The 144,179-nt window shown below is 44.8% G+C and overlaps 3 protein-coding genes and 1 pseudogene across 6 annotated transcripts; 3 read left to right on the forward strand and 1 right to left on the reverse strand.

The window, feature by feature from the left end:
- The first annotated feature begins 13,856 nt into the window (after positions 1-13,856).
- C4H3orf22 (chromosome 4 C3orf22 homolog) lies at positions 13,857-18,572 on the forward strand. Its single transcript, XM_074339763.2, has 3 exons — positions 13,857-13,945; positions 15,829-15,960; positions 18,382-18,572. The coding sequence occupies exons 1-3, from the start codon at positions 13,857-13,859 to the stop codon at positions 18,548-18,550; spliced, it is 390 nt and encodes a 129-aa protein (XP_074195864.1). The 3' UTR covers positions 18,551-18,572.
- A 5,135-nt stretch (positions 18,573-23,707) lies between these two features.
- On the reverse strand, positions 23,708-84,792 carry CHST13 (carbohydrate sulfotransferase 13). Of its 3 annotated transcripts, none has more exons than XM_088797874.1 (4): positions 84,615-84,753; positions 62,705-62,838; positions 29,769-29,851; positions 23,708-25,232 (listed from the first exon to the last, which is right to left on the reverse strand). In XM_088797874.1, the coding sequence occupies exons 2-4, from the start codon at positions 62,709-62,711 to the stop codon at positions 24,387-24,389; spliced, it is 936 nt and encodes a 311-aa protein (XP_088654000.1). In that variant the 5' UTR covers positions 62,712-62,838; positions 84,615-84,753; the 3' UTR covers positions 23,708-24,386. The 3 variants fall into 3 exon arrangements, with proteins under 3 accessions (XP_088654000.1, XP_088654001.1, XP_019575085.3); XM_088797875.1 differs by lacking the exon at positions 84,615-84,753 and adding an exon at positions 63,089-63,218; XM_019719526.3 differs by lacking the exon at positions 62,705-62,838 and having other exon boundaries at positions 84,615-84,792.
- LOC148758390 (large ribosomal subunit protein eL43 pseudogene) lies at positions 40,122-40,493 on the forward strand (annotated as a pseudogene).
- An 11,453-nt stretch (positions 84,793-96,245) lies between the features above and the next one.
- UROC1 (urocanate hydratase 1) lies at positions 96,246-136,754 on the forward strand. 2 transcript variants are annotated; one of them, XM_019719522.3, is made up of 20 exons: positions 96,246-96,442; positions 105,732-105,862; positions 107,002-107,095; positions 107,983-108,042; positions 108,355-108,483; positions 108,621-108,682; positions 112,195-112,261; positions 112,352-112,495; positions 113,629-113,717; positions 115,662-115,724; positions 116,084-116,263; positions 116,568-116,665; positions 117,389-117,461; positions 118,970-119,091; positions 120,748-120,818; positions 123,163-123,261; positions 124,971-125,070; positions 127,714-127,795; positions 134,824-134,923; positions 136,130-136,754. In XM_019719522.3, the coding sequence occupies exons 1-20, from the start codon at positions 96,317-96,319 to the stop codon at positions 136,280-136,282; spliced, it is 2,043 nt and encodes a 680-aa protein (XP_019575081.3). In that variant the 5' UTR covers positions 96,246-96,316; the 3' UTR covers positions 136,283-136,754. The 2 variants fall into 2 exon arrangements, with proteins under 2 accessions (XP_019575081.3, XP_019575082.3); XM_019719523.3 differs by lacking the exon at positions 96,246-96,442 and adding an exon at positions 97,423-97,544 and having other exon boundaries at positions 136,130-136,425.
- The last annotated feature ends 7,425 nt before the right edge of the window (positions 136,755-144,179 follow it).

Raw genomic sequence — 144,179 nt, forward strand, 5'->3', positions numbered from 1 at the left:
CTGTCTCTATTCCTTATGCGGTGCTCCTGTTCTTATGAATATGTATATATATATATATATATATACACACACATATATATGTATATAATTATAGTTGACATTCATTATTATTCAGCTTCAGGTGTACAGCGCAGTGCTCAGGCATCTCCACCATCCCACAGGTGGTCTCCCTAATAAGACAAGTGTCCATCGGATACCCTACAAAATCTTTACAACATTGTTGATTATATTCCCCAAATTGACTTTCGTATCCCCATGGCAATCTTGTGGTTACCAATTGTGCTTTCTAATTCCCTCACCTTCTCCCTCATCCCCACCCCCCTCCCACCTAGCAACCCTCAGTTTTTCCTCTATGTCTCTGAGACTGTTTCTGGTAAGTTCATTAATTCTTTTCTTTAGATTCCACATATAAGTGAGATCATATGGCATTTGCCTTTCTCTGTCTGACTTATTTCACTTAGCATAATGTTCTCTAGGTCCATCCATATTGTTGCAAATGGTAAGATTTCATTCTCCTCTGTGGCTGCATAATACTCCATTGTATAAATGTACCACAGTTTCTTAATCTGGTCGTCTACTAATGGGCATTTTGGTTATTTCCATGGCTTGGCTATTGTGGATAGTGCTGCAATAAACAGAGGGGTACATATATGTTTTTGAATTAGTGTTTTGGATTTCTCTCTATAGATACCTAGGAGTGGAATTGCTGGGTCATAAGGTAGTTCCATTTCCAGTTTTTTTGAGATACCTCCATACTGATTTCCGCAGTGGCTGCACCAATCTGCAATCCCACCAGCAGTGCATGAGGGATCCCTTTTCTCCACATCCTCACCAGCACTTGTTGTTTATTGATTTATCGATGCTAGCCATTTTGAAGGTGAGGTGGTATCTCATTGTGGTTTTTATTTGCATTTCTCTAATGATTAGTGAGGTTGAGCATTTTTTCATATGTCTGTTTGTCATCTGTATGTCCTCTAGAAAAATGTCTCTTCATGTCCTCTGCCCATTTTTTAATTGGGTTGTTTGTTTTTTTGGAGTTGAGTTCAGTGAGTTTTTTTATAAATTTTGGATATTAACCCCTTATCGGATATATCATTGGCAATATCTTCTCCCATTCAGTAGGATCCCTTTCTGTTTTATTGATAGTTTACTTTGCTGCAAAAATCTTTTTAGTTTGATGTTATCCCACATATTTATTTTTTCTCTTACTTCCCTTGCCCGAGGTGATATATCAGTAAAAATCTTACTCCGGGTATGTAAACTTTCTTCCTATATTTTCTTCTAGGAATTTTATGGTTTCAGATCTTACATTTAAGTCTTTAAGCCATTTTGAATTTATTTTTGTATATGGTGTAAGGAGGTGGTCGAGCTTCATTTTTTTGCATATGTCTATCCAGGTTTCCCAACACCATTTATTGAATAGACTGTCTTTACACCACTATAAATTCTTGCTTCCATTGTCGTAGATTAAATGACCGTATAGGCATGGATTTATTTCTGGGCTCTCTATTCTGTTCCATTGATATACGTGTCTGTTTTTATGCCAGTACCATGCTGTTTTGATTACTGTAGCCTTGTAGTATAATTTGATGTCAGGTATCATTATACCTCCCACTTTGTTCTTATTTCTCAAGATTGCTGAGACTATCTGGGGTAATTTATGGTTCCATATATATTTTAGGATTATATATTCTATTTCTGTGAAAAATGTTCTTGGTAGTTTGATAGGAATTGCGTTGAATCTGTATATTGCCTTAGATAGTATGGAAATTTTAACGATATTAATTCTTCCTATCAATGAGCATGGTATGTGTTTCCATCTTTATATCTTCTTTCATTTCTCTCTTCAGTGTCTTATAATTTTCTGAGTACAGGTCTTTTACTTCTTTGGTTAAATTTATTGGTAGGTATTTTATAGTCTTTGAAGCAATTGTAGGTGGGACTGTTTTCTTAACTTCTCCTTCTGATATTTTATTATTGGTGTATACAAATGCAACTGATTTCTGAACATTAATTTTGTATCCTGCTACTTTACTAAATTCATTTATCAGTTCTAATAGTTTTTTTGGTGGAGTCTTTGGGGGTTCTCTATATATAGTATCACGTCATCTACATATAATGACAATTTTACTTCCTCATTACCAACTTGGGTGCCTTTTATTTCTTTGTCTTGTCCGATTGCTGTGGCTAGAACTTCCAGCACTATATTGAGTAGAAGTGGAGAAAGTAGGCAACCTTGTCTTGTTCCTGATCTTAAGGGGAATGATTTTAGCTTTTCCCCATTGAGTATGATGTTAGCCCTGGGTTTATCATATAAGGCCTTTACTACGTTAAGATATGGTCCCTCTATTCCCATTTTCTTAAGAGTTTTTATCATAAATGGCTGCTGGATTTTGTTAAATGCTTTTTCTGCATCTATTGATATGATCACATGACTTTTATTTTTCATTTTGTTAATGTGGTGTATCACATTAATAGATTTGTGGATGTTGAATCACGCTTGCATACCAGGGATGAATCCCACTTGATCATGGTGTATGATCTTTTTAATGTATTGCTGAATTCTGTTCGCTAATATTTTGTTGAGGATTTTTGCATCTATGTTCATTAGGGATATCAGCCTATAGTTTTCTATTTTTGTAATGTCTTTGTCTGATTTTGGGATCAGCATGATAGTGGCCTCGTAAAAAGTGTTCGGGAGCCTTCTCTCCTTCTGGATTTTGGAATAGTTTGAGGAGAATAGGTGATAATTCTTTTTTGAATGTTTGATAATATTCACCTGTAAAGCTTTTGTTTATTGGAAGCTTTTTGATTACCAATTCAATTTCACTAGTAGTAATCAGTCTATTCAGAGTTTCCGTTTTTTCTTGAGTTAGCCTTGGAAGGTTGTATGCTTCTAGAAAATTATCCTTTTCTTCTAGATTGTCTAATTTGTTGGTGTATAGTTGCTCATAGTATTTACTTAAATTTTTTTTTCTTTTTTGTATTTCTGTGGTGTCTGTTGTCACTTCTCTGCATTCATTTCTGATTTTATTAATTTGGGTCCTCTCTTTTTTTTTTATGAATCTGGCTAAAGGTTTGTTGATTTTGTTTATCTTCCGAAAAATTAGCTCTTGGTTTCATTGATCTTTTATATTGTATTCTTGGTCTCTATTTCATGTATTTCTGCTCTGATAATTATTATCTCCTTCTTTGTACTCCCTTTGGGCTTATTTTGCTGTTCTTTTTCCCAATCCCTTAGATATCAGGATAAACTGTTGATTTAGATCTTTCTTGTTTCTTTAGTCAGGCTTACATTGCTATGAATTTCCCTCTTAGAACTGCTTTCACTGCGTGCCATAGATTTTGGGTCCTTGTGTTTTCATTTTCATTTGTCTTGAGGTATCTTTTGATTTCTTCCTTGATCTCATTGTTCACCCATTCTTTACTTGGTAACATGTTATTCAACCTCCATTTATTTGTGTGTTTTCCAGTTTTTTCTTGTAATTGATTTATAATTTCATAGCACTCTGGTCAGATAAGACACTTGATATGATTTCAGTTTTCTTAAATTTACTGAGACTTGTTTTGTGGTCTAACATGTGATCTGTCTTGGAAAATGTACCCTTTGTGCTTCAGAAGAATGTAGAATCTGCAGCTTTGGTGTGAAATGCTCTAAAAATATTGATTAAATCCAACACTGGTCCTATGTGTCATTTAAGGCTGCTGTTGTCATATTTATTTTCTGTCTGGAGGATCTGTCCCTTGTGGTCAGTGGTGTGTTGAAGTCCCCTACTATGATGGCATTACTATGGATCTCTGTCTTTACGTCAGTCAATATCTGTTTTATATATTGAGGTGCTCCTATGTTGGGTGCATAGATGTTTACTAGGGTTATGTCCTCTTGTTGGATCCATCCCTTTATTATTATGCAGTGCCCTTCTTTGTCTTTTATTATATTCTTCATTTTAAAGTCTATTTTGTCAGATGTAAGTATTGCTACTCCAGATTTTTTCTCGTTTCTATTTGTATGAAATATCTTACTCCATCCCTTTACTTTCAGGCTGTGTATGTCTTTTGATCTGAGGTGATTCTCTTGTATACAGCATTTACAAAGGTCTTGTTTTCTTATCCACTCAGCCACCCTATGTCTATTATTTGAGCATTTAATCCATTTACATTTAAGGTGATTATTGATAGATAGATACATAGTTATTGCCATTTTGGTATTTGTATTTCTGTTCTTCATTAGTTAGATTGCTTTCACCTTTCTTTTGCTTAACGAAGCCCTTTTAACATTTCCTGCAATGCTGGCTTGGTGGTAATGAATTCCTTTAGCTTATTCTTTTCTGGAAAGCTCTTGATTTCTCCTTCAATTTTTAATGCTAGCCTTGCTGGATAAAGCAATCTAGTTGTAGGCTTTTGTTTTTCATCACTTTGAATACCTCCTGCCACTCCTTTCTGGCGTGCAAAGTTTCTGTAGAAAAGTTAGCTGATAGTCTTATGGGAGCACCCTTTTAAGTAACTTGCTGTCTGTTTCTTGCTGCTTTTAGGATTCTCTCTTTGCCGTTAACCATTGCCATTTTAACTATAATGTTTCTTGGTGTGGGCCTGTTTGGGTTCATCTTGTTTGGAACTCTTTGCACTTCCTGGGCTTGTATGTCAATTTCCTTCACCAGGTTAGGGAAGTTTTTGGTCATTATGTCTTCAAATATGTTCTCGATCCATTTTTCCCTCTCTTCTTCTGGTATTCCTATGACATGCATGTTGTTGCACTTGATGTTATCCCACATGTCTCTTAAACTATTTTCATTGCTTTTTATTCTTTTTACTTTTTGTTGTTCCACTTGGGTAATCTCTTCTATCTTGTCTTCTAAATCGCTGATTCGATCCTCTGCTTCATCTAATCTGCTGTAATTCCTTTGAGTGTGTTCATTATTTCAGTTATTGTATTCTTTAGTTCTAACTGGTTGTTCTTTATGATTTCTCTGTCCTTCTTTATGTTATCAGTAAGTTCCTTAAACATTCTTGTCATCAGTGTTCTAAACTCTGTCTCTGATGGGTTGGTTACCTTTATTTCATTTAGTTTCTAGTCTGGAGATTTCTTCTGTTCTTTTATTTGAGACATGTTTGTTTCCTCATTCTGGCTGACTCTCTGTGTTTGCTTCAATGTATTAGGTAGATCCTCTAGATTCCTCAGTCTTTACTGGGTGGACTTATGTATTATACGTCCTTTATATTTGAATTGCACACTATCCCTGTTCTCTTGTGCATGTGTTGCAGAGGTGTCACTTGTGTTGTATGCATTCTCCTGTTGAAGTTGAGCTTTAATTCCTTTTGGCTTGTCTGTAGGTGGGATCGACTCCCTGGTTGACTAGCTGTGAGAATTGGCTATACCCACAGTGTATGAGCTGCTGTGTGAGGGTTGACCCCTCCTGTGAGGCTTGGCTCCTACGGGCTCTTATGCCTATAGAGAATTCCCTTTGGGTGTGTCACTTGAAGGTCAAACCTGGTAATGCTCTGGTTTGGTCTGGAGTTGGCCTCTGGGTGTGTTGATTCTTGTGCTTCTTGGACTCGGCCCTGGTGCACGACAATTTCAGAACAAAACAAATCAACAAGCACAACAACAGCAAAAAACAAATACACTCACAAATAAAAACAACCAACACTCAACACAAACAAAAGTATCGAAAATACAAAAAACAAAAGAAACAAAACAAAAAACGGTAACACCCCCCTCCCCCAAAAAAATCAATACAGAAAAATGGAAAGAAGAAGGAAAAGTAGAGCAAGGAAAAGAAGAGAGAGAAAAAGCCAAGGGGAATATATATATATATATATATATATATATATATATATATACATACATACACATATGTATATGTATATATATATATATATATATATATATATATACACATATGTATAAAAACAAACAAAAAACAGTGCCAATCTTGGCTTGGCTAAGTCCACCAAGCTATCTCCATGTTGTCCTCTGCTGTACAAAAACTCCTCTGCGTCTTGCAGAGGCAGAGCCAGCCACCTGGCACCCAGAGTGACCCTGCAATGCAGTTCTAGATGGGTGGGCCTATGGGGTGTGGTTGGTAGTTTTTACAAAGTCAGTGCAGTTTCTGCTCTTGCCTGCACAGATGCGTGCTGAGAGCACCACAGCCAGCCACAGGGAGATGGGCTTCTTCCCTGTGTGCAGGTGTCCTGGGTCTTAGGGCACTTTTTCCATCAGTGGAGTATGTGAGATTTCTGAGCTTCTGAAAGCCTAGGGCTGCCTCTGCCACCCATTGCTGACACCTGTGTGGTCTCAGTAACTGTAATTGCCTTGCTAGGAGCTGCCCAGAAAGGGTGTGGGCTGGGTAGGCAGGTGTGTTTGACTCCTTGGCCAGCCCATCAATGTAACATTCTTCCCAGTCTCTTCCCTAGGTCACAGCTGCAAACTGACTTTTTCCAGTTCTTGAGGGCTGCAGCTCCTCTGTAACCTGACACTACTCCAGCTCAGGGACCAGCTTCAGACTCTGGAAGGGCGGGGTAGGATTGCTGTGGGAGAGTCGGGGTGGGGGCCTTGGTATGAAGTTTTCTCTGCTTTCTGTCTAACCAACACAGCCCAGCCACAGTTCTCAGCTGAGGTTTCTGCCTTGAATGCTGGGCACCACCGTCCTATATGCTGATCTCTCGGCAGGACTGTGGGGCGCAGGGAGGGAGACCACTGCCTGGCTGCTGTGATCTCCTGTCTGCGTCTTGGACCCCTCATCTCCGCAGCTGCTGTGGCTGTGGGCTGTGTCTCTGCACTTCTCCTTCCCTGTTCCCCTGCTCGCCCAGTTTGCCCACCTTTATGCAATCCTGGGTGTGTCTCTTAGCAGTTCTGTGTGATGAGCAGAGAATCCTTTGGTGAGCTATAGATGTTCAACTTGTGATAACTTCCAGGGGAGAACTCAAGAAGCCCTCTTCAGTGCCTCCATTTCTATAACATCACTCTTTCTCAGTCTTCACATGTTGCACCCATTGGCAGCACTGACACTGTGGACCACCCTATCCTCTTGAGATATGGTCATCTGCTGGCTTTGGGGATACCACTCACTTTGTCTTCTCTGTCTCTGCTCTGTCTGATTGTCAGGCTCATCCTTCTTTACTTGGTCATTAAATAGTGGAATATCTTAACAGCCCGATGCGTCTTACATTCTCCTTCTACACTCTTTCCCATTCAAATGACTATTTCCAATTACTGTTGATACACCAGTGACACCCAAACTATTATCTTAAGCCTAGACCTTACCTATCTGATTCTCAGACTCAGATATATAATTGCCTAAGTGGAGGGACATCTTCACTGAGATGTCTCAAAAGCATCTCTCAGCTGAGTTACTGCCTGATCTACCTGTATATAATCTTGGCCCCATTCCCTTTGTTCTCCACACTGCCACCAGAGCAAAATTTTTCAAAACACATGTGTAGTTTGGTCATTTCTTTCCTTGGGCCCTTCATTGACCTTCTATTAAACCCTCTAAGACCCCACTCATCAGACCTTGGATCCACCAGCCTGGCCTCACCTTGTCCCGCTGTGCTCTCGCTACCAAGGCTTCCTTTCAGCTCTTTAGTGCTTCATATTCAGGCTGTAAAGGAGGTGGAAAGATGTGTAAAAAGCAAAGAAAATTGAGACCCCACCTATCCCCACAGATTTGCACTTCTTGGAGCAAAGCTCACATCCCATCAGCATCTGTGACATTGTGCCAATGTGATGCACAATAAGGATCCTTTAAAAGTCCTCATCTTTATTCCACACAACCACCTGGCTGATGGGACCCTCTTCCTTTCAGATGCGGAACTTGAAGCTTTGCCTGGGCCCACACGTCAAGTCAGACTGAGATGGTGTTCTCATCTGTTTCTCTCCATTGCAAGTTGTGGGGGCAGAGTCCCAGAAAGTAGTTTCCAGGCTCTCGGCCTCACATAGACAGGTGCTGGCTCAGGTAGTAAATGGCCAACTGTGATTGCATGGCCATCAGCTGTGGCTAGTTGGCCGTCAGCTGTAACCAGTGAGCCATTGGCCACTAATATAACTGCTGTGGCTACGCTAGCAGAGAGAAGGAAGAGAGAAGAATGGGGGCTAGCAAGAAGATGGCGGCTGGGCTGGCAAGCGTGGATGGCGGTTTGAGGACAGTGTGGATCCAGCCTCCAGTGAGAGTATAGTGCCGCCAGAGAGAATATAGTGGTATGACTCCCCTACCTATGGCTCCGTGGGTGTTCCTTTTTGGCCTCACCATATCCTGCGTTCTTGTATGGGGAGCAGGACCAGAGACCCCGCAGGCCTCCCTGCATGACAAATGGCGCAGCGAGCAGGGTCTCCCGCACGACACAAGTCTAGCCTTTTCACAGCTCCAACCACTGTAATAACTCAGAGTAACCCCATCTCCTGGGAAAACTCTCAATGACCTTGGTCCCAGGCAGTGCTGATGGTACCAGACTCACCCTTTCCTGCTGTTCATTTTAAGCCATTGTCCAAGAAGCTGGCAAGATGCTCTGGCCCAGAGAAGAGCCAGAGAAAATCTAAATTTAGGCTTAAAGACTTAGGCATCTGCTTTGAACTCCAGCTCCTATATAGCCCTGGTTAGGTCACCTATCACATCCCTTGTCACTTTCCAGAGTCTGCTGACAGCACTGGCCATTTCTCCAGTCTTCTCCCTCCATCTCACTCACTTTCTAGCTGTTTCTGCTTTATATTAATAGCAAGCTTGGCACCCTGCCCAGACTCCTTTTACCAGGCGGGTACACCCAACCCAGCTGATGTGAGAGATGCTGACAATTCATCTTGCACTAGGGAGGGGACATCCACAGGCCCCACCCCCCTGAAGCCCAAGATGGACTGCCATGGGGTACATAAGGCCAACCCCACCTCACAGTGAGAGCAGCTCTAGGGACAATTCTGCTGCAGCATTCCCCTGGAACCAGTCTCCATCTGAGACCATGTCCTCACCCACTTCTTCCCGGCCCTGTCCCTCATTCTTCACTGCCTTTCTGCTGAGGGTCTTCACCTAGCAAGTCACTTAACTGAAATCCTCATCTCTGTCCTGCTTCTAGGGACCCTAACCTATCACAGGTTCTCTATGTTGGCACTCATGAATAAAGTCTTCAGACGTCAGGGCAGAAAGAGGTCTTGCTTTTTATATCATTTCTTCCTCTCCTCTCCTCCTTCTCCCACTTCCGAGGCAGTGGTCCTGACCTGGGGAGGTTCTCCATCATCTGTCCAGATTACCTTCTGCATGCCATGGAGTTTGGCAGGCCATATGTGACCTGGCCAGTTATTAGCTTCATGGGGCCTTCGTGGGCACAAGGATTGTTCTGAGCAGTGGACAGGCAATACTCATGGCGTTCCCTTTCAGATGGGACACTGAGGCACAGATCTGAATGGGGAGAGACTCCTTTTGCTGTGGCTGCTCCTGTCCAGGATGATTGGAGCTGGAATGCCAGCAGCCTTGGTTAGCACACTGCTGCCTCTACAGTCACTCCCATGGTAGGGCACCAAGTGGGAATCTGAGCCACATGGCTCAGTAGTTGTGCTGTCACTGATTATGACCTCAGGGACTTCTGATGTCACAATAAGCCTGTGGGCTTGTTTGGCCAGATCCCCGGGAGCCTGTGCTTGTGTGATGGCATTGCAACCAGTACCATGGCTGGCCTCTGCCCCGCTGGCATCACATAGACCAACATGTGAGTAACCTGCAGCTTGGATGGTTCTCCTGGCCCCTCCTTTTTGGCTGGGGGCTCCGGGTACCGAGGGACCCTGCCTCCTCCACAAATCCTCACCCTGCTGGGACCAGCCTTGAGGGTGGGGGTGGCAACTCTCAAACCATCTTTCTGACCCACAGTTTGATCCTTGTCATTGCCAGGATTCAGGGAAGCAACCTGGGTGGCTGGGAAGGACAGTCCCAAGTCAGTAAGGGAAGCAGCAGGGGGATGGCACCTGGGACAGATGGCCAGAGGGCTTCCCTGGACCTTTTAGAGGCCATCCTTCCCCTGAGAGAAGCAAATTTAGCCGTGTCAGTTTGCCAGGTCATTCCCGTGGTTTAGGGGGTCTTCAGAACGGGTATGGGGGTATGAGGGGCATCCTAGTCCTGCCTCTTCCAGACCCCTGGGTTCCCGTGGCCCTGTCACCTCCTCAGGCGAGTCGTTGGTGTGATCGTTCCTCCCAGCCCTGTCCAGGACTGTCGAGGCTGTGTGGCCCAGCTGCCGACCTGGACATCACCTCTTTCCCCACTTGCTACGGGCACAAGGGACACAGGCAAAGCACTTAGCCTTTCAGAGCCTCAGTTTCCTTACCTGAAAAATGGAGGTGACCATAATCTGTTTTCCATCAGGTGGAGAACATTAAATAAGGTCATACACAGAGCTAAGCAGATACTTGATAGGGCCCAGAACCTGTGCCTCCCCCTGTGACACAGCCACCAGACTGAACCAGGGTCCTTGCCTGGCTCTGCAGGGGGAAGAAGGACAGAATCCATGGCCAGGGATTAGTGACTTGCTTAGGTTTACCTGATAGTAAAGGGTTGGGGGGCCAGCTCCATGAAAGAGGTCCCAGTGTCCTCATAATAGCTAAGGTCCCATGTCAGAGGCCACAGAAAGCTCCACTAGCCATTATTAATATAAAGAGCTGTACCCTGAACACAGCCCTTTGCCGGGTGGGCAAGTAAGTGGAAAGTCTCCCAACCCCACCCCACTCAGGGTTGGGAAGACCTCTTGGTGGGGTGGAGGAGACAAGTCACAAGCAGGGATGCCAGCATTTCTGGGCCGGGGCTAAGTCCCACTAAGGTCCAGACTTCAAGACAGCTGATGTTCCAGAGTCAGAGACCAGGGAAGCCAAGAGGTGAGTGGGGTCTGCTCAGCTCATAGACAGGATCAGCTATCCAAGTGGCCTTGGCTTTGGACTGGGGTGATTTGTGCCCAGCAGTACTGTCCAGCCTCTATCCAGGGTTCAGACCAGCCTAACAAAACACTTGGAGCAGGCAGCAACACAGTTGACCCCTCTACCCCACCCAAGGCAGGGACACCCTTTGCCCATTAGCAGGGGTTTCCAGAAGCCATTTTAGCCCCTCAGAGGGGCATTAAATGGGCAGCATGGGCCATTTCTCTTTCTCTTCCTTTAAGAGAGAAAACTGAACCCCACTGGAGCAGCCTGGCCAAAGGTCCAGTGGCCTTCTGGGGACTCCAGAACCCCAGACTTGGGAAGGGAAACTTTGTTCCATTGTTGCTTCTCTCTATATTTCACTAGATTCTTTATCATGTGGAGTGTTATTAGGGGAACCCAGCTGCTATGAATCGAAAAGAGATGCAAGTGGCAGCCTCAGACTGGGAAAAGAAGGAATGGGCCAGAAGCTTCTGGTCAGACAGGGAAGAATGCTGCAGAGTGGTGTGAGGAAGGGAAGCAAAGTCCCAGTGCGTGTGTGCGCGCACACGCGTTTAGAGACACATGGGGTGGGTTAGGCTAATTAGCTTTCATCTTTTTAACCTGGGTCCTAGCCAGTTCAAACATTTGCAGCCATTGCTGGGGAGCAGGCCCATGTTCATCTGAGTTATCCAGAAACAGCTCCTGAGACAAGCCTGCAAGTGCATATATTTATTTGGGAGCTGCTCCCAGGAGGTACCCACAGGGGGGTGGAAGAGGAGAAGGAAGGAAAGGAGACACAGGTACATTATCATTGTGGTGGGCAACTGCCCCGTCTGAAGGGTTCTTTGGGTGGTGGAGTAGAGCCACTGTGGAGCTGATATAACCAAAGCTAAGGCAGCTGGGCATTTATCTATAAACCCTGCCATCAGTCACTGGTGAGTTGCCTCTAAGGGTACCAACTGTTAGGGTCCTGCCCTTCCCTGTGCGCAGGACTGGCACATTTCTGTAGCTGGTTCTCTCAGGCAGTGTTGCAGACAGGGCCGCCAGGTGCAGAGGTGGCAGGAGGGTATTGCGTGGGGTAATGACAGCATCTGCACAAGTTGCAGCTGACACCAGGGCCTCAGCCAGCACATGAAGCCTGCTCCTGGGACACTTCCCACACCAGGAGTCAGTCCGTCACTGAGGCTTCACCTGGCACCTCAGGACCAAACATGGAACCCGCACTGCTGGCATGTGGTTGGCATTGTCACAACAAGTCATGTGTTGATGACACAACAGCTATTTGGACCACAGACATTGGTGAGCAAGGGTCAGACAATTTGATGGCAAATGAAACACCAGTGGTCAAATCTGAACCCCAGTTGTTCTGAACCCCGACTTTATAGTCACAGGTGTAATTTTAAAGACAGAATCACTTGTACACTGCTGGTGGGTGTGTAAAATGTCACAATCCACTCTGAAAAATCATTTGGCAGGTTCTTTGAAAACTGAAAATGAGCTTACCATACACCCCAGCCATTGCACTCTTAGGCATATATCCCAGAGAAACAAAGACTTATTCTCATGCAGAAACGTGTACATGAATATTCATAGAGACTTTATTCATAATAGCCCCAAACTGGGAACTACCCAAATATCCTTCAATAGGTGATGATTAAATAGACTGTGTTGTGTCCACACCATAGAATACTACTCAAGCACTGAAAAAGGAACCACCTATTGACACAACAATGTTTCTTAAGGAAATTATGCAGAGAGAAAGAAGCCAGTCTCAAAAGGATGCCTACTGTGTGATCCCATCTATGTAACTCTGAAATCACATCATTACAGAGATGAGAGCAGATTAGTGCTAACAGTGTTAAGGATGGGGTTGAGAGCACATGTGGCTGTGGCGGGACTAGCATGAGGGAGCCACCATCTCGATTGTGGTGGCTACATGAAGCTGACTCGTGATAAAACTGCATAGAGCTGCATACACTCACACACGGACACACTCAGACACATACACTCCATACACTATACACATATACACATATGCTCACATACTCATACATACATACCCATACACACTCATATAAACTACACATGCACACACACACATGCTCATACTCTCACTACACATATACATTCATACACACAATCTCACACACACACATGCAAACACACATACATACACATACATGCTCACAGCTCATACACATGCTCATACACACACTATACATTCAAACACTATACATATACACACACATACTGACTCATACACACATACACACACATGCTAATGCACTATATATATGCACACTTATACACATACATACTTTTATACTCATACACACTATACACATATACAAATACATATACACAACAGACTCATATATATACTTATACACACTGTACACATATAGTCATACACTCACTATACAAATACACACACTCACACATACATAGACACTAGTACACACACTCATACACACACAATACACATACATAGTCATACACTCATACACATACTATACACATACTATACACATACACACACATACATACACACTCATATACACTTACATGCATACTCATATATTCGTATACACTATACACATGCACACACATTCATACACATGCTTATACACACAGTACACATGCATACTCACATACACTCACCACACATACACATATGTACTCATAGACACTATATGCATACATACATACTCACACATGCACAAACACGAGAGTGTGTATAACTGGTGTAGTGTGGTGAGGCCGGGGCACTGGGTGACAGGCCAGCGTGACCCAACCCTCACTTAGCCCAAAAGGCCAGTGGGGCTGCACACCCCAGTCTCCTCTACAGACGAGGATGAATTGGAAGGTAAGCCACGTGCCTAGTTCAGGTCCAGACTGGCTTCTCCCAGCTCCGTCCCCATTCTGATAGGTCTCCTCTTGTCTTCTAGCCATGGCTGAAAGGTCTACCACAGCTTAACTCCCTTCTGAGATGGACACAAGGGCCCCCAAGAAGTGCCCCCAGTATAAGAAGAGCAGGACCAAGACACAGGAGAAATTTGCCAGGAAGTTTCCATACAGGTACAATCCCAAGGCCCCTACAGCCAAGTCCTGCCTCCCCTCAGGTTTCCCCAGAAATGCATTATGGGGTGCATAGGCTGGAGCTGGGAAGGTGTTTCTGGTCCACAGAGAGTTTCCTGAACAACTCGGTGGTCTATGACAGCCTGGGGTCCATCTTCTTCACCTGCCCCCAACCTGAGCTGAGGGCCTCTAGATAGGTACCCTGAGCCATTCCAGAGCTGTGGGCAGCTGCTTCTTTCTGAGCCAGTGGCCCTTTCTCCTGCACCATCTCAGGGGCACATTCATGAACACCTGCCCGTGCTGAAGGTGTGATGAGGTTGGAGTGAAGTGGGGGCAGTAGTTTGTAAAACCCAGGGGCACTTAAGAACCAGCAGAGACCTGCAGCAGTGGGCAGGCTGAGACCTGGAATCCCACCATCTGTGTAGCTAACAGGGTCCTGGATAAAATGCAGCAAACTTGGAAGGTTCCGGATGGTTCTCAATTCCCAAAATTCAGCTCAGTGGGAGGAGAGTAGAAGAGTGGGGGAAGGAATGGCCTCATGGACCAGTGAGAGCTAATGGCTGGGGGATGAATCTGTTGGAGGCTAAGAGACCTCACCACACCCTATGGCCATATGAGCCCTGGCTGCTGGGTGAAGCCTGAGCAATGTGGCTGCATTAAAGCCAAATTTTCCCATCTATCAGAAGAGCCACAGAGTGGAGGGACATGCAGGAAACAAATGACAAAGTTCTGCTTCCAGAGGAACTACTACAGGTCAATACACGGGGCTGGGCAGAGCCTTGAAGGGGCACTTCACACAAAAAGAAAGCCATGTGGCCAAACAGAGGTGTCCACCTCAGTAGTCCTGGGGAAACACGAAGGAGATCACATGTGGCAGATGGGCAGAGAGGGAACGTCTGGTGACATCCAGGATACAGAGCCACATGAATCCTGTATACTGTGGAGTGTAAAGTGCCCATCTCTCTGGAACTCAGTGTGGCATCCTGTGTCCTTGCAGTTATCCTCCTGGTGGTCATCCCCCACCCCCACCCCCGATCCCAGAAACAAGTGCTATGGCACTAAGAGGTGAGCCCAGGATGCGGGCTGTGCTGCTCATGGGCCATTGGGGAGAGTCCAATGAGCAGCCATGCTAGAGTGGAAGTGGAGACAGTGCTTACCCCTCAAGGGAGTGCAGTGCAGCCCGAGCAGCCTGCGGGGCCTGAGACTGCCTTCCTTGGGTGAGGTATCTGCTCCTTGGAGCCTTGGGCCATGTCTGAACGCTGAGCTCAGGTGAGGCCCCTGGAAGGAAGACCAGACCTCCCACAATCTGTCCCTATTTCCAGACCCCAGACCCCAGGTGTCCCCTCTACCCCTGTAGCCTCCTGCAGCTCCTTTTGCACCTTCACTAGGAGCGTGCAAAGGGAGGGATGGCTGCTTGCTGCCAGAGACGGTGTTCTCCATGCTGTGCACCTGAGGCAGGCTGGGCTAAATACCTGTCCTCATCTTGTACCCCTACCCTGTCTCCAGGCCACAGATGCTGTCCTATGAGGCCCAATGAGGCAAATATGCAAGGTGCAGTGTCTGGCCCTTGGGTTAAAACAAGGGGAGGCTGAAACTGGGGGGCTGAGAACACCCTGGGCTAGGCTGGATTGGCAATGGAGCCAGCTGCTCTCAGCTCCACCCTTTCCTAGCTGTGTGACCTTGGGAAAGTCACTTGACCTTTCTGTGTCTCAGTTTCCTCTTCTATAACGAGTGCATAACATGGTTGTGAAGTTGACATATAAGTTAATGTTTGTAAATAACTTAGAGCAGTGCCTGGCAAATAGGAAGTCCCAGGTGAGCAGGAGCTACGTCATTTGTCTGGCAGCTGCAAGCCACCTAAAGATGCCAAGTGTCCATTGTAGGTTCTCTTGGCTGACGGAGTCCAACCCGGAGTCTCTACAGCCCTGGGAGGTCACGAAGATGAACAGCTCACTAAGGGAGCAGCTGCCCCTGCAGAAGATGTTGGTACCAACAAGATCCATCCCAGTTAGAGGGTAAGTCGCAGGCGCCAGATGCTGATGGTTACCACCGCCCGCTGACCTCGCTGCCTGGCCTTCCACCTTGGGTCTGCACAAACACTCATGTTATCCTCCTTGCATGCTCCACTTCACAGCTGAGGAAACTGAGGCTCTAAAGGAGACTCAGAAAGAAGACTCTAAAGTCCAATGGTCCCACTCAGAGCCAGGCAGCTTCTAGGCGAGGCTGCACAGGACCTGTAGGTATGCCCTGGCCTCCCTTGGAATGGGCCTTGTCCACAAGATGGGAAGCAGGCCTATGGGTGGAGGGCAGGAGCTTAGTGCCATCCTTCCACATGGCAGAGGCAAAGCAGAAGGAGAGTCAGCAAGTTTCTGGACTCCATGCAGCCTGCCCTGAGTGTGGGGGCACTGGCAGGGAACCCCCACACCAAGTAGCCCTGACCACGTACACCTAAATATACATACCCACATGCACTCAATGCACAGGAAGACACAGCTAAACCATCAGATACCCTTAGAAAGGTCCATACCTTGTTTCCCCGAAAATAAGACCTAGCCGGACAATCAGCTCTAATGCGTCTTTTGGAGCAAAAATTAATGTAAGACCCAGTCTTATTTTACTATAATATAAGACCGGGTCTTTAATATAATATAGTATAATTAATATAATTAATATAACATAATATAATATAATAATATAATATGTATAATACAAGACTGGGTCTTATATTAATTTTTGCTCCAAAAGATGCATTAGAGCTGATTGTCCGGCTAGGTCTTATTTTCAGGGAAACAGGGCACATGCAAACACAAAGATGCACAGACACACACACTCACCCTAAACTGGGACCCTATCGGCTGTCACTTAGCTGGCACAGCAGCTATTATATACTAAAAGGCTTCCTTGACCAGTCGGTAGAGAGTCTCCATTCCAACTGCTTTAGCCCCTCCCTCTGACTTCTCTAGCAAATAGAGTTGACACTAGACGTGGCAGAGCCTCAGGGCTTAAGGGGCTCTCTGTTCTGACTGGCAATGCCCATGACTCCACACACTGTATATCACCTCAGGCAGGTCACAAAGTGCTTGCTCAGTTCCTTGAATGGACACCCAGACAGGCACTATAAACATGTACATTTATGCACACACATGCACGCACGCACGCACACACATGCACACCCGCTCAGACAGAAACACAGACGAATGCCGGCTCCCTGCCCACACTAGCACTGGCCTTGGTCCTGGACCCTAGAGCTTTATTTGACAGCAGGCTTTTGCTCTAAACCTCTGAACTGAAAGAGTAGGGCTGAGCTGCTGAGGCCATGGTTGGAAGGCACAGCTATCCCTGCGTCTCAGCTTCTACTTCTGCAGACTGGGATCAGCTTCAGATGGGGGTCCAAAGCAGGGCCCATCAGGCTGTGCCTGTGGCCCAGTTCTTTGTGCTGGGGCAAGGGGAGAGACTGAGGCCTCCCTCACACCCTGAACCCATGTCCATAGAGGCCCACCATGCAGGGTCTGGGAAGAGCTCTCCAGGAGGGCAACAGGAACAGAGAATGGAAGAATGGGAATGTGTCTGAGAGCTACTGGAAGCTGAGGTCAGTGTGAGGGCAGGATGAGCTACTCCACCAGGGCTCAGCACCAGTAGGGAGCCTTTCATTCCCTGGGCCAGGAAGGGTGGGCAGGGGCTGCGGCGGTGGCCCCTGCCATCGGCAGCACTGCAGTGGGGAGCAGCTGGGAGACATGCCCACCTGCCCTCCATCCTCCAAACTCCCACTACCCCTTCACTGGGGAACTGACCAGAGTGGAGGCGCAGGGTGGCATGTCCAGACATGTGTTTAGCTGTGAGAGAAGACTGACTACGAGGAGGGGTGGGTGCTCTGCAGGCCTGGGGCTGAGTAGGGGGAGGGCAGTCCCACATGGGAGGCAGGAGAAGGATGGTCTCATGTGGGCAGGTGGCTGCACAAGGCTGGTGCCCCTACTGGAGGTGGTACGCCTACTGGCAGGCACTTGGATGACATTGGCTGAGTGGGCAGGCCCAGTGGACCACATCTCCAGCCAGGTATGAAACAAGGCATGAGAGTTACTGGGGGAATGCTGGGTGTTTGGCTTGATCATCTAGGAGAGGGGCGGCTGGTTAGCTCAGTAGGTTGGAGCGCAGTGCTCTTAACAACAAGGTTGCTGGTTCGATCCCCGCATGGGCTATTGTGAGCTGCGCCCTCCACAACTAGATTGAAATAACTGCTTGACTTGGAGCTGATGGGTCCTGGAGAAACACACTTAAAAAAAAAAAAATATGTCAGAGCATCTAGGAGAATGATGGCTGGGAAGGTGGCAGAGTGTGCAGGGCTGTGGCAGATCTGAGCTGGGAGCAGAGTCTTGGTTGACGTCTGTGGACTAGTAGGGTCCTGAGGGTCAACGCGGGGCTGTGTGTGGCTTCTCTAGGCTTGGGGCCACAGATGTCACATCACTGTCCATCTTCCTCCCGCTGCCGCCACCTCCACTGAGCAACCTTTGGGAACTCAAGCTACTGAGCCGCCGCTTCCCCAGGTCAGGCATCCACGCTGCCCTCCCTGGCACCCATGTTAACCACTCCTCCAGAGGCCTCTCCTAGAGCCCGGCTCTGTGCAGCCTCCCTCTCGGCCACCTTGTCCTTGGTACTCCTGGCAGAGGTGAACTGTAGTATGGGGAACAGCCCGGAGGAGATACCCATCTCCTCAGAAACCATACCAAGCGAATAAACTTTGCAGATTTAAATCCCACTTCCTCTTGCACTTATCACTTTGCCTTTCTGAGTTTCCATTTTCTCATCTATAAAACAGGGTCATAATGTTTATTCTTACATGATTGGTGTGAGGAATGAAAAGGGTGTGAATGTCATTTCCAAGAATTCATCCCACAGATATACTCATACATGTAAGTAAAAATATTTGGACAACAATATTCACTCTGCTGTAGGAAACAGCAAAATAATGGAAACCACTTAAATCTCCATTAATGGGGGACTGTTAAATCATACCACAGGTGTATCCTGAAAGACTAGGCATCCATTGAAATGAAGAAACTGCTCTTTATATACTGATCTGGAACAACCTACAAAGTATATTAAGATAGTTTAACAAGAACAGCAGAAGAGTATATCTAATATATTATCTAATATATCTAATATATTAAAAAAAGGTATGTGTGTGGGTCTGTGTATGCACACATGTGTGCGTGTCTATATGTATGTACGTGTGGATGTATGTTTGCATCTGTGTGGATGTGCAGGTGTGTGTGTGTGGATGTGTGGAGCAGGCAACAATTGTTACCTTTGGGTAGAAGAGCTGGGGAGCTTGGGGACAGGCCTGAGGGAGGCATACCACTTTGTAAATTTTTAATACATGAAGCTAATACCCTATTGTTGGTGTATTACAAATTCAAACTGTTTAAAGAGAAGTAGCATGGAATAAAACAGGCATACTCACGGCCTGCTGAAAAGTCAGAGGCTGGTATAATCCCTTTAGCATGCAGAATAGCAACACTATGTAGGAAAATGCCTACTGAAGATATAAGGGGTTTCCTTTCTGTTCTACAAAGGCAGGGACTAGAAATTTCTCTTAGAGTCCTGGGGAGGGTAAATAAAAGTGGGGACACTAACTGTAGTCTTCTCTCTAGAAGAGAGATGGTCATTACCTTGGAGATGACCAGGGTAGCCACACTTAGCAAGGTGGGCAAGTGGCCCTATTGTTCTCAAAAGGAGGTGGAATGAGGTCCCTTATGAGGATTGACAGTGGACTCTCCCCAGGCCCTGGAGGACTGGACAGTGGTTCCCAATCTGCAGGAGGCAGAAGACAGTTCTGTTGTATGCTCCTGGGCCTGGGGAAAGGGTGTGGAGGACTGCCCAGCAAACGGCTCCAGACCCCTTCCCTCCAGGCCCACAGAGCCCAGGTGGGGATCAGGCCCCCTGGTGTGGTGCAGGTCTTTCTGTGGGTAGAGTCTACGTCCCAGCAGCAGCCCTGGGGCCTGCAGGAGCAGAGACTCCCTTCCCCCCAGGGTTCCGTCCTCGGAGTCGGAGCCAGATTGATCTCCATTTGGACTGCGGACGTCTTAAGGCGTTTTCCTCCAATGTTTAAAGCTAGTCATATTTGATATATGCAAAATACAGTAACGTGTCTCTATGAACCAGCATAATGATGAAGAGACACACGTGACTGAACTGTACACCAGTCTGGGAGATCCTTCCCCACCTGTCCCCTGCTCCCCGTCCCCACTAGGTGGCCACATCTCTCTCCTCCCCTTCTAACAATAGTATCTCAAAACAATACACTGGTTTTTTTTTAATGATATAAGATTGTACCACACTACATGCAACTTTCTTTTCCCCTCAACAGCAAGTTGCTGAGTCATGATAGTGCATATAGTTGTTGTTCATATAATCATTTAATTTTCGCTATATAATAACCCGCGATTTGCCCATTCTTTATTTACTAGACATTTGGTTGTTTCTACTTTTTGCTATTGTGGATGCTGCTGCTCTGAGCACTCCTGCCCTGTTTCACAGGCATGTTGTCCCCAAAGAGGAACTGCTGGCCAGAGGTTTCCTGAGTGCCCATCTTTACCAGCTGGCACCACACTGTTTTCCCCGAGTGGTCCTGATGCACATGCCTCCCTTTGATCCCCCTCCGGCTATACTTTGCCGTGGCCCAGTGGTTAGGAAATGAAGCAGGAGGACATGCAGGGCTCCTCCAGCATGTGCAGCAAAGCCAACTGTTCTGTGGGTAGAAAAAGCTCATCATACATGTTCCCAAATCCAGAATCATAAAATGTGCCTGATCTTCAGTGATACCTCCCTGAGAGTTTATTTAAACAAAGGATGTGAATGGAGTAAGGAACTACCTGTTGGTCCCACCATGTGTTGAATGTTTGTATGTTAAATCTTCAGGAAGCACACATTGAGAAATTCCTCACAGAAAAATGGGCAATAACCTCCTCATAAATGTTTGACAACAAAGGGATGGCTTAGCATTATTCTTTATGTGAAATTATTTTATTAAACATAGAAATGGTCATGGGGCCCGTGTAGCAATATGGGGCGCTTTAGGAGCAACCATCCAGACCCTCAGTTGTTCTCATAGCATGAGCACAGTTACAACAGAACACAAATCAGCACATAATTGAAGCCTCCTAAGGAACAGGTGATCAGGGGTCAACTCACCTTGTAGGAAAGTGAATTGCTCTTTCATATACCACATCGAAGGGGGCTACGTCCCAGGGATGGTGGAACAAGAGGAGCGAAGGAGTCTGCACTCCACCAGTTCTGAGCACCTTTCCCTGAACAGGAGAGACCACATGGTTGAAGCCATTATTGAGACTTTGTCACAGGCAGTTGCACCTTTATCCTAGTAAGAGAGCTGTTGCATCACTGGAAAAGGCAGCACCCTGAGACCTGGGCCCATTTACCTATTGGAGTATTTTGGTGACACAGCAATGTGAACAACTCTGGGCTTTTCTTTCACCCGGAGGCCGTCCAGCCAGTTGCTGAAACCAGCAAATGCAGTTGGCTGCAATTCTGAAACTGAATAATGCATGAAGTAGTGTTGTTACAAATAACCAAGGATTTTAGCAAAATTTTAAACCATGGCACTATGCCTCCCAGGAAGCTGCCTGGATGACAAAGCCACAAAATAAAACTGAAAAACAAAACAAACGAAAACCAACACCATAACTATAAAAATCTGGGAAACATTTTCCTGACAAAAAAGCCAGAAAAAGCAAAAAAGCATTGAAACTTGTTTTAAACAAGTCTTTGTAACCCAATCTATCCATGCTACTTCCATCCTGGGGAGGTTGCTGATCAGTACTACCCAGTTCTGACAGACTGGAAAATTGGAGAATACAATTTTGAGTAAGTTAAAATGCATGTGACCTTTCGTTCATGCTCTTAATCTCTTTAGAAACTGGTTTTAATAGAAAAATCACTTGTCTGCAGGGGGTGCCAGATTAAGAGCCTGTCTGAATGCTCTCATGTCTTGTTCAGTTCTTCTCATGAGACCCTGTCTTTCTTAGGTCATCCCATGACCCAGCCAGGATCACACCACTTGGGGAAGGCAGGCAGTCTGTGATCTGTGAGGACAGACATGTTCTGGTGCCACCCAGAAGGGAGACAAACCAGAGGATAGCCAGAGCAGGATGAATTCCCCAAAACTAGTGAGGTGAAAGTAGCAAGAGGCACCTCCAGTGTACCAGCCAGGGCTGTGGGCCTTGTACTCACAGCAGAGGTGAGGGCTGTGTGTTGGGGATTCAGCCAAGTGTGTGACAGCGAGTGCATGCAAACTCAAGGGTGTACAGGGGACATCCATGGGGGCTGGGGTAATGGACAGCCTGCCCCAATGACAGAGTGTGAGTGCATGTGACAAGTGTCAGCATACAGGAGGCACTGAAGGGATGACAGCTGATGGTGTGATGGCAAAGGGTGACTTCTAATTGTGATGCACCCAAGGGTGTGATATCTGGATGGGGGTTAACTTTGAGTAAATAAGTCACATCAGAGGTTGTGTGGGTGCTGAATGAGCTTGGAACAAAGATGTGTGTCATCAAAGCAGATGTGTAACAACCAAGCGTGAAGTGGCATGTAACAATCACGGTATGTGTGTAGCGTGTGAGGGAATGTGTGGGTAACAGGGGCTTGTAAGAAAGATGGCGGCCCCTCCCTCCTTAAGCATGGATAGGCATGATAGGGTTGTGGTCCAGGGTGTCCTGGTAACCATCCTGGTCCTGGGGTTTCTGAGCGCCTTCAGTGGAATGAGGCTTCATGGGAAGCCCAGTGGCCACCCCTTCCCAGGGCCACAGGAGTTGGCCACCACTGACCCACACTAGGAGGACCCATGGATATAGCATGGGGGGGAGCTCTGAGAGGGGCATCCTGAAGGCCTCAGGCAGGCTCCTAAGAAGGAGGGACCCAAGGACCAGCCTGGGGAAGGAGGGCATCCCAGGAATGGAGACTAGCACTAGCAAAGACTGGGGTGTGAACAGGGCTGAGCTGCTAGTCCCTGGCCAAAGTCTCCACAGGCCAGCACAGCACACACAGGCCCTCACTACAGGGTGGAGGTACCACAGCTGGTTTGGTCTCATCCCTGCGAAGATGCCCTTCCTCGGTGTGTTTTCATGCTTGTTTTTCAAAACCGCAAGCATACCCTGTTCTTCCCAAAGTTACTGATAATCCAAGGAAACTGAGAAAGGATACCATCCAGTCACTCAACCAGTCACTAAGGGGACATTCAGTCCCTCCTAAGGGACTCCCAAGGCTGGCTGTCTGCCCAAAGCCAGGAGGGTGGATTCTCATTACCAAGCGGCCCAACACATGCTGCAAAACACACACACACACACACACACACACACACACACACGCACACACGCACACACATACACACGAGGCAGCCCAAGGCACAGGGCTTCACTGAGCTGGTCTGGGCTTTAATCTTTGGCCCAGACACAGTGAAAAGTTAGATTTTCCCGAAGTCATCACTGTTTTCCCCTCACTCACAATTTAGTCCTCCACACCATGGTGCACCCCTTCCATACTCGACTCCTCAAGTAGCCCCTTGCACGTGTGGGCTCCTGTGACAGTAAGCCAGGTTCTCCATCTCTCTTATCTGATTTTCATAGCCCTCTGGAATTCTTAGGCCATTTGGCAGCAGGGGAAACTGAGGATCAGTAAGAGGCCCAAAATCAGACAGCCCCATGCCCCAGAGCAGCAAATGGCAAAATGAAGTGGAGAAACTCCAAAATGTCAGAAGAACAAAACACATTTATTTCAATAACATGAGCTTCCCAGCTCACCAAGGCCCTATAAAACCTGCCATCGATCGTATTGCACCCCTGGCCTCTGTGGGCACACAGAGGCGACCTAGCATCTGGCCAGACTGAGACCAAGGGTGGGGCCAGCCACAGGAAAGGCAGCCCTGCTCTGTGACAGGCAGAGTGAAAACAGCTCACAGCTGGCTCTTGAGCCAGGCCCAGAGACAAGGATGGCCCCAGCCCAAGTCCAGCATGGGAGGGCTTCTCTCCTTGACCAGGGCTGTCCTAACAAGAGAGGGTGATTTGGGGAGGGTACTGGGATGGGTCACAGGCTGCCTCGAGCCAGTATTCTGTCCTGTTGCACCGTGGACAGATTTGGAGAGAGAGCTGACAAAAAATGGCCTCTTTGCAACCTGAAACTCCACCCACCCAGGGATCCTGGGGAAGCACCTGACAGCTAGAGCAATTAAAGGAAGCAAGCATCAAGGGACAGGCGGGACAGGCGGCAGGTACACAGATGAACAGCACCTGAGGTGGGCTGCACCCAAACCCAGACAGGTGTGATGGCAGCCCAACGCAGTGGTTGTCAGAGTGGAGTCCCCGGGGCCCATTAGAAATACCCATTCTCGGGCCCTTCCACAATGTACCCTGGAGGGCCCCCGGGCGGCAGGCTAGTGCAGCCGCAGGTAAGACGGCGTGGAATAGTTGAACAGCAGGAAGTCCATCCTGTAGAGGTCGAAGAGGCGTCGCTGGTAGAAGGGGCTGATGTCCTGGAAGAGGCGCGCAGCTTGGTCATGAGTGGTGGCCGCTTTTGCCGGGGGCGGAGGCGCAGGGAAGCGCAGGCCGGGCAAACCCACAAAGCCCAGCACGAAGGTCGCATCCTCTGCCAGCGTCTCGAACTTACCCACGATGTCGTAGCGCAGGCGGCACGGGTGGCAGAGAGCGTGGGCGCGCTCCCAGTGCTCGTTGAAGGGCTCGTCGCGGCGCGTGCGCGGGTCCAGCAGGTAAGCCAGGAACTCCGCGAAGCGTACGTCGTGGCCGCGGGCCAACGCGTCCGGGTGTGGGCGCGGCCGCAGGCGCCGCACAATGCGCGTGCCATAACGTTGCTGGAAGGCCGAGCTGTAGGGCCGCACAAACTTGTTGCTGTAGGCGGAGGCCAAGCGCTCGAAGGGCTCGCGCACGAAGAGAAAGGCCAGGTAGGCCCGCAGGCGCCGGTTGATCTCTGCGGGGCTAAAGTCGGCCAGAGAGGGCAGGCGGCCTGGAGCGTGCACCTCGTGCGCAGGGATGGAGCGTGGGTCCCCGCGTGCACTGCCATTCAGTGCCAGCAGTACGCGCTTCCAGTTGGTGCAGGCCACCTTGGGCACGTAGCAATAGAGGAGGCCGTGCGTATCGTCCACCAGCACGTGCTGCAGGTCCTGCGGCTGCAGCAGGCGCTGCCGGCGTGTGTGGCGGCTGCAGGCACGTTGCAGCAGATCTCGCCGCTGCCGGTGCACCTCAGCCAGGGCCGAGAGCGGGCCCTGCGGGAGATAGGCGGACGGGTGAGGGCTGCTGCCCAGTCTGGTGTGGCCAGGGACGCGTGAGCCGGGGCCAGAAGGCAGGCAGGGGACCTGGACTGGAACCCCAGCTCTGCCACCGATCACTATGTGATGTGGGGCCCAGGCATCTTTCCTGGACCTGGGTTGGGGGCGTCTAATAAATCTAACTTTGCAGAGGCTTGTGGAAAGATGTGACTAGTCACTCGCCCGGCACTCAGAACAGAGGAGGTACTGATAATGAATGTGATAAGGTCAGAGTAAGCCTGATAAAGTATGACTTCGTAGTGCGCACAAATTGAATATCTGCTGTTTACTAAAAGTAGTAAAGTGTATAAGCTTTAATTCCATGGAAATAGAGTTGAAAAATGAAGCCACTTGCAGGCTATCGGGATATTTTTTGTTCGATAATAAAATGAGCTAATTCTATATTTATGAATTGGCATGTTCCTTTGGGTCTTGATTTCTACACCTCCCCACTCCCCCCAACAAATTCTAATCTCAGTGCTTGGTCAGGAAGCTTGCTGTCTCTGATCCTGTCACTCCTCTGTGAAATAATAACATCCAGCATTTATCTAGCACTTATTGTGTGCCAGGCACCTTGCTATGCCCTTTACAACTCTATGAATTAGGTAATATTAGGAGGACACTTTGGCCAGCCCCTCCCAGCCCTCTTCAGCTGTACCAATACCCAGGCCAGTTCCTCCAGCAACACTCCCTCCTTTGTTCAAGTCCTTTATGCCCTAAACAAAGTGTCTACCTCTAAGACTAGCCCTCCACCCCCTATCCCCAACCCGCTTCTTGGTTGTTTTCAGTCTAAGAGTTCTTAGGAGAAAGTGTTCTTAACTTCTGAAAATTGCATTAGAAGCCTTCATAATATAAAAATAAAAAGATAATAAATATTGGTGAGGATGCAGGAAAGTGGAAACTTCACTTACTGCTGGTGAAAGTGTAAAATCATACAGCTGTTGTTGAAAGCAGTTTGGCAGCTCCTCAAAAAAAGTATATATATATGATCCAGCAATTCCATTCCTAGGTATACCTAAGGTAACTAAAAACATAAGTACACAAAAACTTGTATACAAATGTTCACAGCAACATTATTCATAACAAAGAGTGGAAACAACCCAAATGTCCATCGGCTGATGAATGGATAAATAATACGTAGTCTATCCATACAATGGAATATTACTCAGCCATAAAAAGGAATGATGTTCTGATGCATGCTAAAACATGGATGAACCTTGAAAACATGCACACTAAGTGAAAGAAGCCAGACACAAAAGATCACATGTATGATTCCATTTACATGAAATGTCCATAATAGATCCATAGAGATGGAAAGTAGATTGGTGGTTTCATGGGAGGACAAGGAAATGGGGAATGACTGCTAATAAGTACTGGGTTTCTTTTTGGAGTGATGAAAATGTTCTGCAATTAGGTGGTGGTGATGGTTGTACAGCCTTGTAAATATACTAAAGCCACTGAACTGTACACTTTAAAAAAGGGAATTTTATGGTATGTGAGTTATAGCTCAGCTAAAGTAAAGACTTCAGAATGTTCCATTTCAGACAGATAAGAAAGACTTAAGTGCAAAAAGTTAAAGGGAAGAACAGGACTTCATATGCCACACTTTGGGTTTATAAAGGGTAGGGAAAGAAAATTTTTAAATGTTTGAAAAAGATGAGCTGTGGGGAGTTTCTCATTTAGATATATATTGAAATAGTCACAGAATCAACAAGGCTGGGATTTGCTTCAAGATAATGTCAGGTAGGCAGGAGGGGGAAGGGTCAGGATGATACAAGGTTGGACAGGAGTTGACCACTGTTCAGACTGGGTGATGGAAACATGGGGGTTCATTGTACTATTCTCTCTACTTTTGCATATGTTTGAATTTTTCAAAATGAAAAGTTAAAATAGAGGTCATATGTTCCTATAGGTGAGATTTTGAAAAAGTAGCATAAGCACATGATACAGCATTTGATGCTAATACATGCCTAGAACATGTCTGGAAGGACATAGGGAACTGGCCACTTCCAGGGGAAATGGGGGACAGTGTGGGAAGGAGAGGTGCTCTTCACTGGACATTCTGTGGGAGTATCGAATGCCCTATCATGTGCTTATATTACTTTTTCAAAAGCTGGCTGTGGGGTTGGTTGCCAAATTCAGCCATGGCTATAGGGGGCCTGAGGGCACTTAGAGGATTGCATTTCCACCTTTTGAAGCACTGTCTCATAGAATTGGCTTCAAAAGCCTGGCTCCACATGGGTGCCAGCAAAGGACTGTATCCAGGGGCCCCACAGCCAAGGTCTGATTTCAGCTTTCAGAAAACCCAGCACATTTCTTGTGACATGGAATGTTGGCCATTGACCTGTCAGCCCCCCTCCTTCCTTGACAGCAGACCCCAACTGTGTTAGACCATATGCCCAGCCCCAGGGAGGAACCAGTCACACCTTTATTAAAGTGTCCAGGGATGAGCATGTGGCCTGGTTCTGGCCAAGTTGATGTAAGGGGAAGTGTGCTGGATGGCTTCCAGGAAAGACTTTCCTTCAGGAGAAAAAGTGAGGGCTCCTGAAGGAGACCCTTTGTCCCATCCCCTCTCCCTTCTGCTTAGGATGCTGTCCTGTGAGATGTCAGGGCCCTGGCAGTCATCTTGTATCCATGAGGCAACAAGTATCTGACAGAAGTCAACATCCACATGATGCTGGTGGGCAGTGTTGCTGCTGTCAATGGGGATGCTGGTCTCTGAGCATCTCTGCTGGTTGTTTGCAGTCCCCTGAATACCTAGGTAGTGAATACTCTTTCCATTTTACAGGTGAGAACACTGAGGCTCAAAGGAAATGAGTTGTCTACAACTCCCCTGTATGGAAGCTGGGGCTCCAGCTCATGTCTCTTGGGGCTAAGCCAGGGCCAAGTCTGCTGGTCTGGGGCTGCATCTAGCAGTGACACCCTCATACCTCCCAGACCGGATGGATGCAGCTGCCTGGATCCTTAGCCTGGCCCTAGTCCCTGTGACCTCTGTGACTTTCTCAGGGTCCTTAGCCTCCCTGTGTCTTGGTTTCCTCATCTGTATATCGGGATAACAACAGCCCCACCTTACAGGGTTGCTGTGAGGGCTAAGTGAGTTCACAGAACTAGAGCGCCTCATACGCAGTTAGTACTTGTTGGCCAGACTGTTTTTATTACTATTATTTCTCCAGCTGGAAGGTGCCAAGCTTCTAGCGCCTTGACATCTTACTGGGTCCTCAGGCTGTGAGGGGCTGAGCTAGCCCCATCTGTCCCTCAAAAGCCTGCAGAGCTAGTGGAAGCTGGGGCCCTGATGAGAGCCTGGCCTGCCCTGGACCTGCTATATGGCCCAGGGCAAGCCAGTCACCCTCTATGAATCAAGGCCTTCCCACCTGCAACTGAAGGGTATAGGCCAGATGAGCTCCACATGCCCCTTTGGCTCAGTCCTCGGGGATTCAATGAGCAGCCACTTTCCCAACCCTAGTCTGGTCATTCTCCCTGGCTTAAAACACTCCATGGCTCCCTATTACCTTTGTTCTCCTGCTGGGCCACAACAGGCAGCGGGCCTGGCTCACCTCCCATACCCTCTTTTGTCCTCTGCTCACCTCCAGGTGCTTGGCCCCTACTGTTTGCTTCTTAATTCTTCCTCTGCAGGTCTCAGCTGCAATGTACCTTTCTCAGAGAGGGTCCTTCTCACCTATCTAAACTAGGACCCACCTGGTAGAGTTTTCATTGCACTTTGTACTTCCTCTTTAGACATGAGTCAGTCACAGGTTAGTGCAGGTGGTGATCAGATGATGTCTTCCTCTCCACAGGACTGTCAGCTGCACAAGGACAGGGACCCAGCCAAACTGCTTGTGGCTGGATTCACAGTTTCCTGAGCACAGCCTGCATGCAGTAGGTACTCAACACATGCTGCCTGAATGGGTGCCTCTGAGTGTGCCTGTTGGGGTGTATGTGAGCCAGGAGGTATGGCTCTAAGTGGGGTACAACCATGTGTGTATTTAGGGCAGTGTGTGCTCCCAGTGGGGCCAACATCAGAAGTGGAGTTCACGAATCAGTGAGCCACCTAGTCCATTGCTTGAGAACAGGCGAGGCAAGGGCTCCCGGTGTGTTTACCTATTGCAGTTGGTACTAAATTTGGAGGTTCACTTAATTAGTGTCTCCCCATTAGACTGTCAACTACCTGAGGGCAGGCTCATGGTCGTTTTCACTCTCATATTTGCAACACACAGAACAGTGCCTGGCACTGAGTGGCCCCAAACTATTACTGGGTGGATGATGGATGGGTAGAGGGGGTGGAGACCCCAGCTCTCTCAGCTTGCTCCCAAATTTTTCCCTTGTCACATCCCCAGGCATTCTCATTCTCTGAACAGAGCCTGGATTTGCAGAGGAAGCCTCTCTATGCCCAGTGTGGGTTCCAGTCCCCTGACAGCAGGTCTACATTGGGGCTCTAAGGTTCCCATGTCTGGAGGCAGAGGTAGGGGTCCCAGGGTGGGGGGTCTGTCCACCTACCTTGTTCAGGTCATAGAGCATCTGCAGGGGACTCCTCTTCTTTCCATCAAGCCAGCCAGAGCCCAGGGCACTGTTTTCAGATTCTGTGGAGCATACAGAGGTGTCATCCCTGCATCAGATGAACTGGCTTTGGCACTGTGTGAAGGCTTGGCCAACTCACCTAGAGCACATTAATCCACTTCTGGCATTCAGTTTCCCTCCTGTGTCTTGCCTGCCTGGGGATAGGGCAGTGTTTGGTGGAGTGCAGGGGAGCACTGACAGGGCCCCTAATCCACCAGGCAGGGTGCTTGGTGTCACTCTTGCCCTCATGCTTTACCCTCCAGAGTTGGAGGGTGCCAGGCAGGAGTGAATGAGAAGGAAGGTGGTACCTAGCTCAGAGCCCTCTGAGAAAGGCCTCACCACCAAACCTCACCCAACCCAATCTGCCATCATCTCATGACCCACCCCTGCCAGCCCCATGACTAAGGAGAGGCTAAACAAGCTATCTGCCCAGCCTCCCAGATCCTGGGTATAGGTAGCCAGAAAGGGCTGAACAGCAGTGGAGGTGGCATAGCCAGGCTGTAGACTCTCTGGGTAACAGCTCTCAGGTCAAATGATACACTGTGAACTCCTACAGTAGACTTTACTTCCCCTGGCAGTACACATGCCTCCTCATGGTAAATACAGCTTTAGCTGTGTCATAGACTGGACACTTCTTTGTTATTTTATTTTATTTATTTTTTTAATTTATTGGGGTGACAATTGTTAGTAAAATTACATAGATTTCAGGTGTACAATTCTGTATTACATCATCTATAAATCCCATTGTGTGTTCACCACCCAGAGTCAGTTCTCCTTCCATCACCATATATTTGATCCCCCTTACCCTCATCTCCCACCCCCCACCCCTCTTACCCTCTGGTAACCACTAAACTATTGTCTGTGTCTATGAGTTTCTGTTCCTCATTTGTTTGTCTTGTTTTTCTTGTTTTTGATTTATATACCACATATCAGTGAAATCACATGGTTCCCTGCTTTTTCTGTCTGACTTATTTCGCTCAGCATTACACTCTCAAGATCCATCCATGTTGTCACAAATGTTCCTATATCATCTTTTCTTACCGCTGAATAGTATTCCACTGTGTATATATACCACAACTTCTTTATCCATTCATCTATTGAAGGACATTTTGGTTGTTTCCATGTCTTGGCCACCGTAAACAAGCTGCAATGAACATTGGAGCACACGTGTCTTCATGGATAAATGTTTTCAGATTTTTTGGGTAGATACCCAGGAGAGGGATTGCTGGGTCATATGGTAATTCTATTTGTACTTTTTTGAGGAACCTCCACACTGCCTTCCATAATGGCTGCACCACTCTGCATTCCCACCAACAGTGTATGAGGGTTCCTTTTTCTCCACAGCCTCTCCAAAACTTGTTACTATTTGTCTTGTTGATGATAGCCATTCTGACTGGGGTGAGGTGATATCTCATTGTGGTTTTTATTTGCATTTCTCTGATGATTAGTGATGTTGAGCATTTTTTCATATGTCTATTTGCCATTTGTATGTCCTCTTTGGAGAAACGGCTCTTCAGGTCCTCTGCCCATTTTTCAATTGGGTTGTTTGTTTTTTTGTTGTTGAGTTTCATGAGTTCCTTTTATATTCTGGATATTAGCCCCTTATCGGAGGCACTATTTGCAAAAATCTTCTCCCATTCAGTTGGTGGCCTCTTTATTTTGTCAATGGTTTCTTTTGTTGTGCAGAAGCTTTTAAGTTTCATATAGTCCCATTTGTTTATTTTAGCTTTCACTTCCATCGCCTTTGGAGTAAAATTTATGAAATGCTCTTTGAACCCAAAGTACATAAGATTGGTACCTATGTTTTCTTCTATGCAGTTTATTGTGTCAGGTCTTATGCTTAAGAATTTGATCCATTTTGAATTAATTTTGGTATAGGGTGACAGCAGACCAGTTTCATTCTTTTGCACGTGGCTATCCAATTCTCCCAGCACCATTTATTGAAGAGGCTGTCTTTCCTCCATTGTATGTTTTTAGCTTCTTTGGCAAAAATTATCTGTCCATATTTATGTGGTTTTATTACTGGGTTCTCAATTCTAATCCATTGGTCTATGTGTCTGTTTTTCTGCCAATACCATGCTGTTTTGATTATTGTAGCCCTGTAGTACAAGCTAAAGTCAGGGAGTGTGATACCTCCATTATTGTTCTTTTTTCTTAAGATTGCTTTGGCTATTCGGGGTCTTTTGTGGTTCCAAACAAATCTGATGATTTTTTTTCTATTTCTTTAAAAAATGCCATTGGGATTATGATGGGGATTACATTAAATCTGTATATTGCTTTGGGTAATATGGCCATTTTAACTATGTTGATTCTTCCAATCCATGAGCACGGAATGTCTATCCATTTCTTTGTGTCTTCTTCAATTTCTTTAAAAAATGTCATAGTTTTCAGCATATATGTCCTTCACATCCTTGGTTAAGTTTATTCCTAGGTATTTTATTCTTTTTGCTGCAATTGCAAAAGGAATTGTTTTTTGTATTTCTTTTTCTGAGATTCCATTGTTAGTATATAGGAATGCAATGGACTTTTGTACATTGATTTTGTAGCCGGCAACTTTACTGTATTCGTTGATTGTTTTTAATAGCTTTTTGGTGGAGTCTTTAGGGTTTTCTATATATAGCATCATCTCATCTGCAAAGAGTGACAATTTAACTTCTTCATCCCCAATTTGGATGTCTTTTATTTCTTTCTCTTGCCCAATTGCTCTGGTGAGGACTTCCAACACTATGTTGAAAAGCAGAGGTGATAGTGGACAGCCCTGTCGTGTTCCTGAACGTAGAGCAAAGGGCTTCAGTTTTTCACCATTAATTATGAGATTAGCAGAGGGCTTGTCATATATGGCCTTTAGTATGTTAAGGTATTTTCCTTCTATACCCATTTTATTAAGTGTTTTAATCAAAAATGGATGTTGTATCAAATGCTTTTTCTGCATCAATTGATATAATCGTATGATTTTTGTCCTTCATTTTGTTTATGTGATGTATCACATTGATGGATTTGCAGATGTTGAACCATTTTTGTGCTCCGGGGGATGAACCCCAGTTGGCCGTGATGAATAATCTTTTTAATGCATTGTTGTATTCGATTTGCTCGAATTTTGTTTAGCATTTTTGCATCTGTATTCATCAGAGATATTGGTCTGTAGTTTTCTTTTCTGTGTTGTCCTTACCAGGTTTTGGTATCAGGGTAATGCTGGCCTCATAAAATCAGTTAGGGCGTACTGTCTCTTCTTCAATTTTTTGGAAGAGTTTGAGCAGGATTGTTATTAGATCCTCTTTGAAGGTTTGGTAGAATTCACTAGTGAAGCCATCTGGTCCAGGACTTTTGCTTTTGGGAAGGTTTTGCATGACTAATTCAGTTTTGTTACTGGTGATCGGTCTGTTTAGATTTTCCAGTTCTTCATGGTTCAGCCTTGGAAGGTTATGTGTTTCTAAGAACTTGTCCATTTCTTCTAGGTTATTGAATTTGGTGGCATATAGTCCTTCATAGTATTCTTGGATGATCCTTTGTATTTCTGTGGTGTCCGTGATAACTTCCCTTTTTCATTTTTGATTTTGTTAATTATTGTCTTCTCTCTTTTTATCTTAGTGAGTCTAGCCAAGGGTTTGTCAATTTTGTTAATCTTTTCAAAGAACCAGCTCTTTGTCACATTAATTTTTTCTATTGTCTTTTTGTTCTCTATTTCATTTAGTTCTGCTCTGATTTTTGTTATTTCCTTTCTTCTGCTGACCTTGGGTTTCATTTGTTCTTCTTTTTCTAGTTCTTTAAGGTGTAACGTGAGGTTATTTATTTGGGCTTTTTCTTGTTTCTTGAGATAGGCCTGTTAATTAATGATATAAATCTCCCTCTTAAAACTGCTTTCGCTGCATCCCCAAAATTTTGGTAGGATGTGTTTTCATTGTCATTTGTTTCTATGTATCTTTTGATCTCTCCTCTAACTTGTTCTTGGACCCAGGCATTCTTTAAAAGTATGTTGTTTAATCCCCATGTATTTTTTTTTCCTGCTTTCTTTTTGCAGTTGATATCCAATTTCAAAGCCTTGTGATCAGAGAATATGCTTGGTATGATTTCAATCTTCTTAAATTTACTGAGGCTGAGTTTATGTCCCAATATATGGTCTATCCTTGAGAATATTACATGTACACTGGAAAAAAATGTATAGTCTGATGTTTTAGGATGAAGTGCTCTATATATGTCAATTATGTCCATTTCATCTAATGTGTCATTTAGGGCTACTATTTCGTTATTTATTTTCTGTTTGGATGATCTATTCACAGCTGTCAATGATGTATTTAAGTCCCCTAGTATAATTGTGTTTTGGTCAATTTCTCTCTTTAGTTCTGTTAGTAGTTGCTTGGTATATTGTGGTGCTCCCTGATTGGGGGCATAGATATTGATGACTGTTAAGTCTTTTTGTTGTATAGTCCCCTTTACCGTTATGAAATGTCCATCTTTGTCCCTTTGTTATCTTTTTCACCCTGAAGTCTATTTCATCTGATATCAGTATGGCTACACCTGATTTCCTCTGGATACCATTTGCTTAGAGTGTCAATTTCCACCCTTTCACTTTTAGTCTGTGCTTGTCCTTGTAGCTGAGATGTGTCTCTTGGAGACAGCATATGGTTGGGTTTAGTTTTTTGATCCAATCTGCTCCTCTGTGCCTTTTTATTGGTGAGTTTAGTCCATTTACATTTAGGGTGATTATTGATATGTGAGGATGTCCTGTCATTCTATCTTTAGTTTTCTGGTAAGGCTGTGTCTCCATTGTTTCTTTGCCTTTTTGTTGTTGTCTATTATTTCTGTGTGGTGGTATTCTATGATGTTTCCCTCTGTTTCTTCTTTTATTTCAGTATATATTTCAGTTCTGGATTTTTTTTGAGTGGTTACCCTTAAGTTTATGTAAAAGAAAGTTTGATATTTAGAGTATTCCATTTTCTTCAGCACGCTTACTTTGTCCATTCCCATATTCCGGTTCAGGCCTTTACTCTCCCCCTTTTTATGTTTTGGTTGCCACAAATTGTCCCTGTTGATGGTGGTCGAATAGCCTCCTTTAGTATTTCTTGTAGTGCAGGTCGTGTATTAGAAAATTCCCTCAGGTTCTGTATGTCTGGAAGGTCTTTATTCCTCCTTCATATCTAAAGGATATCTTTGCTGGATATATTATTCTTCTCTTATAATTTCTCTCTTTCAATAGTTTGAATATTTGGTCCCACTCCCTCCTGGCTTGTAGAGTTTCTGCTGAAAAATCTGATGATAATCTAATGGGCTTTCCTTTGTAGGTTACCATCTACTTTTCCCTGGCTGCCTTGAGGATTCTTTCTTTGTCGTTGATGTTAGACAGCTTCAATACAATGTGCCTTGGAGAAGGGCTGTTGGGATTGAGGTAGTTAGGTGTTCTATTTGCTTCTTGGATTTGAGGATCCAGTTCTGTCCACAAGTTTGGGAAGTTCTCATCAACAATTTGTTTGAATATATTCTCTGTTCCCTTCTCTCTTTCTTCTCCTTCTGGTATGCTCATTATTATTATATTGCTCTTTCTGATGGAGTCAGAAAGTTCTTGTAGAGTTCTGTTATTTCTTTTAAGTCTCAAGTCTTTTTCTTCTTCCATCTGTGTAACTTCCAGGTTTCTATCTTCGATGTCACTGATTCTTTCCTCCATGTGGTCAACTCTACTACCTAAATTGGCTATTTCATTCTTAATTTCTTCTACTGAGTGCTTAATCTCCAGAAATTCTATTTGGTTCTTCTTTAAAATTTCAATCTCTTTCATAAAATGCTCATGTTGTTCTTTGATTGTGTTTCTGAGTTCATTAAACTGCCTTTCTGTGTTTTCTTGCATCTCGTTGAGTTTTTTTCAATACTGCAATCTTGAATTCTCTGTCATTTAAGTCACATATTTCCATATCTTTAAGTTCCTTTTCTGGAGACTTTTCACCTTTTTGTGAGCTGTCTTGTTGCCTTGGTTATTCATGGCAACTACTGATTTATTATTTCCCTTCCTAGACATCTATGGGAGTGGCTTTTGCCACAGGTTGATAGGAAGAGGTCTTTCTTTTGTTTTCCAGTACTTGTTAGTAGAATGTTTTATTTTCTCTTCGACTGCAGCCTTTTTCTTCTCTCTCACAGGGTAGTGCTATGTTTTCTCTGCTCTAGTCCTGCTTCTCACACAATGGGGGGATTCCCTGGGAGACGGGGTTCTTCTCTGTTAATAGTTCGCCTGGGTCACAGGGTGCAGTGTCCCGGTGGTATGCGGAGAGCTTTTGAAGTTTCAAAGCTCTTCCTGCACCAGATTCGGAGCCCGTATGTTTCAGCAGTTCTGTTTACTCCTGCAGGGATCCTCCTAGATAGGTGGGGCCAGGGGCGGGATGAGTTGTGAGAAGTGGCCCAGAGCAATGGCAGCGACCACCACCACATCCGGTCCTGCTTCCACAGCTCCATCCCCTTTGTTGGAACTAGTTGTGCTGCGAATCTGTGTCTACAGTCCACAGTTCTCAGAACAGCAAATATTCTGTTCTTTTGATCTGACACTGCTACTGTTCCGCTTCTAGCACTGGGTCGGTGGGGGTGGGGCAAGCTCTGGGAGGGTAGGCAGGGGGTGGCTTGTCTCAGTGCCTAAGGCTTCCATTCTCTGCTCGGCAGTGAGGGCTTAAACTACCGTTTTCAGCCTTCTTCCTTCAGTCTTTTCTCTGAGGTCTCTGCCGTGAGCGTTGGGTTTATCCATGTTATATGCTGCCCCCTCAGCCCTGTGGGCCATAAGCGGAGCACTAGCAGTCCGAGTTCTTCCCTCTCCTGCATCTGAGGTAGTTCTGGGATGCAGGGAGCTCGGAGCACTGAGCTAGGTCTGCGTCCTGCACCCCTGCGGCTCTGTCTCCGCATTTCTCCCTTCCCCCCTCCCCTGCTCGCTCGATTCGGCCACCTTTTGGTGAATTCAGTAGTGGGCCTCTTTGTCTTGCCTGTCTGCTGTGCAGGGAGTTCTTTGTGGAGTTATTGTTCTTCGATTAGTTGTAAATTCCAGGGGAGCTTTACAGAGGCTCACCTCAGGCCGCCATTTTGATGACATCAATTAGACTGGACACTTCTGAAGGCAGAGATGCTGTCTCTCTGTCTCAGTGCCACATTCTTCAATCTTCCTAAAACCACCAAGAGCTCAGCCTGCTAAGTTTATTGTTTTACTCAAAATGTGTTAAACATATTTAATAATTATGAATATATTCTTAGTAATATAATCAACTTAGTAAGTAAAGGTTAAAGACCTTGATCAAATTTTTCTTAAATATGACTAAAATTATTAATAAACAAATAAAGTATAACATAATCTTTACAAAGTCACCAAAATTGGCAAATCTTTAACTAAATTGGTGAAGAAGAAAAGCATGAAGTCTCAAATTACTAAAAACAGAAATGAAAATGAGACATTAAAGAAAAAGTCAAGAACTGTATGATTTCACTGATATGCGGTATTGAAAACTGAAAACAAGAAAGGAACAAGACAAACAAATGAAGAAACAAAAACTCATAGACACAGACAATAGTTTACTGGTTACCAGAGGGTGGGGGGAGGGGGTGGTAGATGAGGTTAAAAGGGATCAACTATATGATGATGGAAGGAGAACTGACTCCAGGTGGTGAACACACAATCTGACATGTAGATGATGTATCACAGAATTGTACACCTGAAACCTATGTAACTTCACTAACAATTTCACCCCAATAAACTTTATTTTTTTTTAAAAAAAGAGACATTAGTACTGGACCTTACAGAAACAAGAAAGGATTATAAGATGAACACTTGTGCATCAGTGAATTGTATAACCTGTATGAAATGGAAAAATTCCTAGAAAGACACAAATTCCTAAAATTGATTCAAGAAAAAATAGAAAATCTAAACAGATGTATAAAAAGAGACTGAGTTATAAATTTTTAGAAAATTTCTCACAGATATAAAGAAGAAGCCACATTGAGACTGGGAGGTGGGGTGGAAATGTAAAACAAGCTGGTCCCACACCCACGTGTGGTGGTTAAGAATCAGGAGGGATATCTTGGCTATGGATGTCCCCACTAAGGAATGAGGTGTCCCAGCCCCACACCAGGCTCCCCAGACTGGAGCCAGTTTCAGGAAGAGTCACCACAACAGCTGGCAATGAAAATCAGTGGGGACTCTGTCCAGGTAAGATGGAGGGCTGCTATAGACACAAGTGTCCTCTTAAAGGGCCTGATCACAAACTCACTTGCTCAGAAACACTCGTCCTAAGCTCCAGCAAAGGGACAGCTGCTTGAAATGTGCCAGTGACATATGGGGAGGAACTGAATTGTCTGGCTGCAGGGCAAGGGCTGGAGGGTCAGCTCCCTCTGGGAAAGAAGTGCTGGCAGGTGCCAGTGTTCCTTTGTTGAGCCCTCCCCAACTCCCAGCCTGCAGGTGCAGGCAGGTGCCAAATCTGAGTCTCCATCAACCTGGCTAACACCATTCTCACCCCACCCTGATGATTCCCTGTGACACCCCACCCCCACCCCACCGAACTCACACACCAGTCCCAACCTCTTTTAGTGCTGTTCCTCACAAGCAACAGGCCTCAGCCCATGCTGCAGACTTTCCAAAATCAAAGGCCCATGAACCCCAAACCAGCAGTAGTTGGCCTCAGCCTACCCTGTACATTTTGCTAAGTGGCCCCAAGCCTGGAACTAGAAGCAGCTGGCCTTGATTCAGAGCATAACCAGTCCCAGATGCCTCCAAGCCCAGCACAGGCAGGTGTCCACCACACATAATTTTGTAGCTCCTAATAGGTGGCCCCAGGCTGGATACAGACCGTGCCTGAACTTGGCCTGCACCAGAGATCCTCCCCAAAGCCCCAGAACCAACACACCTGGTGGTTGGCTCCAGACCACACCAGAGCACCACCCCATTAGTGCCACAAACAACATACCCGAAGGACAGACATGGCAGGCACCAGAGCCTGGCTAAAGTGAATCCCTCTTTGTGGGGTCAGCCCACGCACAACAGCTTGTCTGTTGTACTCAGTCCCACCCACTGATGTACCAACAGCAATCAAGGTTAAACCACAGCAGGAAAGCACAAAAAACCCACACAAGTGACACCCCTGGAGCACCTGGCTCAGGTGACCAGGGAATGACACTGGGTCCTACAAGACACCTACTAAAATGTTTCCCTGAAAATAAGACCTAGCTGGACCATCAGCTCTAATGCGTCTTTTGGAGCAAAAATCAATATAAGACCTAGTCTTATTTTTATATAAGACCAGGTCTTTATAATATAATATAATATAATATAATATAATATAATATAATATAATATAATATAATATAATAAATATGTAATATAATAGTACCAGGTCTTATATTAATTTTTGCTCCAAAAGACGCATTAGAGCTGACAGTCTGACTAGGTCTTATTTTCAGGGAAACACGGTAATAAGGCCATCCTGCCAAGACTGGGAGACGTAGCAGATGTACCTAATACATAAAAACAAACACAGAGAGGCAGCCAAAATGAGGGGACAGAGAAACATGTCCCTACATAAAAGAACCAGACAAAACCACAGAAAAAGAATTAAATGAAATGGAGACAAGGAATCTACCAGATGTAGAGTTCAAAACACTGGTTATAAGAATGCTCATTGAACTTATGGGAAGAGAGTAGATAAACTGAGTGAGAACTTCAACAAAGACATGGGAAACAAACAAACAAACAAAAAGAGATAGGAAACATAAAATGGAGATAGAAAACATTAAAAAGAATCAGTCAGAAATTACTACAATAATTGCAGTGAAGAATACGTTAGAGGGAATCATCAGTAGATTTGATGAAGCAGAGGATCAAATCAGCAATTTGGAAGACAGGTAGCAGAAGACACCCAATCAGAACAGTAAAAAGAAAAAATTTAAAAAGTGAGGATAGTTTAAGAGACCTCTGGGTCTCTTAACACAAAGTATACAAACATTCATATCATGGGGTACCAGAAGGATAAGAGAGAGTGAGTGAAGAATTGAAAACCCTTCTGAAGAAATAATGACTGAAAACTTTTCTAACCTTGTGAAAGAAATAGATATACAAGTCCAGGCAGCACAGAATGTCCCAAACACGATGAACACAAAGAGACCCACAACAAGATGCATCACAGTTAAAATGCCAAAGATTAAAGAGAGAAATCTTAAAAGCAGTAAGAGAAACGCAGTTAGTTACCTACAGAGGAATTCCCATAAGATTGTCAGCTGATTTCTCAACAGAAACTTTGCAGGCCAGAAGGAACCAGCCAAAATACTGAAAGTGATGAAAAGCAAGTACTTAAAAGTACGGGTTTGCAGTGACATGGCTAAACACGCGAAGAAGGTCGGAATCGTCGGTAAATATGGGACCTGTTATGGCGCCTCCCTCAGGAAAATGGTGAAGAAAATTGAAATCAGCCAGCATGCCAAGTCCTTCTGTGGCAAAACCAAGATGAAGAGATGAGCTGTGGGGATCTGGCACTGTGGTTCTTGCATGAAAACAGTAGCTGGTGGTGCCTGGACCTACAACACCACTTCTGTTGTCACAGTAAAGTCTGCCATCAGAAGACTGAAGGAATTGAAAGACCAGTAGAAGCCCCACAATTGAAACCTTGCTAGCCTAGAATAAATGGGTTAATTTATGTAACAACAACAACAACAAAAGTACAACCAAGTTTACCTGGTTTTTTTTTTTAAACATACAAACATATGGAGGCTAAATAACATGATACTAAACAATGAATGTGTTAACAATGAGATCAAGGAAGAAACCAAAAAGACAAGTTAAAATGAAAACACAATGACTCAAACTCTATGGGACACATGGAAGCAGTTCTGAGAGGGAAATTCTTAGCAATACAAGCCTAGCTCAAGAAACAAGAAAAATCTCAAATAAACAATCTAACCTTACACCTAAAGGAACTAGAAAAAGGAGAATAATCAAAGCCCAAAATGAGTAGAAGGAAGAAATAATAAAGACCAGAGCAGGAAAAAAAAAAAAAAAATGAAAGAGTATAAAAAAGAAATACAAAAAAAAAAAAAAAAAAATCAATGAAACCAAGATCTGTTTCTTTAAATAGATAAACAAAATTGATAAACCTTTAAGCAACCTCATCAAGAAAAAAAGAGGACCCAAATAAATAAAATCAGAAATGAGAGAGGAGAAATGATAACTGACTACAGAAATACAAAAAATTATTTTTAAAAATACGATGAAAAATATATGCCAACAAACTGGACAACCTGGAAGAAATAGATAAATTTCTAGAAACATACAGTCTTCCAAAACTGAATCAAGAAGAAACAGAAAATCTAAACAGACCTATAACTACTAACAAACAAAAAAATCAAATCAGTAATAAAAAAACTGGATGAGATGGCTTCACAGGTGAATTTTACCAAACAATTAAAGAAGAATTAACATGTATTCTTTTTAAATTATTAAAAACAAGTCAAGAGGAGGGAAGACCCACAAGCTCATTTTATGAGGTCAGCATTATCATGATTCCAAAACCAAAGACATTACAGAAAAAACCCCACAAACAAATTATAGGCCAATATTCCTGATGAACATAGATACAAAAATCCGCAACAAAGTATTAGCAAACTCAATTCAGCAATACTTTTAAAAGATCATACACCATTATCAAGTGGGATCATACACACCTGAGATGCAAGATTGGTTCAATATCCACAAATCAACGTGATACACCACATAAACAAAATGAAAGATAAAAATCGTATGATCACATAAAAAAAAGTAGAAAAAGGAATTGACAAAATCAAACATCTATTATACATACACACACACACACACACACACACACACACACACACACAATTTCATCCTAGAAAAAGTGCTACGTATCTCATTGCTGAATATCACTATGGTCACCTTCGAAGTACTCCCCATGGGAAACGATGCACCGATGCCAGCACCCTTCAAAGCAATTTTGGAACTCTTTCTGCAATGGCCATCATAGCTGTCGTCATATTACCCGTGATGTCCTGAATGTCAGCCAAATGTCTTCCTTTCAATATTTCCTTTATCTTTGGGTAAATAAAGAAGTCATTGGGAGCTAGATAGGTGAGTAGGGAGGTTGTTTCAATGCAGTTATTTGTTTACTGGCTAAAAACTCCCTCACAGACAGTGCCGTGTGAGCTGGTGCATAGCCATGATGCAAGAACCATGAATTATTGGCAAAAAGTTCAGGTCATCTAACTTTTTCACGCATCCTTTCAGCAGTTCCAAGTAGTAAACTTGGTTAACTGTTTGTCCAGTTGGTACAAATTCATAATGAATAATCCCTCTGATATTAAAAAAAAAAGGTTAGCAACATCGTTGCAGCAAATTCACGAACTTCATTGTCAGACCACAGATAGATGATAGATAGATAGATAGATAGATAGATAGATAGATAGATAGATATTCTTAGCAAAGTGGGAATAGAGGGAACTTAACATAACAAAGGCCATATATGACAAATCCACTGCTAACATCATACTCAATGGTGAATAGCTAAAAGTGTTTTCTTTAAGATCAGGAACAAGATAGGGATGTCCATTTTCACCACTTTTATTCAACATTGTTTTGGAAGTCCTAGCCACAACAATTGGACAAGAAAAAAATAAAAATGCATACAAATTTGAAGGGAAGATGTAAAACATTATTTGCAGATAATATGATACTATATAGAGAGAACCCTAGAGATTGAACCAAAAAAATTATTAGAACTGAAAAACGAATTAAGAAAAGTAGGATACAAAATTAACATTCAGAAATCAGTTGTATTTTTGTACACCAGTAACAAACTATCAGAAAGAGAAATTAAGAAAACAATCCCATTTACAATTGTGTTAATAAAAAAAATACCTAGAAATAAATTTAACCAGAGGTAAAAGACCTGTACTTGGAAAATTATAAGACAATGAGGAAAGAAATTGAAGAAGATACAAATGGAAGCATATACCATGTTCATGGATAGGAAGAATTAACATAGTTAAAATGTCCATACTACCCAAAGCAATCTATAGATTCAATGTAATCTCAAACAAAATACCAATGGTATTTTTCACAGAACTAGAATAAATAATCCTAAAATTTATATGGAACCATAAAAGACGTCGAGTAGTCACAGCAGCCTTAAGAAAGAAGAACAAAGTTGGAGGTATCACACTACTTGATATCAAACAATACTACAAGGCCATAGTCATCAAAACAGCATGATACTGGCATAAAAAGAGACACATAGATCAATGAAACAGAATAGAGAACTCAGAAATAAATCCACACCTAGATAGCCAATCTATGACAAAGGAGACAAGAATATACAATAGAGTGATGACAGTCTATTGAATATATGGGGTTGTGAAAACTGGACAGACATATGCAAAGGAATGAAACTGGATAACTTTCTTACACCATATATAAGAGCAAACTCAAAATGGATTAGACTTAAATGTAAGACCTGAAACCGTAAAACTGCTAGAAGAAAACATAGGCAGTAGATTCCATGACATCGCTCTTAGCAATACCTTTCTGGCTATATCTCCTTGGACAAGGGAAACAAAAGAAAAAATAAACAAATACAACTGCACCAAACTAAAGAGTTTTGCACAGAAGGAAACCATCAATAAAACAAAAAGACTAACTACTGAATGAGAGAAGATATTTGCTAATGATACATCCAATAAGGGGTTAATATAAAAAATTTATAAGGAGCTCATGCAACTTACACACACAAATTCAATTGAAAAATGGTCAGAGCACCTGAGCAGAGATTTCTCCAAAGAGGACATACAGGTGGCCAATAGACATATGCAAAGATGCTCAACATCACTAATCATCAGAGAAATGCACATTAACCACAATGAGATATCGCCTCAAACTTTACAGAATGGCTATCATCAATAAATCAACAAACAAGTGTTGGTGAGGATGTGGAGAAAAGGGAGCTCTCATGCACTGTTGGTGGGATAGTAAATTGGTGCGGCCACTATGGAAAATTGTTTGGAAGTTCCTCAAAAATTAAAAATAGAAGTACTTTATGACCCAGCAATTCCACTCTGGATATTTATCCAAAGAAATCCAAAACACTAATTTGAAAAGACATATGCACCCCTATGTTCATTGCAGTATTAGGTACAATAGCCAAGATAGGGAAGCAACCTAAGTATCCATCAATAGACAAATGGATAAAGAAGATGTACATATATACAATGCAATATTACTCGGCCATAAAATGAATGAAATCTTGCCATTTGCAACAACACAGATGGACCTAGAGACTATTATGCTGAGTGAAATAAGTTACACACAGAAAGACAAATACCATATGTGGAATCTAAAAAACAAAACAAACAAACAAAACAGAAACAGACTCATAGATAGAACAAATTGACCATTGCCAGATGGGAGGGAGTTGGGGGGCTGGATGAAAAAGTTGAAGGGATTAAGAAGTACAAATTCCCTCTCAGCCTGAGCATCATCTTAGAAACATCCACTCCATGAGAGTCAAGTGGAGGAAGAAGTGACTGCAGGTTGAAGTACAAAAGTAAAAAGATGAAGCAGAGGTCCAAGTAAACTGCTAGCGTGTGGAAGCCACAGGAACAGAAATGAGGAAAGCCAGAGGCCAGGGACACTGGTACAAATTGTTGGACAGCATGCCTACTGTGTAGAACTTCTCAGTGGATCTAGAACATCTATCGCCATCTGATCTCAGCAATCACCTTTTGAGAGACCCACCTTGCTCATACAAAAAACAGTCCTTTGCTCAGGACCTGAGACATTCTGGACTAGTTCTGTTCTCAGTTGTGGCTGAATGTAAAGTACACAATAAATCATCTGCTGTCTTAGCTGAAGAAAAAATGTACAAATTGGCAGTTATAAAATAGTCACGGGAATGTAAAGTACAGCATAAGGAATATAGTCAATAATATTGTAATAATTATGTATGGTGCCAGGTGGGTACTAGGCTTCTTGGGAGTGGAGGGATCCTTTCTTAAGTTATACAGATGTCTAACCACTATGCTATACACCTGAAACTAATATTGAATGTAAACTGTAATTGAAAATAAGTAAATAAAAATTCCCTCAGAGAAAAGCCCAAGATCAGATGGCTACACTGGTGAATTATACCAAACATTTAAAGAATTAACACTAATCTCCTCCAAACTGTTCAAAAAGAAACAAACAAAAATCAGAAGGTGAGAGAACATTTCCCAACTCCTGTTACCCTATATTATCCTGATATCAAAACCAGAAAAGGACATCACAAGAAAATTATAGATCAATATCTCTTATGAATAAAGATGGAAAATGTTCAACAAAATACTAGAAAATAGAATCCAACATATAAGAAGGCTTATAAGGTCAGACAATGAAGTTCGTGAACTCATCGTAGAAAAAATGCTTCATATCTCATTGCTGAATATCACTATGGTCACCTTCAAAGTACTCCCCTTGGGAAGCTATGCACTAACACTAGCGCCTAGTCCACCCTTCAAAGCAATTTTGGAACTCTTTCCAGAATGGCCACCAGAGCTGTTGTATTACCCTTGATGCCCTGAATGTCATCCAAATGTCTTCCTTTCAATATTTCCTTTATCTTCAGGTAAAGAAAGAAATAATTGGGAGCCAGATCAGGTGACTAGGGAGGGTGTTACAACACAGATGTTTGTTTACTGGCTAAAAACTCCCTCACAGACAGTGTCATGTGAGCTGGTGCAATGTTGTGATACAAGAACCATGAATTGTTGGCAAAAAATTCAGGTCATCCAGCCTTTTCAGCAGTTCCAAATAGTAAACTTGGTTAACTGTTTGTCCAGTTGGTACAAATTCATAATGAATAATCCCTCTGGTATCAAAAAAGGTTAGCAACAAGTTCGCAAACATAATTGTCAGACCTCATATACATGATGACCAAGTAAGATTTATTTCAGGAGTGCAAGGTTGGTTCAACATACAAAATCAATCAAGGTACTACACCACAGTACTAGAATAAAGAAAAAAACACTCATATAGTCATCAATTGAAGCAGAAAAAAACATTGTACAAAATCCAATACCCTTTCATGATAAAAACACTAAAGAAACTAGAAATCATAGGAAACTGTTAAACTAATAAAGTCCATGTAGGAAAAACCTACTAACATATTTAATGGTGAAAGACTTGCTTTCCCTCTAAGATCAGGAACAACCCAATAATGCCCACTTTCACCACTCCTATTCAACAGTGTACTGGAGGTTCTAGCGAGGGTAATTAGTCAAGAAAAAGAAATAAAAGGCATTGAAGTTGAAAAGGAAGAAGTAAAACCATGTCTGTCCATAGATGAGATGATACCCATCTATCTATCTATCTATCTATCTATCTATCTATCTATCTATCTATCTATCTATCTATCCATCCATCCATAAAACCCTACAGAATCCATAAATTATTAGAGCTAATAAATGAGTTCAGCAAGGTTATAGATTTAGAATACATGATCAATATACAACAGTCAATTGTATTTTCTTTGTAGAGTCGCTAGTTTATTATGAAAGGATTCTTCCAATATGTACATAGGAACCAAAAGTACAAGTTTATCATTCCCACTCACACCCCACCCCCAAAGGCATACCAACAATAACAGTATTCCTTCATGGCACCTAGCAAAATTACTTTTCCCCTAGTACATGGCTCTTCGCAAGATTGCTAAGGTGAAAACACCCACCTACAGATCCTGTATTTACAGATGGTCCCTGACTTAGAGTGGTTCAACTTAAAATTTTTCAATTTACTATTTTTAGTCAATTGTATTTCTAAATACTAGTAATGAATAATCCAAATAAGAAATTTAAAAAGAAATTCCACTTGTAATGACATCAAAAAGAATAAAATAATAGGGAATAAATTTAAGCACAAGACTTGTCACTGAAAACTATAAGACATCACTGAAAGAAACTAAAGACTTGAATGAATGGAAAGACATCCTGTGTTCATGAATTGGGAGTTTTAGTATTAAGGTTGCAATACTCCCCAAATAAATATACAGATTCAATGCAATCCCCATTGAAATCCCAGCTGTCTTTTTTTTTTTTTTTTTTTTGTATAAATTGAAAACTGATCTTTAAATTTATGTGGAAATTCAAGGGATTCAGAAAACCTAAAATAATCTTCAAAAGTAACAAACTTGAAGAGCTCACATGTCCCAATTTCATAATGTACTACAAAACTACAGTAATCAAGACTGTGTGGTGCTGGAATAAGGGAGACATATACGTCAATGAAATATAATTCAGAATTCAGAAACACCCTTACATTTTTGGTCAGTTCATTTCTTATTAGGGTTCCAAGACAGTTCAACTGGGAAAGAATAGTCTTTCAATAAACTATGCTGAGAAAACTGGATATCCACATGTGAAAGAATGAAATCGGCTGACTCTGGGTGGTGAACACACAATGGGATTTATAGATGATGTAATATAGAATTGTACACCTGAAATCTATGTAACTTTACAAACAATTGTCATCCCAATAAACTTTAATTAAAAAAAAAGAATGAGGTGGTGAACACACAATGGGATTTATAGATGATGTAATACAGAATTGTACACCTGAACGCTATGTAATTTTACTAATTGTCACCCCAATAAATTTAATTAAAAAAAATAATAAATAAATATATAAATAAATAAAAAGAAAGAAAATGTGTCATGCACCCCCCCAAAAAAAAAAAAAAATAAAAATAAAAAGAATGAAATCGGACCCCTACCTCAAACCATATACAAAAACTAACTCAAAATGGATCGTAGACCTGAATGGAAGAGCGGAAACTATGAGATTCTTAGTGAAAACATAGACATAATTCTCCATGATCTTAGAATCAGTAATGATTTAGATATGACACCAAAAGCAACAAAAGAAAAAACATAGAAAAACTGGGATACAGTCACGCACCACTTAATGATGGGGATACATGCTCAGAAATGCATCATTAAGTGATTTCATCATTGTGGAAATATCATAGTGTGCACTTACACAAACCTAGATGGTATAGGCTACTACCATCTAGGCAGTATGATATAGCCTATTACTCCTAGGCTACAAGCCTGTACAGCATGTTACTATACAAAACAACATGAGATTAAATCAAGCATAAGAGAAATGATGCAAACAAGAGATGCAGTAAACACAAGATATATGAGGCTGCTGCCAGTGTAACATGGCATTTTGTTTTATAGTAATTTTGTTATAAGTAGAAAAAGTAAACTCTAAAATGATTAAAAGTATAGTATAGTAAATACATAAACCATTCACATAGTCACTTATTATTATCAAAGTATTATGTACTGTACATAGTTGTGTGTGCTATGCTTTTATACAACTAGCAGCACAGGATTTTTTTACACCAGTATTACCATAAACACATGAGTAATGCATTGTGCTATGATGTTATGACAGCTACAGTGTCACTAGGTGATAGGAATTTTTCAGCTCCTGTATTATTGCATAGGACAACCATTATTATGTGGAACCTGACTGTACAACATTAAAAACCTTCATGTTTCAAATGACATCATTAAGAATGTGGAAAGACAACCGACCAACAAGGAGAAAATATTTTAAAATCATAGATCTAATAAGGGACTAGTATCCAGAATATGTCAGGAACACCTAGAACTGAACATTAAAAGGTATAACACAATTTTCTAAGTGGGCAAAGGGTATGAATAGACATTTCTCCAAAGATATACAAATTGTTAACAGAAACTGAAAAGATACTCAACATCACTAGTCACTAGGGAAATGTGAATCAAAACCTCAATGAGATATAACTTCTCACCCACTAGGATGGCTGTAATAAAAAAGAGAGACAGGGAATTAGGAAGACAACCAAGATGTGCAATAGGTAAACAGTGTTTACCTTCTCTCACAACCACATCAAAATTACAACTAATCTACAAAACAACCATTATTGAGAATCACCTAAAATCAAGCTTAATTAAAGCCTTTCAACTAAGGACTTAGAGAAGAAGCCACCTCCCGACTGATAGGAAGGTCAGAGATGTGGCACGGGCTGGTCCCACACCCGTGTGTGACCATTAAAGATCGGGAGGGCTATTTCAGCTGTGGGGGTCCCTCCATCTCCTAAAGGAGTGACAGATAACAGCCTCACCCCAGCCCAGGGTTCCAGTGCTGGGGATAGAAGTTCCCATAATTTTTGGTTGTGAAAAACAGCAGAGATTGTGACTGAGTGAGACAGTGTGGCTGCACTCATAGGCGCTCCTCTTAAAGGGACTGTGCGCAGCCTTACCCACCAGTGGAATCACTCGCTCTGAGCTCCAGCACTGGGGTAGCAGCTGGAAAGGTGGCAGGGACAAATGGTGGGGAATTCAGTTGTCTGGCTTGGGATGGGGCTGGGGAGACGGATTTCTCCTGGATGGGGGGAGCTGGTGGACGCCATAGTTTCTTTTTTTTTTTAAATTAAATTTATTGGGGTGACAATTGTTAGTAAAATTACATGGATTTCAGGTGTACAATTCTGTATTACATCATCTATAAATCCCATTGTGTGTTCACCACCCAGAGTCAGTTCTCTTTCCATCACCATATATTCGATCCCCCTTACCCTCATCTCCCACCCCCAACCCCCCGCCCCCATTACCCTCTGGCAACCACTAAACTATTGTCTGTGTCTATGAGTTTCTGTTTCTCATTTGTTTGTCTTGTTCTTTTGTTGTTCTTGGTTTATATACCACATATCAGTGAAATCACATGGTTCTCTGCTTTTTCTGTCTGACTTGTTTCGCTCAGCATTACTCTCTCAAGATCCATCCATGTTGTCACAAATGTTCCTATATTATCTTTTCTTACTGCCGAATAGTATTCCATTGTGTATATATACCACAAATTCTTTATCCATTCATCTATCGAAGGACATTTTGGTTGTTTCCATGTCTTGGCCACCGTAAACAAAGCTGCAATGAACATTGGAGCACACGTGTCTTTATCTCTAAATGTTTTCAGATTTTTTGGGTAGATACCCAGAAGAGGGATTGCTGGGTCATATGGCAATTCTATTCGTAATTCTTTGAGAAACCTCCACACTGCCTTCCGTAACGGCTGCACCAGTCTGCATTCCCACCAACAGTGTATGAGGGTTCCTTTTTCTCCACAGCCTCTCCAACATTTGTTATTGTTTGTCTTGTTGATGATAGCCATTCTGACTGGGGTGAGGTGATATCTCATTGTGGTTTTGATTTGCATTTCTCTGATGATTAGTGATGTTGAGCATTTTTTCATATGTCTATTTGCCATTTGTATGTCCTCTTTGGAAAAATGTCTCTTCAAGTCCTCTGCCCATTTTTCAATTGGGTTGTTTGTTTTTTTGTTGTTGAGTTGCATGAGTTCCTTGTATATTCTGGATACTAGCCCCTTATCGGAGGCACTGTTTGCAAAAATCTTCTCCCATTCAGTTGGTGGCCTTTTATTTTGTCAATGGTTTCTTTTGCTGTGCAGAAGCTTTTAAGTTTCATATAGTCCCATTCGTTTATTTTAGCTTTTACTTCCATTGCCTTTGGAGTCAAGTTCATAAAATGCTCTTTGAACCCAAGGTCCATAAGTTTAGTACCTATGTTTTCTTCTATGCAGTTTATTGTGTCAGGTCTTATGCTTAAGTCTTTGATCCATTTTGAATTAACTTTGGTACATGGTGACAAATAGCAGTCCAGTTTCATTCTTTTGCACGTGGCTATCCAATTCTCCCAGCACCATTTATTGAAGAGGCTGTCTTTGCTCCATTGTATGTTTTTAGCTTCTTTGTCAAAAATTATCTGTCCATATTTATGTGGTTTTATTTCTGGGTTCTCAATTCTATTCCATTGGTCTATGTGTCTGTTTTTCTGCCAATACCATGCTGTTTTGATTATTGTAGCCCTGTAGTACAAGCCAAAGTCAGGAAGTGTGATACCTCCATTATAGTTCTTTTTTCTTAAGATTGCTTTGGCTATTCGGGGTCTTTTGTGGTTCCAAACAAATCTGATGATTTTTTGTTCTATTTCTTTAAAATATGCCATTGGGATTTTGATGGGGATTGCATTGAATCTGTATATTGCTTTGGGTAATATGGCCATTTTAACTATGTTGATTCTTCCAATCCATGAGCACGGAATGTCTTTCCATTTCTTTGTGTCTTCTTCAATTTCTTTCAAAAAAGTCTTATAGTTTTCAGCATATAGGTCTTTCACATCCTTGGTTAAGTTTATTCCTAGGTATTTTATTCTTTTTGCTGCAATTGCAAAAGGAATTGTTTTTTGTATTTCTTTTTCTGAGATTTCATTGTTAGTATATAGGAAGGCAATGGACTTTTGTGCGTTGATTTTGTAGCCGGCAACTTTACTGTATTCGTTGATTGTTTCTAATAGCTTTTTGGTGGAGTCTTTAGGGTTTTCTATATATAGCATCATGTCATCTGCAAAGAGTGATAATTTAACTTCTTCATTCCCAATTTGGATGCCTTTTATTTCTTTCTCTTGCCTGATTGCTCTGGCAAGGACTTCCAACACTATGTTGAAAAGCAGAGGTGATAGGGGACATCCCTGTCGTGTTCCTGAACGTAGAGCAAAGGGCTTCAGTTTTTCTCCATTAATTATGAGATTAGCAGAGGGCTTGTCATATATGGCCTTTATTATGTTGAGGTATTTTCCTTCTATACCCATTTTATTAAGTGTTTTAATCATAAATGGATGTTGTATCTTGTCAAATGCTTTTCCTGCATCAATTGATATAATCATATGATTTTTGTCCTTTATTTTGTTTATGTGATGTATCACATTGATGGATTTGCGTATGTTGAACCATCCTTGTGCCCCGGGGATGAACCCCACTTGGTCGTGATGAATAATCTTTTTAATGCATTGTTGTATTCGATTTGCTAGAATTTTATTTAGGATTTTTGCATCGGTATTCATCAGAGATATTGGTCTGTAGTTTTCTTTTTTTGTGCTGTCCTTACCAGGTTTTGGTATCAGGGTAATGTTGGCCTCATAAAATGAGTTACGGAGTACTGTCTCTTCTTCAGTTTTTTGGAAGAGTTTGTGCAGAATTGGTATTAGATCCTCTTTGAAGGTTTGGTAGAATTCACTAGTGAAGCCATCTGGTCCCGGACTTTTGCTTTTGGGAAGGTTTTGGATGACTGATTCAATTTCGTTACTGGTGATCGGTCTGTTTAGATTTTCCAGTTCTTCATGGTTCAGCCTTGGAAGGCTATATGTTTCTAAGAACTTGTCCATTTCTTCTAGGTTGTTGAATTTGGTGGCATATAGTCCTTCATAGTATTCTTGGATGATCCTTTGTATTTCTGTGGTGTCCGTGATAACTTCCCCTTTTACGTTTCTGATTTTGTTAATCAGTGTCTTCTCTCTTTTTATCTTAGTAAGTGTAGCCAAGGGTTTGTCAATTTTGTTAATCTTTTCAAAGAACCAGCTCTTTGTCATATTAATTTTTTCTATTGTCTTTTTGTTCTCTATTTCATTTAGTTCTGCTCTAATTTTTGTTATTTCCTTTCTTCTGCTGACCTTGGGTTTTACTTGTTCTTCTTTTTCTAGTTCTTTAAGGTGTAACATGAGGTTATTTATTTGGGAGTTTTCTTGTTTCTTGAGATAGGCCTGTAATGAGATAAATTTCCCTCTTAAAACTGCTTTCGCTGCATCCCAAAAATTTTGGTAGGATGTATTTTCATTGTCATTTGTTTCAATGTATCTTTTGATCTCTCCTCTAATTTCTTCTTTGACCCAGTCCTTCTTTAAAAGTATGTTGTTTAGTCTCCATGTATTTGTGTTTTTCCCCGCTTTCTTTTTACAGTTGATATCCAATTTCAAAGCCTTGTGATCAGAGAATATGCATGGTATGATTTCAATCTTCTTAAATTTGTTGAGACTGATTTTATGTCCCAATATATGGTCTATCCTTGAGAATGTTCCATGTACACTAGAAAAGAATGTATAGTCTGATGTTTTAGGATGAAGTGCTCTATAAATGTCAATTATGTCCATTTCATCTAATGTGTCATTTAGGGCTACTATTTCGTTATTTATTTTCTGTTTGGATGATCTATCCATAGCTGTCAATGATGTATTTAAGTCCCCTAGTATAATTGTGTTTTGGTCAATTTCTCCCTTTAGTTCTGTTAGAAGTTGCTTGGTGTATTTCGGTGCTCCCTGACTGGGGGCATAAATATTGATGACTGTTATGTCTTCTTGTTGTACAGTCCCCTTCACCATTATGAAATGTCCATCTTTGTCTCTTGTTATCTTTTTCACCTTGAAGTCTGTTTCATCTGATATCATTATGGCTACACCTGATTTTCTCTGGGTACCATTTGCTTGGAGTGTCAATTTCCACCCTTTCACTTTGAGTCTATGCTTGTCCTTGTAGCTGAGATGTGTCTCTTGGAGACAGCATATGGTTGGGTTTAGTTTTTTGATCCAATCTGCTACTCTGTGCCTTTTTATTGGTGAGTTCAGTCCATTTACATTTAGAGTAATTATTGATATGTGAGGATTTCCAGTCATTCTATCCTTAGTTTTCTGGTAAGGTTGTGTCTCCATTGTTTCTTTGCCTTTTTGTTGTTGTCTATTATTTCTGTGTGGTGGTATTCTATGATGTTTCCCTCTGTTTCTTTTTTTATTTCAGTATGTATTTCAATTCTGGATTTATTTTGAGTGGTTACCATTAAGTTTATGTAAAAGAAAGTTTGATATTTAGAGTATTCCATTTTCTTCAGCACGCTTACTTTCTCCATTCCCATATTCCGGTTCAGGCCTTTACTCTCCCCCTTTTTGAGTTTTGTTTGCCACAAATTGTCCCTGTTGATGGTGGTCGAATGGCCTCCTTTAGTATTTCTTGTAGTGCAGGTCGTGTATTAGAAAATTCCCTCAGCTTCTGTATGTCTGGAAAGGTCTTTATTCCTCCTTCATATCTAAAGGATATCTTTGCTGGATATATTATTCTTGGCTCATGGTTTCTCTCTTTCAATAGTTTGAATATTTGGTTCCACTCCCTCCTGGCTTGTAGAGTTTCTGCTGAAAAATCTGATGATAATCTAATGGGCTTTCCTTTGTAAGTTACCGTCTTCTTTTCCCTGGCTGCCTTGAGGATTCTTTCTTTGTTGTTGATTTTAGACATCTTCAATACAATGTGCCTTGGAGAAGGTCTGTTGGGATTGAGGTAACTAGGTGTTCTATTTGCTTCTTGGATTCGAGGGTCCAGTTCTGTCCACAAATTTGGGAAGTTCTTATCGACAATTTGTTTGAATATATTCTCTGTTCCTTTCTCTCTTTCTTCTCCTTCTGGTATGCCCATTATTCTTATATTGCTCTTTCTGATGGAGTCAGAAAGTTCTTGTAGAGTTCTTTCATTTCTTTTAAGTCTCAAGTCTGTTTCTTCTTCAATTTGTGTCATTTCCAGGTTTCTATCTTCGATGTCACTGATTCTTTGCTCCATCTGGTCAACTCTACTACCTAAGCTGGTTATTTCATTCTTAATTTCTTCTATTGAGTTCCTAATCTCCAGAAATTCTATTTGGTTCTTTTTTAAGATTTCAATCTCTTTCGTAAAATGTTCATGCTGTTCTTTGATTGAGTTTGTGAGTTCCTTTAACTGCCTATCTGTGTTTTCTTGTATCTCGTTGAGTTTTTTCAGAACTGCAATCTTGAATTCTCTGTCATTTAAGTCACATATTTCTGTATCTTTAAGTGCCTTCTCTGGAGATTTTTCACTTTCTTTCTGAGCTATCTTGTTGCCTTGGTTATTCATGGCGATTACTGGTTTACTATTTCTCTTCCTAGACATCTACAGGAGTGACTTCTGCAACAGGTTGATAGAAAGCGGTCTTTCTTTTGTTTGCCAGTACTTGTTGGTAGAATGTTTTATTATTTCTCCAACTGCAACTTATTTTTCTTCTCCCACACAGTAGTGCTATGTTTTCTCTGCACTATTCCAACTTCTCACGCAATGGGGGGATTCCCTGGGAGACGGGCTTCTCCTCTGTTAATAGTTCGTCTAGGTCACAGGGCGCAGTGTCCCGGTGGGTATGCGGAGAGCTTTTGATGTTCGAAAGCTCTTCCAGCTGCTGATTCAGAGCCCGTATATTTCAGCAGTTCTGTTTACTCCTGCAGGGATCCGCCCAGATAGGTGGAGTCAGGGGCGGGGTGAGTTGTGAGAGGTGGCCCAGAGCAATGGCGGCAACCACCACCACAGCCGGTCCTGCTTCCACAGCTCTCTTCCCTTTGCCGGAACTAGTTGGGCTGTGGATTTGTGTTTGTGGGCCACAGTTCTCAAATATAGCAAATTTTCTATTGTTTTGATCTGACACTGCTACTGTTTCGCTTCTAGCACCGGGCAGGTGGGGGCGGGGCGAGCTCTGGGAGGGGAGGGAGGGGGCGGCTAGTCTCAGTGCCTAAGGCTCCATTCTCTGCTCGGCAGTGCGGGCTTAAACCACCGTTTTCAGCCTTTTTCCCTCAGTCTTTTCTCCGAGGTCTCTGCCGTGAGCGTTGGGTTCAGCCGTATTATATGCTGTCCCCTCAGCCCTGTGGAGCCCTGGCGGAGCCCTAGCAGTCCGATCTCCCGCAGCTGCGGTAGTTCCGGGAAGCAGCGAGCTCGGCACACTGAGCTAGGTCTGCGTCCTGCGCCCGCGCGGCTCCGTCTCCGCGCGCTTCTCCCTTTCCTCCTCCCTCCACTCGCGCGAATCTCCCACCTGTAGGTGATTTCAGTCGGTAGTGGGCCTCTTCGTGTTGCTTATCTGCTGTGCAGGGAGTCCTTTGTGGAGTTTTTGTTGTTCGATTCTTTGTAAATTCCAGGGGAGCTTTACAGAGGCTCACCTCACTCCGCCATTTTTCCGGAAGTAACCGGACGCCATAGTTTCTTTGTTGAGCCCTCCCCTTCCTGGCAGGCGAACACAGGAGGCCGACATTTCTGAGTCTCAGCAGTTAGTTCTCCACACCCTGGCAATTTGAGACCTGGCCCTGCCCAACTGTCAGGCACACCCAGGCTGCTTTCAGTGACTTTTTCTTGAGGAATGCTTGCCTTGGCTCAAGCTGCACTTTCCTAGGATCTCTCAAAGGTTCGCGGAACCCAGACAAGCAGCATCTGGCTTGAGCGTGTCCTGTACGTCTGGCTGAGCAGCCCTAAGCCAGCACTAGCAGCAGCCATCCTTGCTTCGTGGCTTGGCCTCTCAAGGCGCATGCAAGCACAGCACGGGCAGCAGAAATCTGCGGATTTCTTTCTGGTTCCCACCAGGTGGCCTCAGGTGGGGCACCCGCTGTGGCTGAAGTAGACCTACAGCAGATCTCCTCCAAGGTGGTCCTGAGGCTGGCGCCCCCAGTGGTCAGCTTCAAAATGAGCTGGAACATCACCTAGCCATCTCCAAGTATGACACACCCAAGAGGCTGGTTGGGTAGGCACCAGAGTCCTGCTGAGGCAGATCCTGCTCTGTAGGATCAGCCCCTGTGCAACAACGCTTCCACTGTAGTCAAGGCCAGTCCTCACAACCGGTGAGCCCAAGGGTCAGTCCCTCACATTGATGTGCAATTATCAACCAAGGCTCAACTATAAGAGGAGAGCACACACAACCCACACAAGGGATGCACCTGGAGCACATGGCTCAGGTGACCAGAAAGACTGCGCCACTGAACCCCACAGCATACCTACTACATAAGGCTGCTCTACTAAGACTGGAAGACATAGCAACCCTACCTAATACATAGAAACAAACACAGGGAGGCAGCCAAAATGGGGAGACAAAGAAACATGTCCCAAATGAAAGAACAGAACAAAGCTCCAGAAAAAGAACTAAGCGAAATGGAGATAAGCAATCTATCGGATGCAGAGTTCCAAACACTGGTTATAAGAATGCTCACTGAACATAGAAACAACCAAAGTGTCCTTTGATAGATGATTGGATAAAGAAGTTGTGGTATATATACACAATGCAATACTATTCTGCCATATGAAAAGATGAAATAGTACCATTTGCGACAACATGGATTGATCTTGAGGTTATTATGCTAAGCAAAATAAGTCAGACAGAAAAAGTCGAGAACCATATGATTTCACTGATATGCGGTATATAAAACTGAAAACAACAAAAGAATAAGACAAACAAAAGAAGAAACAAAAACTCATAGACACAAACAATAGTTTAGTGGTTACCAGAGGGTAAAGGGGAAGGACAGTGGCAGATGAGGGTAAAGAGGATCAAATATATGGGGATGGAAAGACAACTGACTCTGGGTGGTGAACACGTAATGTGATACATATAGATGATGTATTACAGAATTGTACACCTGAAATCTATGTAACTTTCCTAACAATTGTCACCCAAATAAACTTTAATTTAAAAAAAATGCTCAATGATCTCATAAAAATGGAGATGGAAACCATAAAAAAGAACCAGTCAGAAATAAAGGATACAATAATGGAAATGAAGAATATATTGCAGGGAATCAACATTATATGAAGCAGAGGATCCAACCAGCGATGTAGAAGATAAGGTAGCAGAAAACACCCAACCAGAACAGCAAAAAGAAAAACAAATCCAAAAAATTGAGGAGAGTTTAAGGGGCCTCCAGACAGTATCGAGCATACCAACATTCACATTATAGGGGTATCAGAAGGAGAAGAGTGAGAGCAAGGAATTGAAAACCTATTTGAAGAAATAATGACAGAAAACTTCCCTAACCTGGTGAAGAAAATGGACATCCAAGCCTAGGAATCAGAGAGTCCCAAAGAAGATAAACCCAAAGAGGCCAACACCAAGACACATCATAATTAAAATGCCAAAGTTTAAATACAAAGAGAGAATCTTAAAAGCACCAAGAGAAAAGCAGTTAGTTACTTACAAGGGAGCCCCCATAAGACTGTCAGCTGATTTCTCAACAGAAACTTTGCACACAAGAAGGGAGAGGCAGGAAATATTCCAAGTTATGAAAAGCAAGGACCTACAACCAAGATTACTCCAGCAAAGCTATCATTTACAATTGAAGGACAGATAAGGAGCTTTCCAGACAAGAAAAGGCTGAAGGGGTTCATCACCACCAAACCAGTATTACAAGGACTCTTAGAGGGACTTCTTTAAGATGGGAGCGTGGTTAAGGATGGGTGAAAAATGGGGATGTAGGTTATAGCATAAGGAATATAGTCAACAATATTGTAATAACTAGGTAAGGTGCCAGATAGGTACTAGGTCTATCAGGGTGATAGATGGGAATGGGGTTGGGGGCAGGGTAAAAAAGGTGAAGGTATTAAGAAATATAAATTGATAGTTAATTCAGTATGGGGAATATAATCAACAATGTTGTAAAGATCATATAAGGTGTGTTGACTGGCAAAAAATAACTCTCCAGATAAATCCACAAGAAAAATGGTTCATTCAGGAAAAAAAGGAAAAAGAAACAAAAACCACCACCGCAGTGCAGGAAACGCACACCTCCAACCAGGGGCTCCAATCGACTCCCACGTAAAGAAGAAAAATAATGGCCCGGTTCCAAGATGGCTATTCTATTTATTAGCATCCCTTCACCTGAAGTTACTACAAAGTTCAATAGGAAGTCAGGGCTAGAGAGTCAACAGGGGCCCAGCTCCACCCACAGTCCTCCCAGCTCCATGGTTAAGCATCCCAAGATGTCAGTTCACTTTTATCATTCCCTCCTCTTGATCGAGATCTTTTCTCTAAAAGATCAGGTGCCAGATGGGCACTGGACTTATCAGGGGGATCACGTCATAGACTGTGTAGATGCCTGATCAATGTGCTATACACCTGAAGAGCTGAAGTAGAATAATATTCAATGTCAATTATAACTAAATGTATAGGTATATATAGTCACGGGATGTGGAGTACAACATAGGTAAGGAAGGTAGTCGATGGTATTGCAACAGCTATATAAGATGTCAGAGGGATAGTAGCTTGGGGGGGGTGAGTTATCATTTTATGAGGGGATTAAAAGTCTAATTTTACGTTGCTTTGTACACCTGAAACTAATAAAAAAAAGGATGTGGAGAAACTGGAACCATCATACATTGATGGTGAGAATGTAAAAGAGCAGATGCTATGGAACACCGTTTGGCAGTTCTTTAAAAGCTAAGCATGCTGGCTTCTGGGAAGATGGTGGAGTAACATGCACCAGGAATTTGTCTCCCCACCTAGACAACTATTGTACTAGCGGAATCTATCTGATGTAACTGTTTTGGAATTCTGGAGTCTGTTGAAGGCTTGCTCCCAGGGGATGGTAAATTGCAGTTAATTTCAGTTAGTTTCAACTCTTAGCACAGTGCGAGCTACCCATTTGGCACCCCTAGCCACATGACAGGCAGCATATATTCCTGAAGCAGTTTACATACAGTATGCGGGAGCCAGGGTGGGTGAAAAGGACCCAGTCCTCCAAATACTGGAGATCTGTGCTCTGATCACTGATTACTGCTTCTGAACACAGAGGTGCAAACAAAGGCAGGCAGCCATTGTTCTCGCACCCCTCCACATTGTTGAAAGTTCCTTCCCTTCCAGCTGAAGTGACTTCCAGGGGACGTAAAGGACTGGCTCCTCCCCCCTTTTATTTTTCACTTTTTCCCTTTTGGAAGCCAGAATTAAACAGTGGAATATTAAAAGAACTGCATATATGGGGAAACTTAGAACATGATTGTGAATGCCCATGGAAAAGCTCAGAAAAAACTAAAAATACATTAAATTTACACTTCAGTCTGACTCTAGGCACAGAGACAGCCTACAACAACTGTGACGGGCCAGCCGCCACGAGTCGATCAGTACCTGAATGGGGGAGTGGGAATGAAATAAAAGACACACACAAATGCTAATGCGGCCGGTCTTCAGTCATGCTGAAGCCCTGAGTTTATTATCTCTAACCAATATATACAATTTGAGTACGTGCAGTTAAACGAAGAAGATATGCATTATCTCAGCGAAAGTAAATCTTTCCAGCCTCAACTTTACTTTGACATAGAAGATACAAGGTCACTGAAACTCACAAAAGTAAATATCTCAAGGAGACAGAACCTACCAATTGTCCAGAAAGCCCTTAGTCTTCTGTGTCCGGGAACTGGCCGTTTCCACCACATTCCTCAGCAGCCGTTAGGCGCCTCTCAGATAAGGCAGAGGCAATGTTATGGGGGCAGAAACCGAGCCAGTCTGCAAGGTTCAGGGTTGCAAGAAACCATGGCTCCCCACATCTCCCCCTTTTTTATTTTATAAAAGCAAAGTCCATCCAGCCAGGATGGCGAGGTGACGGTGCCTGACTTAGGTGTCTCAGGACGCCAGCCTCAACTTACCCATCTTTGGGGGAGATGTGGGGAGCCATGATTTCTCTCAACCCTGAACCTTGCAGACTGGCTCGGTTTCTGCCCCCATAACATTGCCTCTGCCTTATCTGAGAGGCGCCTAACGGCTGCTGAGGAATGTGGTGGAAACGGCCAGTTCCCGGACACAGAAGACTAAGGGCTTTCTGGACAATTGGTAGGTTCTGTCTCCTTGAGATATTTACTTTTGTGAGTTTCAGTGACCTTGTATCTTCTATGTCAAAGTAAAGTTGAGGCTGGCATCCTGAGACACCTAAGTCAGGCACCGTCACCTCGCCATCCTGGCTGGATGGACTTTGCTTTTATAAAATAAAAAAGGGGGAGATGTGGGGAGCCATGGTTTCTTGCAACCCTGAACCTTGCAGACTTGCTCGGTTTCTGCCCCCATAACATTGTTGATTCGGGGCCTGGGGCTGGCCCCTCACCCAGTTTCCCTGAATCGGCTTTCCGTTTTTGTTTGTTTTGGATTTGCATTCATTGGCCCAATGTTTTTCTCTCCTGCATTTAGGACACACATCTGGAGGCTTTCTCACAGGAGCAGCCGAGTTCTCAGATTCCCCTTTATGAGGGCATTGAGCAGCTCGATGTCCCTTTTTGCCACAAGTAAAACAAGCTCCAGAGCAACTTTTTGTATTAAATCTTGTTTGTTGATACAGTATTTTTTTTATAGGCTTTCCCTGAATAGCAGCCGCTATGGCTATGCCCTGTATAAAAGAGGAACCTACATCAGAGCACAAGCGAATATAATCGGATAAGGTTCCCTTTTTTCTGAATGGTCTAATAGCAGCTTGACATGCAGAATTAGCATTCTCATAGGCAAGCTGTGTTATAAAGGACTGAGTGGCCATTGATGGCCCAAAAATCCGCCTTGCAGCTGTAGAGAGGCAAGATACAAAATCTTGAAAGGGCTCATTGGGTCCTTGCCTTATCTGAGAAACATGTTCCTCTTTGCGGGAAGTATCTGGCAGCATACGCCAGGCATCTTTTGCTGCAGCAGTGGTCTGAACATAAGCTCCTGCCGCAAAGTCCATGTGCTTCCTTAATTCAGCATATATGCCTTCTCCTGCTAACATGGCAAAAGTGATGGGAATTTGTCTTAAGGCATTCTGATTAGCTTTTTCCTTGCAATTTTCATAAAACTCGGATTTTCACAAAAGATAATCGCCCCCGGAAAGGCAAGCATGAGCAATATGCTTCCAATCCTCTGGAGGAGTAGCTTCATTAGACAAAACATCCAGAATTGCCATGGTGAAAGGGGCAATAGGGCCGTACTGTACACAAGCCTCTTTTAATTGTTTCCATTGAAATGGCCTCCATTCTCTAAACCTATTCCCTTCTTGGTCAAGCCTGTCAAAAAGAGGATATACTCCAAATTGTTCTGTGGATTCCCCCTGCTTGTGAGCTTCCTCACAAGCCATTTGAAGAGGGGAACGCACATTAGAGTCCGATCCTGGCTTAACATAATTCGACGGAGGCTTAGTAGGCATGTCCCAAACTGGGGGCTGCAACGGAGGACCCCACATACAGAGCTCCTCAGGAGGTGGTGCAAAGGGAATAACTATGGGGGGATCTTTGCCCCGAGGATTCCATTGCTCTCTAAAAGGAATCTGGGGACCCCGAGGACAATTTTCTCCGTCCACAGCAACTTTAAGTTCAATCAACTGTCCCCGAATCATCTTTATCTGATCTGCAAGAGAAAGTGTAGTGCCTGCAGGTTGTCTGCCTTCTTGAGCCATAGCCACCAAAGGAGGGTATTTGTTCCTATTATATTTGGCTGCTTCATCCTCTGAGTCTTCCTGATCCTGAGAGTCTAAATCTTCCCAGTCCTCGACCGGAGGTTCCTGATAAATAGGCTCTGTATCTTTAAAAAGTTCTTCTGTGGGTTTGGCTTCCTCCCCCTTTTCTCTCTCTGCCAGAGAAGCGGCAGATGAAAGAATTTCTTCATTGCCAGCTTGTTTCACTTTCTCTAGCTTACAGCTCTTATGCCTGAGATCTAAACAATCTCTAATCAAGGTCCACAACCCGAATGTTTCTACAGGGATCTGCTGAGATCCGTGGGCAGCATAATAATCTTGTAACTGCTCTCCCACTTTCTCTCAAGTTTCCAGACTGACAGTGCCTTCTTCTGGAAACCATGGACAAACTTCTTTTACAAATTCTAAAACTTATCTAACTGTTCTCTGCTCACCCGACTGCCATGGGCGGCAAGCAATTTCTTAAGTCCTCTAACATACAGGTCCTTGCTGCTAGCGTGACCCATCCTTCACCCTAACTCGGCCCTTCAATCAACAAGGAAAACACTCTGATGCCCGTCTGGCCATGCCCCTCGCGGAGCTAAATCTGTCTTAGCTAGAGGCGCTCCGGTATAATCCCCCGGACAGGTGGACTATAAAGCCCAGTCGCCGTTATGCCGTATGACAGAACCGGAACCGCAGATTAGGGCCCAAGCAAGCTCCGTGACAAGAAGTCGTGGAACTATCACTCACTCACACATTCATTCGACCGAGGGGTATTGTGCCTTACTCACCGCGCATCCACTGAAATTAGCTCTTATACGAGCTGGGCCCTTGCCACGCGGTGTTCCTCACTGTTATCCCCCGTATTCAGGTCCCTGTTCGGGCGCCAAGTGTGACGGGCCAGCCGCCACGAGTCGATCAGTACCTGAATGGGGGAGTGGGAATGAAATAAAAGACACACACAAATGCTAATGCGGCCGGTCTTCGGTCATGCTGAAGCCCTGAGTTTATTATCTCTAACCAATATATACAGTTTGAGTACGTGCAGTTAAACGAAGAAGATATGCATTATCTCAGCGAAAGTAAATCTTTCCAGCCTCAACTTTACTTTGACATAGAAGATACAAGGTCACTGAAACTCACAAAAGTAAATATCTCAAGGAGACAGAACCTACCAATTGTCCAGAAAGCCCTTAGTCTTCTGTGTCCGGGAACTGGCCGTTTCCACCACATTCCTCAGCAGCCGTTAGGCGCCTCTCAGATAAGGCAGAGGCAATGTTATGGGGGCAGAAACCGAGCCAGTCTGCAAGGTTCAGGGTTGCAAGAAACCATGGCTCCCCACAAACAACCAGAAAACAAAACTAGTAAATAAAAAGAGAAGCAAAAAACAGCAATCACTGGGTAAGGGGAAGAATCTGATTTCCAAAGTTACCACATTGTTAGATTCAAATGTCCCTTGTTCAACAACAGCAAGAAAATCAGAAGGTATACAAAGAACAAGAAAGTGTGGCCCACTTAAATAAAAAATAAATAAATAAATAAATAGAAACTGTCCCTGAAAAATATCTGATGGCAGATATATGAGACAAAACTTTAAAACAACGGTCTTAAAGATGTTCAAAGAACTAAAGGAAGATGTGGAGAAAGTCAAGAAAATGATGTATAAACAAAATGGAGCTATCAATAGAGTAAACTTTAAAAGATACCAAAAAGAAATTCTGGAGTGAACAGCACAGTAACTGGAATGAAAATTTCCCTAGAGAAATTCAAAGGCAGATTTGAGCAAGCAAAAGAAAGAATCACAGAACTTGAAGAGAGAACAATGGATGTCATTGAGTTGAGTCTGAGGAACAGAAAGCAGAAAGATTGAAGAAAAGTAAATAAAGCCTAAGGGACATGTGGACAACATCAAATGGATCAACACACTCATTTGGGGAGTCTCAGGAGGAGAAGAAAGAGAGAAAGGGACAGAGAAAACATTTGAAGAAATAATGGCTGAAAACTTCCCAAATTTCATGAAAGATCTGAATAAAACATCCAAGAAGTATAAGAATCTCCCAAGTTAATTGATCTCAAAACCCCACACCAAGACACATTATAATCAAACTTTCAAAAGACCAAGACAAAGAGAGAACCTTGAAAGTAGGAATAGAGAAGCGACTCACCACAAATACGGGATCCTCAATAAGATTATGTGCAGGTTCCTCATCAGAAACTTTGGAGGCCAGCAGACAGTGGGCAGATGTATTCAAAGTGCTGAAAAATAAGTGTCAACCAAGAATCCTATAGCGGGTCGGGGTGGCCAGGTGGCTCAGGTGGTTGGAGCGCTGTGCTCCTAACACTGAGGTTGCAGGTTCGATTCCCACGGACCAGTGAGCTGCGCCCTCTACAGCTAGATTGAGAACAACAGCTTGACTCGGAGTTGGTTGGGAGGGAGAGGGGAAGAGGAAAAAAAAAGAATCCTATAGCTGACAAAATTGCCTTTTAAAAGAAGGGGAGAAAATAAGACATTCCCAGATAAACGAAAACTGAGGGAGTATGTTACTATTACACCTGCCCTGCAAGAAATGCTCAGCAGAGTCCTGCAGTGTGAAATGAAAGGACACTAGACAGTAACCCAAAGCCATATAGAGAAATAAAGATCTCAATAAAGGTAAATATATGGGCAATTATAAAAGCTAGTATTTGTAACAATGGCTTATAACTGCACTTTTTTGTTTTCTATATGATTTAAGAGACTAATATTTTTTAAGTAGTCTAAACGCTAGTACTATGGTAACTCCAAATCTTGTTTACACACAAAAGAATCGTTAGTTTATATATTTGGGCACACAGTGTGAAAAGATGTAATCAGGTAGCATCAGCAACCAAAAGGGATGGGGACAGAGCTGTAGAAGAGCAGAGTTTTTGTATGTTATTGATGTTAAGCTGGTATAAATTCAATTAGAGTGTTATAATTTTAGGGTATTAAATGTAATCTCCATGGTAACCACAAAGAAAATAGTTGTAGAATATACACAAAGGGAAATGACAAATGAACTGAAATATTTCCCTCCAGAAAAGTTGACTAAGGGCCAGCCCGGTGGCTTAGGCGGTTGGAGCTCCATGCTCTTAACGCTGAAGGCTGCCAGTTTGATTCCGACATGGGCCAGTACCAGATGGCTCAGTTGGAGCTCGGGCTCTCAACCACAAGGTTGCCGGTTCAACTCCTCGACTCCCGCAAGGGATGGTGGGCTGCACCCACTGTAACTAACAATGGTAACTGGACCTGGAGCTGAGCTGCGCCCTCCACAACTAAGATTGAAAGGACAACAACTTGACTTGGAAAAAATCCTGGAAGTACCCACTGTTCCCCAATAAAATCCTGTTCCCCTTCCCTCCCTGCCAAAAAAGTTGACTCAACACAAAAGTAGACAACAATACAGGAAATAAAGGACAAAAAAGCTATAAGGCATATAGAAAACAAACAGCAAAATGACAGCCCTTATCAGTAATTACTTTAAATGTAAATGGATTTAACTCTCCAATCAGAAATAGGCAGAATGGATAAAAATACAAGATTCAACTCTATATGCTGTCTATAAGAGACTCAGTTGAACTTTAATGACACAAACTGACTGAAAGTGAAAGGATGAAAAAAGATATTCCATGCAAATAGTAACCAAAAGAGAGCAACATTGGCTATACTAATGTCAGACAAAATAGATTTAAAATTTTAAAAATTACAAGACAAAAACAACAGTATATATTTTTTAAAGGTTCAATAGAGCAAGAAGATAGAATATAAACATTTCTTATTTAATGTCAGACCATCAAAATATATGAAGCAAAAACTGATAGAATGGAAGGGAGAAACAGACGGTTCTACAATAATAGTTGGAGATTTCAATACACTAATCACAATAATGGACAGAGCAACTAAACAGGAGATGAGTAAGGAAACAGAGGACTTACACAACACAACAGACCACCTAGATCAAACAAACATATACAGAACAGTCTACTCAACAACACCGGTATACACATTTTCTCAAGTGCACATTGGACATTTTCCAGAATAGACAATATGATAGGCCACAAATTTAGTCTCAATAGATTTAAAAAGATATGTATTATATAAAATATCTTCTCTGACCACCAGGGGATAAAGTTAGAAATCAATAACAGAAGGAAAACTGGAAAATTAATACATTTGTGGAAATTAAAGAACACACTTTTAAACTACCAATGGATCAAAGAAGAAAGCATAAAGGAAATCGAAAATACTTAGAGAAAAATGAAAATGAAGACACAACATCCAAAACTTATGGGACATAGCAAAAGCAGTGCTAAGGAGAAAATTTATAGCTATAAATGCTTACATTAAAAAACAAGAAAGACCTCAAATCAACAACTAACTTTACAATTTAAGGAACTACAAAAAGTTGAAAAAAATAAACCCAAAGTAAACGAAAGGAAATTATAAAGAACAGATATAAATAAAATAGAGAAAATTAATGAAACCAAAAGTTGGCTCTTCAGAAAGATCAACAAAATTGGCAAACCTTTAGTTAGATGGAATAAGAATAAAAGAAGACTCAAATTACTAAAATCATAAATGAAAGTGGGGTTACTACTGACTCTACAGAAATAAAAAGGATTATAAAAGAGTACTGTGAATAATTGTATATCAAGAAGTTGGATAATCTAAATGAAATCGACAAATTTATAGAAACACAAAAGATACCAAGATTAAACCACAAGGAAATGGAAAACCTATATAGACCTATAACTAGTAAGCAGATTGAATCATAATAAAAAATCTCCTGACAAATAAAAGCCCTACACATGATGGCTTCACTGGGAATTCTATCAAACATTTAAAGAAAAACTAATACTAGTCCTTCTGAAACTTTTACAAAAATTAAAGAGGAAGGAGCACATCTTAACTCATTCTCTCAGGCCAGGATAACCCTGATTTTAGAAGCCAGACAAAGACACTACAAGAAAACTACAGACCCAAATAACTATGAATATTGATGTAAAAATCCTCCACAAAATATCAAAACTGAATTCAGGAGCATAATAACAAGATTACACATCATGACCAAGTGAGATTTATTCCTGGAATGCAAAGATGGTTCAACATATGAAAATCAACCAATGTAGTACACCACATTAACAGAATGATGGGGAGAAAACACAAGATCATCTTAATTCATGCCAGAAAACATCTGACAAAATCCAACATGCTTTCATGAAAAACAAACAAACAAAAACTTAAAAAAACAAGGAATAGAAGGAAATTATATCAACATAATAAAAGTCATATTTAAAAAACCTTAATGTCAGACATCAGAATTGATGAAAGATTGAAAGCTTTTCCTCTAAGGCCAGGAACATAGTAAGGATGCTTACTTTCACCACTTCTATTCAACATAATACGGGCAATTCAAATCAGAGCAATTATGCAAGAAAAAGAAATAAAAGGTATCCAAACTGGAAAGAAAGTAGTAAAATGATCTCTGGTTGCAGATTATATGATCTTATATGTAGAAAACCATAAAGATTCCACACAAAAAAAATGTGAGAATAGAGTTCACCAAAGTAGCAGGATACAAAACACCCAAAAGTCAGTTGTATTTATATATACAAGCAATGAACTGAAAAGGAAATTACAAAAATAGCATCAAAAAGAATACTTAGGAATAAGTGTAACCAAGGAGATGAAAGACTAGTACAATGAAAAGTGCAAAACATTTCAGAAAGAAGATGTAAATGGAAACACACCCCATGTTCATGGAGTAGAATACTTAATATTGTTAAACACCAATAGTACCAAAATGATCCACAGATACAGTGCAATCTCTATCAAAATCCCAATGACATTTTGTGCAGAAATAGAAAAACCCATCCTAAAATTAATATGGAATCTCAAGAGACCCCAAATAGCCCAAAGAAAAAGAACAAAATTAGAGGACTCATGCCTTCTGCTTTCAAAACTTACTACAAAGCTGCAGTGAACAAAACAGTGGTACTGGCAAAAAGACCAGCACACACACCAATGGAATAGAATAGAGAGCCTAGAAATAAAGCCTCATGTGTATATGATTTCTGACAACAGTGCCAAGACCATGTAATGGAGTAAGGACAGTCTTTTCAACAAATGGTGCTGGGAAAACTGGATATCCACACACAAAGAATGAAGTTGGACCCTTACCTAGCATCATACACAAAAAATAAAACAGATCAAAGACCTAAGTGTAAGACCTAAAACAATAGTACTTGTAGACAAAAACAGGACAAAAGCTTCAGGACATTGGATTTGGCAACGATTTCTTGGCTATGACACCAAAGGCACAGGTAACAAAGAAAAAAACAGATAAATTGGGCTTCACGAAAATTTAAAAATTTTGTGCATCAAAAGACACTATCCACAGAGTAAAAAGGCAACCCACAGCATAGAAGATATTTGCAAGTCACGTATCTAATAAGGAATATACAGAGAACTCTTAAAACTCAACAATCTAAAAACAACCCATTCAAAACTGGGCAAAAGAATTGAATAGACAGTTATCCAAAGAATATATACAAATGGCCAATAAGCACATGAAAAGATGTTCAACATCACTAATAATTATGGAAATACAAGTCAAAACTATAATAGGATACCACCTCATGCCATAACTATGGCTTCTGTCAAAAGAACAGAAAACAACATGTGTTGGCAAGGATGCAGAGAACTTGGAACTCTTGTGCACCATTGATGGGAATGTAAATCATACAGCCACGGTGGAAAACAGTATGGAGGTTACTCAAAAAATTAAGAATAGGATGGGAGGAAAAATGGCGGCGTGAGGTGAGCCTCTGTAAAGCTCCCCTGGAATTTACAAAGAATCGAACAACAAAAACTCCACAAAGGACTCCCTGCACAGCAGACAGGCAAGACAAAGAGGCCCACTACTGAAATCACCTACAGGTGGGAGATTCACGCGAGTGGGGGAGGAGGGAAGGGAGAAGTGCGGAGACGGAGCCACACGAGCGCAGGACGCAGAACTAGCTCAGTGCTCCGAGCTTGCTGCTTCCCGGAACTACCGCAGCTGCGGGACAGGGAAGAACTCGGACTGCTAGGGCTCCGCTTATGGCCCACAGGGCTGAAGGGGCAGCATATAACACGGCTGAACCCAACGCTCACGGCAGAGACCTCGGAGAAAAGACTGAGGAAAGAAGGCTGAAAACGGTGGTTTAAGCCCTCACTGCCGAGTGGTGAATGGAAGCCTTAGGCACTGAGACTAGCTGCTCCTTCACTACCCTCCAAGAGCTCACACCACCCCCACCTGCCTGGTGCTAGAAATGGAACAGTAGCAGTGTCAGAGCAAAAGAACAGCATATTTACTGTTCTGAGAACTGTGGACCACAGACACAGATTCGCAGCCCAACTAGTTCCTGCAAAGGGGAGGGAGCTGTGGAAACAGGACCGGCTGTGGTGGTGGTCGCCGCCATTGCTCTGGGCCACCTCTGACAACTCACCCCGCCCCGGGCCCCACCTATCTGGGAGGATCCCTGCAGGAGTAAACAGAACTGCTGAAACATACGGGCTCTGAATCAGGAGCTGGAAGAGCTTTGGAAGTTCAAAAGCTCTCCGCATACCCACCTGGACACTGTGCCCTGTCACGTAGACGAACTATTAACAGAGGAGAAGCCCGTCTCCCAGGGAATCCCCCCATTGTGTGAGAAGCTGGAATAGTGCAGAGAAAACATAGTACTACCGTGTGGGAGAAGAAAAATAAGCTGCAGTTGCACAAAAAATAAAACATTCTACCAAAAAGTACTGGAAAACAAAAGAAAGACCGCTTCCTATCAACCTGTTGCAGAAGTCACTCCTGTAGATGTCTAGGAAGAGAAATAGTAAACCAGTAATCGTCATGAATACCCAAGGCAACAAGATAGCTCAGAAAGAAAGTGAAAAATCTCCAGAAAAGGCACTTAAAGATACAGAAATATGTGACTTAAATGACAGAGAATTCAAGATTGCAGTTCTGAAAAAACTCAACGAGATACAAGAAAACACAGATAGGCAGTTTAATGAACTCAGAAACACAATCAGAGAACAGCATGAGCATTTTACAAAAGAGATTGAAATTTTAAAAAAGAACCAAATAGTATTTCTGGAGATTAAGAACTCAGTAGAAGAAATTAAGAATGAAATAGCCAATTTAGGTAGTAGAGTTGACCACATGGAGGAAAGAATCAGTGACATCGAAGATAGAAACCTGGAAATGACACAGATGAAAGAAGAAAGAGACTTGAGACTTAAAAGAAATGAAAGAACTCTACAAGAACTTTCAGACTCCATCAGAAAGAGCAATATAAGAATAATGGGCATACCAGAAGGAGAAGAAAGAGAGAAGGGAACAGAGAATATATTCAAACAAATTGTCGATGAGAACTTCCGAAACTTGTGGACAGAACTAGATCCTCGAATCCAAGAAGCAAATAGAACACCTAGTTACCTCAATCCCAACAGGACTTCTCCAAGGCACATTGTATTGAAGCTGTCTAACATCAATGACAAAGAAAGAATCCTCAAGGCAGCCAGGGAAAAGAAGACGGTAACTTACAAAGGAAAGCCCATTAGATTGTCATCAGGTTTTTCAGCAGAAACTTTACAAGCCAAGAGGGAGTGGAACCAAATATTCAAACCATTGAAAGAGAGAAATCATGAGCCAAGAATAATATATCCAGCAAAGATATCCTTTAGATATGAAGGAGGAATAAAGACCTTTCCAGACATACAGAAGCTGAGGGAATTTTCTAATACACGACCTGCACTACAAGAAATACTAAAGGAGGCTATTCGACCACCATCAACAGGGACAATTTGTGGCAACCAAAACTCAAAAAGGGGGAGAATAAAGGCCTGAACTGGAATACGGGAATGGAGAAAGTAAGCGTGCTGAAGAAAATGGAATACTCTAAATATCAAACTTTCTTTTATATAAACTTCAGGGTAACCACTCAAAAAAAAAAAAAAACCCAGAACTGAAATATATACTGTAATAAAAGAAGAAACAGAGGGAAACATCATTGAATACCACCACACAGAAATAATAGACAACAACAAAAAGGCAAAGAAACAATGGAGACACAGCCTTACCAGAAAACTAAAGACAGGAAATCCTCACATATCAATAATCACCCTAAATGTAAATGGACTGAACTCACCATTAAAAAGGCACAGAGTAGCAGATTGGATCAAAAAACTAAACCCAACCATATGCTGTCTCCAAGAGACACATCTCAGCTACAATGACAAGCATAGACTCAAAGTGAAAGGGTGGAAATTGACACTCCAAGCAAATGGTACCCAGAGAAATTCAGGTGTAGCCATAATGATATCAGATGAAACAGACTTCAAGGTGAAAAAGATAACAAGAGACAAAGATGAACATTTCATAATGGTGAAGGGGACTGTACAACAAGAAGACATAACAGTCATCAATATTTATGCCCCCAATCATGGAGCACGAAAATATACCAAGCAACTACTAACAGAACTAAAGAGAGAAATTGACCAAAACACAATTATACTAGGGGACTTAAATACATCATTGACAGCTATGGATAGATCATCCAAACAGAAAATAAATAAGGAAATAGCAGCCCTAAATGACACATTAGATGAAATGGACATAATTGACATTTATAGAGCACTTCATCCTAAAACATCAGACTATACATTCTTTCTAGTGTACACGGAACATTCTCAAGCATAGACCATATATTGGGACATAAAATCAGTCTCAACAAATTTAAGAAGATTGAAATCATACCATGCATATTCTCTGATCACCAGGCTTTGAAATTGGGTATCAACTGCAAAAAGAAATTGGGAAAAAACACAAATACATGGAGATTAAACAACATACTTTTAAAGAATGACTGGGTCAAAGAAGAAGTTAGAGGAGAGATCAAAAGATACATAGAAACAAATGACAATGAAAATACATCCTACCAAAATTTTTGGGATGCAGCGAAAGCAGTTTTAAGAGGAAAATTTATCTCATTACAGGCCTATCTCAAGAAACAAGAAAAATCCCAAATAAATAACCTCATGTTACACCTTAAAGAACTAGAAAAAGAACAAGTAAAACCCAAGGTCAGCAGATTAAAGGAAATAACAAAAATCAGAGCAGAATAAATGAAATAGAGAACAAAAAGACAACAAAAAAAATTAATGTGACAAAGAGCTGGTTCTTTGAAAAGATGAACAAAATTGACAAACCCTTGGCTAGACTTACTAAGATAAAAAGAGAGAAGATACTGATTAACAAAATCAGAAACGAAAAAGGGGAAGTTATCACGGACACCACAGAAATACAGAGGATCATCCAAGAATACTATGAAGGACTATATGCCACAAATTCAACAACCTAGAGAAATGGACAAGTTCTTAGAAACATATAGCCTTCCAAGGCTGAACCATGAAGAACTGGAAATTCTAAACAGACCGATCACCAGTAACGAAATTGAATCAGTCATCCAAAACCTTCCCAAAAGCAAAAGTCCGGCACCAGATGGCTTCACTAGTGAATTCTACCAAACCTTCAAAGAGGATCTAATACCAATCCTGCTCAAACTCTTCCAAAAAATTGAAGAAGAGACAGTACTCCCTAACTCATTTTATGAGGCCCACATTACCCTGATACCAAAACCTGGTAAAGACAGACCAATATCTCTAATGAATACAGATGCAAAAATCCTAAATAAAATTCTAGCAAATCGAATACAACAATGCATTAAAAAGATTATTCATCACGGCCAACTGGGGTTCATCCCCGGGGCACAAGGATGGTTCAACATCCACAAATCCATCAATGTGATACATCACATAAACAAAATAAAGGACAAAATTCATATGATTATATCAATTGATGCAGAAAAAGCATTTGACAAGATACAACATCCATTTATGATTAAAACACTTAATAAAATGGGTATAGAAGGAAAATACCTTAACATAATAAAGACCATATATGACAAGCCTTCTGCTAATCTCATAATTAATGGTGAAAAACTGAAGCCCTTTGCTCTATGTTCAGGAACACGACAGGGCTGTCCCCTATCACCTCTGCTTTTCAACATAGTTTTGGAAGTCCTTGCCAGAGCAATCAGGCAAGAGAAAGAAATAAAAGGCATCCAAATTGGGAATGAAGAAGTTAAATTATCACTCTTTGCAGATGACATGACGCTATATATAGAAAACCCTAAAGACTCCACCAAAAAGCTATTAGAAACAATCAACGAATACAGGAAAGTTGCTGGCTACAAAATCAATGTACAAAAGTCCATTGCATTCCTATATACTAGCAATGAAATCTCAGAAAAAGAAATACAAAAAACAATTCCTTTTGCAATTGCAGCAAAAAGAATAAAATACCTAGGAATAAACTTAACCAAGGATGTGAAAGACCTATATGCTGAAAACTATAAGACTTTTTTGAAAGAAATTGAAGAAGACACAAAGAAATGGATAGACATTCCGTGCTCATGGATTGGAAGAATCAACATAGTTAAAATGACCATATTACCCAAAGTAATATACAGATTCAATGCAATCCCCATCAAAATCCCAATGGCATATTTTAAAGAAATAGAACAAAAAATCACCAGATTTATTTGGAACCACAAAAGACCCCGAATAGCCAAAGCAATCCTAAGAAAAAAGAACAATAATGGAGGTATCACACTTCCTGACTTTGGCTTGTAGTACAGGGCTACAATAATCAAAACATGCGCATGGTATTGGCAGAAAAAACAGACACATAGACCAATGGAATAGAATTGAGAACCCAGAAATAAAACCACATAAATATGGACAGATAATTTTTGACAGAGAAGCTAAAAACACACAATGGAGCAAAGACAGCCTCTTCAATAAATGGTGCTGGGAGAATTGGATAGCCACGTGCAAAAGAATGAAACTGGACTGCTATCTGTCACCATGTACCAAAGTTAATTCAAAATGGATCAAAGACTTAAGCATAAGACCTGACACAATAAACTGCATAGAAGAAAACATAGGTACTAAACTTATGGACCTTGGGTTCAAAGAGCATTTTATGAACTTGACTCCAAAGGCAATGGAAGTAAAAGCTAAAATAAACGAATGGGACTATATGAAACTTAAAAGCTTCTTCACAACAAAAGAAACCATCGAGAAAATAAAGAGGCCACCAACTGAATGGGAGAAGATTTTTGCAAACAGTGCCTCCGATAAGGGGCTAATATCCAGAATATACAAGGAACTCATGCAACTCAACAACAAAAAAACAAACAACCCAATTGAAAAATGGGCAGAGGACTTGAAGAGACATTTTTCCAAAGAGGACATACAAATGTCAAATAGACATATGGAATAATGCTCAACATCACTAATCATCAGAGAAATGCAAATAAAAACCATAATGAGATATCACCTCACCCCAGTCAGAATGGCTATCATCAACAAGACAAATAGTAACAAGTGTTGGAGAGGCTGTGGAGAAAAAGGAACCCTCATACACTGTTGGTGGGAATGCAGACTGGTGCAGCTGTTATGGAAGGCAGTGTGGCGGTTCCTCAAAAAATTACGAATAGAATTACCATATGACCCAGCAATCCCTCTCCTGGGTATCTACCCAAAAAATCTGAAAACATTTAGAGATAAAGACACGTGTGTTCCAATGTTCATTGCAGCTTTGTTTACGGTGGCCAAGACATGGAAACAACCAAAATCTCCTTTGATAGATGAATGGATAAATAAGTTGTGGTATATATACACAATGGAATACTATTCGACGGTAAGGAAAGATAATATAGGAACATTTGTGACAACATGGATGGATCTTGAGAGTGTAATGCTGAGCGAAACAAGTCAGACAGAAAAAGCAGAGAACCATGTGATTTCACTGATATGTGGTATATAAACCAAAAACAACAAAAGAACAAGACAAACAAATGAGAAACAAAAAGTCACAGACACAGACAATAGTTTAGTGGTTACCAGAGGGTTAGGGGGTGTGGGAGTTGGGAGATGAGGGTAAAGGGGATCAAATATTTGGAGATGAAAGGAGAACTGACTCTGGGTGATGAACACACAATGGGATTTATAGATGATGTAATACAGAATTGTACACCTGAAATCTATGTAATTTTACTAACAATTGTCACCCCAATAAATTTAATAAAAAAAAAAAAATTAAGAATGGAATTATCATATGACCCAGCAATTCCACTTTTGGGTATATAACCAAAATAATTGAAAGCAGGTCTCAAAGAGATATTTGTACACCCGTGTTCATAGCAGCAGTATTCACAATAGCCGAAATGCGGAAGTGACCCAAGTGTCCATCAACAGATGAATGATAAAATGTCATCTATACTGACAGTGGAATATGATTCAGCCTTGAAAAGGAAATTCTGACATTTTACATCATGGATGAACCTTAAGGACATGATGCTAAGTGAAATAAACTAGTCACAAAAAGAAAACCATTGTATAATTCCACTTATGTGAATACCTAGAGTAGTGAAATTCTCGGAGACACAAAGTATAATAGATTACTGGTTGCCAGGAGCTGGGGGTGGGTGGGCACTGGAAAATGGGGAGAGACTGATAATGGCTAATGGTCTGGAATTACACAGTAGTATCGCACAACTTTTGCATATACTAAAAACCAGAGTTGTACACTTTAAAATAGTGAATTTTATGGAATGAGAATTATATCTCAATGAAACAAAATAAAAACATTGATCATAAAAAAGAATATATCCAAGAACAGTTTAAGTGAGTCTTGTTTACAAATTTAAATATCTTCAATGGCTATCTTAACGTATGAGGTGTGATAAAATAATATGGTGAATGTTTACATTTTAAAAAATGTATTACAGTAAGAGACACATTGCCATTAATCCCCCTCAAAATACTCCTTCTCTCTTCAAACACACTTATCCCATCGTTCTTGCCACTTTCTGAAGCAGTTCTGGAAGTCCTCTTTCATGAGTGTCTTTAGTTGCGCTGTCGTGGCTGCCACGATGTCCTGAATCGATTGAAAACATTTTCCTTTCATGGTCATTTTGACTTTGGGGAAGAGCTAGAAGTCACACGGTGCCAGATCTGGCAAATAAGGTGGATGAGGACACACTGTAGTGTTTTTATTTGACAGAAATTGCCGTACCAGAAGCGATGTATGACTCGGAGCGTTGTCACGAGGGAGGATGAGGTAAAGACATGAAAGAGGACTTCCAGAACTGCTTCAGAAAGTGGCAGGAATGATGGGATAAGTGTGTTCGAAGTGAGGGGGAGTATTTTGAGGGGAATTAATGGCAATGTGTCTTTTACTGTAATAAGTTTTTTTTTTATTTAAACATTCACCCTATCTTTTGATCACACGTCATATTCTTGAGTTCATAAGAATATTTCATATTCATAAGAAGAATAGCTTCAAGAATTAGGGAACATATGAGAAAAGAATACATTCATAAGAAGAATGAATGTTCCCATGACCTTTGGTTTCAACAAAATGAAGTGTTTAAAATGCTCCTAAAAAGAATACATTCATTGGAAAGATTCAAGAGTTTTCCTTAACACAAGTTTTTGGTGAACAAATAATCTTGGAGAATTTGATGAAGTGATCTATTGGCAAATTGACCATGAGCAGTGGTTCTCAAATTTTAGCTTTCATGGGACCTGTTAAAACATAGATTGCAGGGCCCCACGCCCAGGGTTTCTGGCCCAGTAGGTCAGGGTAGGGGGCTGAGAATCTGCATTTCTAAAGTTCCCAGGGGCTGCTGCTGGTGGGGAGCAAACAGAACCACTGCAGTAGAGCAGTTCCTGGCAGGGAGAGCAATGCCTGGACACAGGGCGTGCTCCATAAACAGATGCTGCTTGAATGAATGACAACCAGACAGGCCTTGCCCTGGCCTCTGGATCTTCTATGTATATCTGAAGTCCACTGTCCAGGGCCCACATCACACCTCTGGCAGCCTAAGACCCTTCCCCATTCCACTGTCCCCAGGGCAGGTGGAGGAGGTGAGGTCCATAGGGCCTACCTTTGTCTTGAGGTTCATCAGTGGACCCAGGACTTGAACTTCTATTTCTAAGCCCAGAGATCTCTGTGAAACCCATGGCTGCCTTTCTGGCAGTTGGACATGTCCCAGGAATGCCACTGTCATCAGAAAATGAGCTGGCAGGAAAGGGCAGCAATGTTGGCTAGTCCCTCAAAGTGTAGGAGGCCTCAGGCTGCTGGCCTAAGTGTGGCAGCAGCTACCAGGAGTTGCTGACACCATAGTAGAACAGCACTTCTCACAACCCTGAGGTGGGGGGGTGGGAGGGCTTGTCACCATTTTGCAGATAGAAAGTAGAATCTCCAAGCGGTGTTACCTCTGGCCTGATGTCACCCAGTGAGGAGCTCCTCTCAGGGTCACGGCTGGGGATTGAAGGGCTGGTGCCCACTAGGGATTGTGGGAAAAGGAACCCCAATTGACAAAGAAACCATCTCTACTCCAAGGCCCCACAACTTGGAGCCTTCCAGAAACACCAGCCCTTGTGTAAGTCCTGTCATTTCCTGTGTAGACCACAGCCTGCAGGAGAGTTGGTCCCATACCAGACTCCAGGGGCCAGTGGGTGGAGGGCAGGAAGGAGTGGGCACCAGAGAGAGGCCCAGAGTAGCTGTGGCCAGTGATTACAGGGCTGGGCCACCCCACTCAGCCCTACCACACAGATCAGAGGAACCCAAGTCCAGTGGGATGGGCTGCACTTGGGTCCTTCTGGCAGATGGCCATGGAGGGGCACAGATGGGTCCAGAGAGTCAGAAGGGAATGCTCTAAAGATCCCTAGGTCTAGCCCCCGATTCTGGACAGCTGGAGGCTGCAGCTGTAGGGTAGGGCCTCCCTGAGGCCTCTCCCAACCTCCACTGCCATCACCCCAAGCCCCACTTGGCCTCTTCCTCTGCCCCCCAGCCCTCCCACTGGGCTCCAGGTCCCAAGCCCTCTGCCCACAGCACTGTGAAGCAGGCAGGCCAGGGAGAGCCAGGCAGGCAGGCCCCAGTCTCATAGTCAGGGAGGGGCCCGGGCCTGAGCTGAAGAACTTGGCCAGCCCAGAGCAGCCACAGGCAAAACCGCATGGGGGTTCTGTTTTGAACAAGGCAAAAAATAGCAGGAGGTTATGGAGAGAGGGAGAGAGATGAGGAAGAGGGCCATAAGAGAGAATACGGGGGACTAGGGTGCCAAAGACAGAGAGACAGAGAGTTATCCATAATGACAGGGATAGAGGTTGGGAGAAGGAGAAACAGAATCAGAGACAACAGCAGTGAAACAGCAGGACTTTTGAAATAGCTCAAAGCAACCAGCTGGGTTGAAGGGAAGGGAAACAATAGGAAATGAGCTGCCCAGCAATCTGGGAGAGCCAGGGGCCCGTGCCCATGGGGGGTCCAGGCCATAGACATAACGCAGCCCAGACTTATGGGTGGGCTGTGGTCCCAGCTCAGTGGGCCAGCATGAGGACCAATCTAACACTCTGCGGTGCCCACTCCAAGTGGGCACCTAGGAAGCTCCTAGGAGAGCATGGCAGTCAGCAAGGGAGGCTGGGTTTGGTCGAGTTGGGCGAGTTAGGCAGGAATCACCTGGGGCAGAGGCAGGCCCACGAATTCCAGGCAGGTGGGCACTGTGCTCAGTGATTTGTACACATTGATGGTTTCTCCCACTGCGTAGAAACAACCATTATTATCCCCACTTGACAGATGGGGAAGCTGAGGATCAGAGAGGCAAAGAAACATGACTGAGGCCTCAAAGCAAGGACCAGAAACAGGATTTGACCCCAGGCCACAGCATGTGTGCATCCTTAATGAAGGCCATGACATTCTGTCTCTCGGGCACCCACTCTGCCCTGCACACAACCCATCCTCACAGCACCCACAGGCTGGTGGGTTAAACACCATACAGAGAAACCTATCAAATTGTCCTTGCATGCCCACCCACAAGGAAAGGCTTAGCTTCCCCTTGCAGGGGATTAGGGTACAAGTAGCTGCATGGGCTATTTGAGGCTCACCATTTTGGAGGAAACGCTGATGATCCCTAGTCCAGTAAACTAAGATTACGACACAGTTTCTGGTTAATAAATTCTAGCTGGGCTAGTTTTGCAAGACCAGACAGGCAGGAGCCCTGGGCCTTGCTGCCACAGTCTGCCCTAGCCCAATCAGTCCCCCTGGTATCCTAGGCCTTCTGAGGTGACCTGTGTGCCATTGGCTCAGGGACATTCCCTGTGGTGATCAGGCTGAGGGAAGAACTCATTGACAAGCCCTTCACGAGTAAAAAGCAATTTTTTTTTTTGAGAGACAGACAAATAGAGATTGCTCCACTTGTATTTAAAATACAAACTCCATGCTGAACTCCATAAACCATGTAAAATGGAGGCCTATCTGACCAGATCATTCTTGGGTATAGTCACGTCAGCTCTGCCTCCAAAGCCATCAGGGAGACCCCCACTTCTGCTTCCTCCACAGTAGCCAGCCCAGGGCAAGCCCCATCTGCTCTGCCTGGAGCAATCACAGGCGTCTCCTCACCTGGCATCCTATTGCCACTTGCACCATCTTGGTGATCTTAAAACCTACATGGCTTCCCGCTGGCTAACAGTAAATTCCAGTTCCTTCCCAGGGCCCCTCCAGGCGCATCTCCCATGCTTTCAAGTTCAATTGCTCAGCTGCAGCCATACTAAAATGTTAGGTGCATTCTCACCTCAGGGCCTTGGCACTAACTGTTCCTTCTGCCTGGGATTCTCCTCCAGGAAACTTAGACTTTAGGGCACATACTTCTTGTTGTTCAGAGCTCAACTCAAATGTCCCCTCCACACAAGAATTTTCCCCACTCTCCTTTTAATGTATTCATGGCACTTATGACTGCCTATATAATCTGACTTGTATGTGGATTGACGTCTGGCTGCCTTTCTGACAGGTCAGCTCTGTAAGGAAGGAGACTGTCTTGTTTCCTTATAACCCCTGTACCTCATCTAGTGTCAATAAACATTTATTTAAAGACTGATGGCTCCTCATGGCTATAGGGAGAGCACCTAGCCTGCCATTCAAGGCCACTATGACTGGGCCCTAATACAGTACATTTCTGGCTTCCACCCTGCCACTCTCTCTCATGAATCCTGAGCTCCACCCATAGCACATCCCTTAACACATCAGGCCATTTCACTCCTCCATACTTTTGTCTGTCCATTCCCTCTGCCCGAAATTCCCTTTCTTCATTTTCCCTCCTGGCAAACTCCTATGCAGCCTTAAAAGCCCAACCCAGTTATCCCTTCCCTATAGAGTGGAAAGTATAAGGATTCAGGATTTAGACTAGGATTTACACTGGCCCCACACTTCCTAGCTGGGTGACCTTGAGCAAAGCACTTCATTTTTTCTGATCTTAGTTTCTTCCTCTGCAACATGGGATTACCAATTCCCACTCTGGTTAGCGCTCCATCTTGCTGGCCTTCCTTTTCTCATAGTACCCTCTGGAGGCCTACAAGGTACCTCTGAGTTCCGGACACTCTGGCAGTACCAGGGAATGGACAGCAGGATGGTGAACATCTATTGATTCAGCTCCCAGCAGCCTCTCCCCCTCCGTTTGCTAGCCTACCTATTTCCCTCCAGGAGCAAATCTGCTTACACTCGGTTCATGTGGTTTTAATAGGCTGTCCTCCTCCCTTTCTGCCACAGTAATTGTCTCAGCAGTGGGCACCATGTGACCCAGTCCAGGCCAGTGAGACATGGTTTGAAACCCTGGATCCATCCATGCCTTGAAGGCAGCCACATCTGGCTTAAGTGAGTCTGAGTTGGGTTGTCCTCACAGACACTGTCCTCTGGGTGGCTCCCAGTCTCTGATTTTTCTCTTACTAAGAGGGACCAGGCGCCAGGACTGGGGAAGGAGTCAGGGCGTAGAGTAGTGCACTGGGAGAACTCTGAACAAGCACACTGAGGGAGAACCTACGAGCTGGAGACCTACAGGGGCTGAGTGGGAGGCAGAGGACACAGGGCAGCAGCCAGAGGGAAGCTGCCTGCCCAGGCCTCTGGCTGCCCCCAAAACAGCCCCTGACCTCTGCACTGAGGGGCTGCTGCTGAGTTCCCAAGGGGCCCTTCACAGCTTCAAAGCCAGGTCAGTCTCAGTCCTTACCCACCCTCCTCAGCTCTGGCACCTTGGCTCCCAGTAGTCACTGGCATTTCTGCATTTATTCTGCATAGGACCAAAATACTGGTAATCATTATAAATATTGGATGCCTCCAGAGCCATGATGCTGCACAACTGCTAGGGTGCTGTGACCACCATGGACCCTGTGCTCGGTCTGCAGTTGTCAAGACAAACTGGGTCCCCAGGTGCTATGGTGCCACAGAGGTTAGGGGGATGAAGAGGGAGGGGGGGTTAGAAGAGAGGCCAGGGTCCCCACCTGAGGTTCCTGGGTCCTTCCCCCTGGAGACTCTTCAGGAAGGATGATGGGGGAGAAGGTCTCTGTTAACACACACCACCCTTGGACTTCAGACAGGAAGTGCTGGACTCTAAGAGAAAGGACAGCAATCCAGCAATCCAGCAATCCAGCCCAGGTGACAAAGGGAAGGCAGCAGTCCAGCCTAGGAGGTGGTGGGCTCTCCTAGGAATAAGTTTTCTCCTCCCTCACAACCTCCTTCCACATCCTCCCTTCTCTGTCCCCAACCCCAAGGTCCCCTGGAAGTGGACAGAGGCCCAGCCTGGCTCAAGAGAAACACCCATAACTTCCACCATGAGGAAGAATGCTCAAGTCCTGAGAATCTAGGAAGGGGATGGTTAGAATGGGGTGCAGTGGGGTGGCGGTGGGCTCCAGCGCCCCCCACAAGGCCCTGTGGACCAGCTGGTGGGGGATCTAATGTAGCAGCATGGTGGTGCTTCCTGGGTGTGCATTGAGGGCAGATGATGCAGACTGGAGACGGGGTTTTTAATATGAAAATTGTAAGCTCAGTGAGAGCAGGAATATTACAAAGTTTTGTTTCCAGCCCTAGACAGAGGCCTGGCATGAGCAGGAGCCCAGAAAATATGTGGACAGAAGCACAGTCGCAAAGGACACAAGGGGGCAGGGGTGACAGTGGAGCTGCCACAGGGACCCTGAAGGCGAGGGTGGGGTGCAGCAGTGTCCTTAGCAACTGTCCCACCTTTCACTGACATATCCTCATCCCCAGGACCCTGGGTACTAGGGCAGCATTGATGGTGGAGTCCTGGGGGGGCTGAGGGGTACTGGGGTAGGCTGCTCCAGACCTCCCACACACACACTGGTAGAGGGGCAGCAGAAGACCCAAGCCTGAGCTGGCAGCCCTTTAGGAGTCCCGTGCCCAACTTGTGGCAACATGTTTCACTTTGGAGAAGGAGGGACAGTGCCAGACCTGCCTGCCTGGAATAAGAGGCTGAAATGCCTCCTGAGTGCTGGCCCTTAGAGATCACAAACCACATCCTTCACCCACTTCCAACTTGGGCCACATTGCAGGGCCACACTCAGAGATGCTAAAGGCCCTATTGAGGCCATTTCCAAAGGCCCTGGATGCTGGATCCACCTCCAGCAGGAAAGGACTTTCCACCCAGCTGTCTCCTCTCCCAATCTGCACTGGCCCACAGCCCTCCATTAGCAGACCCTCACTGGCTTCTGAGCTCATGGCTTTAGCTCTTGACTTGGAAAGGAGAGGAGCAAGCAGGGCAGGTTGCATAGGTTGGTTTGATTAACCCTTGCTTATCCAAGGTCACCCTAGGCAAAGGTGGGAAGGGGGTTGTGAGCCATCCTCTCTAAAACCTGCTCTCTCAGAAGAGGGAGGAAGGTCAGAAGGAACAAAGCACAGGAGACCAGTACCTTGGTTTTCCTCTTCTCTCAAACTTGGGTAGAGGAGGGGGCAGGAGACATGTGTCCAGGTAGTGGAGACACATACACCCTCTTAGACATGAAGACAGACACTCACCTCACAGGCAGTCACCCAAACACACCCACTCCTCCACTGACACTCCCCAGACAACCACCCCACATCTGGCATTCTCTCTCACCCCACACCAGGGGCTGTGTGGCTGAGCCCTAGGGGCTGGGAGCCAAAGTGCTCTGCCCTGTCCCAGTTCCTGGGTAGACATTTGTCTACAAACGACCATGTGGACAGAGACTGTCATGTCCACAGGCACCAGAACCACAGCCTGCACTGTGCCAGGGGACACTCCACTCAGCTGAGATAAGGGAGCACCGGCCATGAATCCAGAGCACCATTCCAGATGGCCAGCCAGCTCACGAAGGTGGGGCATGGGAAGAGTGACAGCAGATCCCTCTCTTGGGCTTAGGGAGGTGCACAGGTCTGGCCTGTTGTGTCTAGACACCGAGGGAATGGTTTGAGTGGAAGGGTGACCTGGTGAGTACTAAAGAGGCCCCTCCAAACCCTGGCCTCCAGTCCAGAGGAAGTCAGGGAGGTTTGAGGGAGAGCAGGAGAAGGAAGATCCCCTCACCTCAGGATGGAGGGAGCATAGCACCACCCCTAATCATGACAGTGCCATGATAAAAAGGCTAGGGGCCAGGCACTTTCTGTATGTTGTCTCATTCACATTGCCAGAAGCCCTGTAAGGAAGAACTTGAGCACCCCATTTTATAGATGGGAATACTGAGGCCCTGAGAGCGGCGGGAATAAGTCACCCAGGAGGTAAGGCTATGGAATGACCTTATCCACTACCATCCTAGATCCAGCCAGATGCCTCCCTCCATGAGTAAGTGCGGCCCTGAAAGTCTCCTCAGCCGCATCTCTTGGGCCACCCCAAACCCACTGCCCCGTGGTCCCTGTCCATCCCTGGGGTGAGGTTACTCCCTGGGACCCAAGAGTGACTCCAAGGATTCGCTCAGAGCCCACACAGGGTGGGGAGAATGCAGAACCGCCCCACGCCCCACCCCCCAACACACACACTCACGTCAGGAAAGGCAAACAGAGCCCCAGGTCAGAGGAACAGGCCAAAGGCTGGGCACCTCAAGTGGCAGGCAGACTATGCAGCCAGCACATGCCATCCACACACATCCCTCCACCTCTCTGGTCTCAGTTTCCTCCTTCATGAAATGGGTTGATGGGAAGCTTTGAGAAGATGACATGAGTGAAGTCTCAGCACATGCCTGGCCTGGGGCAGGTACTTCGCACTGCAGAGTCCTGACTGGCTGTCTCAGTTTCCCCAACCAGACTATGAGGTAGATGCAAAGGGTCCCCAAGTCCTTGCTGGTGTGAACTTCAGGGCAGGGCAAGGCGCACCAGGCAGCAGTGCCAAGCAGCACTGAGGGACCAATTTTTTTTTTTTAACGCAGAAACGTCAAGCTTTCACTGACTCATGTACCGCTCGCCTGATGGGGGCTTCTGGCTCTAAGGGGGATGGGGCTAGATAAAGGAAGCTGCCTTCCGGGGTGGACCAAACGCTCTCCACTACCCATCACTGACCTAGATTCTCAGCCACAGGCTGAGGCCTGAACAGTCCCCACTCCCGAGCTTGGGAGACCAACTCTCTAGTGGGGCAAAACCCTTCGGGAGGCTGTGGCACGGGCAAGGCGTCTAGAGCCTTTCTAGGCACACCCATCCCTATCCCCCAGCCCGGGTGCAGACGGCAGGTGCTCCTCCCCCAACGAGGGGTCCGGCCATGGATGAGGCGGCCCCCGACCCAACGGGCACTCACCCGGGCGCAGAGCGCGGGGCACGGGCCAAAGGAGAAGGAGCACGGCACCCAGACACGCGGCCGCCAGCACGCGCCGCCGCCAGCATAGCCTCCCCATACTGTGCCCGCGTGCAGGGATTACAGTCCCGGTGTCCCGCGGGGCGGTGGCGCCGGCGGGCGACCCGCCCCGGCCAGCCCTATGGCACGTACCAAGGCGCGGCAGCGCGGGGGTGTGAGGTCCCTGCTCGCGGGAGACGCGGAGGACTAGGAACGCGCGCTGGCTTCTGGGGGCTGGGGAGGGGCGTGAGAGCAGGTCGGCGGACCTCGTCCAGTCTCCATGCCCCCGACCCGACCCAGCCTGGCGGCTATCCAAGATGAGGAGGGTGGAGCCTGGGTGGAGGGGACCTGTTTCTGGCAAGTGACTTTGGTTTCTGTTACAGTGGCATAAAAATTCCTTCCTGTTACGTTTATGTGAAATTTAAAGGCCTATTTAAGGAAGCATATCAAGTAAATAATAGTTCTTCTGGTTTAAAGATATGGCTCCAAATGGTAATGACAGGTCTCAAACGGCAGAATGGTGGGAAACTCAGCTCTCAGAGTTAGCCAGAAGCTCCTTATTATGGCTTTCCAGGCAACCTGGACAGAGAGCCTTGGGGAGGGTCTAGGTCACCCCACGACTGGCTGTAGTCAGGGTTGCTGCTGCTCTGGACCCAGGACCCAGGGATTCCAGGTCATCCACACCCCTGGGGACCCCGAATCTCATCTACACCTGCATTCCTGAGCTCCCCCCAGAAGGATATTATTTGTAAGGAGATCTAGACCCTTTGGTCCTTAGGGTAGGAGTCTTGTCCTCTTGGGCTGCCACCTGGTGGCCAACATTGAGAACAACATCTTAGCACATCCCAGTCCAGAAAAGTCCCTTGAGACTCCTTCCTTGAAGGCCCATGAGGTGGCCTGCCAGAGGCCCAGAGCCTCAGTAGCTTGCCTGGAAAGATGCCTTTTGCAGTCTCTGTCTTCTCACAGGGGTTCATGCATGCATTCATTCTTTCATTCATTTAACAGCTACCCACTCTGTGCTGAGGTTCCTGGGGAGAAAAGAAGACAGACATGCTCTCTGCCCTCATGGAGTTTTTATTATAGATGAAGGTGGGCATAGAAAGTAGAAATAAATATGACAGGTAGTAAATGGTGCTGCAAAGGAAATAAAGCAGAATAAAGGGATGGGAAGTGTGTATATTGCACACATGAGTGTGGTAGGGGCAGGCCTCAGGGAGGGTGTGACTTTGAGCAGAGATATGAATCAGATCAGGAAAATCATGAGGGTATGGAGCAGGGAGGAAGAGCTTTCCAGGCAGAGAAATGGCCCCTGTGGAGGCCCTGAGGCAGTATCCAGTTGCTGTTGCTAAGTAATAAACTGCCCTAAAATTGAGCAACTTAAAACAACCATTTAAATTTTGCTCACAGTTTTATGGATCAGGAATTGGGGAAGGGGATCAGTTGGGTGATTCCCAATGGGGGTCTCATGCTGCTGTGTCCAATGGCTGCTGGGACTGATCATTTGGAGGCTGGCCTAGGCTGGCTTTCGCTGCGGGCTCCCTCTCACACTGGAGCTCAGTGGACCATACAATTGAGCAGCCTGGAGTCCTAGATACCTACCTGAGTTTGGCTTGCAGTGCCTGCTTGCCTTTCTTTCCTCCTTACTAGTTTTAAGATGTTATTTATTTGGTTTATCCAAGAAGCAAAATTTAAAAAACACCAGAATTTCTTTTTCAATTGAGGTAACATTTACATAACACAAAATTAATCTTTTTTTAAAATTTATTGGGGTGACAATTGTTAGTAAAATTACATAGATTTCAGGTGTACAATTCTGTGTTACATCATCTATAAATCCCATTGTGTGTTCACAAGCCAGAGTCAGTTCTCCATCTATCACCATATATTTGATCGCCCTTACCCTCATCTCCCATCCCCCACCCCCTTACCCTCTGGTAACCACTAAACTATTGTCTGTGTCTATGACTTTTTGTTTCTCATTTGTTTGTCTTGTTCTTTTGTTGTTTTTGGTTTATATACCACATATCACTGAAATCATATGGTTCTCTGCTTTTTCTGTCTGACTTATTTCGCTTAGCATTATACTCTCAAGATCCATCCATGTTGTCACAAATGTTCCTATATCATCTTTTCTTACCGCCGAATAGTATTCCATTGTGTATATATACCACAACTTATTTATCCATTCATCTATCAAAGGACATTTTGGTTGTTTCCATGTGTTGGCCACCATAAACAAAGCTGCAATGAACATTGGATTGTTTTAATCATAAATGGATGTATCTTGTCAAATGCTTTTTCTGTATCAATTGATAAAATCATATGATTTTTGTCCTTTATTTTGTTTATGTGATGTATCACATTGATGGATTTGCGGATATTGAACCATCCCTGTGCCCCGGGGATGAACCGCACTTGGTCGTGATGAATAATCTTTTTAATGCATCGTTGTATTCGATTTGCTAGAATTTTGTTTAAGATTTTTGCATCTGTATTCATCAGAGATATTGGTCTGTAGTTTTCTTTTTTTGTGTTGTCCTTACCAGGTTTTGTTATCAGGGTAATGTTGGCCTCATAACATGAGTTAGGGAGTACTGTCTCTTCTTCAATTTTCTGGAAGAGTTTGAGCAGGATTGTTATTAGATCCTCTTTGAAGGTTTGGTAGAATTCACTAGTGAAGCCATCTGGTCCAGGACTTTTGCTTTTGGGAAGGTTTTGGATGACTGATTCAATTTCGTTACTGGTGATCGGTCTGTTTAGATTTTCCAGTTCTTCATGGTTCAGCCTAGGAAAGCTGTATGTTTCTAAGAACTTGTCCATTTCTACTAGGTTATTGAATTTGGTGGCATATAATCCTTCATAGTATTCTTGGATGATCCTTTGTATTTCTGTGGTGTCCGTGATAACTTCCCTTTTTCATTTCTGATTTTGTTAATCAGTGTCTTCTCTCTTTTTATCTTGGTGAGTCTAGCCAAGGGTTGTCAATTTTGTTCATCTTTTCAAAGAACCAGCTCTTTGTCACATTAATTTTTTCTATTGTCTTTTTGTTCTCTATTTCATTTATTCTGCTCTGGTTTTTGTTATTTCCTTTCTTCTGCTGACCTGCGGTTTCATTTGTTCTTCTTTTTCTAGTTCTTTAAGGTGTAACGTGAGGTTATTTATTTGGGATTTTTCTTGCTTCTTGAGATAGGCCTGTAATGATATAAATCTCCCTCTTAAAACTGCTTTCACTGCATCCCAAAAATTTTGGTAGGATGTATTTTCATTGTCATTTGTTTCTATGTATCTTTTGATCTCTCCTCTAATTTGCTCTTGGACCCAGTCATTCTTTAAAAATATGTTGTTTAATCTCCATGTATTTGTGTTTTTTCCTGCTTTCTTTTTGCAGTTGATATCCAATTTCAAAGCCTTGTGATCAGAGAATATGCATGGTTTGATTTCAATCTTCTTAAATTTGCTGAGGCTGATTTTATGTCCCAATATATGATCTATCCTTGAGAATAGTACATGTACACTAGAAAAATATGCATAGTCTGTTGTTTTAGGATGAAGTGCTCTATATATGTCAATTATGTCCATTTCATCTAATGTGTCATTTAGGGCTGCTATTTCGTTATCTATTTTCTGTTTGGATGATCTATCCATAGTTGTCAATGATGTATTTAAGTCCCCTAGTATAATTGTGTTTTGGTCAATTTCTCCCTTTAGTTCTGTTAGTAGTTGCTTGGTATATTTCGGTGCTCCCTGATTGGGGGCATAGAATAGAGACAGCATATGGTTGGGTTTAGTTTTTTTTATCCAATCTGCTACTCTGTGCCTTTTTATTGGTGAGTTCAGTCCATTTACATTTAGGGTGATTATTGATATGTGAGGATTTCCTGTCATTCTATCTTTAGTTTTCTGGTAAGGCTGTGTCTCCATTGTTTCTTTGCCTTTTTGTTGTTGTCTATTATTTCTGTGTGGTGGTATTCTATGATGTTTCCCTCTGTTTCTTCTTTTATTACAGTATATATTTCAGTTCTGGATTTTTTTTTTGAGTGGTTACCCTTAAGTTTATGTAAAAGAAAGTTTGATATTTAGAGTATTTCATTTTCTTCAGCATGCTTACTTTCTCCATTCCCGTATTCCAGTTCAGGCCTTTACTCTCCCCCTTTTTGAGTTTTGGTTGCCACAAATTGTCCCTGTTGATGGTGGTCGAATAGCCTCCTTTAGTATTTCTTATAGTGCAGGTCGTGTATTAGAAAATTCCCTCAGCTTCTGTATGTCTGGAAAGGTCTTTATTCCTCCTTCATATCTAAAGGATATCTTTGCTGGGTATATTACTCTTGGCTCATAATTTCTCTCTTTCAATAGTTTGAATATTTGGTTCCACTCCCTCTTGGCTTGTAGAGTTTCTGCTGAAAAATCTGATGATAATCTAATGGGCTTTCCTTTGTAGGTTACCATCTTCTTTTCCCTGGCTGCCTTGAGGATTCTTTCTTTGTCGTTGATGTTAGACAGCTTCAATACAATGTGCCTTGGAGAAGGCATGTTGGGATTGAGGTAATTAGGTGTTCTATTTGCTTCTTGGATTTGAGGATCCAGTTCTGTCCACAAGTTTGGGAAGTTCTCATCGACAATTTGTTTGAATATATTCTCTGTTCCCTTCTCTCTCTCTTCTCCTTCTTGTCTGCCCATTATTCTTATATTGCTCTTTCTGATGGAGTCAGAAAGTTCTTGTAGAGTTCTTTCATTTCTTTTAAGTCTCAAGTCTTTTTCTTCTTCCATCTGTGTCATTTCCAGGTTTCTATCTTCGATGTCACTGATTCTTTCCTCCTCTGGTCAACTCTACTACCTAAGCTGGCTATTTCATTTTTAATTTCTTCTATTGAGTTCTTAACCTCCAGAAATTCTATTTGGTTCTTTTTTAAAATTTCAATCTTTCATAAAATGCTCATGTTGTTCTTTGATTGTGTTTCTGAGTTCATTAAACTGCCTTTTTGTGTTTTCTTGCATTTCGTTGAGTATTTTCAGAACGGCAATCTTGAATTCTCTGTCATTTAAGTCACATATTTCCATATCTTTAAGTTCCTTTTCTGGAGACTTTTCACTTTGTTTCTGAGCTGTCTTGTTGCCTTGGTTATTCATGGCAATTACTGATTTATTATTTCTCTTCCTAGACATCTACAAGAGTGGCTTTTGCAACAGATAAATAGGAAGAGGTCTTTCTTTTGTTTTCCAGTACTTGTTGGTAGAATGTTTTATTTTCTGTCTGACTGCAGCATTTTTTTTCTCTCTCACACGGTAGTGCTATGTTTTCTCTGCAGTATTCCAGCTCCTCCCACAATGGGGGGATTCCCGGGGAGACGGGCTTCTCCTCTGTTAATAGTTCGCCTGGGTCACAGGGCGCAGTGTCAGTGTGGGTATGCGGAGAGCTTTTGAACTTCCAAAGCTCTTCCTGCACCGGAATCTTAGCCCGTATGTTTCAGCAGTTCTGTTTACTCCTGCAGGGATCCTCCCAGATAGGTGGGGCCAGGGGCGGGGTGAGTTGTGAGAGGTGGTCCAGAGCAATGGTGGCGACCACCACCATAGCCGGTCCTGCTTCCACAGCTCCATCCCCTTTGCTGGAACTGGTTGGGCTGCGAATCTGTGTCTGTGGTCCACAGTGTTCAGAACAGCAAATATTCTGTTCTTTTGATCTGACACTGCTACTGTTCCGCTTCTAGCACTGGGCAGGTGGGGGCGGAATGAGCTCTGGGAGGGTAGGGAGGGGGCATCCCGTCCCTGCAGAGAGCAGAAAGGCTTCTGTTCTCTGCTCGGCTGTGAGGGCTTAAACCACCATTTTCAGCCTTCTTCCCTCAGTCTTTTCTCTGAGGTCTCTGCCGTGAGCGTTGGGTCCAGCCATGTTATATGCTGCCCCTTCAGCCCTATGGGCCATAAGCAGAGTCTTAGCAGTCCGAGTTCTTCCCTCTCCCGCGGCTGCGGTAGCTCCGGGATGCAGGGAGCTCGGAGCACTGAGCTAGGTCTGCGTCCTGCTCCCCCGCGGCTCTGTCTCCGTACTTCTCCCTTCCCTCCTCCCCTGCTTGCACGATTCACGCACCTTTAGGTGAATTCAGTAATGAGCCTCTTCGTCTTGCCTGTCTGCTATGCAGGGAGTCCTTTGTGGAGTTATGGTTGTTCGATTAGTTGTAAATTCCAGGCGAGATTTACAGAGGCTCACCTCACGCCGCCATTTTGAGGACGTCTCCTCCAAAATTAATCATTTTAAAGTGTACTATTCTGTGGTATTTAGTACACTTACAATGTTGAAAACACCAAAGAGTTTCACAGTGAGTCTCCTTCCCTCCCCATCTCTCCCCAGTTCCTGTGTACCCATGTGGGGACAGAGCCCCAGAAAGTAGTTTACAGGCTCTCGACCTCACGTGGGAAGGTGCTGGCTCGGGTAGTGGATGGCCATCAACTGTGGCTGATTGGCCGTCCGCTGTGGCCGGTTAGCCGACTGGCCGCTAGTATAACAGCTGCGGCTATGGAGGAGAGCCAAGGATTGCCGAGGAGCTGAGGAGAGCCGAGGAGAGCGGAAGAGAGCAGAGGAACAGAGTCGAGGAGAGTAGAAGAAAGTCATCAGTCGGTTGGCGGAAAGGCGGGCGGCAGGTCACGCGTCTAGTGGGCCCAGCCTCCAGTGAGACCATAGTGGTATGACTCCCCTACCTATGGCTCCGTGGGTGTTCTTCTTTGGCCTCACCATATCCTGCATTGTTATGTGGGGAGCGGGACCAGAGACCCCTCAGGCCACCCCACATGACAAATGGTGCAGTGAGCAGGTTCTCCCGCATGACAAATGGTGCAGCGAGCAGGGTATGGTGCCGGCCAAAACCTACCGAAGCATGGTGGAGCGGTTTGTGCATGTGAGAGCCCAGCTTCGGGAGGCCCATGAGGAGCGACACCGGGAATGGGAGGCGCGGTCTGCCTGGGAGACTCAAGCCTCCAGCTGGCACATCACCCTCTTGGCCATAGAAGGTGTTGTCCTCCTTTTGTTGATTTGCTGCGGCCTTAGTATCTGAGGGTGGTGGACATCTTACAAGGAAGCCTCCACCCACTTAGACACGTGGCACGGTGAGCAAGATTTCAACCAGGTAGGAATGGCGTCTGACTCTGGGCAGGAGGATGTGTGGCCCCCACACAGTGTGTAGTGCCCGGTGGCCACTGTTTTCAGGAGTTGGACCCCCAAGGAGAGGTGGGAGGACATGGACGGCTCTCTGGCCAGTGTGGAGAGGGCCCTGCAGGTTCTGGATGAGCGGTTGCTGGAGGAGGAGAAGGCTACAGCCAGCCGCATGGGCTGGATGTTCCTCACGGCCTTGAGTCTCAACACAAAAAATGGGCTTAATGAAATGGCCCAGGTGCCGAACCAGGTGTCCCGGTTGGAAGCGCTGGAAGCCCGGGTCCGCTTGTTAGAACAGGGGCCTCAAGGTGGAGACTCTGAGGCAGAGGCGGAGGAAGCAAGTGGAGACAATGTAGCTCCCAACCCCCAAGCCCGGCCAATCTTGAAGCAAAGGGTAAAACGTGAGCAACCTTTGGGCCCCGGGGGCGTTGCTGCCGGCAACCCAGCTGTGACTGAGCTCACGACCTACACCCCATACACTCCCACTGAGCTGCAGGAGCTGGGGAGGCGGTACAGACAGTGCCCTGGAGAGCCAGTCTCAGCTTGGCTATTACATTTATGGGATGAGGGAACAGACAGCATTCTCTGCTCCCCAGGTGAGATGGAAAAGCTAGCCTTCGTGACAGCGCATCCGTCCCTGCGACAAAAGTTACAAAACTGCCATAGATTGGCCAACAACCACGGCAACCATTCTCTAATGCAGTGGCTCACTGCTGCGGTACGCACCGTATGGGGACAGGCTGGCGAGCTGCCAGACACTGTGAGTCAATGGCAGTCATATACGGAACTTACGCAAATAATCCGTGAAATGGGTATGAGACATGCTATTTTTAACCTCAACATGCAGGGCCCAGATGACGAGCTTTTTACTGCCAGCAGGAGAGATCTGGTTTTGGACACTGCACCTGCGAGTGTTTTTCGATCCTTGGTTGCTATTCTTACACCGTATGTAGGGCGAGGGATCCATGAAGTTACAACTGCCATGGGCACCCTAGGGGATGTTGAAAGCTGGAGGCGAAGGAAGTTAAGACAGGAGGTCCGCGCAGTTGAGACCTGGAAGCCCAAACCAAAGGTAAAGGGGCGAGGTCGCGGGCCTCAGAGAGTAACACGCACACAGATGTGGCGTGATCTCGTGGCAGCAGGGGTCGATAGGAAGAAAATAGACCGACAACCCAATGCACTCCTGCTGGAACTTTGGAAACAGTTGCGTCCGGAACAACAATTCCGGAGAAGCATAAAGGAGGAGTCTGGCAAAGCGCGACCCGTGTCCCTCCAGGACTTCATGCAGCTGCTTGAGGCGGACCCCTTTCAGCTTGATTAGGGGTGGGGCCAAGGTACCCGGTCAGAGGGGACGAGCAGGGACCGGAGGCCCCACGTGGAACTGTCCATACATTGGTCCCCTTCAAATGTACAGAGGTTTTTGGCTCTAGTTGATACTGGCACCGACTGCAGTCTCGTTTATGGGAACCCAGAACTGTTCCCTGGACCAGCAATCTTCATTGATGGCTACGGGGGGAAAACTTTGACTGTGAAAGCCGTTTCCTTACCACTGGGTATAGGAAGCCTTCCTCCTCGTACCTACAAGGTTTATGTCTCCCCCGTTCCGGAGTATATTCTAGGGGTGGACGTGCTACATGGCCTCAGCTTACAGACGTCGGTAGGAGAGTTCCGTCTCTGGATCCGGGTGGTGAAAGCGGTGACATGCGGGTATGCTCACCACCCTCCTCAAGTGTTGCCACAGCCCTGGCGCGCGGTTACAGTGCGACAGTACTGCCTACCAGGAGGGCAGGAGGAGATTGATCATACAATATTGGAATTGGAGAAGGCACATATTGTGAGGCCAACGCACAGTCCCTTTAACTCCCCGGTATGGCCTGTCAAGAAGCCAGATGGGACCTGGCGAATGACTGTGGACTACAGGGAGTTAAATAAGGTGATGCCACCCTTGCATGCTGCAGTGCTTTCAATTCATGATTTAAGCCAGGCTACGGCAGAAATGGGAACATTTTGCTGCCAGCACCCACATGCTTGAAAGCAGGGGAACGGCAGCAATGGACTTGGCCCTGGCAGGTCAAAAGCCCCCACTGTCAGTGGTTGGGTCTGATAGCCCCATGGGGGGCCTGTTTGACTCATGATTTGCAAGTGACGCCAGGGGTGGTGGCTGAGTGGCCACCGCAAGTGACTGTAGTATACAGAGGTCCCGATACTGGGATGATTTTGCGAGGAACCTACGTGCTCTCACTATGGCCTACTATGGGGTCCCCTGTTCTGTTACATGTTGAAACTATGCAAGGGACCCCAAGCACTGCCATAAAGGTCTCGTACCACAAACCAGGAAAGGTGCCAGTGGCAGCGACCCTCCTTTCCCAGGACAAAAAGCTAGCATTTATCCTCCCAGATGGAAGGGATTTACCATTGTTGGTTCCTAAGACTACCGTTTCTTTTTGTCCGTAGGTGTCAGTAGGCTAGTACGGACAGGGACCCTCGTGGAAGATGCTTGTCGCGTAGATTGTGAAGTGAGACCCTGTAGGGGTGGAGTGTGGGGACAGAGCCCCAGAAAGTAGTTTACAGGCTCTCGGCCTCACGTGGAAAGGTGCTGGATCGGGTAGTGGATGGCCATCAACTGTGGCTGATTGGCCGTCGGCTGTGGCCAGTTAGCCGATTGGCCACTAGTATAACTGGTGCGGCTACGGAGGAGAGCCGAGGAGAGCTGAGGATTGCCGAGGAGAGCCGAGGATTGCCAAGGAGCCGAGGAGAGCCGAGGAGAGTGGAAGAGAGCAGAGGAACAGAGTCGAGGAGAGTAGAGGAAAGTCGTCAGTCTGTTGGCGGAAAGGCGGGCGGCAGGTCGCGCGTCCGGTGGGCCCAGCCTCCAGTGAGACCATAGTGGTATGACTCCCTTACCTATGGCTCTGTGGGTGTTCCTCTTTGGCCTCACCATATCCTGCGTTCTTATGTGTGGAGCGGGACCAGAGACCCCGCAGGCCGCCCCGCACGACAAATGGCACAGTGAGCAGGGTCTCCCGCACGACAACCCAGTTCCTTGGTTTTTTGATAGCAGCAGCAATTAGAAAAATGACAATATCTTATTCTTATCTGGTACTTATTCTGTGCCGGGCACTGTGTTAAGATCTTCCCATGTATTATTTAATCCTCAGATATATCCCATGAGGTAAGTACTGTTATTGCTTTTTTACAGATGAGGAATCCGAGGCCCAGAGAAGCTAAGTAACTTACCCAAGGACACACAAGCTCGTGAGTGGTATAGCTAGGGTTTGAACCTACCAGTCTGCTATATTTAACATCTGTGAGATCATCATGCTTACAAATAGCTTGTACAATTTTTGAAAAATTAAACTATTTATTTTGGAATACTTACAGATTCACATGCAATTGTGTAAAATAATACACAGTGAGAACCTCCTGCAGACTATCATGCAATATCACAACCAGGACATCGGCGTAGATGCAGTCTGGTCATCCATAAAATGGGACAGTGAAGCCCACAGGCAAGAGAGGATGAAGTGAGCTGGTTCACGTGGTGTGCTCAGAAGAGTGAGCACTTGGAAGGTGTTAGCTGTTTTTTTCACCTTTCTGGTGTAGGCGGGGTGCTAGGTGCTTACATAACTGATTTGTGCCTCCTGCAGCCTGAGTGGTTAATTACCACACACTTGTGTAGATTGGGATAGGGCCCAAGGTCACAGGGCTGGTCAGGAGCTGAGCTGTGTTCACACCCAGGTGTGCTGCTTTTCCAGGACCACTGGGATTGAACTGCGACTGCAGTCACTTCCTGCTGTGTGAGTGAGACCAGGGCCTCAGTTTCCTCATCCATAGCTCAGGGCTAACGAGGAGCACTTTCTCTCAGAGTCATTAATGGAACTGGGGATAAGGACCATCTCTAGGCAGGCCCATCACATGGATTTCTGGGAAGGGGTAAAACAGTGTGCACCGCAGTGGGAGCTGAAGAGGGTACACTTGCTGCTGGGTGGGTTCCTGCTGTGTTTCACACACACACACACACACACACACACACACACGTGGCAGGGAGAGGGGTACAAGGGGCACTGGCTGCTTTCTGCTCATATCCCTCACTCTGTGCCAGGTTCACAGTCATAGGGCTCCCCATCATTGAGACATAAACCCCAGTATCGCCTCCCTGGTGTGAATCCCCCATAAGACTGCCAGAGCAAACCCCCACAATACAGCCCTACCAGCTTCCTAAAGTCATACCCTAAAATCACAACGCCTCAAGTCCCACTAATGGGATAATGAACCCCCACCTAGCTGTCTCCCCTGTATGAAGTCTGACTCTCCCCAGAACACTGCCCCCCCAAGTCAACAGTGCAGGCAGCCATCCTAGGGGCCAGTGACCCTATGACCTACACATGGCTCCTTCTGCAGGCCCTGGACCCAATGAAGGGCTGGAGGAGGTGGCCCTGGGGCTGGAGTTTCCCTCCCAGTGAGACCTTGACTGCCCAGTTACTCCCTGGCCTCTCCACAGAGCTGGCCTCTGCCTCAGTCTCAGCCAGACATGTCTACTCTCCAGGCACTGTGCTCTGGCCTGCCCCTGAGACCCCTCCCGGAGAACCAAGGACGCTGGGCTGGGGTGCCCCATGCTCCAGTCAGGACCCCAGGCCTCAGCCCTGCAGAGGAGCAGGTAAGAATTTGGGCCCCATTCCTGCTGGGACCCTTTGCCCTCTGTATGGTCCCAGGTGGGTAACCCCTATTTCTTGCTGAGCTGAGGCTGGGGGTCTCAGGAGCACCCATTAGGGGTGGCAGGAGATCTGGAAACCCAGATTCCATCACACCCCATATCCCTCATTTTCTCCCCAATGGCCACCCTTGGGTGTGGGATTATGGTCCCTGTATACAGATGAGGACCCTGAGGCTCAAGGTCACCCAGCCAGTAAGTGGTGGTGCTGTGGTTGCCTCCAGTCCTAGGAGGATTGGGACTAGCATGAAGTGCCCCAAATGTACAGCAGCAATATATGTACCTTCTTGGCCCAGGCTCTCACATGGCTTTGAAGTTCTACCTTGTAGTAGATTAGCTCTTTGTTTTAGTTTATGGGAGCACTCTCTCCCCCCAAATCTTCCAGTGAGTTTGCAGCTGGCTAGAGCCCTCGTGAAGGCAGGGGGTGGGGGCGTGCTGGTGAGAGCTGGCTAAGAGACCAGGCAGCCCCTCTTGATCACTGACAGCACTTCAGGCAAGTAGCTGTTTGGGAACTCTGCTTATATCCTCTGTAAGTGGGAGACGAAAATAAGTACATCACAGGGTAGTGGAGGAGACCAGATAAAATAAAGTACACGGTTATATAAATAGTTTTCTCCTGCTTTTTCTTTGCTCAAAATTGCTCAATAATTTCAGGAACAGTGTGGGGCAAGTAGAAAATACCAATAAGCACAAAGGTCAAGAGAGGAACCCAGCCACCCCACTTTGGATAAAGACTGCTCCCCTTTGTGGGGCTGCCCCTACACTTTCCACCAAGTGCTTCCCACAAAGGGAGAACAGGGTGCTGGGGGGCACAGGGGAATGGTGGGGGCTGAGTGCTGGGGGTGGGACTAGGAGGAGTAGGCATGGGGGGAGGGTGGGGGCAGGACTCTCTGCTGCCCTTTGTTCAGCTTATGTGGCCTCGCTCAGCTACGTCAAAGCAGAGGTTCTTGTTTTCTCCCCCTGGGTCACCTCCCCTGCTGGGCGCCAATGCCTTGACCTTTGACAAGAGAGCTTGAAGGACCCTGCCACATGCACCATGTCATCTCAGGTGACACCCTTATGGTTATGTGCTGGTAATTGGCTTCCACTGTGTCTTGTGCTGAGATGAGGGCACTTGGGAGCTGAGGAAAAGAGGCCACCTCAGCTTTGCCTGTGTTTGTCATAAGTTTGCTTGAAGGGCACAAAGCCCTTGGAATAGGGGTGACTTGTTGGTCTGGGGAGTTTGAGTTGTTGAAAGGGCTAAATCTCCTGTCTGGGTGCCAGAGTTAGCCGGCCTTCAGCTGGTACCTGCGAAATAATAAGAAATATATGTGTATAAATATAAATATATGTAAGCTTGAAACTTTCAGCCCCACCCTGAACACTCCAGAAAGAATAGAGGGGCTGGATAATGAATTAATAATTAATTGTACCTGCATGCTGAAGTCCCCATAAAAATCCCTAACTAGAGGTGGGTATAGAGAGCTTCCAGGTTGCTGAACGCATGGAGGTGCTTGGGTGCAGGGTGGCAAGCTCAGAGAGAGCATGGAAGCACCCCTTTCCCAGACCTCATCCTGTGTATCTTTTAGTCTGTTTGTTCATCTGTATCCTATATCATACCGCTTATTATATAATAAGCCAGTAAACATAATGTTTCCCTGAGTTCTAGTAAATTATCAAACCCTTGGAGGGGGTTATGGGAACCCCGATTGATAGTGGTTGGTCAAAAGTACAGGTGACAACCTGGAGTTTCGATTGGCATCTGAAGGAGGGGGCAGTCTTGTGGGACTGAGCCCTTAACCTGTGGGATCTGTGCGGACTCCAGATAGATAATGTCAGAGTTGAGTTGAATTGTAAGACACCCAGCTAATGCCAGAGACTTGGTCAGTGTAGGAAAAACCCACACATCTGGTCACAGAAGTGTGCTGTGTGAGAACACTTTCTCCTGTGGAGGAGAGACAAGGTTCCTAGACAGTTCCCAAACCCAGTGAAAGCGTTAGCAGCAGCTCAATTTATACTTTACTTTGCTCATTTTTTATATTCAAATGTGTTTCTTTGGCTTTTGACATAAACTTTGAAATGTAATTTTAGGAGATAAGCAAGTTAAATATTATAAAACTGTAAGTTCCCCACTCCACCTCCCCGAGTCACTTTTTTTTTTTTTTGGTGTATCCTTCCAGACACATTTTATGCATGTGCAAGTTGTGCGTGTGTCCTTCTTAAAAATATAAGTGGAAGCATTCTATACATTTTAGGTTTTTCAGGGTTTTTAAAAAAATTTTGGGGGGAATATTAGGGAACAGTGTGTTTCTCCAGGGCCCATCAGCTCCAAGTCGTTGTCCTTCAATCTAGTTGTGGAGGGCACAGCTCAGCTCCAAGTCCAGTTGCCATTTTCAATCTTTAGCCCACCATCCCATGGAGGGAATTGAACCGGCAACCTTGTTGTTGAGAGCTTGCGTTCTAACCAACTGAGCCATCCAGCCGCCCTAGGTTGTTGTCGTTGTTGTTTTTAAATTTTTATAAGAGTTTGTTTGAGCCAAACTGATGATATGTGGGGAAGCAAGATCTCAAATGCTCCTTTGTTAGTTTTTTCTCTTTTTTTTGAGAATGTTCATTATTGGTGTATTTAAAGTTGCTCCCATTCTTTTAACTTTTATAATATTTCATTTCTATAACCTAAAATGTGCTTCACTCTTTGCTTTTCTTAAAGTAGATTTCTCTGTTTAAATATAGAGTATGTACTGTGTATAACATTTTAGCCAGTGTATACTCAACATGAGCACAGGACGACTTCTACAGTGCAGAGGAATATTTAGTCATATACTATGACCAGTTCCCCTATTAGAAATGTCTTTAACATTCCCCCCTCCGTCATATGAATTTTCTCTTACTGACCTTTTCCCCAAGTTCTGCCCCACCTCAAAGGGCCTGTGCTGAGCATCAGATACACCAGATCTGAAACCTCTCACATGTGTCTGGGTTCCTATCACTACTAACAAACTGTCCTGAGTTTCTTGAGTATAGGGCTCTGTTGGGCTCATTTCTGGATCTTCAGTGACACCAGCAGTTGTTTGTTGAATGACTATATAAGAGTATAGGCTAAGTGCCCAAACCAACATCCTACAAGAGTTTAGAAGGCAGGAGAAACCTAGTAGGTCTTCCTGGAGGAGGTGGTCTTGGCAACATGGGCAAGGTTCTTAGTCTGGAAAATATGAGAAGACCATTTAGAGACAAAGAGAGGTAGTAGCTGAAGATGCCGAGATGGGACTGTCCAGAGTATATTGGGTGTATAAGCCTGAGCTGGGTGCTGACCTTGGAGAGCCAGGTCCAGTGTGGTAATAGAGGACCCTGCATGCCAAGAACAGTGTGGAGTTTATCAGATAAGTAATGGGGAACCCATGAAGGTTTCTGGGTGAGGACATGGACTGCTGCTTAGCAATACACCCCAGAGAGTATAGAAGTTTCTACAGTTCCTAAAGGGGGTTGGGTGGATGGAGGCCCCGTTGGAGTACACAATTGGCAGCATGGAGGTCTGTGAGTGTGGGAGATGATCATTTTGATAGCTAGCACTCATGCGGCATGTATGTGTGCCAGACACTGTTGTAGGCATGTCAGTTCAGTTAGTTCCAAGACAGCCCTATGAAGTGTCATTGCACTCATTTTACAGAGAGGGAATTGGAAGCTCAGGGAAGGGGTGCATGCATATGCCATGTAGCAGACGCTCTGGTGCACCCCAAGACTTGGAGAGCAGGAGTGCTGAAGCAGCAGCGTCTAGAGAGGCTCCCCATCCCTGGCTAGAAAAGCCTGAGCCAGTTTGGACCCAGAAAGTCAGGCCAGGGCTGGTTGAGGGTCCTAATGGAGCTGTGCTAATGGGGTTCGGGGATGGGGGTGATTTAAACAAGGCCAAACCAGTTGGATCATGGCCATCATGTGGTAGAAATAGTGACTGTCAAAAATGTTCAGGTGGGTGATGTTTGCCCTTCAGGTTCACTGCCAGGTTAGGACGAAAAGTAAGGCATAGGCCAAATTCACACACACACACACACACACACACACACACACACACACACGCACCCCTCCCTGTCCTGGGAGGTAAACAAAGTTGCAGGCTGGTATCCTTGTAGGTGATCAGCCACCACCCAGGAAAGGTTTGGTCTTGGTAGAAGTAACATTACTTCCAAGACAGGATTCTCTCACTATCTTCTTAGATTTCCTAGAGCTGCTGTAACCAATCACCACAAAGTGGCCTGAGACCGCACAGATCTATTGTCTTATAATTCTAGATGTTGAAAATCTGAAATGGATTCCAGTAGGCTAAAAGCAAGAAATATTAGTGCACTAATGTTGAAATCATTCTTGTGCTTTTGCTTTCTTATTGAGTGTCTTGACTCATTTTGGGGGCACAAATATGACATATCAGATTGTCCTGGATTATGTTCACATAATATACTTTCAGTAGCATTAAATATATTGTAAAATGTAAAGTTAAAAAAAAAATGCAGCAGGACTGCTGCGTTCCTTCTGGAGGCTCTCGGGGAGAATCCATTTTCTTGCCTTTTCCAGATTCTAGAGTGTCCAGAACATCTGGACTTGTGCATTTCTTGGCTTGTGGCCTCTTCCTCCATCTTCACAGCCAGCAGCACAGCAAATTCAAATCTGTCTTTCTGACTCTGAGCCTCTGCTTCCCTCTTATAAGGACTCTTGTGATTATATTGTGCCCACCTGGATAATGCAGGATGCTTTCCCATCTCAAATGCCTTAATTTAATATGATCTGCAAAGTCTCGTTTGTCATGTAAGGTAGTATATTCACAGGTTCCAGGGATTAGGATGTGGACATCTGTGGGCTGCATTATTGTGCCTACCACACTATCAGGTGCCCGGAATCCTCCAATCCAGTGGCTGAACATAGAACCTTTTAAAAATTAATCCTCTGGCCCTAAAGGAACAGGCCACTGAGCTTGTCAGGCAATGTGGGGGTGGGTAGGGGTGAGAGTGCAGTGGTCTCTAAAATATTCTGTCCAATATATGTGTCTTGAATACATCTGATTTCACCAGTAAGAACCCACTTATCCCACAAATTATGTAGTTAATAGGCCACAATCTCACCAGAGGAAACCCATCTCTGACACTCTATATGCTGCGTAGCCCACCCTCTGGTATAGACTGAGTATGGAGAGCTTGTGGTAGCATTGTGTGATTACTCTGTTTCCCCGAAAATAAGACCCAGCCAGACCATCAGTTCTAATGTGTCTTTTGGAGCAGAAATTATTATAAGACCTGGTCTTATTTTACTATACCATAGACCGGGTCTTATATTACTTTTCCCCCCAAAAGACGCATTAGAGCTGATTGTTTGGCTAGGTCTTATTTTCAGGGAAACACAGTATGCCAGCTGATCACTCACAGCGTGAATTCCCAAGCAGGGCTCCAGCTGGCTCTCCCTATGGGTGCTGTGGCATTTGATGTCAAACTGAAGACTGGCAAACAAGGAAAATGAAAAGCTGGAGAGGGGCAGGAAGCAAAAAATACTCGCCAAGTTCTGGTTTGGGGTCTTTAAAGAATAGTTGGGTAGAGGCCTGGCACTGTGAGTCGGGCAGTGCACATTATGTCATCTAATCCTTCCAACTACACGGCTCAGCCATTCTGAGAGAGGAGGAAAATGAGGCTCACACAGCTAGTATGTGGCAGAGCCAGGGGCACACTCGGTTGTGCCTGCTGTTCTGTCCTCAGCAGGAAGTGGCTGACCCCATCATTCTACTCAGCTTGTCCTTGCTGAGCCTCCTCCCAAGCTGAGGTTGCCAGGGGCACTTGGGCCTTCCCCCAGGCCTGCCCCAGGACTGCTGCAGGACCTTGGGCAACTCACACAACCTGTCTGAGCACCATTTTCTCATCTCAATACCGAGAACTGCCCCACCACCAGCAAACAGAGCTGCTTCTTTTAAAATTTTTCATTCAAGAAATAATTATTGCATGCCTATTATGTAACTCTAGACATAGGGGATAAAGTTATTGAACAAATATAGAAGAAAACTTTCCTGAACTAGTTACACAAATGAATTTGCAGATAGAAAGACATAATTTATCCTCGAAAGGAAAAAAAGAAACTTGATGTAGAATAGTTGACAATAAGATATATCTAAGCTAAGACAAATAGTAGCAAGTGTTGGAGAAGCTGCAGAGAAAAAGGAACCCTCATACACTGTTGGTTGGAATGCAGACTGGTGCAGCCGTTATGGAAGGCAGTGTGGAGGTTCCTCAAAAAATTAAGAATAGAATTACCATATGACCCAGCAATCCCTCTCCTGGGTATCTACCCCCAAAATCTGAAAACATTTATCCATAAAGACATATATGCTCCAATGTTCTTTGAAGCTTTATTTACGGTGGCCAAGACATGGAAACAACCAAAGTGTCCTTCGATAGATGAATGGATAAAGAAGTTGTGGTATATATACACAATGGAATACTCTTCAGGCATAAGATGAAATAGTACCATTTGTGACAACATGGATGGATCTTGGGATTACAATGCTAAGCGAAATAAGTCAGACAGAAAAAGCAAAGAACCATATGATTTCACTGATATGTGGTATATAAAACTGAAAACAACAAAAGAACAAGACAAATGAAGAAACAAAACTCTTAGACATAGATAATAATGGTTAGCAGAGGGTAAAGGGGTAGGGGGGCTCTAAAAGAAGGTAAACGGGGTAAAATATATGGTAATGAAAGGAGAACTGACTCTGAGTGGTGAACACGTAATGTGAGATATAGATGATGTAATACAGAATTGTACACCTGAAATCCATGTAACTTTACTAACAATTGTCACCCCAATAAATTCTAATTAAAAAACAAAAGATATATCTAAGCTAAATTACTGAATTTCAGGGATAAAGAAAAATTCAATGGTGATAAAATTGAAACTTTATACAAAGGAAAAATAGATAAACAGCTTCTGTGCTGCGTTTAGGATTCTGAAATTGCCAGAATCCCATTTATGGGACACATGCATAAACACTTCATTTTAAAACAGATTGAATTTCGTACAACCTTTAAATACATTTCATAGAATGGCTGAGTCGTTTCTATTTACTGACATAATTTTAAAGTCATTAATTTGACAGTAAGCTTTGTTATGTTTTTGACTTACGTGATTATCTGAACAATGTTGCAAACATATTTAACCCACCTTCTTCATCTAGCACCTTGGTAAAATACCAAGTTGAGCCTGAGTAATGAAGCCTGAATTTCTGCGAGAACAGTGAATACAGTGGTTTCGGACTGCAGCTGCCACCTCCTAGCAGGTTGCGAAATTAGTTTAGGGCATTGCAACCAATATTCTTTAGAAAATGAAATAAAAGAAGTTAGAATAGGATAGAATATATTAGGACCCTCAGAGTAGTAGTAGTCGTGTGTGATGTGATGTGTGTGTGTGTGTGTGTGTGTGTGTGTGTGTAACATATATTGCTTTTGAAACTTCTTTATGTTCCTTTTCTCTTGGCAAGCTCTCATTAGAAGCTATACACCAGTTTAAAAACAAAACAAAACAAAGCAAACCAACCTTTGTACCAAGGTGTAACATGCACAAAAAGCAGCCCAAACCCCCGAGGGAACAGGCCGCAACCTCAATGGATAACTACTGTCCTAACTTCTCACAGCATACCTTAGCCACACTTGCTCTTGAACTGTGTGTCCTGGGGCTTATGCAGTATGTCCCTTTCGTGTCAACTTCTTTCACTCAACATGAGGGCAGGAGATTCATCCTGGTTGCTGCATGTAGTTGTGGATTGTTCATTCTCTTTGCTGTCCTGTAGTGGTTCCCAAAGTGGGGTCCCCAGAACTTGTCAGGAATGGAAACAGACTTTGGGGGTGGGTCCAACACTCTGGGTGATTCTTATGCCTGATGGCCTTGAAAGACTCCTGTGGGGGTGTATTCCTGTTTTTAAGGGAGAAACTCATAGTTCTGATCAGTTTTTTTCCAAGAGAGAAGAGATTATATGCTTTTATTCTACGTGAAAATTAAGTGAGGGAATGGCTCTGTAGACCCTTTCGAGGCTCTGACATTCCTTGAACTGACCTTTTCTCCCTTGCCTGCTCTTGCCCTCTTCTGCTTCCTGAATTGTCTCTCTCCTCTCTCTTCCAACCCCACCTGCCCCTCAGGCCCCAGTGACACCCGTCGTTCCCTCCCAGGGGCAGGTCTTAGCCCACTGTGTCTGGCCTCTGGACACGATGAACAGGCTGTCCTTCCTCTCCGAGGCCTCTGCTCTCAGCCTCCAGGGTACCCATGCTCCTGGCTAGGCTTCCAGCTCCAGGGCTTGTTGACTGACATTTCTGCCCCTGCTCAAATGCTGGTGTCCTTAGGACCCAGTCCTAGGGCCTTGCTTCTTTTCCTGTCACCTCCTGCCTTCTAATGTCCAAAGCTCACCTATCTTCTCTGAGCCTCCTACCACCTCTCCCCTCAATAGATATTCATTGAATGAATGAGTGAATAAATTCACCATACTCAGTTCCTCCTCTCCCCTCACCCTCCAAGTGGTTTGCTTTTCATGGTCATCTGAATGAATAAATGGCCTCAATGTCCATCCAGACACCAGGTCATCACCCTAGGCCCCTCCCCCACTTCATCTGCCTCCACCCTCAGGCTCCAGTCTGGGTGTTGGAAGGAAGAGAGTTATGAAGGGGTCTGCAAAGACTCTGGCCCTCCTTGAGCTTAACAAGACAGAGTGTAAGGAAGGAAGGAAATAAACAAATCACAGTGTGTCTGACGCTGAAAAGCTCCAGAAGGAAACAAAGGTGGGAAGAGAGGCTGGGAGTCAAAAAGGCAAGGACAGCCAGGCCTCTGAAGAGGGGGCACCTGGACTGAGACCAGAATGAAGGGAGGAGCCCTCCAAGGGAAGGCAGGGTGGCCAAAGGGGTTTAGGCAGCAGGAAGGATACGTGTAAAGGCCCTGAGGCAGGACCAAGAACATCAAGGATATCTAACGAAGAGTGATAGGGCTGCTGTGGGGTGTGGCGTGGGAATTCGGGCTGCTTTCCCTAGTTGGATAAGAAACGCTTAGAAGGCTTCATGCAGGAGATGATGTTGTAGATGGGCCTAGGGTGAGAAATAGGCAGTCTTTGGGTTGGGCCATAGGTTTCTGAGTGGAGCAGGGGCAAATCCAGGTAGGGAAGGTGGGCCCATCCTGGAAGCCTCAGGATGTTTGGCCTGGAGCCCTACACCTCTTGCTGTCCCTCACCACTCGCCTCCCCCAGCTGGCGCTGAGGAATGCCCTGCGCTACTTCCCCCCGGACGTGCAGGAGCTGCTGGCCCCTGAGTTTGCGCAGGAGCTGCGACTGTACGGGCACATCTATATGTACCGATTCTGCCCCCGCATTGAAATGAGGTGAGTGCTGGTGGGCGCTGCTTTAGAGGGGACCCGGAGTGGGAAGGGAGGGACACAGGAAGGACCGTGCTGGAGGTCAGGAACCCCAGAGACTCAGCAGGGAGGGGGAAATTGAGGTTCTTTACATTTGGAGGACTGTGGACATGACATGCTAAGCCAATGCCCCTCACACAGAAAGAAGGAGTAGCAGTGTTGTCAGCAGTGGGATGAGCAGCATAGAGCTGACGCCCGCAAGTCTGGCCAGAAGATGGGGTATCCTTACCAGACAGGTCCCTCGGGCCCACCATCCTGGACAGTCAATCCTGTGCAATTCTGGAGCCAAATTATATGCAAAATCCCTTTCTAAAAGCCTCACAGCTTATCATCCTGCTAGAGGGCAAGGATGACTTTAGAGGGTGAGGATGACTTTAGAGGGTGGCTCCACCAGTGTCTTCAGACAGCTCAAGCTTCCTATCTGGGCTCTCACGCTGAATTGTGCGCTTCACTGGAGGCCTTGTGAAAGAAACCGCGGTGGCTGGGCCTCCCCCCACATTGTGCAGTCAGCAGTTTTGGGGTGGGGCAGGAGCATCTGCCCCTCACAGTTCCCAGATGCTGATGCTGCCCTGCCCAGGTGTCACACTGAGCACCTTTGTTCTTGGATATGCCAGAAGCCCAGACTTCCCTGGGACCACCCCAGGGAATGGCATTCTCCCCATAGGCAGGAACCATGTCCCCTCATTCCTGTTGTAGCCTGCTGGCCTGACACCTGCTGTGAAATTGGTGCCCAGGATCACTCATGGTGTGAAGGAAAGAAGGAATGAGTAAACTGTACCCAGAGTAGAGACATCAGCTTTGCATCCAAGTCAGCATTCTCCCAATTAGAGCCTGCTGAGAAGGGAGGAAGGGTGGCCCAGGTAGGGTAGAGGCCGAACTCCCCATTGCTGGAAGGGCAGGGGTGCAAAGCACAAGGTGAGCACCAAAGCAGGTTGGCCTTTGTTCCTGCTGGGAGCTCCCAGGTGACTTCTGCAGCATGCTGGGTATTACTGTTCACACCTGTGTGGCCAACAGCTGGGCAGTGGCCAGGGAGGGCCTGAGCTTTAACAGGAAGGACGCCTGGTGCCCTCCCATCATCACGCCTGGGGATGGCACACCCCTTGCAGGGCCTACCCGATCGAGCAGTACCCCTGCCGGACGAGAGCCGCCGCAGCCATCATGCACATGATCATGAACAACCTGGACCCTGCCGTCGCCCAGGTAATTCCCGGGGCAACCGAGGCACGGGGGCCGGCCCTGTCCCATAGAAACGTAACATGAGACGCACATGTAATGTGTTTAAGCTTTTTATTTAGAGATAATGATAGTTTCACAGGAAGTTGTAATGATAGTGCAGAGAGGACACGTACCCTTCACCCAGCACCCCCAGTGGCTGATTCTTCTGTAACTAAAGCACAGCACTAAGACCAGGACATCAACATTGGTACAGTGGAAACGTGTAATTTTAAATTTCCTAACAGCCACATGAAAAAGTAAAAAGAAATGGATTTAATACTGCGTTTTGTTTATCCCGCTATATCTGAAGTATTATCATTTTAACATATAATCAATAAAAAATCATTGAGATATTTTACAATTTTTGTGTACTAAATCTTTGAAATCGGGTATATTTTATACTTTGATTATGTCAGACAAGCCATGGTTCAAGTGGTCGATAGCCACATATAGACGACGCAGGACTGGCCACATGTACCTGTCCTGGGTCTTCTTGACAGCCAGTCTGTACGTCAGATTTGATATTTGAGAAAGCATAGACTTTGTGGAGTGAGTCTCCAAATATTGTATTTGAACTTCCTCAGCCCTGGCTCTGGCCCCAGAACCTGATCACAGATGGACCCTTGACACTGACCCAGGCTGAGTTCCCAAAGTGACCCCAAACCCAGCTCTGTCCCTTACCTCAGTCACAGATGGGCCAATGTTCCTGCAGAGGCAGCTGCCCCTGGGTCTCACCTCTTCTGGCTTCTCCCTTTGCCCCCACTATTCCTTCTTTATGGGCCACTGGCCACCTTGCTCTGTTGAGCCCAGCACATGGGTGGGGACCCTCCTTTCCCAGGCTACCATCTCAGACATCACCATGTCTTCTCCAGTTTCCCCAGGAGCTCGTGACCTATGGAGGAAATGGGCAGGTGTTCAGCAACTGGGCTCAGGTATGCTGTACTTTATAACCTGGCCCCTTATGCCCAGGCCTTTCCCCCCATCATGTCCTCTGGCCTGGAAGGAGGTTACAAACCCATGCCTCCCTGGTGCCTGAGATCACAACACTGGAGACAATTTGGGAATGTTAAAGGTCCTAAGGGCACCAGGAGCCACTAAAGTGTAATGGAGGTCTGGAGGGACAGGGCACTGGGCAGGATCACTGGGGCTCAGTGTAACTGAGCTCTCAGAGTCTGGTTAGTGGCTTGGGGCCTGCTGTGGGGCCCCCACTTACAGAGTCTTCCATGGTTTGCTCTTCCTTGCAGTTTTGGCTGATGATGTCCTACTTGTCGCAGATGACAGAGGAGCAGACCCTGGTCATGTACAGTGGACACTCCCTGGGCCTCTTCCCAAGCAGCCCTGGGGCCCCAAGGCTGGTCATCACCAATGGGATGGTGGGTCTTGGGGCAGCTGGGCACAGGGCCAACCCAGGGGCATTGGGGAGAGTCCGGTGCCTCCGACACCTGCTTACCCATCATTTCCAAGGGCGCTGTGCTGCCCCCAGACCTTGACTCCTGCCCCTCTTTTCCAGGTCATTCCCAACTACTCTTCCAGAACAGAGTATGAGAAACTGTTTGCCATAGGGGTTACAATGTAAGTCTCTATTTCAGTTTATATCATATCAATAAATATAATATATTTCCACCTTAGTGATGCTTTATTATAAAACAATGTAGCAATATTAAATACAATTTTGAAAAACACTCAAAATCACAGCACTGTAGTACAGTTTCATATTTGTATATCTCTAGTAGTTTTTATGGGTATACCTACAATTGTTATATACTTACAAGTGAGTGAACATACAAGTGCTGGGTCACATTCAATTATCAATATCTTTTTCCAACATTTTATTATGAACAATTTCAAACATACAGAAAATTTAAAGAATTAACAGTGAATAACAAAATTCTGTGATTAACGCATTACTAAACTCACCGTATCCTGTGTCTATCTATCTATCCATCCCTCTTGCCATCCACCTGTCCAATTTGGGTTTTGATGCATTTCAAAGTAAGCTTCAAATATTACAGCCTGGAATTCAATATTTGTTTATAGTTCTTTTCTTTTGAAGAGAAGTTTACACATAATGAAACGCACACATCTGACATGTACCATTGGATGAATTCTGGCAGTTGCATGCATCTGAGCAGCTCAAACCCAGTACAGATGCAGAACACTAGCATTTCATTTGCTATAAAGTTAATGCATGCTCTGGGTTGAAAACTTTTCCCTCAGACATTATGAAAAGAGCTACAATGAAATGGAGATTCCTCTCCCGCCCTAGACTCCCCAGTTCACAGTGTCCCCTGTATTCTTTCAAACATTTCTTAAGCATGTGGCTGCAGATTTAGATAGTTAGACCATTATGATGCCCCTGCTCTTGTCTTTCCCCTTTGACAATATAGCTTGGAGATTGTTCCATTTCAGGAAACATGGGTTTTGTTTTACCTGCGGTGTTCAATTGAACCATAATTTATTTATCCCACTTGTCTCCTGATTTGGCTTGTCTCCAGTTCTTTGGGATTATAAAGAACGCTACACCTTTGTGGATCTCTGGAAGTAATAATAATTATGTGAAATGTGATCAAGTCTGTAGTATTGGGAGCCAGTTAACCAGGCCTCAGGCTAATATTTTACAATACAATCATAATAATCACCCCATTTGTTGTTCTAGGATTTATAGGTTTAATCCTCTACACAATCCTCTGAAATAGGTACTCTTATTAACCCATTTCGTGGAGGAAGAAACTGAGGCTCAGAAACCCAGTTATTTTTTTTGTTGCTTATAAGTAGTCTCCATTGCCGTTATTATTATTACAAAGCCTAAGGACCTCTGCTGTACAAGTGGAAGCAGCCATGGTGTCAAAAGGATCGGGTCTGCATATTGGCTCTGTTGTCTCCTAACTGTGACCTCCAGCAAGTTGCTGTGCTTCTGTTTCATTGATACAGGATGGAACTAAAGAAAAGATGCAAATCTCCAGTGGAGATAGGGGAACATTTAAATACACCAAGAATCTGAGAATTACTAACTACGGAAAGCAAGCCTTTTTCACTGTTGGGCTGATGAAAACAAAACTACAGATAACACCCAGTGCTGGGGAGGATGTGGGAAAACAGGCAATCACAGATTGTGGGTGGAGTCTACGTCAGTACAGCAGGCTGGGGGTGGCCAGGAGGGCTACATCTGGCAACTGGGGTCAAAGTTTTAAGTGGAGTAAACTTTGACCCCACACTTTTACTTCCAAGTGTTATCTTGGAAGCAGCATGCAGCTGATCAGTTGAGCACAAAGTATAGAACCAGAAGGACTTAAAATCAGTTCTCGACCCTGCTATGTGTCCCTGTATAACCCTGGAACTCAGATCCTATCTGTAAAGGGGATATTAATTACTGAGGGTTGTGTGAAAATTAATGAAATGATAAAGGTGACACTGTTAGCATGTGGCACAAAGGACAACCTTGGACACTCTGCTTGAGTGGATGCGGGCCTACCAGGAAGTACACCCCATGGCAGGGGTTAGACGCCCATCTGACCTAAGTTGCGGGGGGAGGATTTCTGATGGTTTTACCTGTCTCCATGGATGGATGTTTATTATATTAGCAATATTCTCTTATACTGTGTAACATGCATGTGATCTTTCAAGGTAAGGGTACTGCATCCCCATTTTTTGGAAGAGGAAACAGAGGTTCCAAGTGGTCCAGTGCCTTGCCTAAATTATGGGATAGGCTTGGTATTTAGACACAGATCTGTGAAAATCAGGATCTACCCATGATCTAGAAGAGAAAAGGGGCTGGCGGAGTTTTGGGGTGGATTAGGAACTCAACAGAAAAGAGATATGAACTTGAAATTTGCAAAGGAGAAAAGCAAGTAGCAGTAAACCCTTGAGACGCCTTACCTCAGCAGTCCTCAGGGAAGAGTAAAATTAAGGCAATAACACAATGCTGTCATTCTCCCATCACATTGCCAACAATTCAAATGTTTGCTAATTATCAAGTGATGGAAACAGGCTTGCTCATGCATTGCTGGTGATAGTCACTTTGGCATTTTGGTGTTTATTAATATTTTAAATATTTGCACCAGATGACCCAGCACTTCCCTTTCTGGTTTCTAGGGAGGCAGATAGGAAGTGGGTCACTGCAGTGTTTTGTTCCTGTAGCGAAATTGAAGCCATCCCCATGATCAATAAGGGAGAGAACATTCTGTGGCTTCTGAACATTGTGTGCATACCTGGAGCCACATAAAAGAGTGAACACAATCTGTGAGTGCTGATGTGGAAAGAACCTCACAGGCCTTGTGTTTAGGGGGAAAACAAGCTGTAGAAACAACAACTACAGAATGAGGCCATTTATGTGAGTAATACTGATAATAATAACCCCTTATGCAAAAGAGTGCTCTAAATGGGCTCGTTGAAGTCTAACTTACACACAGCACACTGTGTAAATCTGGAGCGTGCGTAGCTGTGCCAGCACCTCTTGCTGACGACCAAGTCCCACCCTGTCTCCTGCAGCTGCCTGCCTTCCTTGCAGCAGGTAGACTCCCCAGATGAAGGTCACTGAAGGCGGTATGAATGGAATCCTGCAGAATGTACTTTCATGGCTGGCTTCTTCACTGGGCCCATCACATGCAGGAAGTCTATGTTCTTTCTCTTTGCTGTGACTACACATTGTGTTCTTATGCTGTAGTTCATGTCTCTCCTCCTGGTGATGGACATTTCAGCTGTTTAAGGGTTTGGCCAGTGCAAATCAAGTTGCTATAAACAGTGGTGTTCATGTCTTTCAATGGAGATAAGCATGAAAAGTAGAAGTGCTGGGTCACATTCAACTTTTGTCAATATAGCTAAATATCCCCCTGTGTGATTTTATCAATAATGCTACAGTTTTAAAGAGGATGGAACCTGGTTTTTAAAAGGTCTGAGAGGCCAGAGGAGACCAGAAATCGGGGACTGTGACCTTTTCTAAAATGCTTTCTGTTATTTTTTAAGGAGAATGTAGTGATACATTTTGGAGTAATTAAAAATCCATTTTAAATCATCTAAGGTGAGTGGCTGGGAGAAGCTGTGCCTGGCACTGGGCTCACCCCGCTGCTTGCCTTCTCTGTGGTCAGGTACGGCCAGATGACAGCAGGCAGTTATTGCTACATTGGTCCCCAAGGAATCGTCCATGGCACAGTGGTGAGAGAAGGGGGACCATGCCTGGCCCTGGGGGACGGAAAGTTGATGTGCTGGGCATGGACAGTGAATGCCTGACTCCTCTCCCTGCAGCTCACTGTGTTGAATGCTGGGCGTAGATACCTGGGCGTTGAGGACCTGGCTGGGAAGGTCTTTGTCACATCTGGACTGGGTGGAATGAGCGGGGCTCAGGCCAAAGCTGCAGCCATTGTGGGGTGCATCGGTGTAATAGCAGAGGTGAGCCTAGCAGGGGTTCTGGGTCCTCCTCCCTGCCTGCCTCTCTCCTTCCTCATTCCAGAGCCACTCACACTCATACCCCTCTCTTTTCTCGCCCTCCCTCCCTCACTCACTATCTCCACAAAATCTCCCAGGATGGGTTCGTAAGGCAGCATACACCTCCTGCCTTCAAAGTGCCCATCATTTTCCACGGTCAATGCCTGTTGATGCTGTCCCATGAAACTGACCTCTAGGTACTGCTTCCCTTACCCTACTGAATACTGGGAATATAGCTGGGAAAGAATAAATGTTTGTGAATAAATTAATGTAGACTCCCCAAATTCAGACAGTTCACAGTCATGTGGGGGAAGCAGATGAGTCACCTGTCAGTAGAGGGGAGTGCAGGCTGCTTTCCCTCAGTGGCTGTCACAGTTTTCTTTGGTAGTGCCAAGGACAGGAAGGGAAGCAAGAAGGGTGTGGGGGGCGGTGAGTGGCTCTAAGAAAAGCCTTGGTGATACACACCAGTGTGAATTGCACTTAGCTAATACTAAACCTGTGACATATATATAGCTGTACTCATTAGGAGCCCATTTGGCTCAGAAAACTGAACTATGGCAGCTTACACAAATAGAGTTTTATTTTTCTAACATAACCACCTGTGCTGGCCTCAATTCAGTAGCTCAGTGATGTCAGGGCTAACATCTCTAGGGTCTCTTGGGTTTCCCTTGTGGGTACAAAATGGCTGCCCCATCCCCAGCCGTTCCATCTATATTCATGGCAGGAAGAAAGGACTCTATTTTAGCAGGAAAATAATGTCTTGAAACTCCTCCTTTTCCTCATTGGTCAGTACTAGACGAAATGGATGTCCTTATCTACAAGGGAGCTGGAAACAGAGGAAAGGGTAGTTGTGATTAGCCTGGCTGTGGCTCATCTCCTGGACTGAGTACAGGGTCAGTGTCGCCCTAAACACAATCTGGGTTCTGTTGCTAAGGAAGGCAGGAGGGGGAATGACTATTGGAAAGCAGCCCAGAATGTCTGCCCTGACGCTGTGTTATAAAAGTGAGTGATCTACATGGGTGATGGCACCTACCTAGTGGAGAATGACACACCCGATGTGATTTGTAACTGGGTGGTCTTGTGTTTCATGGTCGTAGGTGGATAAAGCAGCCCTCATGAAACGCCACCAGCAAGGCTGGCTGATGGAAGTGACTGACAGCTTGGACAAGTGCATTGAAAGACTCAGGTACAATGTCTGACAAGTGAGCATAGAAAGTGGGGAGATCATGGGAAGGGGCCCAGACACTGGGCTGCTCTGCATGGGCCTGTTCAATGCCTGACACCCCTGCACCAAGTGACCACTCAGAGGTGGTACAGCAGGAAGTCATGTGAAGGATCTCCTAATGTCTGTTTCTCACTGATCATTGTGGCTGGTGTGTAGGGAACTCCTGGGTTTGTGTACTTTGGTGATTAGACACTTGATTCTAACAGATTTTCAGTTGTCCTCTTGGTGTTCCTGATACTCAACCACAGTTTTGCAAAGAATGTGTCTTGTGTTTCTCACTGTTGTGACCTCAATGCTCAACCCAGAGCCTGACACATAGTAGGTGCTCATCAAATCTGCTGGGGAGAGGCAGCCGGTTAGCTCAGTTGGTTAGAGTGCCATGTTTTTAACAAGGTTGCGGGTTCAATCCTTGCATGGGCCACTATGAGCTGCGCCCTCCACAACTAGATTGAAACAACTAGATCGAAACAACTACAACAACTTGGAACTGATGGGTCTTGGAAAAACACACTTGACTTAAAAAAACAAAAACACCTGTTGGGTAAACATGAACCCTTGAAAGATGGAGCTTTTGCTCAGTGTGACTCCATCAGGGTCAGCATAAGTCAATCTTCCTCCCCACTTATGCTGTGATTGCCTGTGCGGTGTCGGGGGCAGCATTTCCCCTCCTGCTTGATGTCTTCTGAGGTATTTTAGTGGGGGGAGTATTGCCCTGGAGCTGCTGATCAGATGCCATTTTGGAAGCGTCCTCTCAACTGACTTGCTTTGCAGAACTGAGCCTATGTGGGGAGATTACGTCGTCACTGTGGCTCCCCATGCTGACTGCAATATTCTAATCAAAGTGGGCTTGTATGAAAATGTTCAAGCACACACAGAATTTGAGAAATATTTCTAATTCCAAGATGGGATGCTATTTGGCATAGATATTTCTGAAATATCAGTTTGACCAAATTGCACCTCTGTGTAAAACTCTCAGATAACTAACTCTCCATTAATTATATGAGAAATTCCAAACTCGTATTGTGCCACTGAGGGCTCTTACCTGATCTTGCTCCTATCCTTGTTAATGCTGGTTAGTTAGCATCCTGAAATCACACACACACACACACACACACACACACACACACACACACACACCATTTCAAATCAGTTTAACAAACTGCCTTAAGCAGCCTGTCTCGTCACATTTCTGCTCCCTGAGCTGCAGAAGACACAGATGGGAATGGAGTGAGCTTCCTGGGGGCTCATGGTGCCTGTCCTGGCCCTTTGGCTGGGATGCAGTGCCCCTTCTCCAGCATCCCTCATTGCTCTGGGACCATGTGCTTTTTCCCTGCTTCATTATCCTCGTGCACCTGGGAGAGAGGAGCATGTCTGGCAAGGTGTTCAGTCAATCTGTATCTTTGAATGGGTGCCACACTGCCCCACTTATTGGCCCACTTACTGTTGCTTATTGATACTTCTCATATCTGTGAGGGCTTTTATGTATTCAAATCTTAAGTCCCCCAAACTATGCTTTCATTTGTTTTGTCCTTTTATTTTTCCAAGTAATGTTTGGGATCACCTGTAGTGACATTTAGGATTTGAGGATCACCTTGAGTGAGTTTTAGGAAGGTCCCTCTTAGAGTTCTAACAGCAATAGCCCTAATTCTAAGAATTGCCTCAGGGAGGGTTGTCACCATTTTTACCTCAGTTCTCCTATCTGGGGCATTCCAGCATGCTGTTTCCTTTGTGGTCTGGGTCCTCAAAGAACACACCTCACAGGTCCTGCATTTCAGGACCGACACTCGCACACAATACTTTGATAGTCTGCATTCTGTCCAACTGGGTGCCCCCTGTGTTTTGGTTGGGGTGGGCAGCTGTGGACAAGTGCGATGGGGCCCTCTGTTCTGTTCTTGTGCTCTTTAGGGAAGCAAGGAGAAAAAAGGAGGTGCTCAGCCTTGGTTACCATGGCAATGTGGTGGATCTTTGGTAAGTTTGGGGGTGGGAGTCGGCAGCCTTGGGAACCCCAGGTGAACCTCCCCCTCCAGCCAAGGTCCCAATGGTGTCCAGGTGTTCCCAGAACCCAAAGTTTCAAGTGTTGGCTTGAGTCTTTTCTCCCAGCTTTCACTGCCCTTATCCTGACCCAAGCCCACAGCAGCCTTCCCACCAGTGTTCTTTGGGATGGGAGAGCAGCGTTGGCAGAGGTGTAGGATTAGCCCCAATCCATGTGGGGTGGAAAATGTGCTGCAATCACCTCCTAGCTGGACCCTAAACTGGGGCCCCAGATGCTGCCTTCCCTAGCCCTGGGCAGGTACCACCCTGCACTGACTATTCCACATCTTCCCTAGGGAGCGCCTGGTCCACGAATTAGACACGACGGGGGAACTCTTGGTGGACCTGGGGTCAGATCAGACGTCCTGCCACAATCCATTCAATGGTGGCTATTATCCCGTGCAGCTTGGCTTTTCAGAGGCCCAGAGCCTCATGGCCTCTGATCCTGCCACATTCAAGGGCCTGGTCCAGGAAAGGTGATGCAGGTCACAGGGCTGCTCGGGGTGTGAGGCAGGAGGTGGGGTGCACACTAAGAAGATTTTTTGGACCGGGCAGCTGTGGCCTCTGCATGGTTCTCCAGTGGCCAGTTGTGTGGCCTTGGGCAAGACCCTTAACGTCTCTGAGACTCTGTCTCCTCCTCTGTCAGAGGAGATGGAAGTCCTCAGAGCTGGCTGAGCTCCATGGGTGGGGTTAGGGGTGACAGTGATGGGGCAAGGAGGGCCCCATTCTCAGAGTCTCACCAGTGAACAGAGCTGACAGCTGACTGCTGACCTGTTGCAGCCTGAGGAGGCAAGTCTCGGCCATCAACAGGCTGGCCAAGGAGAACTTCTTCTTTTGGGACTATGGCAACGCCTTCCTCTTGGAGGCCCAGAGAGCAGGTGAGAAGAGGGAGGCTTGATGAGGGGGGGCCCATCCTCCCCGGGCTGGGAGAAGCTGAGATGCTGACATTGGGCACACTCCCCTCCCTCCAGCCAGGGGTGGCCCAGCAGAGGTGATGGCATACAAGTTTCACTGTACTCCTGCCCAGACCTCTGGAAGCTGGTCTTGCCAGCTTGACCTCTCTGGTTTCAGTTTCTCCATTTGCTTTAAAAATGTAAAGTGCCATAAAGAGAATGGTTATGATGCTTGGGTATGACCTCCAGTGCAAAAAAGTGCAGCTTTACTTTTCTGTGAAAGAAACTTCTTTCTATAAAACTGGTGATTCATTCATGGGTTGTAAAGTTCAGAAGGTACGAAAGATATTCAGTGGAAAGTCTCCCTCCCAGCCCTGTCTCTGGTACCAGCTCTCTTCTCTCCCACTCAGAGTCTGCAGGCTTTGGGGTGCCTGTCTGGACATGGATGAGGCAGACACGGGCACGTGTACACACTGCCCCCACACACCATGAGCCTATCTCCTCCAACCATTGCTGTACTTGCTGTCTCTTCTTCTACCTGAAAAGAGACCTGGCAAGGCTTCCCTATCTGGGCAGAGTACCTTTGAAGTCTTTGCCTGGGCTCTTTGTTTAAATTGCCATCTGGATGGCAGTGTATGTCCTTACCTTGAGGTCGGGACTGCCAGTCCTTGGCTTCTCCAGGTGACTCTGTGGCTGCTCTGTCCACAGGAGCTGACGTAGAGAAGAAAGGTGCCAAAAGGACTGAGTTCCGCTACCCCTCATATGTCCAACATATTATGGGGTAAGTGATGGGGCACCTTCCAGTATCTGGGTCCTGAACATTCAGGTTGGAAAAGCCCCTGCTCTGACCACTGTTGAGGCCCCAGAGTGGCCACCACACTGAGTCACGGGATTCCACCACAAAATGCAGATGAAGAGGAACTGAAGCCATGAGAGACCTTGTGCAGGGCCTCAGTGAGAGGACAGGGAGACTACAGGAGGCTTCTTCTGCAGGAGCTGAGGTCACTTCCTGGTGAACCCCCAACCTCTGCTACCCACAACCCTAAATGCTGTGTCTGAAGCTGCCTGTCCCATGGCCATGGCCTTGGACCTGAGTGGGCGGCTCATGGCTTGATCCATGGGGGCCAAGACCTGCTGTCCCCTAAAGCGCTTGTACCTACCTAACTATGCAGGGGAGGTCCGGGAAGGCCAATGGCCCAGGACAAGTAGGGAGGAGCAGGAGGTACCAAAAGGGAGACTGGCTGAGGGTAGAGGCTTGGAGGCCAAGACCAGAAGTTGGACTTAAACAACACAGGAACAGGGGAGGGGAGGACACAGGATGCTTTTGGAAGATTCTCAGCCCTTGGTGTGGCAAGATGGGACCAGAGAGGCAGGGAAGCAAGAAGGCAACTGTCTCCATCTCAGGTTCACTGTAGATGGGAGCAGAGCCAGAGTGGGCTGGGCCACAAACCACAGTACAGGGGTCTCCCTGGGGAGAGAGGCAAGAGGGTAGCCCACAGGGAGTTGGGTGAATGTGGGAGCTTGGGGTGGGGGTGCCTCAGGCCACTGCCTCCCTCTGCCTGGAGGTCACATGGAAAGGTCAGTTCACTTAAGGCAAATTTGGCCAAGTCCACACATTTACTATTTCTCTCAACTATTTAGTTTTCATTGACTGATATTCAGTTTGTCTGTAACAGCAGTTTAAGGAATGTACACTTGTCTGTGTCCCAGCTCCCTGCCTCTGCAGCTAGAGATGGTACACTTCTGAGAGAGGAGACAGAGAGCTGGAAGGAGGGAGAACACTGAGGGGACAGAGGAAAACTGAGGGAGAGAGAGAGGGAGAACAGTAGAGGGAAGGGGTGTAGGACTCAGGGGAGCAGGTGAAGGGGAGGGAGGGGGATTGAGAGGGAGGGACTTAAAGGGAGGGGGCTGAAGGGCAGGGCTTAGAGTGTGAGGGGCTGGAGGGAGAGGGAGGGGAACTGAGGGGGAGTAGGCCAAGGAGGAGGAGGGACTGTGAGGGGGTTTGAAAGGGAGGGGGGCTAGAGGAGGCAGAGTCTCTGAAACTTCCTCTCCAATTAGTGACTTAGAGGCTTCTAGTAATAATTCTGGACACTGAAGCCTCCACTTTACTACACGTGTCCACACACAATGTCCCCCAACACACACCTCAACTTGCACAGAGCCTTTATCCTGTCTCAGTTCTGGAATATATGCCAGCCTCCCCTCCTGGGATCGTGGTGACTCTGGCCCAGCCAGTGGGTGCAGACAGCTTGGGAAGCCCCAAGATAACAAGGTGTTTTGTCCTTGCAGGGACATATTCTCCCAGGGATTCGGGCCTTTCCGCTGGGTATGCACATCGGGGGACCCCCAGGACCTGGCAGTCACCGATCAGCTGGCCACATCTGTGCTGGAGGAGGCCATTGCTGGTGGAGGTGAGGCTGTTGGGTTGGAGATGCTCGAGGGCAAGTGGCCTCCAAAGTCTCCCATAGCAAGCCTGCCTGGCAGTGCAGGACAGCCCTCCACCCATACCCACCCCCTGCCTGGCCCTTGTGGGCAGAGGAGCACATGGTTTTGGGTTTGTGCCTGTTAACAGTGATTCTGATTCTTTGTGGCAGCCCTCTGTGCCCCCTCTGCACCTCCGGCCTTCCACATCTATCAGGCCCACTCTGCTTATTACAGGTCAGAGCCTCTCCAGTTGCTCTGTGGTTTCTCTGATACAGAACTTTGGTTCTGCCTTTCCACGTGGATGGGGGAGGTTGTTTAACCACAGTCCCTTCTTGTGTAGTGGATTTGACATGTCATTTGTCATGTGGAGAAGAGAAGGCAGTTACTTTATGAAACTTCCTCAGCTGTCAAAGCTCCTACTCCAATTTCTCTGCAGCTTTTTTCTGTCCCAGTGGTTTTCTGTGTAGGTTGTTCAGCCTTTGCTGCTTGTTTTAAGTCCCCAGGGGCCATTTTCACCCTGCTGTCCACATCTGTGTTCAGTGGGCTGGGGTGGGTCTCGGTTACAGGGGCGCAGAGCTGGAGAACCAGGCTGGGGTTGGGCGGGTCCACCTATTGGGAGGAGCCAGGTATGGGAGGCCTCATGGAGAAAGAAGGGGAAGCAGGGGCCTTCTCTTAGGAATCTGGTCAGAGGTGTCCTGAAGCTTCCAGGTATTAGCACAACTGCACAGCCCTCAGTAGGTGGCTGGTGTGTGTCCAACAACCAACCCTCCAAGAAGAAGTCCTGAGCTATTGCATCTGCTGATGGCCATAGTCTAAATGCTCTCAGGGTGGTTGATTTCAAGTGAGGCTCCACGCTGAGCAGTAGCAGTATTTCCACCCGGCAAATAACCTTGACAGCATATATCCTCCTAAAAGGTAGTAAATTAAGTGATGACTTGTGAGCATTACTTTCATTTTTAATAAAATTTTTAAAAGTATAAGTTCATTTAATTGAAATTTAACACTGTCTGTGTTAACCACTGGCTTACACAATTACTGAAGATTTAACAGTCTGCTCTTATAAGTAGGTAGGAGCAGCTCCTGAACTCCATGGCAACTGCCCTCCTCTGCACACCACCCATACTTTAGCCAACTAGTCTGTCTTACTTGGATAGGCCAAGCTTCTTTCCACCTCAGGGCCTTTGCACTTGTTCTGTCTGCCTAGAACGCTGTTCCCTCAGATCGTCGTGTAGCTGGTAGGACATAGCTTCCTCAGAGCATCACTTCCTCAGAGAAGACTTTGGGCCCCCTGACCCACCGCCCTAGTGACTACCTCACCACAGTCTACAGCAGTCTTGTTCCCAGTACCTGGCATGGTACTCAATAAATGTTTGCTGAGGGAATAAATGTATCAGGCAGTGGGCTGCACATATCTGTGCATTAATTCACATGATCATTGGCACTGTCGGTTCTGAAAACCATTAGATGTCCTGGTATGGTACTGGGGGGCGGGACGGGGGTCTCCCTGACCCTGAGTCTGGGCTCCACTGATAAGTGAAGAACAGGTGCCTGTACCAAGCAGCCTGAGAGAGGGAGGGTCTGTGCCCCTCCTCGGGTTTGGGGCTCCTGGTACGACTGACACCTCACGCCTTCTCTCCCTGCAGTGAACCCAGCTGTGAAGCTACAGTATGTGGACAACATCCGCTGGATCCGGGAGGCCGCCAAGCATGAGCTGGTGAGGGCCTGGCCTGGGGAGGGCAGGGCGGGCCACTGGGTTGCCTGCCTGTCAGGTGGACAGGAGCCCCAAGAGGGTGCCAACACACTCCATGAGACTTCTTGGGTGGCAGGCCCACGGGCAGCAGCAGCTACTTCAGCCAGAGGATTGCTGGACAGAGAAGCCCAGGGCCTTTCAAAAGGAGGCCTGGAAGTGCGGCCGGATGGCTCAGTTGGTTAGAGCACGAGCTCTTAACAACAAGGTTGCCAGTTCAATTCTCATGTTCAGTTCCCGCATGGGATGGTGGGCTGTGCCTCCTGTAACTAAGATTGAAAACGGCGACTGGACTTGGGGCTGAGCTGCACCCTCCACAACTAGACTGAAGGACAACGACTTTACTTGGAGCTGATGGGCCTTGGAGAACCACACTGTTCCCCAATAAAAAAATTAAATTAAAAAAAGGTAACCTGGAGCTCTGGGCGGTGACCAGGGCCAGTCAGGTCGCTCTTCACCCAGTTGCTCCACAAATAGTTCTTGAGAAAGGTGGCCCCTGCAGGCCCTAGGAACCAGACCCCCTGACTTCTCAGCTGTGTGACCTCGGGCAGGTGGCTCAGACTCTCTGAGCCTCCTGTCTTACCTGCACAGTAGAGATGCTGGTGATGGTGCGTGTACCTGGCTGTGGTGGTATGCTTGGCACAAGACCTCTGTGGCAGTCAGTGCATGACGCACTGCTAGGGCCAGGATTGAGCAAACAGTCTGCTTTGCTCTAGTTTCCTAGTTTCTGTGACTGTGAGTGTGCTCAGGTGAGTGTGAAAAAGAATCAGGGTGACACAGGGTGGGAACTACTCTATACAGACAGATCAGAAAGGTATCGCTGAGTAGCTGACTTGTGAGTTCAGGTTTAGGGTTGAGGAAGCAGCCACGTCAGGGGAGGCAGAGGGACCAGACAATGCTCAGGCCCTGAGGTGGCAGCAAGCTTAGTGTACCAAAGACAAATGAAAAGTGGGTATTTGGTTCATATGCCTTTGGCCACAGACCCCGATGACCAAATGCTTTCACTACGTCTAGACTAATGTGTCCTTGGCCTGGGAGCCAGGACCAGGAGGAGACTGGCCCCGCCTGCCTTGAGCAGTGCCCCCTTTCCTGTGCTTCTGTGATCCAACGATATCCATCCAAACTGCCACCTCCTTGCCCAGTGGTTTGCACATGTGTTTCAGGCACAAAACCCCTTGTGCCAGCAGAGGTCTCTGTGATCAGCCAGAGTCTGAGACGCCCAACGCTGTTAGCTGTTTATATTTTATTTATAGTATAGTTTTCCCAAAAAGGATTTGAGGCAGCTTGCGTGAGTAAAGTAAAGTCATTGTATAGAAAGCCACAAGAAAGGAAGAAGCACTCGGCTGGCCATCTACAAAGTGGCCAAGACTGAGCTCTGCATTTCAGGCTCATGGTCAGGTGCAAGGCTAGCCCATCACTGGTTCCTGCCACCTTTAACCCCCTTCCTGGACTGGTTGGCCAAGCAGCTGAGGGAAACACCTGCATCCTCTTTGGGGAATCCAGGGTTTCTCAGCCTCAGCACTATTGACATTTGGGGTCAGATAACTTTTATTCAATTGTGGTAAAATATGCATTAACACAAAATTCACCATTTCAACAATTTTTAAGGTACAACTCAGTGGCATGAAGCACATTCACATTGTTATGCAACCATCACCACCATCCATCTCCAGAACTATTTTTTTATCATCCTAAATTGTGCCCATTAAAAGAACAATTCCCCATTCCCTTCTCAGAGGTGCTGCGTCCTGGTGGTTGAGAGATGTTCAGCAGTGCCACCTACTGGCTGGGTGACTGTGGGCAGGTTGCTCAGCCTCTCTGGACTCCAGTTTCCTCATCTGTAGAATGGAGCCTACAACGAGGATAACAACATCTTCCATATAAAACTCACAAATGAGTGACTGTGTAAAGTTCTTGGAGTTGTGCCAGGCACAATTAAAAACTGCATTAGGTGCTGTTAATATTATAACCAGAAGGACTCGAGCAAGGTAATGCTCATAATAGGTAAATCCCTGGAGATGGGCAAGTCAGGGTCTCAGAGACCCCTCTAGGGGTTCACCTTTAAGGTCACAGAGGGCCATCTGGGCACCCACACCACATGTGGACATGTAGGGGGTTGGTGTGGCTGCCTGGTGGGCTGGATGTGAGGGTTCGCCTCAGGCCCACAGACTCTAGGGCTACCACACACCTCGGGGGTCCTCCAGGACCTTCCTGGAAATGACCATTTAACTGCTGGTGGGATATATCACCTGAGTCTCACCTACGTATCACCAGGTAACTGACGTGCCTCCTCTCACCTTTCTCTCCACAGGTGGTAGGGTCCCAGGCAAGGATCCTGTATTCAGACCAGAAAGGCCGTGTGGCCATTGCTGTGGCCTTTAACCAAGCCATCGCCCAGGGGAAGATCAAGGTGACATGTGCTGTGCCGCTGGTGGGGCCTCCCTTAGGCTCCTCCCTGTTGCGCCAGCATTGCCCCGGGGCCCCAAGCTCTGTGTGTGTGTGTGAGTTGGGGGTCAGATAGCTGGGGACAGGGAATGATGGGGTCTGTCTGCCAACCCCTGAGCACTGCTGTGTGACTTTGGGCAAGTCCAGTGCTCTCTGTGAGCCTCAGTTTCCCTCCTGTAAAAGGAGAATCATGTTAACCTCAAAGCATGGGTGTGAGAATTAAATGAGTTGGCTTCCACACAAGTATTTCATACATCTTTGTTGAGTTAACTTTTTCAAACCATGACAAACTTCCCATTTTTCTTCGAGTCAGACTGGCCAACCTTGGAGGACGTGGAGCCCTAGGCACACTTGTTCAGAGGGGCTTATTGCGCCCCTGTTTTGTAGGCTCAAGCCACAGAGTTCTTGTGGCAGTCCTCTGGAAGCACCGGGAGTATTAATGATCAGACATGAAAAGAAAATCGAGGTAGATGAACGTGAAGGCCATCCCCATGGATGGTTCTGGGTGGCAGTAACAGCAATTTCAGCAGCCCTGGCCTTTCTCCGGGAGCACCACCAGAACGCACCACTGAGGGGTGCTTCCCAAAAGCCCACCATGCTCATGAGGAAAGTTGGCGCAGCTCAGCTCAACATCCCCCTGGGCACACTCACAGCCAAGGTGGGATTGGAGGTTGTAACTGAGAGCTAGGTGTTTTAATCATTCATTCATTCACTCATTCATTCATTCAACAATTGATTGAGCACCTCCCCTGTGCCAGGCTTGTTCTAAGCACTGGGGGTGATATGGCAGAGAACAAGATAGACAGGGGCCCCACCTAGTTCTATTTACTAGTAAAGGGAAACTGACAGTGTACAACTAAAGGTGTAAATTTAGAGAGAATTTCAGATGGTAACGAACACTGTGAAGAAAATGAGGTGACAAGGTGAGGATTATGGGGTGGAGTGAGCAGTGACATTAGATAGGGTGGTCAGGACAGGCCTTTCTGAGTTGCTGGCATAAAACTGAGGCCTGAATATCCAGAAGGTGCCAGAATACATGGAGCAGGTGGTTCTAAGGCAAAGGTGGAGAGGAGGGAGCAAACTTGGCTTGTTTAAGGAAAGGAGAGGAGGTCCTCTTGACTCAGTGAAGTAGAAAGCTTTCCCTTTTGGCAGGCTACCTCCTCCTACATGGGGAGCCCATTAATTTCTGTGCCCACTGGGGAAGGCTGGGAAAATTGACACCCAGTGGTATTGCAGACTCAGGGACCAGGCTGCCTAATGGGAGAGTCCAGACTCTAGTATGTTGTGTGTGGGTTTAAACCCCAGCCTGCCCACTTACCAGCTCTGTGATATTAGACAAGTTTCTTATCTTCTCTGAGCCTCAGTTTTCCTTGCTATAAAATGGACATGATAACAGTCGTACCTACCAGGAATGCATTGTTGAGAAGATTCAGCAAGGTAACAAATGCATAGCACTTGGGGGCTCCTGGGCATATAGAATGTGTCCAAATCAGCAGAAACTCTTAGTAGCTACAGGAAAACATCAAAAACACCTATACCTCCTCTTGCTAAAAGTCTGTTTTCCAGGGGGAGGGATCTGAAGGGCTTCTGGTATGGCCTGATCCAACTCTGCCCTCCACTGGACAACCGTGGTGGACTCTGTTGGCTGACATCTCATATCCTTGCACACTGCAGGCACCAGTGGTCCTGAGCCGAGACCACCATGATGTGAGTGGCACAGACAGTCCCTTTAGGGAGACCTCCAACATTTACGATGGCTCTGCCTTCTGTGCAGGTGAGGAAGACAAAAAAATTTAAAAACATATATTTTTTAATGTTGGATTTGGATTTTATTTAAAAACCAATTGATTCATTCATTCAGTCATGATGTTACAAAAAATGTGTTGGCATTTGAAAGAAATGGAATAGGGTGACCAGCCCAAGACAGGGAGTTGTGGGACATGGGATTTCTGTTTTTAAAATTGGGCCATTGCTAGTCAAACTGGAATAGTGGGATGCCCTAGACTTGGGTGTGCTTATGGCCCTGTCACCTGCTGAGTGATCTTCAGCAAGATGCTTCAAGTCCCTCAATCTCATTATCCTCATCTGTAAACTGGAAATAACAGTAGTTATAAGGTAGTACTTACCTCAAAGTGTTGTGAAGAATGAAATGAATGAACATACTTGCGGCATTACATCAGGGTCCCGTAGCCATTGTTCTATGAAGGTGAGCTGTTGCTGCTGCCATCACTGGTACTGCTACTACAAATTGTAATTATTATCACCACAGAGGCTGACAAGTTCTAGTCCTGGGTAACTTTCTCACTCCCAGAACCCCAGGGTTCCTTCCATTATGGATGGGATCCCAAGGGAAGGAGGTGGACTCTCGGAAACATCATCCACATCACTTTTTCCAAGGAATTGGTCTATTTCATCTAAGTTATCAAATTTATGGGTATAGAGTTGTATTCCTTTATTATCTTTTTAATGTCTTTTTAATGTCACAGTTGTGATGTCCCCTCTGTCGTTCCTGATAGTCGTCATTTGTGTCTTCTTTCTTTTTTTATTGGTCAGTTTGGCTAGAAGTGTATCAATTTTATCGATCTTCTCAAAGAAGAAGCTTTTAGTTTAATTGATTCTTTTCGATTGCTTCTCTGCTTCCAAATTCATTGATTTTTTTTCTCTAATTTTTAGTATGTTCTTCCTTTTGCTTGCTTTGGGTTTAATTTGCTCTTCTTTCTGGAAGGTAGAGCTGAGGTTACTGATTTGAGACCTTTTTCTTTTCTAATATAGGTGTTTAATGCTATAAATTTATCTCTAAACACTGCTTTAGCTTCATCCTACAAATTTTTATATAATGTGTTTTCATTTTCACTCGTTCAAAATATTTTAAAATTTCCTTTGAAACTTCCTCTTTGGTCCAAGAGGTTATTTAGAAGTATATTTGTTTGTTTGTTTGCTTGTTTCTGTTTTGTTTTGTTTTAGAAGTATGTTTTTTCCATTTTCAAGCTTTGGAGGATTTTTCAAATATCTTTCTGGTAATTCCATTAGGGTCTGAGAACTTACTGTGTACTATTTCTGTTCTTTTAAATTTGTTAAGGACTTCATGGCCCAGAATGTGGTCTATTTTGGAGCTCTTGAGAAGGTATATTCTGCTGTTATTTGGTGAATTGTTCTTGAAATGTTAATTAGGTCAGCTTGGTTATAATGCTGTTCAAGTCACCTAAATTCTTACTGATTTTCTGCCTATTTGTTCTCTAGATTACTGAGAGAGGAGTGGTGAAGTCTCCAACTGTTTGTGGATTTTTCTATTTCTCCTTTAAGTTCTTATCCATTTTGTCTCATATATTTTTAAGCTATGTTGTAAGATGCACACTCATTTAGATTTTTAAATTCTTTTTGGAGAATTGACCTCTGTATCACTATGTAATGTCCCTCTTTATCCTTCATAATATTCCTGGTTCTGAAATTATCTGATATTAATATAGTTTATATTTGTATCCTATGGCCACTGTAATAATTTACCACAAACTTAGTGGCTTAAAACAACACAAATGTATTCTCCCAGAGTTCTGAAGATCAGAAGTGTAAAGTCAGTTTCAAAGGTGTTGGCTGGGCCATGATGTCTTAGGAGGTTCTAGGGGAGAATCTGTTTCCTGGCCTTTTCCAGCTTCTAGAGCTGCGTTTCTTGGATTTCTCGGCTCATGGCCCTTCCTAATCTTCACAGCCCAGCAACAAGAGAAAAGCATTCTGAGGATTCTCCCTGATCTCTGTGAACATGCAGTGGGGTTTTTGGAGTATAAGCCTGCCAGAGGGTGCAAAACCCCTTATATCTGTGTCCTAGGGGTTTCACATTCCAAGGGCTCATGCTTGTCCTCTAGCAATTTGTTAGACACTTGTAAGCTAACCAGGTTGGGTTCTGTTTCTCTGTGCAAGAGCCTGTTTCTCCCCAGATTTCCGGTTGGTTAGTTGCCCTGGGACCTCAGTTTTCTGATGGGGTCAAGAAAAGTCATTAATTTGTAGTTTGTTTACCCCCCTCCCCATTCCTTTTCTTTGTTTTACGGGTAGGAGTGATGCTCTTTGGCTTTCTACATCTCTAAGCTTAAATTGCTAGCACCTCCCTTTTAATTCTATTGTTCTTTCTGCTTCTGAGGTACTTTATCTGGCATCCAGTGCTAGAGAGCATAACTATAGGGAAGGATAATAATGGGTAAGTGGGCATTTGTCTGTTTCTCCTGCTTTTGCTCAGCTTTGCAAACATAAATGATGCTGTTTCTAGAGTCACCTGTCTCTAGTTCCCTATCTGTCCTTCAGGCCTAAGCGGTGCTGGCTCAGCCAGTGGGGCCTGTGGATGCCTACTTGTACACTGGCCAGAGCCTGGCCTGGTCCTGGCCCACCTCATTCAAGGAATGACATGTAGTGTCCTTTGTTTCCACAGATATGGCTGTGCAGAACTTCGTGGGCGATGCCTTTCGAGGAGCCACCTGGGTTGCTCTTCACAATGGTGGGGGCGTGGGCTGGTAAGAAGTTTTTGAGAACAGGATGGTGGGTGTGCAGGTTCCTGTGGAAGACACAGGGATCTCCTTGAGGGTCCGGGGCCCTGCCTCCCCGGGCTCCCTCTGCTGAGGGTTTTGCTGTAACATTTTCCTCATGTGAGCTGGAAGTTGGAAGGACAGAACACTGGGGAGGGCATAAGGAGTGTCTTACACAAGACACTCTCCTTTTGGGGTCTCACCTGTCACATAGGACACAAAGGCTGTAAGAACCAGAACTGCCCCTTTCATGTCAGTTTTCCTACTATGTTCACAGATGTTTTCTCAGGAATTCTCACAATACTGTCTTTTCATTCCACCCGATGTTCCCAGGGCAATGGGCTGGGAGGCAAGAGACCTGGGTTCTAGGCTCCCCTGAGTCCCTGGGTCCCTGGCTCACGGCTCTGTCCTGGTCATTCCTGTTTCCAGTCTGCACCATGAGGAAATTGGGGTCTCTGGGAGGGTCTCCTTCTGGCTGACATTGGCAGTTCCCATAAGAAGATGTCCACTGTAATTCTGCACCCACTTCCAACATGGGGGGAGGGGAAGGTTCCACATCACCCAGCAATTTTCTCTGACATAAGCTAAGTGTCCTACAAGTCAATCAATTCTGACATTACCTACCTGGAGATAGTCAGATCTCACAGGTTATGGGTTTAGTCCCACAAGATTGTTCTCACCTCACTTCAGATGCCAATCTCAAGCCCAGGATGTTGCCTGCTTCTGACTGACTGGCTACAGATTGGAGGTTCCCACCACCCTCTCCTTGCGTTCTATTAATTTGCTAGAGCAGCTCACAGAACTCAGGAAACCCCTTTACTCGTTAGATTACTGATTCATTACAAAGGAGATTAAAGGATACGAATCAACAGTCACATGAAGAGATACATAGGGTGAGGTACCTCGACAAAGGAGCTCTGTCCTCGTGGAGTTTGGGGCCCAGTACCATGGCATGAGGAAGCATTCTGGTTTCCCAACCTGGAAGCTCTCTGAACTTCATCCTTGTGGGTTTTTATGGCAGCTCCATTACATAGACATGATTGATTAAATCATTAGCCATTAGTGATCAATTCAACCTCCAGCCCCTCTCCCCTCCCCAAGCTCTGGCAGTGGGACTGAAAGTTTCAACCCCCTACTCATGGTCAATTCCCCTGGCAAACAACCCATATTCTTGGGGTCCACAAGTTGCCTCATTAACATAACAAAGACATCTTTATCATTCTCAACACTTACGAATTCCAAGGGTTTTAGGAGTTCTGTGCTAGAAACAAAGAGATGGAGACCAAATTATTATAAATCACTATATCACATCTGCTGCTATGAATAGTGAATAACTAATACTTATTGCACGTGGACCACATGGCAAGCATTTGCTAGCCTCTTTGAATCCATTCTCTCACCTAGTCTTAGAAGGAAAATACATTTTATGGATGAGGAAACTGAGGTACCCAGAGGTTAAGGAGCAGCACCTGTGCAGGGTCTGCCTCTAGGAGTCACCTGGGAAACTTCCCAGACCAACCTGGATTCCAGGCTACCCAGAGCAGCAGGGGGCGCTGCAGCTTCGGAGAGGAGGACAGCTCCCCAGGCCTGGCCCTCTATGAACTGACCTCCGAGCCTGTTTTGGCCAGCTCAAGCCTGGCCTTGCCCTCCAAAGCCAAGTCTTTCAGCATTCGAACTTCCCAGGGCATTCCGATAGGCTGGATTGGCCGAAATTCCGAGCTGCAGCTCAGTCAGGTGGCTCTAATTAATGGAAAATGTGACGAGAGTGTGTTTTCTTCCCTATATAAAAAACAGGACGAAAAGAGTGCCTGGTTATTAAGTATCAGGTCTTTAGGCACTGGATTTGTTGAATGGGTTCTGGAAGTGAAGAGTGACTCTGGAGTGGGAGTAACTTGCTCAAGGACAGAGCTGGTGGTGGAGCCAGATCCGTCACCTCCCAGAATTCACTGATTACTGCCAACAAAGACAACAGAGGCCAAGAAGGGACAGGGAAGAGCAGCCAAGAGTCAACAACACGAGGCCTTGGGACAGGGGAGAACAGGGCCAGAATTCAGGCAGGACATTGCTCATTCTAACCCTTAGAGAGGGAATGCTCCCTGGAAGTTCCCAAGTTGCTCCCACCCCAAGGCTGCCCCCAGGCACTGTGGACAGGGATACAAGCTGGTCAGATACTGACATCACCACCTTGTATACTGGCTGTTCTTAAGGACTTTTTAGGGAAAATGCCTCAAATTCACATTGGAATCCATCAGACTCACACATACATAATTTAATCTGTCAGATATCCCTGCAAAGCTTACTGCAAAAATTTGCAGGAAAAAAATCTGTCCCATGATTATGCCTACTTCAAGAGGAAACCACTTCCAACTCCAACTTTATTTTTTTCTTTTTTGTACAGAAATCTATATTTCTAAGTTATAAGTTTATACTGCTATTTCTTGATTTACTTTTAGTTTTGTGAATTGTTTATTGGCTCCCTGTTTTGGAGCACTTATTTCCCCAATGATCAACATCAGCTGTGTGTCCTCGGAGCCCCTGTTTCTGATTGCTCCTTTGGTGTCGGTCCTTGTGTTGTCTGTCTAGCTGCCCTTGCTGTCTGTCTGCTTATGTTTAGAGAGGGCACTAACAGTCAGTCTGCGACCCTGTATGCTCAGTCACCTTTGGACCATGGGCTGCTGAACAGGAGAGGTCAGAGAGTCTCTGGTCTTTGGCTGGTTGGTCCTTGTAGGGTTGGTGCAGTCAGTTCTAGGAGCAGGTGGGAGGGACAGAGCCTCATTGCAGGGTGTTGAGACTTCTCCTCAGTCCCTGTGTTTCCATGTTTGCTCTCTCAACTACCTGTGTGCCTCCTTGTCCTCACACCCAAGTCCAGCCTCAGGGCACATGTCTTTGAAGAACATGTATTTATGTATTTGATCCACCATCTTTATCCAGATTCTGACATATTTTCCTCTTAGAGTGCATCTCAAACTTGAATGTGCACAGGAATACCTGGGGAGCTTGTCAAAATGGAGATTCTGACTGGGCAGGTCTGGAGTGGGGGAGATTCAGCATTTCTAACCAGCTCCAGTAATGCTGCTTCTGCTGGCTCAGGGACCACTCTGAGTAGCCAGAGCATTGAGGGTTCCTGCTATATGAGCACATAGACCTCCTTCACTTCTCCTACCCCCAGTGCAGCAGGGAGCATCTTCATATGTACAATTTTATAGTACAATTAAGAGCATGGATTCTGAAATCAATCTGTCTGCATAAGTTAAGCTGTTGAGCTTTGTTTCTCATTGACAGAATGGTCATAATAATAGCAACTGCTTTGTTAGGCTAGTGGTGAAGATTAAATGGGTTAATAATAGCTAAGGCTTGTGTAATACATAATATGTGTGAGGACTTCTAAGAAATTTGTGTGTTTACCTAATCTCCACAACAGTCCCACCTAAGAAATAGGTACTGAAACGAGAGGCCAAATGAGTCCGGGGCTCATGCTGCCTGCACCACTCAGCCAATAGAGCAACACAGGAATTGGGTCACAGAATAAATAAGCGTTTATTATCAGAGCACTGGGGGTCTGAGAAGGCAGCAGGTTAACACCTCCAAACACTGCCTTCACATTCTCAGACCAGTCTGGGATATTTAAGGGAAAATCTGGGCATTCCTCCGGAGGCTACGTGATGATTCCGGGAGTCTGCATGGAGTCTCCCCTCTGGCAATGTGGCTCTCCAATGTGGTCATCATCCCAGGAGCAGTGATGATAGTAACCTAGAAACAATGCTAGGCCAGAAAGATTATAATCGGCAAGCACGTGGGCATCGTGACTAGTAAGCAAGCATACATTTCAGGGTAATTTATCTAAAGCAGGGAACTGGGACGTCCTAAAGCAGGGGACATCCTAAGATCAGGAACTGGGACAGAAGACATTCCAAGCTCAAACCACAGGGAGGGGGGTGATCAATTTTTAAGTTTTAGGGCAGGGAGAGGCGAGGCCAGGGACATTGCAAGCCCTCTTTTGTGGGGTTCCCAACCAGGCTCTGCTTCAGTACTACCCAGCATAAATAAGTAATTTTGCCCAGGTGTAACAGCAAGCTGGGATTGCAGGAATCCTGGGCTGAATGTATGTGCCAACCCACCATAAGTCTCTTGTAAAGGAGCCATAACAGGGCCCAGCATATGGCATACCTCCCTTAAATGTTAACCTCTATCATTTGCACGCTGTTTGTGATCTCAGGTTCAAAAAAGGTGGGTGTTTTAAACTTTGACAGCTACCACCAAATTTCCTGATATAAAAATTCTTGTTTGCATAACCTCATCAACACTAAATGTGATCACTCACTGAATGTTGACATGGGATTTACCAGGCGAGTGGGCAAAAAGTAACAAATTGTTTTGATTTAAATTGCTCACTCCCAAGTTTTTGTTTTTGAGTTGTGTGCTTTTTCTTATAGATTTGCAGGCATTCTCGATCTGTTCTAGATATTAGATGGATTTTTTGGATGCATGTCACTTGTCTTTGAACTTTGTTTAAAGCATCTGTGCTGGCTGGGTTCTCCAGGAGGCAGGTGCGGAGGTGGAGTTGGGAGTGTGCAAAAGGTTTGCTGGGGACAACTGCCTGAGAAAGGAAGAGCTGGGGAATGTGGACAGGAGGCAGAGTGATTGAGCGGAGGAGCCCTCAGTCTCTATGCATTTTTGACAGTCTTGTTGCCCAGCAGGAAACTCTGGAGCCTAGATGGCCGCTGGAGGAACTGCTTTGGGCAGAAATGGGCAGGCCCCATCATGGCATCACTTAGTCTCTGCCCCAAGTAAGGCCCTAAGCAGCTATTGCTAGGGACTGTGAGTGAACCACCCTCCCCACAGCCACACTTTCTGGGAGGGGCACCAGGGCAGGGCCCCTCTCCTCACAGGGGAGTTTTACATCTTTATCCAATGACTTTTCTGTTCTGGTTCTCTGGCTTTTAAATACCTCCCCAACTCCCAAATTTAAAAACAAACAAAAAACCATGCTCCTACACTTTCTTTATTCATTTGGTAATTTTTAAATATTTCCTTGTTTAGCATATCTGGCCTTTGTTTTCCTTTTTTTTTTACTTTTTAATTTTATTGGGGAGTATTGGGGGCAGTGTGTTTCTACAGGGCCCATCAGCTCCGAGTAGTTGTCCTTCAATCTAGTTGTCCTTCAATCTGGTTGTTCTTCAATCTAGGGCACAGCTCAGTTCCAAGTCCAGTCACCGTTTTCAATCTTTAGTTGTTGAGAGCTCACGTTCTAACAAACTGAGCCATCCGGCAGACCCTCCGAAAGCTCTGCAGCAGCTCGTTGTCTCCAATCTAGTTGTCGAGGGTGCAGCTCACTGGCCCATGTGGAAATCGAACCGGCAACCCTGTAGTTCAGAGCTTGTGCTCTAACCAACTGAGCCATCCGGCCGCCTCGCCTTTGTTTTTTTTTTATGTGTGATATAAGGTTGTACTTTTATGTTTTTCTCAAAGGGCTAGTTGTCCCAACACTGCTTGTAACCCCAAATGCTGCATTGATAGCAATGCTGCCTTTAGCACCCCATCTTTCTGGGCTCAGCATGCTCAGGGCTCCTCTATGGTCAGGGTTTGCAAAAGTCACCTGGAGCTCAGCAGCTTTGGTCTCTGACCATCTGGGCTTCAGGATCCCAAAATGAAAGACGTAGCTTTAATCTCAAAAAGACCTCTTTGGTTGAAGGTCTCATGGGAGGTCCTCACTTGGAGACTTTGGCTGTTGCCTGCTTTCTACTCTGATAACCAGCATCAACCTCTGACAGGTGAATGGTGATGTCTTCAAATCTAGTCAGAGCATTCTCCACCCTAGCAACTGGTGGGAGATGTGACAGGAGTCTGCTTACAGACGCAGGGCCACCCAGGTGCAGGCTGGCATCAACACCGGGCTGAGGGCCAGGCAGAGGAAGCTTCTGTGCCGAGAATGGGGAATATTCGTGGCTCCCAGGGCAGAAGTCTACTCACCTTCTTGATGGGAACTGACTGAAATTGTCAGTATGGTCCAGGCTGGGCAGAGAAGGAGGTAAGGCCACAGAGGCCTGAAGGATGTGAGGCTAGAGAAACTAGATGCACTTTCCAGGTGTGGGAAGGAGAAAGAGCAAATTTGCTGGCAGTGAGTACTGAAAGGGCAGATGCTGTGGTCCCAAGATCTGTGTTTAGCAGTAAAGCCCTGGCAGGTGCTGACAAGATCCAGGGTGTTTCCTGTGTGTGTAAACAAAGGAGACAACTGAAGTATAGTAATGCGAGCTGAGGAGGAACTTTGGCTGGGTCCAGCAGCCCTTGATAAGGACATCGCGGGTGAAGGTGGAAGTCTAGGAGTGCCGGGAAGGAGAGGGTCCGCAGGCTGATGGAGAGAAACCTTAAGGCAAGTGTGTGAAAAGTGGAATAGCATTAACATATTCAAGTAAAATTCAAATGGCATCTATTAAACAAATGAACACAAGAGAGAACATATCAGATATTGCAGAGAGAACATATAATATCTGTGAGAGAAGGTGGTCAAAACAGTACTCAGAGAAATGCATTAATTAGAAAATAAATGCTGAAAATAAAGGAACTCAGCCTTCAAATCAAGTAATCAGGACCCCAAAATACACCTAACGCAAGCAGAAAGAAGGGGTAAGGAAGATGAAGAGCATAAAGAGAAAATCGGGAAGAATGAAATTGAATTGAGTGATACAAGAGACCCCCACAGAATCGTACCTTTACAGGAAGCACTCAGAACCACAAGAGAAGGAGGTCATGTCACATTCTGGTGGTCAGGCTTCAAGCAAAGCGTGACACAGGAGTGGGTCCTGAAGGTGGGCTCAGGATCCATGGGTTCAAGCACAGAGGCACAAGTGGGCAGTGCAGAACTGTGAGGCTCCTGCATCCCTAGGCTGTTAAGAGGACCTAGGACATATCCTCAAACAACGCTTTTAGAACATTCAAAACTCGTGTGCATTTCTGTCTGCTTTGTGCAAGGTCAGGACCCAGGAGGAATGACCTGGAAACTCTTTTGCCTCTTGCAGGGGTGAGGTAATCAATGGGGGTTTTGGCCTCATGCTGGATGGGACCCAGGAGGCCGAGAAGAAGGCCAAGATGATGCTCAGTTGGGACGTCTCCAATGGAGTAAGTCACCCCAAGCCTCTCCTCTGCCTTCTCTCTCCATTGGTGGCTCTGCCCCCTCCGACTGCAGACCTGAGCCAGAATTCTGCCCCCTTTACCTCAGAAATGGTCAGGACCCTGTCCTGCCTTCCTGCTCATTTGTGTCTCTTCTCATCAGCTGCCCACATCTCTCTCGGGCTGTTTCCAGAGGCTCCTTTGCATCGCCTGGCCTCTGGCCTTACCCTCCAGTTCAGCCTTTGTCCACACAGAGTGCTCCTGGTGTCTGACCCTGCCCTCCCAGTGCAGCACCCCCATTGCTATTGCAGAGAGGCCTTCTTTTAAACCCTTGTCTTTCTACCATCTTTGAGGTAGGCCAGAGAGTGTAGGACCTAAGCTAGAACAGCCTCCAGCCGTGTGGCTAAGATCAGCTTTGCTGCGATCTAGAATGGGCATTCCGGGGGGTGTTTGTGTGGGAGGGGTGTCGGGGGGGGGGGCTCCATCCTCTCCGGAACCACATCATAGGCATCCAAGAAGGGGGAACAAAAAGAAAGTCAGATGGTAATGGGGAAGGGTATGTGCATCTGTGAGTGAAATGAAAACCCAGAGAGTTTGACGTTGAGTGGCCCAAGGGGTGAATGTGACAGTGAAGGTGGAGGGGTTTCCTGGAGGACCTGACTTCCCTGGAGCCCCCAGCAGAGGGGGAGTCTTCATCCAGAACGCAGTGAAGCAATGAGCAGATGGGCTGGGGGAGACATGGGGGGACATGTGGACAGGGATTGGCAAGAATGGCAGCACAGAGGCTGGGGAGGTGCCGTGATCTGGGGAGCCCTGATGACAGAGATGGAGAGAAAGAAGTGGACCAGAGAAAGATTTTAAGGCAGAGCCAAGGTGGATGTGCATTCTATGAGGCCAGAGAGGAGGGGTGCTGAGGATGAATCCTGGGTGCCTGGCCTGTGCCCTTGCATGGAGTGGGGAGACTGGGCAGAAGGATGACCAGTTTCAGACCAGAGAGGCAAGTAGAAGTCCAGCCAAGAGAGAAGGAGGTCTGAGCCAGGGGTAGGGCCAGGACAAATACAAAGGACTGCAGATCCCACTGATAGCACAGAGGGTCCTTGGTGTGGAGGAGGACAGGGGGTTTGGGCCCAGCCCTAGTCTGTTCAGAATGTCTTATTGGGAACCCGGTGATGTTGGCACCAACTGCTGTACCACCCTCTCCACACCCACCGGCAGGTGGCCCGTCGCTGTTGGTCTGGGAACCGGAAGGCCTATGAGATCATCTGTCAGACGATGCGGGAGAACAAGGGTTTGGTGGTGACACTCCCACACGAGGTGGCAGATGAGCACATGCTCCAGCAGGCCTTGTGGCCACAGGCGGGAGTGTAAGAGCCAGCTGTGGCCCCTTATGCTCCTTGGTCCCTGATCTTACCCTCACAGCCGCAGCCTTCCACTGCACACCTTCTCCTGGAGCAGGAGCTCTACACGCACACCCTCATTTGGCCTCACCACACCCTGGCGGGTGTGCCACTGCTGTCCCCATTTCACAAATGAGCCAGCTGAGGCACACAGAGGTGAAGCCATTTCTTCATGACCATGCTGCTCCCCTGGGAACCTGGGAGAGCAGGGAGAGCTTGTTTAGGGCTGCATCCTCAAGCTTGCCAGGGATTAGACTCCAGGAGATTTGGAGGTGGGTGTGCTGTGAATACTGGGTGGGCTGGTCATCAACCAAGTCCATTCTAAGCCTCTTGCCCTTCCTTCTCCTACCAAGGGTGTAGGCTTTCTCTTATGGCCAGGTTTTTATTAATCACTCTGCCTCCTGTTCACCTTCCAGCCATCCACAAAACTCTCTTTCCATCTGCACCCCTGTTCATTTGTCTGTGCAGGTACTTTCTGTACCTCTGTGTCCCCACCTCTGGGCACAAAGGAAAACTGACCAGACCCTGGGCTTGGAGGAATCCAGGGAGGAAGACAGGAAAATAAAGTGTGGACAGAAAGGGGGACACGTATTAAACCTGACATGCTCAGGAGCCTGAAAATACCCACATAAGATGGCGTGAGCATAAAAAAAAAATTCATAACTAAGAGGGCCATGGCGGGAAGTCATATCTTTAGACAAAAGCTTCCTTCATAAAGTTAATCTGTGCCTTTAAGTTGGCCTGTCTATTGTCTTTTTGCACCTAAAATGGCATCCTGGGAATGTCAGTAATCCCTTTTTCTGGACAGAACAGGAAAGTACAGAATCCCTCATTATTATTCTTGTCCCTTGATTAACATCTCTATGTGAACTATTAACTACCCTACACCCACCTATGTGAAAGAAGTACCTGTCTTTTCAATTTTCTTTTATCCAACCCCAGAGATTTCCCCGCTTTGCTTTCTCCCACCCCCTTAATCTATCACCAACGGATTTCATGTAACCCTCCTCCTTTGATTCTATGTATAAAATAAGCTGCAAACCCCCATTTCGCAGAGCATTTTCTCAATTCTTTGAGATTTTGCTTCCCAGCAATTGTCGTCAGTTTGGTTCAAATAAACTCTTACAAGCTTTCTCTTAGGCTGGATGTTTTTTGTCTACGTTACTTGCCATAGTCGGCAGGATTCCACAGAAGCCCCCCCAGAGACACTCCGCAGACCCGGATTTGGTGCTAGGTACCAGCAGGGGCTCATTGTGCTCCACCTGCTCTCTGCTCCCCATGAGGTGAACTTGAGTGAGTTTTTCTTAGAATTCTGGACCTCCCCGTTTTAAGGCAGAAGATCCTGACTTTATTTGAGCTGTTTTAAAAAACAAAACAAAACAACAACAAAAAACCCTTGAGGTGGCATTAAGGGTTAAGGGTTGAGATAAACCAGGTTAAGGACAAGAGTTAGGATAACTCAGCGACAGGAGAAAAAAATGGGTGGCTGGTTTTAATTTCGGCTTTTTAATTGGAATTGTTTACTGTGAGTCTGAAAAAAGTTTGCTGGATTAATGAGAGTTGGAAGTTGTTCAACTCTGAAGATAAGGGGTATTTGCTCCCTCCAGCTCAAATTTTGGGTATTCTTAGGTGACTAAAAATATATATGGAGGTGTTTGAGGGTACTCCTCAAAACGTGCAGTGGCCCCATAGGGATTTCCAACACAACTGTAATTAAATATTTGACTCGTCCAGGGACGCACACATAAAGGCTGGTTACCTAGCGCTCTGAGTCCTCACGGTTGTACTAGATAGCTGGGGACAGAAACTGAGGCACATAAGAGGGTTGGAGCGACTCGGGAGGTGACAGCCCCTTGGAGCTCAGCCCATAAGCAGCACACTTCAGCCCACTACACAATATCACTAGGTATTTGTTCAGACTCTGCAGATCTCAAAAGAAAACTAAAAATTAACATGGGCAATTGTGCCTCCAAGGCTGACAAGCTCTCGGCCCCCAGTTCCATTAATACTCCTGCAGATGTACAGCTCCTAGGGAGCCTTTACTTGCAAGTACTTACAGACATGGAAAGATTTAACTAGAAGTGATATCAGCTTAAGATGGCCAAAATGGAGCTCTTTTGACAAATAAATGTTTTGTGTGCACCATTAGAAAAAGTCGGCCTAAAAATCAAACTGAATGAAATGGGAGGCTTATCTCAACTGGCAAATAGAAGCCTCTGACATGGTGCAGAGAGACGTCCTTCTCTCCAGGAAGTTAGTGAGAAAATTTAGAGACTGTCTCTGAACTAAAGAAGGTTTCTGAAGCTGCTCAATGCCAATACCCCACTCTTCCCTCTTCTCCAACTGCAGATGTACAGCTCTACTGTACAGATGTACAGCTCTGTACGCTTTACTTTGTTACCTGGACTTACTCTCCTTTCCTCTGCCTCTCTCTCTTCTCCACCTCTATTGCAGCTTCCTTTAGAGAAAAGCTGGTTTCAGGCAGAGGGGAATCAACAAGTGTATACAAACGGGACTAAGAAATCCCCTAAAGATTCCCCAGACCCTCTCTAGGACCCTGATGAGTTTGCAAAGGAATTTGAATTAGCTATTAGAATATATAATCCTGGCCTTTCTGATTTATTTCAATTAATGCACTGGTTTCTGAGAGCAAAGCAACAGATTATTGAAGGTTTGCTAGGGAAAGTCTTGTAGAGGAACCTGTTTTTATTGTAAAAGACAAGTTACCTTAAGGATTGTAGAAATATAAAACAAGCTTTAGAAAAAGAAAGGAAATAGAAGCAAGCATAGGGCTGCTCCAAGGTCTCTGAGGGCATTTCCTCTTCTTACTAACACTGGGGCTACTTTATCTGTTAACACCATCCGGCTAAGTTTCCCTCTCCCTTCGAGTAAAGCTACTGTACAAATGGTAGGGACATCTAATCAACCAATGTCTGTTTAAATCACAACCCATTCCTCTCCAGCTAAGAAACGTTAAGAGGCAACATACTGTATTTCCCCGAAAATAAGACCCGGTCTTATACTAATTTTCTCTCCAAAAGACACGTTAGGACTAATTTTCAGGGGATGTCTTATTTTTTTCATGTAAAACAATCCACATTTATTCATGTACAAAAATCTACATTTATTCAAATACAGTCATGTCATCTTCTAGAACATCTTTATCTCTCTCCAAACCCTGAATTCGGGCTTGAATCTCTTGCAGCTCCATTCCCTGTAGAACCATTGGCCCCAATCTCTCATATCCAGCTATAGCGCTTTCCTTAACACGTTGCGTACGGATCACGAGAATCTTCACGAGGGATTTAAACCCCGCCGTACGCAACATGTTATTAAATGAGCACTTCTTGTCCATGTAGCTTGCTCTAGTGCATTGGCAACACAGATGTCAGTGATTTTATCCCATGAATTCTTCACCCAAGTCACAACCTCTTGCAGGCTGGGCTTCACAAAATTTCCACGCTTATTTCTCTCTATTCTATTTTCAATGTAGTCATTGATTTCCATGTGCAAATGGTCCTTGAATGGCTTGTTTATTGCAATATCAAGAGTGTGGAGATAGGCAGTCATTCCTGTGGGAATCATTATTTGATCTAGTCTTCTCTCTGCAAGGAAGTTCTTCATGTCTTTAGCACGGTGTGTGCTGGCTGAATCCCAGACTAGCAGATCTTTTTTACACCTCACAAAACAAGTGACAGCATTAAATCGACCCACTTCCTTATAACTGCTTGTGTGCACCAGGCTTTTTAAGTTTCAAGAACATAAATGCCTAAAACATGTTCAACCTTATCTTTCTTGCCCTTAGTGATGATTAGAGGGGGTGCTTTCTTTCCATCCAGACGAATTGCCAAAATACAGGTAACACGTGCACTTTTGCAACCAGTGGAGGGAATGTAGATTGACGAGGCACCCCTCTGATCAATTGTCGTTTGAGATCCTTGGCTCATAAACACCGCAGTTTCAGCCGCAGCAATCATGTTGGAGAGTTGGTATTTAGAAAAGTCGATGCCATAAACAAAGGACTTGAATGCAAGTGCACGTTTAATAACTTCAGTATCTTCCAGCTTGAACAGTGTTGTTGATCTTAGAGACAGTTCGTATCACTGAAGGAAGCCATCAGCCAGTGTTGTGATGCTTTGAATTCTTCTGGGGATATTTCTAATGGTGGTGCCATTGCGAGGGCAAATGCTTGAATATCAGCCCTGTGCACAGCCAAAGTCTTTGCTCTCCTGTCAGCAATCCTTTCACAGATAATGCCTTCCAGCTCAGGAAATAAGGGTTGCCAACCTGATCCACACTTGCGCTTCTGAGCATTTCTCTCGTCCACCTGTTGACTGAGGTTATCATACTCTGCTCGCCATTTTCAGACCGTTTGGAGATCCAACTTCTTTTCTTTGCAGAAAGCCGTAAGATTCTCACCCCGGGAGTCCTCCACAATTCTTTTCTTGTACTCGATAGGATAGCTCTTTCTTTTCGCACTCATCTTGTTTGGGGGTCAAAATATTATTCCCTTTAAATCTACCATTAAATCAAGTGTTAGTTGAAGACTTACAAGACAGGAGTGGCAACAAAAATGATGACAGTTAAGAATGATGATCCACACAAAAGCAATGAAAAATTGCAGGAAACAAAATTCAGAAAACGTGTCTTTATTTCACACGAGTGCATTAAGTACATTCGTTACAACACACAAAGTATTGAATTATGAAGATTCATGTTAGACACAACCCCGTCCATTCATTATTAAGTGTGCACATTATTCGTTCGTTGTGTCTGTACTCCGATTGGTCATTCGGCAATAAGTTTCGAGTTCATCTGTTTACATAGACGTTTATCTCTCCTCCGAAGGTGCCCCTTTGGTATTTGCAAATACTTAATTATAATTTATAATATCGTTTAAGTATTAATGTCAATAATAGTATTTATATATTTAATTATATATTATTATTATTTATAATTCAATACGTCTGTCATGTGTTACAACAGATGTACTAAATGCATCCATCTGGCTGACGATCTTAATTGGGGCTTATTTTCGGGGTAGGGCTTATTTTTTGGGAAATACAGTATATTTTTACTACTCAAATCTGCCCCAATTCACCTGATAGTGTGAGACTTTCTAATCAATGATACTCATATATCCTCCCAGAAGGGTGAAATGTGTTTAGGACTAAACAAATCAGATTGGGAAAATAATGACTTTAAAAGAAACTATATGAGAGGAAACCAGTCTTGATACTGACGGAATGTTTGTTACAGAATGTTCCAATACAATTTTAGGCTTTTTCCAGTACAGATATTGATTGGCAATATTAAGCCAGTCACTCTTCTTAAAATAACTATTGATAATACTTTGCCTCTACCTAATATTTGCCAATATCCTTTGAGGCCTGATACACTAGCTGGAATTAGCTCATTATACAAGATTACCTTTAAAAGGGGAGCTTATAATTCCATGTATGAGCACCTTTATTCTCCTATCCTTCCAGTAAAGAAACCCAATGGGAAAGAACGGAGATTTTCACAGGCTCTCAAAGCTATAAATAGATATCCTGTGGTTCCAAATTTACATACCGTATTATCAGCTATTCCTGTGTGTATTGCCAATATTTTTCAGTGATAGATTTATGGAGTGCCTTTTTCAGCATTCCTGTAAAAAAAGGAAAAAAGAAAAGGACAGGAAATACCCCTTTGCTTTTCCACCTGTGGAAATCTGAGTTTCCTGGACAGTAATGCCCCAAGAGGCATAAAGAGAGTCCCACCTATTTCTCTCAGTTACTGAAAGCTGATTTTAATAATGTTGAATTTCCCAGAAATTCTACTCCATTCCAATGTGTGGATGATATATTCTTATGCTATATGCAATAACTTTTGTGATAAACATAAATTACAGTTTCTCATTTACTTGAATAAGATCAGCCCAACAAACTGAATTAATTGCTCTAACAGGAGCTTGTAAATGAGCCAAAGATCAAATAACCAAAATTTACACTGATATTTGCTGTACTTTTGGTGTAGCTCACAACTTGTTGTGGAAGCAGTGAGGCTTCTTAATTTCCTCAGGGCACCCCATAAGGATGGAAAACAGGTTGTAGAATTTAAATTAGATATCATACAGCAACTGAAACAATTGGCAATTATCAAAATTCCAGGACATTCTAAGGCTGTCATCATAAAAGGAAAAGAAAGTAATTTAGCTGATACTGCAGCAATAACAGGCAAATTATCCAGACTTGAGAATGTCTCTTCTCCTTATTAAATCAATAAAAGACATTTACAGTTCCAATGCGCAGCTGCAGAAAAGAAAAAATGGCAACAAAAGAGGGAACTTTGACCCAAAAAGTTATAGCTTAGCATGTACATGAGCTAATGCATTGGGGTCTTGGAAAGATGGTTTCATGGAGTAAAGAATATTATTAGAAGACTCTTACTGTAGCTCATAAGGTGTATAGGAGATGTTCTATCTGTCTAAAATATAACCCTGGAAAATCACTCCATGGGTCCCAAGGACATTTCCCATTTCCTTTAAGTCCATCTGAGGCATGGTAATTGGATTTTATCCAAATGCCACCATCTGAAGGATAGTATATGTATTAGTCATGATTTGTACGTTGTCTCACTGGGTTGAAGACATTCCCTTGCAGGACAGAAACAGCATAAATGGTAGGGAAGAAATTTAAAATAGTAATAAATAATCCTCAATTACAGAATTCCGTGTGAGCTACATAGTCACTGTGGGACTCATTTCACTGAGCCAATGATATTGTAATATTTGGCTTATTTTACAGCATTTTCATTGTGCCTATCACCCCAGTCCTCTGGATTGGTAGAGTGTACAAATAGTAAATTAAAACTCAACTAGGTAAATTTTCAGAAGCTTTTCATCTCCATAGTCCAAAAGCTCTCCTTATAGTGCTTCTCAACCTGAGATAACCCCTTTGGTAAACACAGGCTTTCTCCTCATTAGTCATTGTTCACCCTATGCGAAGCGGCATATGAACCTACCTTACTGAAAGGAGACATTCTACATTATTATCAAGGCCTTATCAATTATCTAAAGAAATTAAGAAATTAGTAACTGATTCACTTCAGTGTGCTCCCCGGAGATGAAGACTTCAAAGACTATGACTCACAACCGAAAAATTTTGTCCATTGCACAACACATCATTTAAAGACTCTCCAACCTTGTTGGAAGAGACCTGTCAGTGTACATCAAAGACACCTCAAGGATGAGAAGCCACCGACATCAGGGTTAGGCAGTTATTCCAAGACATTAAGAAGGCATATACCTACAGCATTGATATTGAACTTAAAATAACCAATTTGTTTGTCTTTACCTGTTTGCTAATAATATTAGTAATAATGATAATTATACTTGCTCTTTATGCTTTTCTCAAATTCTGCATTTATATAGCCCAACTGTTAATAATTGTTAAAGGTATACAAGATAACTTCTTTATTATAAATAATGTTCTTTTTATGGTTTTGAAATGTAGCAGGAATATTATTATAGAAGGAAGAAAATGGGTGTGTGTATTTTTGAGAGAAGTTAAAAGGAAGTAGTTTGTTCTGGTAAGTTGATTATTTCTGAATGAGGAAAAGGAGACAAACTGAGAAGGATGAGTGAACTTGTAGAAAGTTAGTGGAAAAAAAATATTAAGAAAGGAATTTTATATGTATAAATATTAGAACCCAGTTATACTGACCCCCAACTCAACATAGACTACTAACTATATTAATTCAGATAGAAGCTGAAGTGGATGTATATATATATTTTTAAATGGCCCTCTATAATGTCTGCTGAGGCACAGAAAATTTATTTATGAAACCCTTACTGTCCTCCTGGCCTCTAGAAATTTTTAGGTAGT

The sequence above is a fragment of the Rhinolophus sinicus genome, chromosome 4 (genome assembly GCF_057876585.1).
Source record: "Rhinolophus sinicus isolate RSI-liver-muscle chromosome 4, RSI-T2T, whole genome shotgun sequence".
Taxonomy (NCBI): Eukaryota; Metazoa; Chordata; class Mammalia; order Chiroptera; family Rhinolophidae; genus Rhinolophus; species Rhinolophus sinicus.

Excerpts from the sequence above, each read along its gene's own strand:
- C4H3orf22 (XM_074339763.2), top strand. The coding sequence starts at position 13,857 with ATGGACACAAGGGCCCCCAAGAAGTGCCCCCAGTATAAGAAGAGCAGG. Across the intron at positions 13,946-15,828 it reads GCCAGGAAGTTTCCATACAG|GTTCTCTTGGCTGACGGAGT; the intron begins GTACAATCCCAA and ends TGTCCATTGTAG. Across the intron at positions 15,961-18,381 it reads AGATCCATCCCAGTTAGAGG|GCTTGGGGCCACAGATGTCA; the intron begins GTAAGTCGCAGG and ends TGGCTTCTCTAG.
- CHST13 (XM_019719526.3), bottom strand. The coding sequence starts at position 84,711 with ATGGGGAGGCTATGCTGGCGGCGGCGCGTGCTGGCGGCCGCGTGTCTG. Across the intron at positions 29,852-84,614 it reads GCCCCGCGCTCTGCGCCCGG|AATCTGAAAACAGTGCCCTG; the intron begins GTGAGTGCCCGT and ends TATGCTCCACAG. Across the intron at positions 25,233-29,768 it reads TGCTCTATGACCTGAACAAG|GGCCCGCTCTCGGCCCTGGC; the intron begins GTAGGTGGACAG and ends TATCTCCCGCAG.
- UROC1 (XM_019719522.3), top strand. The coding sequence starts at position 96,317 with ATGTCTACTCTCCAGGCACTGTGCTCTGGCCTGCCCCTGAGACCCCTC. Across the intron at positions 116,264-116,567 it reads AAGGGCCTGGTCCAGGAAAG|CCTGAGGAGGCAAGTCTCGG; the intron begins GTGATGCAGGTC and ends GACCTGTTGCAG. Across the intron at positions 125,071-127,713 it reads TGGCTCTGCCTTCTGTGCAG|ATATGGCTGTGCAGAACTTC; the intron begins GTGAGGAAGACA and ends TTGTTTCCACAG.